Source organism: Schistocerca cancellata, chromosome 1 (genome assembly GCF_023864275.1).
Source record: "Schistocerca cancellata isolate TAMUIC-IGC-003103 chromosome 1, iqSchCanc2.1, whole genome shotgun sequence".
NCBI classification, from domain to species: Eukaryota; Metazoa; Arthropoda; class Insecta; order Orthoptera; family Acrididae; genus Schistocerca; species Schistocerca cancellata.
This window is the reverse complement of record NC_064626.1, coordinates 343288633-343432811: the sequence shown is the minus strand read 5'-3', so window position 1 is coordinate 343432811 and position 144179 is coordinate 343288633. Positions and strand designations below refer to the sequence as shown.

At 41.8% G+C, this 144179-nt stretch overlaps 2 protein-coding genes across 2 annotated transcripts; one reads left to right on the top strand and one right to left on the bottom strand.

Moving 5' to 3' along the window:
• Positions 1-40096: 40096 nt before the first annotated feature.
• Positions 40097-62146, top strand: LOC126173459 (apolipoprotein D-like). Its single transcript, XM_049920957.1, has 6 exons — positions 40097-40155; positions 48321-48449; positions 48607-48737; positions 53439-53527; positions 60108-60203; positions 61813-62146. Exons 2-6 carry the CDS (start codon positions 48327-48329, stop codon positions 61941-61943), a joined length of 570 nt encoding a protein of 189 aa, XP_049776914.1. The 5' UTR covers positions 40097-40155; positions 48321-48326; the 3' UTR covers positions 61944-62146.
• Positions 62147-83493: 21347 nt separating this feature from the next.
• Positions 83494-138674, bottom strand: LOC126173443 (lazarillo protein-like). The gene is made up of 6 exons (XM_049920956.1): positions 138627-138674; positions 130471-130644; positions 113802-113932; positions 102681-102769; positions 100578-100673; positions 83494-84389 (listed from the first exon to the last, which is right to left on the bottom strand). The coding sequence occupies exons 2-6, from the start codon at positions 130600-130602 to the stop codon at positions 84259-84261; spliced, it is 579 nt and encodes a 192-aa protein (XP_049776913.1). The 5' UTR covers positions 130603-130644; positions 138627-138674; the 3' UTR covers positions 83494-84258.
• Positions 138675-144179: the final 5505 nt, after the last annotated feature.

The following is a 144179-nucleotide window of genomic DNA, read 5'->3' as shown; positions in this document are numbered from 1 at the left end:
GCTGTCACATTGAAAGTTTTCCAGTAAGAGCTGGCAAAGGTATAAATATTTAGATGCTGGACTTAACATACTAATAATGTATAACCTATTTAAACAGAAACATTTCGAGATAATGGTCACATGCAACGTTTTTCAAGGAAAAAATCAACGTTCATATTGGACAGCCTCAAATAGGCTGCTGTTGCACATGTGAAGAGCAGAAGTTAGAAATGAGAGGCCCTCATCTCAACGATGGTGCAAAACGATACAGCTTTTGTCAGTTGTGTTACGCGGCTGATTCAGTATTTCTACCAGTTCGAAACACAAACCTTGCTTCACTAAAATTGTATTTATTCAAGTAATTCATTACTCTTTCTTTCATAACTGATTCTACTAATTGTTAGAATGGTGACAATAGGGAAATAGGTCAGCAGTTTTCTGTAAGATCCGTATTGCCTCTCTATAGCAGAAGTACAACTCTGGCCTGTTTTAAATACTCTGGAAGCTACTTTGATGTTAACGATTGAATTATTATTGCGTCTGTTAAGCGAATGCGTTTATTTTGTGTACATTGTTTCAGCACACACAAATGGACCGATGTCCTCCCGCAAATAACTGCACAGTATAGGCCCTAATCGAACGCACAATAAAAATGAGACCAATTTAGGTTCGTGATAATAGGCTAGATACAATGTACAATCGTATTACAATGTTAGATTCGCACAAACAGCAATTTAGTGTAGTATTTCAAAACACAAGACTGCATTTGAAAAGTCATACATGGTAAACTGGTCAGTCGAGATATTCACAGTTTCCAAAGCGCAGAGAACGAATCCTAGAACCTACCTCTTAAAGGACAGCAGTGGTACTGAAATTGCAGGATGCTTTTTACAGAGAAGAAATACAGAAGAGCTCCGAATCAAATTTGTATCTTGTAGAGAGGGTCAAACGATATCGGGGGGAATAGAACGTTAGTTAAATGGCCTGGTTTTCCCGCATCACAAAACAGCTGGTTCGACGCTGACGGTCTGCTATATAAAAGGGTGCTCAGACCACAGCCACCTCAGTATCATAACATTCGAGGTAGCAGACGCATAAGAGGATGAGGCGGTATTCTTAAGAAACTATCCGCCGAATTACACATTCCTGGATATAACAACTGTGGTCTTGGAACAAATCTTCAAACACCATCGGCAGGGGGTGATAAGGGGATAAATCTGCTCCACGCAGCGTGTATGGAACACCACATTACATATGCAGCAAATAAAGATCGTCAGACCCACGATCGAATTTTAGCTGATACAGCTAAGGCAACATGTGCGAGAAGGGGTATTGGTATAGACCAAAGCATTGCAGCATTTGCGGTTGAAAAAACTATGTGTGGTAAAGTTAAGTTGGGCTTGGTTGCTAAAAAGTTCAGCTAAATTATGATCGCTTCACGCAGTGATCTAAGAAAGAAGATGACAACCAAAGGGTGCATGAAAACCTATCCTGATAGCATTGTATGCAGCTAAAAACGCCCGGAAGCAGAAAGGAGCGAGAAAAAATGTAGTTTAAACCACCCAGGGTTCTGCCAGCACCTAAGGCGTCGGGTGGAATTATTACCTTCCTCATTCCTGCCCTAACCGGTCTCTCAGCAGTGGTTCACTGGCTGGGGGTGCTGTGGCCATTGCCAAGACAGTCAAGAATGCACAAAGAAAGCTCTTAGGAGCAACTGCAGGAGGCACGAAGACATAAACTATTGATGGAGGCAGCAGCAATTGGAAAACGACTTTACTTGAAACAATACAAGAAAGAAGTAGGTCTCATAAAAAAGCCCCATAGCAGTCCTACCAGACAGGGCGCTTACAAATACAGAACTGCTAAAGTCTGGTAAGAAGAAATCAACATTCCGAGATTCCGAGGTGTGTTTATGTGGGACAGGTTTTGAAGACGGATCCCAGTAAATTTTACCTGATCAGACAGTGGATATTCTCCCCGTCAGTACAATCTGTGTGGAGTGTAACATTCCAACGAAGTCATATCTCAGTGATGGATTGGTTCATTCAATTTACGAATTCTTAAAAAAAAATGGCTCTGAGCACTATGGGACTCAACTGCTGAGGTCATTAGTCCCCTAGAACTTAGAACTAGTTAAACCTAACTAACCTAAGGACATCACAAACATCCATGCCCCAGGCAAGATTCGAACCTGCAACCGTAGCGGTCTTGCGGTTCCAGACTGCAGCGCCTTTAACCGCACGGCCACTTCGGCCGGCACAGATTCTTACCATCAGTTGCGACAGGGTATAAAATTGTTGAGAACCCTACCAACGCTATATACCGTCCAGTGACAGTTCAGTCATTGGACTATGTGGACCAAAATAACTAACTTGACTTTCGTGGTGAGGAAATCATTGTACGACTACATCTAAGACTAGATGGGTGTAAGGCGTAAAACCATCACACACAGCACCAAGCGCAGCACTTTGCAGCAGAACCGCAAGGTGAAGAAACCTACAAACTTTGAGTTTCTTAAATCAGTAGGCTTGAAACCTCTCAATGACGTCGTCACTCAATATGTCGCATCCAGTGGAACATGGTGAACGAATCATACGCCAGGAATACTTCTCGCATAAACCTTATGCTCCATGACATTTAACAAGGACGTTGAAATTAGGATTGTCATTCAGGGCCAAGACGCTTTAAATCTTCCATGCAAGAGTTTCATATACTTGGATGGATCATTTAAGAAAAAGGACTGTAGTCATACAGTGGGATGAAAACTTACACTTAATACTTCGGCATTTCTGTTCCAGGAAATACGGTATGAACTTCATGGGGTAGAGATTGATCGTACACATAATGTTGGCATAACATCAAACCTTAAAACATATGTCTCATCATCACCCTCAGATTTAAATGGGTTAGAAAATGCGGGATGGTTCATAGAGGAGCCTGTGGGCAGAATAGCAGAAGAATACCGCCGATTTATTGCATGCATACCTATAAAAATACTGATGGGGTACTTTGAGGAAATGAAACGAATTATTTTGAATGCTAAACAGGAGCTTCTTCTGGTATGCAGTGCAACAGATAGCGACTCATACATCCAAGGAGCTCAAGAGGAGAAGAACATCATCATCAATAAAATTACATGGAAAATGCCACACTCTAGATTTGATTAGATTAGATTAATACTAGTTCCATGGATCATGAATACGATATTTCGTAATGATGTGGAACGAGTCAAATTTTCCAATAAATGACATAATTAAGTTAATTTAACAACATACTTAAGTTAATATAACAACTTTTTCATTTTTTGTGTTTTTTATTTTTATTTTTATTTTCTATTTTTTATTTTTTTAAATATTTTTGTTTTGTTTTTAATTTATATCTAAAAATTCCTCTATGGAGTAGAAGGAGTTGTCATTCAGAAATTCTTTTAATTTCTTCTTAAATACTTGTTTGGTTATCTGTCAGACTTTTGATACTATTTGGTAAGTGACCAAAGACTTTAGTGGCTGTATAATTCATCCCTTTCTGTGCCAAAGTTAGATTTAATCTTGAATAGTGAAGATCATCCTTTCTCCTTGTATTGTATTTATGCACACTGCTATTACTTTTGAATTGGGTTTGGTTGTTAATAATAAATTTCATAAGAGAGTATATATACTGAGAAGCTACTGTGAATATCCCTAGATCCTTAAATAAATGTCTGCAGAATGATCTTGGGTGGACTCCAGCTATTATTCTGATTACACGCTTTTGTGCAATAAATACTTTATTCCTCAGTGATGAATTACCCCAAAATATGATGCCATATGAAAGCAACGAGTGAAAATAGGCGTAGTAAGCTAATTTACTAAGATGTTTATCACCAAAATTTGCAATGACCCTTATTGCATAAGTAGCTGAACTCAAACGTTTCAGCAGATCATCAATGTGTTTCTTCCAATTTAATCTCTCATCAATGGACACACCAAAAATTTGGAATATTCTACCTTAGCTATATGCTTCTGATTAAGGTCTATATTTATTAATGGCGTCATACCATTCACTGTACGGAACTGTATGTACTGTGTCTTATCAAAATTCAGTGAGAGTCCGTTTACAAGGAACCACTTAGTAATTTTCTGAAAGACAGTATTGACAATTTCATCAGTTAATTCTTGTTTGTCAGGCGTGATTACTATACTTGTATCATCAGCAAAGAGAACTAACTTCATGAATATAGAATGGCAAGTCATTAATATATATTAAGAACAACAAAGAACCCAAGACTGACCCTTGTGGAACCCCATTCTTGATAGTTCCCCAGTTTGAGGAATGTGCTGATCTTTGCATATTATGAGAACTACTTATTTCAACTTTCTGCACTCTTTCAGTTAGGTACGAATTAAACCATTTGTGCACTGTCCCACTCATGCCACAATACTTGAGCTTGTCTAGCAGAATTTCATGATTTACACAATCAAAAGCCTTTGAGAGATCACAAAAAATCCCAATGGGTGGTGTTCGGTTATTCAGATCATTCAAAATTTGATTGGTGAAAGCATATATGGCATTTTCTGTTGAAAAACCTTTCTGGAAACCAAACTGACATTTTGTTAGTACTTCATTGTTACAGATATGTGAAGCTACTCTTGAATACATTACTTTCTCAAAAATTTTGGATAAAGCTGTTAGAAGGGAGATTGGACGGTAATTGTTGACATCAGATCCATCCCCCTTTTTATGCAAAGGTATAACAATAGCATATTTCAGTCTATCAGGGAAAATGCCCTGTTCCAGAGAGCTATTACACAGGTGGCTGAGAATCTTACTTATCTGTTGAGAACAAGCTTTTAGTATTTTGCTGGAAATGCCATCAATTCCATGTGAGGTTTTGCTTTTAAGCAAGTTTATTATTTTCCTAATTTCAGAGGGAGAAGTGGCTGAGATTTCAATTGTATCAAATTCCATAGGTATGGCCTCTTCCATTAACAGCCTAGCAACTTCTAATGAACACCTGGATCCTACTATATCCACAACATTTAGAAAATGATTATTAAAAATATTTTCAACTTCTGACTTTTTGTTCGTAAAATTTTCATTCAATTTGATGGTAATACTGTCTTCCTGTGCTCTTGGTTGACCTGTTTCTCTTTTAATAATATTCCAAATTGTTTTAATTTTATTATCAGAGTTGCTGATTTCAGACATGATACACATACTTCTGGATTTTTAATAACTTTTCTTAATATAACACAGTAGTTTTTATAATGTTTGATAGTTTCTGGGTCACTACTGTTTCTTGCTGTCAGATACATTTCCCTTTCCCGGCTACAAGATATTTTTATACCCTTAGTAAGCCATGGTTTGTTACAAGGTTTCTAACAATTATATTTAACTATTTTCTTGGGGAAGCAGTTTTCAAATGCGAGGCAGACGAGGAGCGCTTGAAACGTTTAAAAGTTCTGAATACCGGTACATGCCATTAACGTTCCGCTAATGGGAGGCTTTTGAGTACCCAGTGCTACCAACAGCGATCATACAAACGTGGGCTATTAAAATTTCCGCTCTGCTGGAAACAGAGATTCATCATCATTGCATTTCAGACCAATGGAAGGGAAAATTTAGCAAATGATTCCATTGTATTTGACAACTGTAATTTAACTAATGCCAGAGTGTACTTGAATTCAGAATTCTATCCGTATGACAATTTACTGCTACAATGAGATGAAAATGTGTACAGTCTAGCATTTGACACGTATGTAAGGTTCCGTACTTCTTACGATGAAGGTGTTGAAGCGGAGGGATGCCTACTCGGTCCACGGAAATTCAAGGAGCTGGCACCAGTCATCGTAATTGACTGTTCTAATCAGAATGAGATAATTAAATCAGGACCAATAGATGTACAAATCGAGTTTGAATCCTCATCAAATTTCCCAGAACATACTGCAGTGTCTGCTCTAGTTCTACATACCATGTGATTAACTATTCCTCACTTACTATTGTTGTGCAGCGTGCTGTATCAGTGACCAAGTACTGTGGCTTTTCCATAGCATTTCACAATGACAACTTGCAGTGTGAACGGCGCTGCCGACATTCAAGGTTTCTATGGTGGTGAATGAAGACAATAAAATTTACAGATGTTGCAATTATAGCATACACAGAAGATGCTGGTGTAATAGGGACATACTCAGCCAGAATTGCGGCACTGAGGCCTTTCAGAGATGTGAATTGTGCTAAAATACGGAGGATTGCAAAGTGGCTAACACGTTTCTTTCATGGACTCCACTGGGATGGTCCTGGTGTACCTTATAAAGAAATAATGACGTCACTTCGTATGTTCGATTGTTCTGAGATCATCATCTACGTCAAAGACGAGGAGATCACATAGATGCAGTGAATCTTCAAATGGTTCAAATGGCTCTGAGAACTATGCGACTTCTGAGGTCATTAGTCGCCTAGAACTTAGAACTAATTAAACCTAACCAACCTAAAGACATCACACACATCCATGCCAGAGTCAGGATTCGAACCTGCGACCGTAGCGGTCGCTTGGCTCCAGACTGTAGCGCCTAGAACCGCACGGCCACTCCGGCCGGCAGTGAATCTTCAATTTGCACCTGTTCAAGGCCTGGAATTCGACACGTACCCTGCTGTCCATCTGTTCAAGAAAAAGAATATGTGTGGAAATAGTGTTGGATTAATTAAAATAAATTAATATTTTTACTTCATGTTCTGTGTTTTCCTTTCTTTCTACCTAGCTCTTACTTAGATAGTATCTAGCTTTGGCCAGAACCTATGTCTGTGGCTTTGTTCAAGCAAAGGAGATATAATTTCAGCCGTGCTTGCTATATATCTTTGCAAGCACTGTTTGTTCCCAGAAATCTATACGTGCAACATGATAGGCGAAATCCCATGCAATCATTACATATATTTAGTTTTCCTCCGTCTTAAACGTCACCTTCCTCGTGCTTCAAATTAATATTTTGTGCATTTTGCACAACCTTTATTTACGCTTGTAAGGGTAGGCATTTGTGAAATAACGACAAAGACGTATGGTAACGAATAGCAATTTTTTATTCAGGCATAAATATTCACAGTAGTAATACAGCTTTATATCCACAAATCTTATTATTTTTACAATACTCGTAGAAATGCAGCTTTTAAATTCACAGTTCTTGTAACTGTTTGAAAATTTTTAGTGACAATTCTTGGTTTACAGATAATACTATTGGTTGAAAATTTTTTTTACTGTACATTGCGATACTGATCACAGCTGTTGCACAGGTATAGTTTCTCCTACACTAATAATATTACTAGTGAAATTCCACCCAAATAGAAGACTTAATTTATATGTTGAACTAGGTGGCTCTAAACATTTTCTACTTCAAGCAGTTGAAATAATTTAATAACACAATGAAGCGGATGGCCCTAAAATATCCATCCCAGACAGCTGCAACAAAATTAACTGGGTGGAGCTCTCATTTGAAACCTGTATGACTTGGACAGCTAGCGGAAGGTGAAACTTAGAAAATAATCTATTTACACATGCACTCACACAATCATGCACGCACATGAAGTGCAAAAGAGAGAAATACAGCAGACTATTTTTGTCCTTCACTTTCAATTTTTTCAACTTTTTTGATGATTTTAGTTCAGTTTTTAATGTTTTATATATATATATTGCACATTTTTAACTTTTTCTTTTTATAATTTTTTTAGAGCACATGTTGCTTAAATATCCATGCATAGATACTACTCTACTTATTCTCAAGAAAAATAAACAGAATATATTTACACACAGGCATGCACATTTACATAGACATCCACACTCAAACGCACCCACAAGTATACACACAGACACATATACGCACATACATGTAGGCACACCATACATCACACATATACAATATTAACACTGTGATAAAAGAGCCATACTACTCGCCACAAACTCTCTCTCAGCCAGTCACTCACATTCTCTCTCATTCACACCGCCGGACCCCTCACCCCCTCCCGCACTTCGAGTAAATAATGTGGGTAAAGGAGGGTTTCGATCCCATCATCACAAATGGCTCTTTTATCGTCATGAGGTGACAAGCCGACTTTAGACTGCAGCACAGTGTACACCTCGTGACCTCATGATCGAATACCAGTTCACTGTACCAAACGCATAGGTAATGGCAGAGCACCACGAAGACCACCGTACAGGCACTGCAAATTGCACACCCTTACGTTGGGTTGCCCGGTTTCGTCAAGTTTAGCCTTACTACCCAGATACTTATAAGGGAAAACTTCTTTCCTAGTCATAAGCTGAAACTTTTCCTCGGCGGGGTGTGCAGATTGGGTGATATGCATATTCTTCCAAGGTAGAGTTTCAACGAGTTTCTGGAGTGGCGCCTGCATAAAACGTAGTGTGTCAAGAAAGCGGAGCGTAGTTTTTGGCGTCATTCGTTTGGAGAACGAAATATACTTATCATCACTCTCAGGCAGGACACTGACCTGATATTTTTCGCAACCGAAATCAGCCAATCGCTCAACTAGAAAGTGAGCGTCATACTCGCTTCCACAGTAAAAGAAAACGGGTGTGTGTCGTAGTAACTGATACTTCAAAGTGCATGTGTTATGGTTCAAATGGCTCTGAGCACTATGGGACTCAACATCTTAGGTCATAAGTCCCCTAGAACTTAGAACTACTTAAACCTAACTAACCTAAGGACATCACACACACCCATGCCCGAGGCAGGATTCGTACCTGCGGCCGTAGCAGCCTCGCGGTTCCGGACTGCAGCGCCAGAACCACACGGCCGGCGCATGTGTTATGAGCTGCACCTGGAAGTTCTCCGTAAGATGACAGTGGTCTCTATTGGCAGTTTCAATTTTTCTGTCTAATGACAGCCCACGAATATGGCAGTTAACCACATCATTGTATAAGCTTTTATCCTCCTCCGATACGGTCATGGGGATGTTGGTGCTGAAAGGCCTATGAACATCCCTTGAGAGTTTTGCAAGCTTAATGAGCAACCAAACCGCAGGATTATCCCCAACATAAGATTCATAGTAGTTAAGACTTTAATCAAATTAACATGCAATTTGAGACCGTGCCACATATGGTACATGTTTTGGAGTGAAGGTGATATGTGAGGCTAAGGGGCTCTCTTCACAATGGGTGACAGGCGAAAGGAGACAGTCAAAGTCTGCATATACAACAAATGGACATCGTTACTGGTGGCAAGCATTCTTGAATTTGTTGAACTTGTTTCCTTCGGTAGGCATAATTACATATGCCAGTTTCTTGGATTCGCAGTCCTTCAGATGCCATTTAAATGTCTTTCCTCTGTAAAGGTATTTAGATACCTAAAGAAAATCTGTTTTTTATGTTCTTTTTTCGACAATTGGCTGTATAGGAGGTGGGACATGTCTTTGATCCATACGTAAAGCCGATTATCACCTTCAGTGAAAGCAGAATGTTTACATAAAGATCATGCTTACCTGCATATTTCGGCCTGCCAGTGTGGCCACGCGGTTAAAGGCGCTTCAATCTGGAACCGCGCGACCGCTACGGTCGCAGGTTTGAATCCTGCCTCGGGCATGGATGTGTGTGATGTCCTTAGGTTAGTTAGGTTTAAGTAGTTCTAAGTTCTAGGGGACTGATGACCATAGATGTTAAGTCCCATAGTGCTCAGAGCCATTTGAACCATTTTTTTTTTTTGCATATTTCGAAAAATGGAGTGGTCCAATTACAGTATGCTTGACCTGCTCATCTGGCTTGCTTTTCTGCTTCTTCTTCAGGCCATAAACGTGAACAAATATTCAGGGATTTTGTGCCTCAAGTTTTGGTATATCTGGTATCTTTACGGGGAACTCAATATCGTCAAAGATATAACATCCACGAATGCTAAGACCTATTCCATATGAAGATGTGCGCTGTGGATCTTTTGTGTAATTTCTTTCACAAGTCAGGACTGACCATGCAAAACAAGCATTATCCCTTTCATTTTGAACGTTAATACCAGCCTGCTTGTTCTTAATATCCTCAGGGAGTTTTATATAACTGGACCCTCCATTTAACGGATCATAGACATGAATATGGGTGTTGAGGTATAGTATTTGGCTGAGTGGTTTATCTGATTCTCTTATTTCCATCTCGGGAAACTGGGCCAGTATAGCATCCAAGGTGGATTCACAATACCACTCAGCGGTTGATGTAACACTAATATCACCCCAGATGTAGTGCAGGCTTTTCTCTCCAGTAGCACCCTGTTTTTTTTTCTTGGGGGTGGGGGGGATGAGTCAACTCACAGCAGAATACTGCATTACATTTAATGGCATTATATCTCAGACCATCAAGGGCTTTGAGGTCTGCCTCCAACACCTGGACGCATGCTTCTAGAAATCTGGTTGGGTCGGTATACCCACCATGGTCGGATTCTCAATAAGCCCCTCAAAGGCATTAGTAACCACCAAGTACTCTAGAGGGCTCATGAGGCCACTAATACAATGTCCTTCACTATCAATACAGCTAGCCACATGTCCATTATCATTAATACTGCAGCTAGGAGACTACTGCGTCCACCTGGTGAATGAGGGTGCTGGGGGGAGTCAGGCAGATTGTAGCGCAGTCGTTAGGCATTTGGACAGGTTAGTTCATACATTCTTTGCGTGTTTCCCTTGCGTTATCTAGTGACGGAATCGTGCTTCAGTAACTGTTGTTCAACATCGATTAGAATGGACAGGGACTGTGATCGCTGTGTTCGGATGAGGGCTAAGTTGGCATCCCTTCGCTCACAGCTGCAGGAGGCGCTGACTTCGGTCGCACAGCTTGAGGCTGTTGCCAGTGGGCACCACTGTGGGGAGCCGGACTTGGGTATCACGGGGATGTCAACCTCGTCCTGTCTGCCCCAGATCGGTCTGCCGCTGTGGGTGCCCCGGTTACTAACCGCAGTGGGGCTGAGCCCTCGCCTGTGGTTGATTGGGAGGTCGTTCCAAGGCGTGTCAGGCAGCGAAAGACGTCTCCAGAGGCTGATCAGAAAGCCTCCCCAGTGCGTCTGACAAACAGGTTTCAGGTACTGTCTCTGGCTGAGCCACATGCAGCTACCTGCCCTGTTTCAGAGGATGATTCTCAGCCTTCAAGGTCTGGGCAATCGCAGAGGGTAGGCTTATTGGTAGTTGGGAGCTCCAATGTTAGGAGCGTAATGGGGCCCCTTAGGGATATGGCGGCTAAGGAGGGGAAGAAATCTAGTGTGCACTCCGTGTGCTTTCCGAGTGGAGTTATTCCTGATGTGGAAAGGGTCCTTCCGGATGCCATGAAGAGCACAGGGTGCAGCCAGCTGCAGGTGGTGGCACATGTCGGCACTAATGACGTGTCGCTTTGGATCTGAGGAAATTCTCTCTGGATTCCAGCGGCTATCTGATTTGGTGAAGGCTGCCGGTCTTGCTTACGAGATGAAGGGAGAGCTCACCATCTGCAGCATCGTTGACAGAACCGACTGCGGACCTTTGGTGCAGAGCCGGGTGGAGAGTCTGAATCAGAGGCTCAGACGGTTTTGCGACCGTGTTGGCTGCAAAAAAATGGCTCTGAGCACTATGGGACTCAACTGCTGAGGTCATTAGTCCCCTAGAACTTAGAACTAGTTAAACCTAACTAACCTAAGAACATCACAAACATCCATGCCCGAGGCAGGATTCGAACCTGCGACCGGAGCGGTCTTGCGGTTCCAGACTGCAGCGCCTTTAACCGCACGGCCACTTTGGCCGGCTGTTGGCTGCAGATTTCTTGACTTGCTTCATAGGGTGGTGGGGTTTCGGGTTCCGCTGAATAGGTCAGGAGTTCACTACACTCAGCTGGCGGCTACACGGGTAGCGGAGGCTGCGTGGCGTGGACTGGGCGGTTTTTTAGGTTAGAAGGCCTCGGGAAAGTACGGGGTGGGCTGCAATCTCAAAGGGTGCATGGCAAATACAGGACGTGCTTGGATCAAGGAACAGTCGGAATTGTAGTTGTAAATTGTTGTAGTTGTGCAGTTGCGCTGGGAAAGTCCCTGAGCTTCAAGCGCTAATACAAAGCACAGAAGCTGAAATCGTTATAGGTACAGAAAGCTGGCTGAAGCCTGAAATAAGTTCTGCAGAAATTTTTACGATGTCTCAGACGGTGTTCAGGAAAGATAGATAAGGCAGAATTGGTGGTGGAGTGTTTGTGTCTATCAGTAGTGGTTTATCTTGTGGTGAAGTCGAAGTAGATACTCCGTGCGAATTGGTATGGGCTGAGATTATTCTTAACAGCCGAACTAAGTTAATAATTGGCTCCTTCTACCGACCCCCAGACTCCGATGATATAGTTGCTGAACAGTTCAGAGAGAATTTGTGTCTCGTAACAAATAAATACCCCACTCATACGGTTATAGTTGGTGGGGACTTCAACCTTCCCTCGATATGTTGGCAAATATACTTGTTCAAAACCAGTGGTAGGCAGAAAACATCTTCCGAGATTGTCCTAAATGCTTTCTCAGAAAATTATTTCGAGCAGTTAGTCCACGAACCCACGCGAATTGTAAATGGTTGCGAAAACACACTTGACCTCTTAGCCACAAACAATCCAGAGCTAATAGAGAGCATCATGACTGATACAGGGATTAGTGATCACAAGATCGTTGTAGTTAGGCTCAATACCGTTTCTTCCAAATCCACCAGAAACAAACGCAAAATAATTTTATTGAAAAAAGCGGATAAAGTGTCACTAGAATCCTTCCCAAGAGACAACCTCCATTCTTTCCGAACTGACTATGCAGATGTAGACGAGATGTGGCTCAGATTCAAAGATATAATAGCAACAGCAATTGAGAGATTTATACCTCATAAATTGGTAAGAGATGGAACTGATCCCCCATGGTACACAAAACAGGTCCGAACGCTGTTGCAGAGGCAACGGAAAAAGCATGCGAAGTTCAGAAGAACGCGAAATCCCGAAGATTGGCTAAAATTTACAGACGCGCGAAATTTGGCACGGACTTCAATGCGAGATGCCTTTAATAGGTTCCACAACGAAACATTGTCTCGAAATTTGGTAGAAAATCTGAAGAAATTCTGGTCGTATGTAAAGTACACAAGCGGCAAGACGCCGCTAATACCTTCGCTGCGCAGTGCCGATGGTACTGTTACCGACGACTGTGCCGCTATAGCGGAGTTATTGAACGCAATTTTCCGAAATTCCTTCACCAGGGAAGACGAATGGAATATTCCGGAACTTGAAACACGAACAGCTGCTAGCATGAGTTTCTGAGTAGATACCTTAGGGGTTGCGAAGCAACTCAAATCGCTTGATACGGGCAAGTCTTCAGGTCCAGATTGTATACCGATTAGGTTCCTTTCAGATTACGCTGATACAATAGCTCCCTACTTACCAATCATATACAACCGCTCGCTCACCGATAGATCTGTACCTACAGACTGGAAAATTGCGCAGGTCGCACCAGTGTTTAAGAAGGGTAGTAGGAGTAATCCATCGAACTACAGACCTATATCATTGACGTCGGTTTGCAGTAGGGTTTTGGAGCATATATTGTATTCAAACATTATGAATCACCTCGAAGGGAACGACCTATTGATACGTAATCAGCATGGTTTCAGAAAACATCGTTCTTGTGCAACGCAGCTAGCTCTTTATTCGCACGAAGCAGTGGCCGCTATCGACAGGGGATCTTAAGTTGATTCCGTATTTCTGGATTTCCGGAAAGATTTTGACACCGTTCCTCACAAGCTACTTCTAATCAAGCTGCGGGCCTATGGGGTATCGTCTCAGTTGTGCGACTGGATCCGTGATTTCCTGTCAGGAAGGTCGCAGTTCGTAGTAATAGGCGGCAAATCATCGAGTAAAATTAAAGTGATATCAGGTGTTCCCCAGGGAAGCGTCCTGGGACCTCTGCTGTTCGTGATCTATGTAAATGACCTGGATGACAATCTGAGCAGTTGTCTTAGGTTGTTCGCAGATGATGCTGTAATTTACCGTCTAGTAAGGTCATCCGAAGACCAGTATCAGTTGTAAAGCGATTTAGAAAAGATTGCTGTATGGTGTGGCAGGTGGCAGTTGACGCTAAATAACGAAAAGTGTGAGGTGATCCACATGAGTTCCAAAAGAAATCCGTTGGAATTCGATTACTCGATAAATAGTACAATTCTTAAGGCTGTCAATTCAACTAAGTACCTGGGTGTTAAAATTACGAACAACTTCAGTTGGAAAGACCACATAGATAATATTGTGGGGAAGGCGAGCCAAAGGTTGCGTTTCATTGGCAGGACACTTAGAAGATGCAACAAATCCATTAAAGAGACAGCTTACACTACACTCGTTCGTCCTCTGTTAGAATATTGCCGCGCGGTGTAGGATCCTTACCAGGTGGGATTGGCGGAGGACATCGAAAGGGCGCAAAAAAGGGCAGCTCGTTTTGTATTATCACGTAATAGGGGAGAGAGTATGGCAGATATGATACGCGAGTTGGGATGGAAGTCATTAAAGCAAAGACTTTTTCGTCGAGGCGAGATCTATTTGCGAAATTTCAGTCACTAACTTTCTCTTCCGAATGCGAAAATATTTTGTTGAGCCCAACCTACATAGGTAGGAATGATCATCAAAATAAAATAAGAGAAATCAGAGCTCGAACAGAAAGGTTTTGGTGTTCGTTTTTTCCGCGTGCTGTTCGGGAGCGGAATGGTAGAGAGATAGTTTGATTGTGGTTCGATGAACCCTCTGCCAAGCACTTAAATGTGAATTGTAGAGTAATCATGTAGATGTAGAGGGGTAAGTGATGAGTCACACATGCCTTTCGCTGCTGTGAAGATGAACAGCCGGAGCCAGAGTAGGAGGAGGCGGTGGTGGGCTGCTCTGGGAGTGGTCAGGCTGTGCATAAGGCGCTTGTTGATGCTGCTGAATGTTGGAGGCTCCACCATCGCCAGCCTGCGAGTTGGGAGATCGTTGATCTGACTGAACCACCCATGGACGCCAGAGGTTATGCACTGCAGCCGCCATGGTTGCTTCCATCACTGCCTCTCGCACGGCAATGAGTGGCACTTTGTATGGTCGTGCACATGGGTCAGTGTTTGATACCTGCCCTTACAACCACCGCTCTAGGTGCATGTGCCACAGCAAGCTGCTGTCATGATGGTGTTGATGGCACCTCTGTTACATATGAATAACGGAAAAAATTAAGTACTCTGCTCAAGATTTTTTAAATATATGCTGTAAACAAATAACAAAAATTAAGTACATCATCATTCCAGAATAATAATTACATGCTGTAATGATGATGGTCACATTAAAATCACCTTTCACAACCTGGGTCCAGGATTGAGCAGTTCAGTCAAGGTTTCTGCAAGTTCTCCCACCCTGTCAAATATCTCCACCTCCTCTCCCAGAAGGGAGAGATAGCACTGTCTTTCAACAGCCACCATCTCAGGCTCCCACTCTGTTATTTCACCCTTGTCACAATTGTTGTTGTTGTAGAGACAACGATCCACCTCACTGTAGTTGTCTACAACAAGATATTGATTATAAGATACAACAACAGCAACAACAAATTTGTACTGAATTTGCCTACAACGAGATGTTGGTTGTACATAGCTATGAAAAAAATAAAATAAAAAGCTCATACTAGATGGAAGTAATGACTCCTGGTCATCATTCTCGACGCATACCCTTACTAGAATCTCATCCTCTTCTTGATCTATAGTAAAATCTACAACAATGGATAACATATGCCACACATACGATGCAAAAAAATCTAATGGCAATATATTGCAAATATGCTTACGTTCTTGCTACATTTTGGCCTCCAGCAGTAACTCATTGTCTGTCGGCTGCTGCTCTAATGCTGCAACAGAGAGATCAAAAATTTTATAAACACTTATTTCGATCTGAATACATCGAGAGCTGTTTTCTGAACACGTAAACTATCATACAGAATTGTACATGATGGTAGCACAAGTTCTTTGGCTTGTTGGAGACTTTCAGCTTTCAGCTGCTGTTGCTCTCCCTAAAGCCAGAATAACGTTCATAAGTTGCCTTGTTTTTCCTTCAAGCAGGACTGGTGCAAGTGTTATGGAACAGATCGCAGCTGTGTGGGAGAAAAAAGAATTCTGAGACAAACTTCCCTTATTTCCTGTCAAATGACTGGAAAATTGAACCGAGCTGCTATCTTTAGAAAAACACTCTTTCTTAATTCTGAGGCAAACATACAGCTTGATACTTCTGATGTCAGCTGCATCCCTCGAAATACATGTTGTTATTAATCAGAGTAAGCTGTTGGAGGAGGCCGGCCGGAGTGGCCGTGCGGTTCTAGGCGCTACAGTCTGGAACCGAGCGACCGCTACGGTCGCAGTTTCGAATCCTGCCTCGGCCATGGATGTGTGTGATGTCCATAGGTTAGTTAGGTTTAATTAGTTCTAAGTTCTAGGCGACTGATGACCTCAGAAGTTAAGTCGCATAGTGCTCAGAGCCATTTTTTTGTTGGAGGAGACTGCTAACCTCGCCTTCTTTTCCTTCTTCAAGCAGGCCTGGTGCAGGTGGATGCTGTAGGGGACAAAAAAAATTCTGTGAAACTAATCGAGGCCCCTTCTGAAAACATCCTTTGTTTGACACCAAGTGGATGGAAAACTGGATGCATCTACTATCTTTAGAAAAACACCCTTTGTTCATTCCGAGACAGATTGATAGCCTTGTACACTTAATGCCAGCTGCATCCCTCGAAGTATATGTTATTGTTTTTGTTAGGACACAGCTGTGGGATGAAAATGCTAAGCTTCAAAAACAAATCATTGTTAGTGGTAGATGCCCAACAAAGCTCGCCTTGAGAATGGCATTGTACATTAAAATCATCTGCCGATTTCCTGCTGCTGGCTCTCACCAGCCCCCCCCCCCCCCCCCCTTACCCTGCGCCCTGGAAACCAAAGGGATCGCAAGTGCGCTTGGACGCTGTGCAGATCGCCGGACACTGAGCCAAGCAACGCATATGGCATGTGTTGTGTCACGTAAGGCCGCCTGAGAGTTAACGAGTGTGCGTGGCATGGCGCCCTTTCATCTCAAGCCCCTAGGACAGGAAAAATTTGTGGTAAGGTCTTATGGGACCAAACTGCTGAGGTCACGGGACCTAAGCTTACACACTACTGAATCTAAGTGAAACTAACTTACGCTAAGGACGACACACACACTCATGCCCGAGGGAGGAGTCGAACCTCTGACAGGGGGAACCACAAGGACCATGACAAGGCGCCTCAGATCGCGCAGCTATCCCACGTGGCCCCAGAGGAGGACAAGAAGCGGTAGACGGGTCCAGTAAAGGCCCGTGAGGTGAGGCAGCTGCAGCAGCCATCATAAATGTGGACCAAGCTCACCCCCTCGACACCCAAGGTCAAGTGACAAGTGAGGTGGTGTGGTGCAGAAGGCAGGGAAGGGATCAACCATGGCACAGCATTATTCCACTTGTGCCCATCACGACACCACAGAGCAACATAATTCACCGATTTTTCAGTCCTCTGATTTTCTCTTTTCCCCAAATTCTATCACGTATTCCTGTTTTATAAACATTTTCCATCAATAGCTTCCATTTCGACACCGTAAGGGGGACATGGTTTGGTTCACCGATGGGTCGAAAACAGATCAACGTACTGGGGAAGGGTTGTACGAGGTTCAACCAAGATTGGAGAGCCGCATCTCTCGGGGGGAACTGGCCTCTGTATTCCAAGCCGAAATTACTGTAATCAGGGCATGTGTGGAGGAGAATATGAGTAGGTGCTACAATGACCGTAGCATCTACGTCTATTCAGACAGCCAGGCAGCCCTGAAATCATTGGCAGCTCCTGCAACAAGATCTAAGATTATTGCAGATTGCCACAGGGCTCTGGTGGAACTAGGGGAAAGCAATAGGGTGTACCTAGTGTGGGTCCATGGCCACTCAGGGATCTGTGGCAGTGAACAAGCCGATAGATTGGCTAGGATGGGATCAACAACTGCATTTATTGTACCGGAACCTGTCTTGACAATCACCAAGGCTATGATCAAATTAGAACTACGGAACTGGCTTAGGAAACAGCACGTAGGATATTGGACCAAGGTCCATAAACAAAAACATGCTAAGGTAATGATGCCCAAGACATGTTTTAAAAGAAGCTCTGTAATCCTGGTATTGAACAGGAAAGAGATCAAACTCATGACTGGACTGATGACCGGCCATGGGAACTTCAAAAAACACCTACACACAATGGGTATAATGGAAGAGGACCCTAAATGTAGGATCTGTGATGAGGGTGAAGAAACTGCATCACACCTAATCTTTGAATGCATGGCATTGGAGAGTAAAAGATACAGAATCTTCGGGACAACTAGCCCTGAAGAAATTGTGTCTAACAAAAATCTGGTAGAGGGACTCTTTGCACTATTTAAGGGCACGGGTTGGCTTTACTGGATATACAGGGAGTGATTGATACTTGGTTTCGGTGCAGGCAGTGGCGGGTTAGACCAAAGCTGTTTTAGCTCTCCTGTTAAAAAATCAATCAATCAATAGTTTCCATTAAAATTACGTCCACCAAATTGATAATCGAATTCTACAGCGAAAATTCGAAATTCCTGCCAATAGGGTAGGTGGGGGAGAGGGAGGGGGAGGGGTGGATAGGGGGCAGTGTGCAGGGACCCACATGCAGGTTGAGGAAAACACATGAACTCATCCTTGCGTGGGGGAGTTTGGGGGTGGGCGTGTTTGGGGGGTAATTAACTGATCAATTTAATCAACTTGCATATCAGTTTATATCGAAACTGCGCTCATGTCGCACTTACCCTATTACTGTCACTGTGTTGAAAAGGAAATTTACAAACTATGCAAACAGCTGTAGGGGAGAGCTATGCAGCATCGGCCGGCTAACAGTATCGACCACTGTTGTGATTTCCCTTTCCGTCTCCAAACAGCAGAAGCAAGTTTGTATATGCATGGGCACTGGAGTAGGAATACCTTCCTCCTCTCTTCAGCGCTTTTTCTATTCTGAGTGGTGGATAGTGTTGCTGGAGCTCTTACTGCACATACAGCAGTTCTTAAGGTAGCTGATTAGTGTCGTTTCTGTATTTCAGTTTATCTATATTGTGTAAGGAATGATATCTAACAAACGCTACACCTTAATTTATAGAACAGAACGTACAGTACCACTAGACCTGCTGCTTGTTTGTCATTCAGTACCAACCACCCGATTTCTTTCATTATTGACGAGAAGTAATTTCAACTTTTAAGTTACATTTTCTTCTTCTTACTTCTTTCTGTACTGAAATGGCGGGAAATGGGAAAAAAGTAAGAGGAAAATCTAGCGAAGATTGTGTGAAAACGGATATGAGCAATGTTATGTCTAACAAAATGAGAGCAAAGAAGGCATCTGAAGCGTTTTAAACAGTTAGAAAAGAAATGATCTCCACTGAAGACCAGAGATTAAAATCAGTAAAAATAAAGTCTAAAAAGTAGCTGAAGACAGTTGAACTTAAGTTGGGTGTTCCAAAATTAAATAGGCACACAAAAGGTGCCGACAGAAAGTCAATTACAAAGCGGTGAAGAAAACTGGAACTTCTGGAAATATGGGTCAACAGAAGAGACTGAAAAGTGCATCGTATGTTTGGAACCATCTGAGGAAGACTCGGTGTTGCGTACCAAGTGCAGATGCTGGCCACATCTTAAATGTACGGATCAGCAGAATATTTTGTATTTTATTTGCGATTTCTGTAAAACAGTGAGCTAAACATTGGCGCACTAAGCTGAAATACACACATAAATAGAGTTTTGCATCACCCCGGTTTCCAGAACTCCTGAAGATAGACGTTGACTGTGGATATTGTACCACAGAAACAGTCCCTTTGACTGTTTAGAGCTGTCACTAAACCTGCCCAAAGATGTAAACAACCGCGCATGAACAACGCCTATTTAGACGAAGGGAATGAGACAGCCGATCAGTTCCAGTCATTCCACCAGGAAGGAGGTGTTGTCTGTAGTTCAACCATGCCTAGATGGTCAGTACCGCGGTTCGATCGCGTCCGCATTGTTACTATGTGCCCGGAAGGGCTCCCAACAAAGGAAGTGTTCAGGCGTCTCGGAGTGAACCAAAACGATGTTGTTCGGACATGGAGGAGATACACAGAGACAGGAACTGTCGGTGACATGCCTCGCTCAAGCCGCCCAAGGGCTACTATTGCAGTGGATGACCGCTACTTACGGATTATAGCTCGGAGGAACCCTGACAGCAACGCCACCATGTTGAATAATGCTTTTCGTGAAGCCACAGTACGTTGTGTCATGATTCTGTGTGCAATAGGCTACATGATGCGCAACTTCAATCCCGACGTCTACGGCGAGGTCCACCTTTGCATCCACGACGCCATGCTGCGCGGTACAGATGGGTCCAACAACATGCCAGATGGACCGCTCAGGATTGGCATCACGTTCTCTTCACCAATTACTGTCGCATACGCCTTCAACCAGCCAATAGTCGAAGACGTGTTTGGAGGCAACCCGATGAAGCTGAACGCCGTAGACACATTGTCCAGCGAGTGCAGCAAGGTGGAGGTTCCCTGCTGTTTTGGGGTGGCATTATGTGGGGCCGACGTACACCTCTGGTGGTCATGAAACGTGCCGTACGGGTGTACGATACATGAATGCCATCCTCCGACCGATAGTGCAACCATATCGGCAGCATATTGGCGAGGCATTCGTTTTCATGGACGACAATTCGCGCCCCCCATCGTGCACATCTTGTGAATGACTTCATCAGGATGACGACATCGCTTGACTAGAATGGCCAGCATTTCTCCAGACTTGAACCCTATCAAACATGCTAGACAGGTATGGCTCGAAATAAGTTACTCAGGTTAATAAACTACGGGAGAACTCTTTATAGAAGATGATACTTTGTGTTTAATGCTTAGATTATGTTGTCATTAAATGCTGTATCTAGATACGCCTCTGGAGCTGAGTGATCACCGAGCCTGAATGCCACGTGGAGGATCTGTGTTCAAAATGGTTCAAATTGCTCTGAGCACTATGGGACTTCTGAGGTCATCAGTGCCCTAGAACTTAGAACTACTGAAATCTAACTAACCTAAGGACATCACACACATCCACGCCCGAGGCAGAATTCGAACCTGCGACCGAAGCGGTCGCCCATTTCCAGACTGTAGCGCCTAGAACCGCTCGGCCACCCCGGCCGGCATCTGTATTCAGTTCCCGGTATTATGAATGTCGTTTTTTCCTTGGTGGGATGAGTGGAACGGGGTCCAGTCAGTCTTGTAATGCCAACTGAGGTGATACTTGAATGATAAATTGGCGTTATAAGGTCCCGAAAGCAGACAACACAAGGGAGAGCGGTGTGCTGGCCCCATGCCCCACGAAACGGCACCCGAACGACACCAAATCGCTGTGCTGGTTCGAGAACATTTTTCAGACAAGTGATTTATCATTTGGCGCCCCTTCTCAATCCTTCCCTTGTACATTTCCATCCGTATCAGTGTTCACTACCAACTGTGATACATACAGAACACAAACGTTGTACCTGGGCGCTCACCGGAACATGGCGTCCCAAGCGGCCGCCACAGTTTGTGATACATACTGTATACAAATCTTGGGCGTCTTTGGCACCCTTCTCAGCTTGGCGCCCCAAGTGGTGTCTTTTGTCGCCTGTGCCTTAAACTCGCCGTGGCCATGCAGTCCTTAAGGCCAAATTGCGGAGTTAAACCGATAAACTCTCTCACCAAAAAAATCTACTTCTGTTCCTACTGTTTCTGACATATTGGGAAGAAAACTTCTCACAAGTCAGAAACAGCAGTTTTTTTATACTCCTGACATTATTATTTCGAAGAGTTTACGGATTACACGAATCTGTTTTGGCTGGTAGAGTTCGTCATAAGCGCTGTTTGCAAACTTTAACAGTGATTCATGCTGTCACAGTGAGTACATGCCGGGTGATTGGTAATGAAAGCAATTAATATACGTAAATAATCCCTCGTGAAGGATTTGCGGTTAGCTGAAAATGGATTTTTAATCTCCATGTAGTCGTTCAGCACTACATTTAAAAATCCCTCTAATATGACAGAATAAATCTCTCTAAAATGACAGAGTACAGTTCTCTGATAAGCCACTGTCACCAGCGAACGATAAATCATGGCACCGCGCTCTTTTTTGAGTGTGATGTACCCTGACCGGCAGTTGGCGAGAGGCGTGTATCATGCTCCTCAGACTAACTTCACGTAATGCCCCGTTTCCTCTTCTGTAAACAACTGCCTGACTTCTAGTTATCAACAGTTTTCTTTTGTACTTGGTACGTTTCCACTTGTGCCACTGTTTTACAGCAACAGCTTTACAAGTGCTAAAATATAATAAAGGGGCGTGTCAGGCAGAACAAGGAAGACCCAGTCTTTGTATGGTGCCACCTGCCACACGTGCTGCGCGACATATGGTGCCGCTATTCGGTTATCAGTATGTGCCTTGCCTTCTAGGAGGGGGCACAACGCCTCAAAAACAAAGGGGAAAAAAATTATCTCAGTTTCAGTTCCTTTACTTCCTCCCAATGACGTTAGTGACGCACATGTCAAGGTCTATAACTTTTCTTTCAGATCCGTAGGCTCAATGGACACAAACCACAGGTTTCTTGGAATTTTCGTCATTTTTCTTGCCTTCAGGGAGAATTTTACGTATATGAGCGCGTTTCAGAAGATCTTCCATCCGTTGCCTCCTTCATTTCTGAGTGCAAAAAAATTATTTCTATTTACTTGCTGCTTACGAACAGCAACACAATTACATTCTCTGACTCTTTCATTCTTCCTTTGCCATCGATGTCATTCAAGGCTTTTCGGTGAGAAAGTGTTCTAGAGCGAGACATTTTCATATCTCATTGTACAGATTTTAGTTCAAAGATGACAGACGGAAAGCCTAAACCGAAACGGATGCGAAATCTTTCCGTCATAATCGAAACACTTATAAAGTTACTCAAAGGTCAATTACCTCTCCTTCAACTTGACTCCACTCCCTGTGTCTCTTTCCTGTACGCACATGCAAAATTACAGACATACAACTGTATTTTAGTACAGTATTTCTCAGCAAACCGAAGAATAAGTGTTTTTCGGAATAGATGTTACTTTTTTTACAATAATGATCAGTCAGTTAAACTAGTGTCATATCAGTATAACAGCTCATTACTCTTATGAAAGTTCCTTTTACACTTGTCTAGCAAGCATCCTACAAACTGCAGAAACGTCATCATTTCGTCGGAAAATCCGGAAATTCTGATTAACAATACATGAGGCACATCATGTGGTCTTGCCCGTGTTCATACGGTATTACATTGCTAGTGAGTCTCCCTCTGCTTTGTAGTAGTAGTAGTTTTATTCATATGTAGAGTTCAATTACATTGATACTGGATAGTTCTTGGTATTACAATTTAAGAACAACAACCAAAACGTAATTCATATATACAGGCATTTACATACTTACAGGTCTAGTTTTACAAGGATGGGACAGATAGTTGGCTGTAACCTTATAGCATTTACCTGGCATAATTTAGGGAAATCACGGAAAATATAAATCAGTTTACACATATTGTTTCGTAATGTAACACTACACACACTATCAGCTGATGTCAAGGCCACAGTGATGATGCCTGGATTTATTTTGTGAACCGTACCTTCCCATTTGCTAGCTTGAAAGACGGAGTCAGCATCTCTCCATAATGAATCATCTGTTGAGCTCGGAAAGAGCATAACGGGCTAGTATTATACCATGCATAGCTTTCAGAGTAAAAGAAAGAGAAATATAGTGTGAAAGTGTTATGTGAAGTAATTTGTTTTATTAACCTTATTTTTATTTATATGAGTTACATTTTTTCCCAGGCGAATACTCTGTTTTATCTAAGTATTCCTTCAACGTGTAGAATGTATTGCTTTACAGTTGCTTTATAACTGCGTTTTTAAATAAATTAGTTTCTGTGATCTCCTTAATCCACTTGGGCTACTTATTGTACCGTTCTAGTCCTTCGTAGGAAATGCTATATTTCGTTTTACGTTTATTCTTGCTTGGTACAAGTAAGTTCAGTCTGAGTCTCGTTCCATGGCCATGAATGCAGCTGCTTGTGCAATAATTATCAATGGTACTTTTGATGCGTACAACTGACTGGTAAATGTACTCGCATTGCGTAGTAAAATGCCCAGTGGTTTTAACAGACGTTTGGTTACTAGTCTTATGCCCCTTTTCTGTAGTTCGAAAACTGTGTTCACATTTTATGCATCTATTCTACAGAAAAGAATTCCATAGCTAAGAAGAGAGTGTGGATACGAAAAACATCTAACTAGAAGATTCTGGCTGCGACAAACTGATAACAGGACTCCTAAGGAATCAAAATCCTGATGAAAGTCTGTTTGAAAATATTTTTCTGTATGCACACTACTTCAACTGAGAATCAATAATGATTCCTATAAATTCTGTGTTTATTGGACGGTCTGTAGATGTGCCACCCGTTTAATTTAATGGTGTCATTTTCTCTCTTCAAATTTAAATTCACGGCATTTGTTTTCCTTATGTTCAGTTTCGCTTTATTGCTTATTGACCAAATGTGAACTTCTTTGAGTGTTTCATTTGCTTCCTCTACAAGGAGTTCTCTTGTTTTCTCAGTGACTTTAATATTACCGTCGTCTGCAAAGAGAATTTTTGCCCACGACTAACGTTGTTTGGAAAGTCATTGATGTATATCTGGAACAGTATTGGTCCTAACACGCTACCATGCGAACTCCTATATTAACGTAACCTTAGTGAGATCTAAAACTGTGCCTGTGACACAATCATCTTTGTCAAGAGCATCAAGTTCCACCTTCTTGAATTCTACCATTGCTGATTTTTTATGCCTATCACTTCACAAACCAAACGGTGATTTACTTAAATCGTGGGTTACCAGTGTTCAGGAGACTTGTGAGGTGCTCTAGCTTATTTGCAAAAAAAAAAGTCACTACAACAAAATCGTGTGGCCCATAATACCGCCCGTTTATTATGTTCGAAAAGGACCTAAATGATGATAGTGAAAATTTTCAAAAAGCTGCTGATTTTTTGACTTTTTTTCTCTCTGAATCCAAACGATAACAGGAAGATGCAAGGAACTAGGTGCTAAATTCCAGGAACTTGCTTCATGCAACGTTCTATAAAGACATTATTTTTCTCTCTCCACATAAACAATAGGAAAGGCTCTTGTAGGCATAATCACAGAGATGATCAATGTCTCACACTAACGGACGAATAACAGCACGTATTAAGAAGTCTATCCAAAGTACCTCAGGTCCATGAAAAAAAGCCATAATGAGGCAAGGTTCGTAAATTTCTCTCATAGGTACGAAAATACTGTCTTAGATCAGGTGCATCTGTAACAGAATTTTCCGGATGAGAGAGCAGAAACCGTGTCTTGCCCAACCGCCAGACGTGGAACGTGGGGCGAGTGTCCCCCTGCCGGTGTCCCGATCTCCACCCCCACTCCCTCGCCCCCCCCCACCCTCTTCCGTCTCCCCTGATTGATACGCATTTACTTGAAATTTTGGTTCATTGGTCATACGCGGGATGTGAGAAAAGTAATGAGACTTAAACAGTGCAGGCGATCTGGCAATGCTGTGTTGTTCTAGTTCAGTAGACCGGTATTTTCATCCCTTCCAAATGCTCATTCCGAGTTTCAGCTCCGTACAGGCATAGGGTGATTTTTGAGAGTGTCATAAGGGAAGTTGCGTGTTTCGAAAGTGGAACTGCGAAATTTAGAGCAAAGCTATCCTATCAGGTTTTGTGTTAAACTTAAAGAATCCACGGGTGTGGCACTTCAGAAGTTGAAACACGGCTATAGGGAATATTCCTTATCAAGAGCACAAGTTTTCCGCTGTGCTAAACATTTTTAGAAGGTTGAGAACAAATTGAAGATGAACCTCGCTCAGCGAGATCTTCACCTTCAAAACCGGATGAAAACGTCGAACGTGTGTGTGCTCTTTGGAGATCAGACCAACGTTTAACAGTAAGGATGACAGATGGCCTGTTAAATCAAAGACTGCCACCTTACAGAAGTCTAGCGCAAGAGAAAGATTTGTGTCAAAATCTTACCGAAAAACTTCGCAGCTGAACAGAAGGATAATGGAACACACGTGTGAGTTAATCTTCCTGAGGGGATTGCCAATGACCACTAATGGTTCAGGCAAGTGATCACTGGTAATGAATCCTGGATATTTAAGGACAATCCTGAGACAAAGAGGCACACTGAGAAATAGCACATTGCGACATCTCCTCGACCGAGGATCAGAAATCAAAACAATGCTGATTTGCTTTTTTTAAAGTTGGGGTATCGTACGTAACGAATTTGTTCTTCCAGGACTGACTGTCAACTAAATGTATTACAAAGATGTTTTTGAAAATCTCAGGAAAAGTGTGAATCTAGTGCGTCCAGATATTGCAGACAGGTGGATACTGCTTCATGAAAACGTCCCATGTCACATGGCCACTTCAGTCATGGATTTTTGACCTCAAAAGGCGTTTCTGTTGTTCCACAGCCGACCTATTCACCTGATCTGTGTCCTTTCCCGAAATAGAAAAACGGTTCAAATGGCTCTGAGCACTATGGGACTTAACTTCTGAGGTCGTCAGTCCCCTAGAACTTAGAACTACTTAAACCTAACTAACGTAAGGACATCATACACATCCATGCCCGAGGCAGGATTCTAACCTGCGACCGTAATGGTCCCGCGGTTCCAGACTGTAGCGCCTAGAACCGCTCGGCCACCCCAGCCTGTCCCGAAATAGAAAAATGTCTAGAGAGGACTCATTTTGGGATTCTGGAGAACGTAGGAAAGAGTGTGAACAGCATGTTAAGGGCCCTACTACTTGAAGCCTTTTAGCGCTGCTAACAAGAATGGGAACAAGGACTCCGCCAGCGTATAGCTGCCGAAGGGGACTGTTTTGACTTGGAAGATATTATTATTTGAAGAAAAAATTGAAACTTTGGTGGTTAAAAATTTATATGAAATTTTATTTGCTGTCGTAGTGTGCAATCGCTTTAATTCGCAGGTGTATGCTTCTCAGTCTCCTCTTTTTCATATTCAATTTTGACTGTATGGTACGTCAAGAAACCTGACCTATAAGTATTGAACCTATGTGGAAATTGTGAAACAACTTAAAACCATTGTTCAAATTATTTTTATTGTGATAGCTCTGTATATACGAGTATGTTCGTGCCAACATGTCGGCTTTATGGTTCAATAAACTCAAGCACAAAAATTAAATAAAAAATAAACATAAAAAAGGTAAAAATCTTACCCTCACTTCATCATTCTGGGACCTGGCGGTAAAGAAAATACTGGAAATTAGGTTGGATAAGGATTTAATTAACAGAGATAGCTCTTTGACCCAAGACAAAACATATAATCTGCAGCTTTCTTTATTATCTCGGACTGCGTCGCTACAATACAGCTCCTATTGATGCAGTGATATCTCAGCGTGTATTAAGCGTCTAACGATAGATTCGGTTTGCCGCAGAACAACGTTTCTGGCCTTTGGGCATAATGTGGTTTCGAGAATAGTGACACAGCTCGCATGTGGAAAACAACGGAAGAGAGTGCTGTGGGTACGGTCTGCCGGTTCACACGAAAGAAGACCGAAAGGTTTATGCTTGAAATATCAGTTGAAGACATGGAGCTTCTGAAACGGAATTTCTGCAGGTGCACGCTCGAAATCTAGTACGTGAATCAATACGCCGCGAAAATAGGAAGACGCAATGATTCTAGTGGCTTGCTGTCGATGGGGCAGAGGAGAACTGCGCGAGGGCAGTCATGAAGTTTTAATAATCACACCGAAAAAAGTAAATTTACGTCATTAATGTTTTCTTCGTTTGCAGGTATTTATGTGTGCATTCTCGGCACACACTGCCCCCCCCCCCCCCAAAAAAAAAAATCACAATATTGTAGTATGACCCAAGAGGATCCAAATCAAAGTGATATAGTATCAAAAAATGGACTAATTTGTGTCCTGCAGCTGAAGTGGGACGACTCTCAAACAGTACATGGTTGAACTGATGTAAGCTTACGGGCACAATGCACGGTCGTATGACACGATAAAAAGACGGCGCAGACGCTTACAGTCCAGTCAGAGACGTCTGGGTGACGAAGACCGAATTGGCAGACGATTTCTGTGTGACGAACTGGGTATCAGAGGAGATGTGGAAACACTGATGCTTAAAGACCGCTGTAGCGCAATCGAAGCGATCGTGACGGAAGGAAAAATTAATCACATGAATCAGTTTTCAACATATTGCACGACATTTTGACAAACCATTAACTGACACCCAGTCAGAAAGCACTCTGAACCGAGGCAGCAGATAAAATCAGATAAAATGTTGCAAATTTGCCAGATTATCCAGATGACATCTTTAGCCGCCCTTTTTTTATTTTTTATTTTTATTTTTTTAAATTTTTTTATTTTTTATTTTGTTTTATTTTATTTACTTATTTTTTTGCTGCCATGGTGTTGTGCTAACAGATTATGCTCGTAGGGAGAAAAACGTCGCAGGAGCATACTATCAAAATCTGCTGACGAGATTACAGATGGCTGTCAAAATGAAATGATGCGGGAAATTCTCCAACTCCTATTGTACAGTTTAGCTCACTGCATTCCTTTTACATGGCATCCGGCGATGTCTTCCTCTTTCGTTGGACGAGCAAACCTTTTCGTGGCAGGCATCTTAAGAACGATTACTAGGTGCTTTTACAGGTGAAACTTTTCCACAACAGCCAAAATGCGGACCCCAAACAAGGTCTCTACCAAGTTATCCACGTTGAGAAAAATGTGTCACAATGAAGCGCGAATATACAGAGTGAATTTTACAGGCTCTGAGGGGCACGTTCCTTTCATCAGAACTAGAAACAAAGTTCAGATAAAATATGACCAAAAATACTTCGTTTTAGATACTAATGAAAGTTGGCATTCAACAGCTTTCCAGGAATAACCCAACAACTTCACTACTCTACGCATCAGTTTGAACGGCGAATGTGCTCCGGTCAAACATGGCCGTATACACATATCCTGAGCTGGTAGACACCATTTTTACGTACGGCCGCACGAATGGTAATGGACACGAGGCTGCACGCCTGTATCAGACGCCGTTTCCAGACCGTACTGTGTATCATCATGTTTCTGAGATAGGGTCCGAAGCACCACATACTACGGATCGAGGAAGACCACATGTTACTGGTACGCCTGAGCAGGAAGAGCGCGTTCTATACGCTGCCGAACAAGAGCCAGGTTTCTGCGCAAGATAAGCGTCCCTGGCACGTGGCATATCACCAAGTTCAGCACAAAGGATACTTCACGATCAACTCACGTATCCGTATCATCTGCAATGTGTGCGAGCCCTTACGCCTGATCATCCACCAAGGGAGAAATCTTACGAATGGTTTGTTTCACAAAGTGGCATTACATTGTTTGTCTCTTCAGTTCTCTTTACAGCCGAGGCATAGTTCGGAAGTGGTGGAATAACAAATTTCCACAACTCACACATATGTGCTGATCGCAGTCCTTACGCTACAGTAAAGGCTAGAAATCGGTATCAGTTTAACACCAATGTCAGGGCTGGAATAGTAGGTGACTGTCTGGCAGGGCCATACGTTCTCCTACTCGTCCAGCAGGTGCTGTCTACAGAGACTTTACTAAGAACAACCTCCAAAATCTACTAGAAGACGTGCCACTGAAAACAAGACGAAACATGCGATCTATGCATGATCGAGCTCTAACACATTTTAGTTTCAGTGTTCGAGATGTTCTGGTAGGTATCTACCTTGACAGGTGCGTAGGCAGAGGAAGACCAGTTGCATGGCCTCCATAATCCCCCGACATCAGTTCTTTGGATTATTATCTCTAAGGACACCTTAGACAATTGGTGTATGCAGCAGACCACTAGAATACAGGAACTCTTCATCGACGTGTCATGGAAGCCTGGAAAACCATTTAAAACCGCCAGGGAGTATTTGAAAGTATGCGACGATCCGTGTTTCGACGAAGCCATGCGTGTTTAGAAGCAAGAGGAAGACATTTCAAGCATTTAATAAGATTTTTGAAAGTAAAATTCAGTCTAATGACTGAGGTGATCTTATATTAAATCAGTTAACTGATCGAAGGCATGAGTCCAGACATTCTGTGGCTATAGTGGGAGTGAATCGGAGAACGACACAGAAATTGTCTTAATACTAAAAGCCGTTTTTTCCAAAACTGTTCCGCAAAGGAAGATCGCACGGTAGTGCTTCTTTTAAACTGTCTCGAGAACGACAAAATGGCTGATACACAAATAAATGACCATGGGACAGAAAAGCAACTGAAGTCGCTCAACATAGGGAAGGTCACTGCACCAAATGGGATACCAGTACGATTCTACATAGCTATGAGAAAACACTTGCCAGTCTTCTAGCAACAGTGTACCGCAGGCCTTTGGAAGAGCTCAGTGTTCCTGGTGATCGAAAAAAAAAGTGCAGCACATTCCCGTTCTCAAGAGAGGCCGGGGAACAGACACACAAAACTGTAGGTCTAAGTCTCTGACGTCAGTCATTCGTAGAATCTAAAAAAAAAAAAAAAAAAATGGTTCAAATGGCTCTGAGCACTATGGGACTTAACATCTGAGGTCATCAGTCTCCTAGAACTTAGAACTACCTAAACCTAAATAACCTAAGGACATCACACACATCCATGCCCGAGGCAGGATTCGAACCTGCGACCGTAGCGGTATCGCGGTTCCAGACTGAAGCGCCTTTAACCGCTCGGCCACAACGGCCGGCTCGAGTCTCAGTCCGGCACACAGTTTTAATCTGCCAGGAAGTTTCATATCGGCGCACACTCCGCTGCAGAGTGAGAATCTCATTCTGGAAACATCCCCCAGGCTGTCGCTAGCCATGTCTCCGCAATATCCTTTCTCCCAGGAGTGCTAGTTCTGCAAGATTCGCAGAAAAGCTTATGTGAAGTTTGGAAGGTAGGAGACAAGGTAGTGGCAGAATTGAAGCTGTGAGGGCGGGTCTTGAGTCGTGCTTGGGTAGCTCAGATGGTAGAGCACTTGCCTGCGAAAGGCAAAGGTCCCGAGTTCGAGTCTCGGTCAGGCACACAGTTTTAATCTGCCTTTCATATCGGCGCACACTCCGCTGCAGAGTGAAAATCTCATTCTAAAAAGACCCTTTACTGTCTGATTACACAACTGCAACAATTATTGGATGCTGTTACTTCCACGAAATACCTAGGAGTATAGGTGCGGCGCGATTGGGGATGGAACGAGCACATAAAATTAATCGCGAGTAAAGCATTGAAATAATCTTCAGGAATTCCTACCAACAAATGAAGTAGCTTATAAAACACGAATAGCTGAATATCGCTTGTCAGTATGGGATCTGTATCGGACAGAAGTGATAGAGGACACAAAAAAGATTCAAAGAAGAGCGACGCGTTTCGTTACAGGTTCATTTAGTAAGCACGAATGCTTCACAGAGACGATCACCCAACTCCAATGGCAGACGCTCCAGGGCAGTGTTCTGGATCACGGTGTGTTGTTTTTTGTTAAAGTTCGGAAAGAGTACGTTCCTAGAAGAGTCAACAAATATATTGCTTTCTCCTACGTATGTGTCGCAAAACGACCGTGAAGGTAAAATTACAGAGATTCGAGGCCACACGGAGGCTTACCGGCAATCCTTCCCACGAACTATTCGCGACCTGAACAGGAAAGAGGGGAAGAGACAGTAGTGTACAAAATACCGTCCGCCACATACCGCAGTGTGGTTTGCCGAGTATAGACGCAGATGTAGATGTGTGTGTTCATGAGCTCCACTCACCGAAATTGCCAACTTTCATTAATAACTCGAAAACGAAGAACTTTCCGACGTATGTTTCTATGTAATTTTTTTCTTGCTTTGACGTACGGAACGTGTCCCCAAAGCTTGCATAGAGAAGAACAAACACTGTCACCGAGTTTGATGGTCTCAGCTTGATTTTGAAGGTGATAGTCTAAACTTTACGACCGCCCTTCATATACACAGGCCATTCTAAACTGCCGCACTCAAACACTTGCTTTCACTTGCAGAACACTAGATTCATTATTTACTTTGGAGGTTGTAATTCGTAATTTTCTTACAACTGTTCCGCCTTAACTATGTGTAAACTATGTTCCTGTTATCACCTGGCTAGCGTCGGCATCAGAAGAGGTAGAAGTAATATTAATTTTAGAATTATTACCTGCCTTACAATCGCGCAGGCGTTTACGTCTGGCACTTCCAGCTAGGACCACAGTAGTGATGAGGACTACGCTGTGCTCTCACAGTCGACGGAAGTTACTCGATGCTGTCAGCGATTTTTCTCTTTGCGTGCTGAAACTGTCATTTTGTCTTCGAGAAACGGAGCTGTTGTCGTGCTTAAAGACTGAGATCCAGTTCAAAAGAAGGCCCGCTTTAAAGTAAATATTTTTCATTTATGGGTGAAAAACAAACTACCTCCATTCTCTTCCACTAACATTTCGTTATTGTTACCGTGTACGGTTTTCAAATTACTACGCCTTTATCGACTAAGAACTGACTAAGATTCAGAAGATAGTGTAAAAATAGCGTTATAAACTGAGGATAACTGCACAGAATTACACTTTAAGCTATTCGGCAGGAATTGTCGTATGTTGTTTTATTCGGCATTACAAGTAACTACGCACCACTGTGGCATATTTTAGAGTAAATAGTAAGCATATTCTCCCCGTTATACAGTATGTTCCAAAGTATTGACGATAAATATCTAGAGGTGACAGGCCATTCATGGGGCACAACTTTTGTTAGAGACAAAATGGTCGCTGACACTTCCTAGAGACAATAGGCATCTTTCAGTATTCGCCCACCCTGGGACGATATTTCACAGAACTTGGTGTGTCAACTAAACAAGTGTGCTGCATCTGCATGCTACCTACCCCAGCAAAACGATATAGTGATTTCTCTAAAAACATCCTGAAGAATGGTCATCTCTAAGTGGAGAGCGATACACGGCTTAATCGCATTAATGGGACCACCGCCTGTGTTCGACGTCGTCGTGCAATAACCAATCACAGACGCAGGTGTCAGCATTAGAATTGAAGTGTATGTAAAGTGTGTCGAGGGGACGCGGGGAACATTTCAGTCGCTGTCATATGTGGAAATAGAGCGATTTACCTGACGTCCAAAAGGACATGATCGTTGCCTTTCAGGTCGAAGTACATACGAAACGGCTATGTTTGTAAACCTCTCACATGACACCATATAGCGTTCATCGCAAAATGGTGCTATCCAAAACTGGCACCGAGACAACAGTGGTGCACCACAGTCCACAGATGCCAGGGGAAACAACAGCTGTTGTAAGAAAGGACAGACGTGCAGCTGTAGAACAACTGACCACCCAGATGGACCAAGGGGCTACCAACATTGTCTCCTCAACGACGGTTCACCTAACGTTGCTGCGTATGGGCCTTTTCAGCAGGCTCCTGGTTCATGCACCCATGTTGACTGCTGTTCATGGTCGACGACGGCTGGAATATACACCCCCCTGCAGCAACTGGACGTCCAGGTGACCTTTTCAAATGAGTCACGTTTTATGCACCATCGGACAGATGGCCTTTGGCATCTATGACCCTGCTGCACAAATCTTCGTAAAGATCCAGGCCGGAGGAGGGGGCGTTATAGTCTGGGGAATGTTTTCGTAGCGTTCTCTGGGTGAGTTCGTCATTCTGGAAGGCACAAGGGATCAACACACGTCTGCATCTATCCTTGGGGACCATGTGCACGCCCAACGTGCAGTTTGTTTTTTCCTCAGCACCATGGCATCTACTAACAGGACAGTACAACGAGTCAACAGATTACACAGCTCGCACTGTGCTTTGTGGCTTGAAGAGAACCAGGATGAATTTGCCGTACTCCCACGGCCACAAAGTCTCCCAGTCTCTGGGAGCACCTCGATCGGGCTGTTCTCTCATAGCTCCTCAACTGATAAAGCTAGCGCATCCGGGCAAGGTACCGGAGTTGGCATGGCTCCACATCTTTCTAAAACGTCACTGACTATCTTCCTGCATGTCCGCACATGATTATTCAGGCTTCTGACTGGTGGCCACATTAATGTGACTGGACCGTATAATTTAGAAGCTTGTTCTACCACCTTTCATGCAAGACAAATGACCAAATGACTCGCTTTTAGGCAACACACATTGCATCCAAACACAGCAGTGTTCACTCCCTGACACCTCTGAGGTGCCTAATCATGTAGAAACATATTCACCCTACCACCGCAGAATGGAACGCCATAAGTCATGGAACTTTCAGCATCCTAGCTAACCTGTCTACCAACTTGTAACGGTGTCAATGCTTTTAACGTAATGAAAGTAAGATAATCGAGTTACAGATCTCTACAAAATGCCGAAATGTAATAAATACTATTCCGGTTTTCTGCAGGCAAAAAGTTCAAATGCTGATAATGTAATTTTAGAAATGGGGTTACCCTCCAAATAAAAGTATACCCTGCGTTGAGAAAAATACACTCTTGTTTAGTCACACTTATTGCTGAAATCTGTGGTGTTACCTGTATTAATTTATTCACAAGATAATTCAAGTGCTCAAGTGCTCAGCTAAGTCTCAATTGATTCTCAACTAGCCTGTATCACACTACTGCTGGAAGTTAAACTTGTGGCCTTCTTCTCTCCACTGAAATATTTTACAACATACAAGTTTTATCAATTATGTCCATCTTATGTAGCACAACATTCATAAGGGAACAAACGATTCGACATTTGAGCATCGTTTAACATTTCAAATTACCTGTTTTACAAATCATATTTTGATTAAGGTTCTCATCACGAGACATTTTGCCAACCTCGTTTGTCGAATTTTTGTAATATTGTTGAAATTTAGCAATGGATAAGTTGATGTTATAAATAATACAAAAATACCAATTTTTCAGTACAGAGATTGTGATGCACTGGTTGTCTAATTGCGTGATTTATCTACTGTCTATTGCAATGTATTACACGTTTCACATTGCATGTTTGCTGCTTGCTTATTTTTGTCTATGCCTGATGGTGTAATACTTTAAGGGAAAATATTACTAGATGGAAAATATAAATGGATTTCATTACATGTACGTCAGTGTGTGAAATAATTGCGATATAATTAGATGTACTTTCCTTGCTTATAGAACTTGGAAACAGGATCATGGCTTCCTGAAGCACGTTGACTTTTAAACGAGATAAATCTCACTTTTAGATATCTGGAGTCTCGTAATCTCCATACTGAAATCGTGGTGCAGTTGTAGTGCGACTTCACAACAGAGAATACCAACTTCTGTTCATAAAGAAACAATATTTTTCCGAAAACGTCATTTACGTAGTTTCACAACTATGTTATAATATTTCGACGTATAACTAATCTACACGACAATACTTAATCTTAATTGTACAAATCATTTGCTAATATTATTGCTAAATCTTTTTAATCTGCTTTTTCATGGCGTTCTATCGCGTTGTGCGGAGCTTCCTCTCTGAGTTATCAACTACATAAATTTTAATTGTTTCAATAACCCGGTTCCAAAAGCTGATCAAGTGATTATACGAATTTGAGGGCAATTTTATTGATAACGAGATTTCATGATCAGAAGCACAATTTTTATGTGATTAATTAGTTGTCATGATAGTTTTATGACACATGCTAGTTGTGAAAATTTGTTCCGCCTTCAGCAGTGCTTAAGCAGATTCGCTCATTGTCTCTGTTAGATTAGAAGTACTATTGGTTCCATAGAAACTATAGTGAGGATATCCTAAAGGATGTTGAACTTTTCAGAAAAATATGTAATACATTTTACTGAAAAATTGATACGTTTATGTTCATTTCAAACATCCTAACTTAAATGCTGTTGAACTTAAATGCTGCTGTGAAAAGAAAATTGTCTACAATGCTTGCTTACACAGACTGCTTTGCTGTGATGAAAAGGGCAGAAGTAAGATACTACAAGAAACTCATGAGGTATGTTTGGTAATATAGAGATCAATATCTTTTATTAACAAGTTCGGCAGTGGAGTAGAAGGAGTTGGAAAACAATAAAGCATTTAGTTTCCTCTTAAAGTGTTCTTCATGAGTAGCTAAAATTTTTACAAAGAAGTGTTATCTTAACTAATGGCCATCATTCTAGATCAAAGTAAGTGGTTTTAAGTCACTGTAGATTGATCTTCCCAGTATAGATTCTGTGAATAGAGCTATTTGTTTAGAGAGAGAGAGAGAGAGAGAGAGAGAGAGAGAGAGAGAGAGAGAGTCAAAGAAGGAATAAATATACAGTGATTAATATACGCAATTGTTTGGACGTACTTCCTCAGGCCATTCTTGATTTCAAATCACAAATCATTTATGTTGCTTTTGAGTAGACTTAACTACAGCTTGGTTTGGTGATTAATCTCGAAATATTTCACCATATCTCTTTATGCGTTTATGGATTGAAAGTATGCAAATATTGTCAACTTTAATTTTTGCATCAGTTTTATCAGACAATGTTCGCATGGGATATAATGGTACGTTTAGTTATTCCAGCAGTTATTTGGTACGCTTCTCTTGGCAGTAGTTATCATCAAACCTTAATCATGAGAATTTAACTTGGACAACCTGTTGTATCTGCACACCCTGATATTTTGTCCAAATGTCAAGTGGAAACCTCTTGTAGTTCCTAGACTGCACCAATCTACAACTACTTCATAACTCCACAAGCCACCTAAAAAATGACGTATGGCGGAGTGTATTCCGAGCACCTCTGTTACTTCACGCTTTTCTGTTCCAGGCGCAAATGGTGTATGGAAAGAGCTGTTGTTAGTGAATTAGTAGTGTAAGCTCGAATCTCTTTCATTTTACATTCTGGTCATTTAAAGAGACACACGCAATAGGAAGCAATATATTAACGGAGTCTTCTAGGAACGTACATCCTCGAATTCACATCTTGATGCATACAGCCGCTCTTGCAGCGTGTGCTACAAGATGTGGGTGAGTATCTCTAGTTTTCTTATTGTTTTCTAGACTTCCTCCATCAATACTGCCTGGTAAGGGACACAGACTGACGAACAGTACTCAAGTAATAGTCGAAATAGGGTGCTGTAAGCTACCTCCTTCGTGGGTAGACTATGCAAAATTCGTCATATTTGTTTATTTTGAGGGTTGACTGCCAATCCCTGCACCAAAGCGTCGACCCTCTGCAGGCCTTCCAGTATTTTGCTACGATTTTCAAGCGTTGAGTCATTCTGTATACAATATAATCATCCGCGAACAGACTCCTGATGCTACTGACGCTGTCTACCATGTTACTTCAGGGTGATTCCTTGATGATGTCACAGTCGTCAGAGGCAATGGAGAAGGCTAACTGTATCAGTTTCACTTAATACTCTAATTAGGAAACGACTAAGTCGAAAGCTAAAAGCAAAAATCGTTCTGACATCTCTGACTTTGGAGCTGTTCTACTGCAAGCTCTTTGTTTTCCAAGTAGTAGTATGGACCGAAAGAAGAAAACATTTTAAGTAAAAATGGGTTCTAAAATGCGTATCTTAAAAGCTGTGTAGCAAAGATGAACAAGTACTCATAGCCCTTGAGGTACGCACTTTAGATCCGATGTTTAGTAGAATAGTTTTCTTGCTTTGGTCCGTATTACCTCCCCCAAAATATGTAAAGCAATTAACTTGCAAGAGAAGAGATCCACTGTCAGAGATATTTGAACGCTTTTCATTATAACTTCCGATTCGATTGTTTCCTGACCAGGGCCCATTACTTGAAATTGGTGACTTTACGCTTATCCATCAAGCATGAAAGATTGTAAGACCATCACGGAATCACCTTTAATATGTTTTGTGAACAGTAATGATCCTACAACACGCCCTTAAGTTACGTTCAAATTTCCGTTTATCACTGATGATATTCCTCCATTAATGATCTTTAATAGTAGATCTCCGTTAGTTAGATGTTAATACTTTCTATGCAGTTTTACCAAGTTATCAAATAATTTCGTGTTTGGTACAATAAGTGACAAATCGATATCGTGAAGACAAGCCAAAAGTTGAGAGGTGTTAGGGAAGAAGAGTTGGTTACAAACCATTTGCGAGCGTCTACCCAAATGTCAAAACCAGAGTTTTATCCTCGAAATTAGTTTTTATTAATAAATCGCTACTAACCAATGATAATGTCAAGATTTACTGTCAGTATACATAATAGACATTCCAGTATCAGCTTGATTGAAAGTCATCCTCCTTTCTTTTCTTTTTTTTAATTTATTTTCTTTTCTTTTTTTCCTGATCCTCTTTGCATATTAACTTGCACTTCCCGTTAAACTCACGGCCAAGACCATAGTGCAAGGTCTGTCTCTAACTGTTCCTGGTCCACACCTGGTACAACTGATCTGCATGAGAAGTACTTTCATTCTTGCCATTCTGCTCTGAAATACTGCATCTAATGGTTCTGACATCGAGCGAATGAGTGTGAGATCACAACGACTGAATTAAGCAAAATAAAATAAATGAACTCTTGTGAGAAAATCTGTTATAAGAATTCAGAATGCTGTGAGTCACCCTTGCTGACTTTTACTATTACCGTGGGCCGCTAAACGTTCCATTTCACAGGGCTACTTTTTATAATGTAATCAAAAACCTAGATTAAAGGCATTAACGGACTCGAAGACTTCTTAAGCGACCAGTCGTTTACTGCATAACGGTCATGGTTTCCCGTCCACAATTCGGAGATACTGTCTGATGAATTTACCACTGCAATTACCAGAATATCCTTGGATATATCCTGACTCCTTAAAATATTAAAATAGTTGCCCCTGGTCTTTGACCTGAGAGAGGACAATATTTCAAAATAGCGATCTCCCATTCATCTTCTCTGCAGAATAGTTACCGGGTTCCTTGTGTTATAGTCGGTATTGATTTCCTTATCTCCAGAATCTGGTCTTTGTGTTTAGTTCAATAGATACGACAGAAACGGCATTACGATCGGACTTTTTTAACATATGTAACGATAACGTGCATAAATTTCTTTCCTCTTTCTTCCACCACAGTCTTCGACCCTGATGAAAAGGGTGAACTGTTCAAAGCGTGTGTAGAACATTAACATTGCTTTTCACTATTTTTCTACATTGTAGCCGCCTATTTATTTTTGATTCTTGGCGATTGTCCCATCTATTTACATCCTTTAATTTCGCTTTGTTTCCCACAAGAAAATATTTGTAGACGAGAGCTACCAAGTGTTGCTTCTTCCAGTTACGATTGTGACATTCAGAAAATAATGTAGCATTAAATGTCTAGACGTACTGTCTGTTTGAGGCTTCTGCGATCACTTAATATGCTTTTACAATAGATTTACTGTCCTTCTAGAAGATGGTAGTTTACAAGTATCAGAAAATATTGTGATATTATATGTCCTGACATATTGTCTGCTGCAGACTACAGAGATCACTTAATACAGTTGTACAATCAATTTATTGTGTTTCTAGATCGAATTTTAAATACCTTCGTGCTCAGTGTCGGCTACGAAATGTGGCTCTGAGGATGACTTTTATAGTTTTCGTGTTTGCTGAGCTGGCTAGTGAAAATCCGAAAGGCGTTCCACCCATGAAAGAATGAATGGGGCTGGAAAGGAAGTGAGATGTAACTTTAATCGAAAATAACTGCTTTCAGTATCAAATCCAAAAGTTTCGAAATCGTTAAACAGTTCTGATGAGATGTCAAACCTATGGAATGATTGAAATGGGGGAAGGCGTGTAGGTGGGAAGGATGTGACGTAAAAACAATCGGAGACGATTAATATTAGTGTTAAATTAATATTAGGCACGGTTGATTGGCTGGTGTGTAATTAGCTAACTGCCGAATAATTGCCGTTGGAAGAATCCGCCCTGACTGTGAAGGTAACCGACCTCGACAGAAGTTGAGTTACGTACGGAGCCAAACATGTTTTGGCATGGTTCGCACGCGATGCTTTGCTTTCTTTATCGCCAGGTGTAAGTGATCTCCCTCCAGGCCGTTGCCATTGGAGGCGAAGCTGAGCCGTGTGCGTCATATCAACTCCATGTCTTATCATATAAAAGGGCGCCCCCGCGACTCACTGGCAGATTTTCAGTGGCATCGGTTATCCGCTGATCTGTTTCACAGGTGAGTTGACAGGCCGATATCCACTCAGCAATCTACTTGAGTAATTAACTGAGCTTATAAATAACTCTGATTTTAGAACGGAGGAGTATAGACTTTTGCCCGAAGGTAGCTAATAGTAGAGAAATTCGTCGCAAAAAATACTGTTCTGCAAGTCTCTGTATCCACATCAATATTCAGTAATCTACCTGGCGGTGTGTGGCGGAAGGTACTTCCTTCCCTGTTCCACTCACGAATGGCTTGTGGGATGAATGATTGTCGGTGAGCCTCTGTGTTAGGTTTTATTTATCGAATTTTCTCATCATGGTCATTTTGCGATATGTTTGTGGGAGGAAGTGATAGACTCTCGAAATTTTAACTGTAAACCTCTCCGTCATGTACAACGCCTCTCTTGTTGCGTCTGCCATTGGAGTTTGTCGAGCATCTCTGTAGCTCTCTCGCGTCGACAATACAATCCCCTGACGAAATTCACCGCTTCCTTGTGTCTTCTCTATCTCTTCCAGCAGTCCTACCTGTTCAGGATCTCAGATTAATGAACAATACTCAAGAATTGGTCGAAGAAGCGTTTGGTAAGCCAGTTATTTCGTGGATGAGACACGCTTCCTTAAGATTCTACCTTTGAATCCCAGTCTGGCATCTGCTTTTACTACTATTTGTTTTACGTGTCGTTCCACTTAATGTCTCTCTGGCTAGTTAATCCTAGTCATTTTACGATAGATACTGCTCCCAGCATTTTTTCATAGCTGTGTAGTAGTGGACTTCCATTCATCAGTCCTCTGAGGCCATTCTGCAAATCGATACTGTCTTCTGGCGTTGCTACTTTCTTGTACACACGCCATCTGCAGCATCTGCGAACAGTCTTAAAGAGCTTCCAAGGCTTTCCACTAGATAATTTATTACATCGTAAACAGTAATGATTGTATCACACTTCCTTGTGGTACTCTAGAAATTACGTTCACGCCTGTCGATTCTGTTCTGTTAAGAGAGTCGTAATGAATTCTATTTGCAAGACAGCCTTGAATCCAATCGCAAGTAGCGTCCGATATTTGGTAAGCTCGTGTCAAATGCCTTCGTGAAAGGACAGGGCGAGCTGACTTTCGTAAGATTGCTATTTTCGGTATCCATGCTGATTTTTATGGAGGAGATATTCGTCCTCCAAAAATGTCGTAATTCTTGAGCATAAAGCATGTTCCATAACTCTACAACATATATATGCCAACGATATAGGCCTATAATTATGTGCATCTGTCCTAAGAACCTCCCTGAAACCGGGAAGGACCTGCATTTTTTCCATTCGCTAGGTGTCCTTGGTTGCTCCAGCGGCCTACGATAAATTGCTGCTAAAAAGGAGCAAGTTATTCAGCTTAATTTTTTTAACTATCTCTTATGGCCGTGATGGCTTCCCACTACTAAGTGACTGTAGTTGCTTTACTATTCCGCCATCGGCTATCTCAGTATCTGCCATTTCGAAGTTCGTATGATGATTGCAAGGAGGGACTCTGTTACAATCTTGCGCGGTGAAACAGTTTCGGATGACCGAATTCAGTATTTCGGGCTTCTGTCTGCTACATTACGTTCCGGTCACTGTGTGGTGACTGAGTGACTGAACAGATGATTTCGAAGCGTTCATTGACTTTACGAAGTCCAACGCCCCTTACAGTTTTTAGGCAGATTGGTCGCCAAAATTTTACTTTCAAAGTCATTCAACGCTTACGGTCCATGCTCTCATTGTATATATGTAGACAAGGCAGTATTAAGAACTTTACGTAGAAATGTGATTGTTGAAACTGTACGTCATTAATTGTCACTCACAAGATTTGTGTCTCTATCGAGTGAGCAGCTTTTAGAGCAGACAGCCTCACAGTGATGAGATTTCTCGGGAAATCCTGTCCACTTTCTCCAACCTAAGCTCACACAGAGTGAAGCTCTGAATTCTCCTACTTATCAGATAAGGCAGCTAAAACACAGCAACCAAAAAGAACAAATATATCTGTGCCTAATGGGAGTGGCATCCGTCGCGTTGGTAACAAATGGCTAGCTTTATGTTCAGTGGGATGCTTCTAAATAACGGTTGCAGTATATCTGTTAGGAACGGTAGATTCTCGTATATATTTAGATTCCCATGAATAAAAATGGGACCAGTGATCCGAATCTTGAAAAGCCCGGGCTACACGTGGGAGACCAAGGTCGGTGTTCCTTCACATCTGTCAGACAGCGTGGATTTTCAACTGAGAAGTAGTGCATACTACGAAGATTGATTAGCGCAAGATTAATTCATAAAGTAAATCTTGCATCATTAAAGCCGCATCATTTTTCAGTTTTCGTAGACATCGTTCGGAGAACTATAATCAATTTTGAGCGTTAGTGTAGCGATGTTGTAAATGAAGCGAAATGGGGAAGTGGTCAAAAGCATTTGAACGCACACTGGTGTGCAAGACTTAATGACGAAAGTAGCTTCCGCGTCTTGTATCACTGCCAAGTAACACAGCTCGATGATACTTGAACCAGACACATAAAGAACTCCTACAGTACTGTACGGAAGGTAAGTGAAAGAAATACGCAGCGAGACGAACAGAAAAGACACTTCTATACAAGGCAGGTTGTGGTTCTCAATTAGGTGTGACATAACCACGCGCAACAGAGCTTACTGTACTACGTGATCCCACGCCGGCCACAACGGTGGTAGGGAGTTCTTGTGTTATGGCGTTTCATTCCTCCACCAGCGCGACTGGATAGTCGCTGGTGCATTTGGACATGTTGCAGTACGTCCCCCCAAAGCATCCTACACATTCTCGATGAGGTTTAAGTCGGGAAATGAGCAAGCCAGTCCGCCGAATTTCGTCTTGTCCTAGGGGCTCTTGCATGTGCGCTTTTTGGTGCGGTCACTCAAAGTCATCCGTAAAAATGAAGTCCCCATGGGAAAGGAGTATAGTGTCACAATAACGTCGACTGGTGTGTGACCCGCTTTCGAAGATTTGGATCCCAGCATGCCCACGCAATTATGTCTTCCCACACCATAATACCAGGACTACCAAAACGATGATGTTCGACTGTGTTCCTGGATTCATTAGGTGTTCTCACCTTTTGTCATGTGACGACACGTCCAGTATCACTACCCAGACTGAAGCCGAGAAGAGCGCGGGATCCCACTCCTCTGTGGTCCAGTCCCTAAGCTCGTGGTAGCATTGCTAAAGTGGCGCCGATGTGCGGGTGGTAACGGTACACAATCTACAGGTCGTTGGGCAAAGAGACCACACACCTGCAGCTGCCTCGCCACTGTGGAGCGTGATATTGCGTGACTTACAGTCCTGGTAAATGTGGTGCAGTTGTACTCGGTGTTTTTTGACGTACGTCCTTTTTCGCTTGTTGCACAATGTAGCTGTCATCTGGTGCTGCAACTAACCGTGGTCAACCACCCCCTGTCCTTCGAGCAGCAGTGCCCGAGGTTCGGAACGCTCCCAGTGCACGTGAAACAATGCTCTGAGCGATATCAAACACTTGGCTACACTCGTCACACTTCAAACTTCTTCCAGTTTCCCTACGATTCTTCCCCGTGTGAAGTCATACGAATTTTGTCTCCGAGCACTGTTGTAACCAAGAACACTATCACAGTGCACCGTAACTGCTCGTTGATTGACACGCAACGTCTTTCCAGTTCCTTCAATTTCCTTGTGTTTCGGGGCCAGCCCGATTTGGCGCTTTAGTCACTCTGAACCGTGACGTCTCACTTCCTGAGCACGTCGGCGAGACCTCTGGCAAAATGCTCCCGCGCTTTCATTCATTGCCACCGAGTAGTTAATATGTCATGTTACTTTATCTAGCTCGTCTTAAAGGTATGCAGAGCAATGTAGCATTCGTAGACTATTCATTGTGCTGATCCGACTCGCACTTTCAAGCTGCCTCGCACTGACAGGTGGGTTGTATGTTAAGTTTGATAAAGTGCTAGTTGGATTTCTCTCATCACTTACTGCTTCCCTTTTTTTGTTTTTTTCTTTGTTTTTTGTTTTTCGTTGGCTTATTTTATTCTTCAAAGTTCCAGTTTGTTGAAACTGTATTACAATCTTTGCGAAGACAAGTCGTTACGACATGGCATGTTCAATAGATATTTCGGGACACAACCACAGCGCTACTTTAAAGATATGATGACATTCGCCACAAACGAAAACCACATGCACTGTTTTGACAATTGTATACACTGTGGAAGTCAGAACAGCTTGAAGAGCTACTATTTCACTGATAGCCACAACAGCAGGGCACAAGCTGATTGATTTCAAACGCATTGGTAAACACTCGAACCGTACCCTGGTTACGTGTTTGTTTACATTTGGTACAGCTGGGCAGGTGTTTGAGGGACCTCTTCTCCTTACAGCTAGACAGTTGTTTTCGATTCTCTTATCTTATTATTACGTGATCACGCTCCGTACATGATAAGCCTTTTGAATCCTCTTCGAAGGTTCTCTCTGATTCTGCAGAAAAGAATATACTTTCATAAAAAAATTAAGAAGACGTCGGATTCATAGTTCGGAAGGTATATACATTATATTTACTTGCTTACGTCAGAACACAAAACACTCGTCACACTCTCTGCTATAAGTTAGTGGAAAACGCATCTCGACGAATTTAATAGCCCTGGAAGTATTTGGGATGTCCTATGTTTCTACGTACCACTGGAAGGGTTTATGGAAGTTCGCGTCCAAGTATGACTCCTTCGATCGAAAGATATAAGATTTCAATTTCATCAGCCAGACATTACAAGCAGAAACAATCTATGTGGAAATTTGGAAGCCTGCCGGTGTGGCCGAGCGGTTCTAGGCGCTACTGCCGGGAACCGCGCGACCGCTACGGTCGCAGGTTCGAAACCTGCCTCGGGCATGGATGTATGTGATGTTCTTAGGTTAGTTAGGTTAAGTAGTTCTAAGTTCTAGGGGACTGATGACCTCAGAAGTTAAGTCCCATAGTGCTCAGAGCCATTTGAAACATTTTTTGATTTGAAATTTGGAAATTTGTGGTAAGGTCTTATGGGACCAAACTGCTGAGGTCAACGGTCCCTAAGCTACTACTTAATCTAACTACTTAATCTACTCAGTCTAACGTAAACTAACTTACGCTAAGGACGACACCCACACCCACGCCCGAGGGAGGACTCGAACCTCCGACGGGAGGACAGCCATACGGAAGTCACTATTTTACAGAAGAGTTAGCTAGTCGTTTTGGCAATTCGAAGTCTTATTTAGGTAGTTTTAATACTAAGATATCTTTCATATTTCTACATGAAAGACACGTTTTCCAGTTTATGTAGATGGCATTGAATTTGACGTAAATTGAATTTGACTTCTCAGTAAATATTGCAAAACCATCCGCGAAAGCTGCAAAGTCGTCAACGTAGGGCTGCTCCAGATTCGACCTTCCACACCTACATCCGTATTCAAGTCTAAACACGTACTGCGCATACCACTTTACGCACCTCGTGTACCATTGCCACCTCCCTCCTCTCAATATCGAGGTTTTTTCATCCCGTTAATTTATTCTCAATCGTGATGATCGCAGACTGGCGTGCAATACCCAACAACCGGTCGAAGGTGAGTTTGCCAACTGCCCTATTCATTAGTGGATTACATTTCCTTAGGAGCAGCCCAGTTATCAGTCTACCATCTGCTCCTCTTGTAACAAATTTTACATTGTCGTCCCTCTTTAAATTGCTCCGCACACCCTTAGATATTTAACATCTCTGATAATTGTTTTCATCGCTATCTTTTTTATGGAAGTAGCTGGTAGCTGCGGTTTTTGGTCTTTTAGTGTTTTCATCAGTATGGTCATTTCTTCGTAAAATGTACATGACTTGTAACTGTCTCTGTGCATGGACCGTCTGCGTGTTTCATTGGAAAACGAGAGTTTTGAGTACATTCGTGGTGCTGTCAGAGAAATTTGTCTGGTGGAAGGACTTGAACGGTGGGTCAAGCTGCCATTTGTGTCGCCTGTGCTTTAAACTGGCCCTGAGTCGATGTCTGTTCACTAAAAGGAGAGCAACAATGGTTACAGTCAGATAGTTTTAAACTGAAAGCTCGGGAACAATGGACGTGAGAGACGGGGATGAGAGACGGAGAGAAAGAGGAATGTGATAGGAATTAAATGATGAAGACATAGGGAAAAGAAAGCTGCATGATTGACTGAGAAACTGAAAGAGGAAGAAGTAGTACTGTTAGAAGATGAAGCATTTGCTTTGCTGTTTACCGTGTAGAAACTGGTCACATACCTCTATTTTGTAGAAAACAGTTATGAGGTTGACAAAAGTAAGCGCATGACTTTATTTTTTTAAGGCAACAGAGGACTGAATTGCGAGCAGAGTTGATAGTAGCAACATTGGAATTTGCGAAAGCTTTCTCTTTACGGGTAGGAGCAACCAGTATAAATAAATTAGACCTTGTGTTGGCCCTATGGTGAGATGGTAGGTTCTCGCATTCGGGACGACGGCAGTTGAAATCACCATACAGCCATTTAGATTTAGTTTTTCTGTGTTTTCCTAGAACGGTTAACGGAAATGGCAGGATTGTGTTTTGAAAAGGACTCTGCCAAATCTGCGGTCCATTCTTCCCCTATCCGATATTGTGCTCCTTCACCTCTTCGTTTATAGGTCGCTACACTTGCTTGTCAGATTCGACAATGACTAGTTTAAAAGTGACAGCTGCGTTCAAAAATAAAGCGTAAGACGGAAGAACGAGCATGTCCTCTCCAGACTGTGTGACACCATGCGCCACTTCCCTTTTTCAGTCGCCTGCAAGAAGAGGTTGCTAGTGATAAACTGGAGGTTTTGAAACTTAAGCTGACGTTTTTACCCCGAGGATAGCGTTCCATTCCTTGCTACAGTGCAGTAGGTCCACTTAATTGGTTTATAGGGGTATAATTCACTAAAGTGGGTGAGTTAGTAAAAACATATATTCGTCTTGGCATAAAGAGGAGTTAAACATTTTACTTACCCAGTCAGCATAATTTAAGTTTCATATGGCTCTTCCAAACCATTTGAGGCCAATACTGCGATAGTTTCCTGGATACGTCCTGGCTGAATTTACAACAGATCATTAAAAGACTATGTAAAATGAAGTACGTTCTCATATTATATGTTTCTTTATTGTTTTGGCCTACTAAAGACCACATAAAATAACTTCCGTCTTGTTTCTTTTCTCTTTTCTTTCCTCCCAGCAGTTTTTCATTCCCTACCTGCGTTTTTCTCTTCCTTTTCAAGTCTATAATACATGTCTTTTTTTTTTGTTTTCTCTTGGAAGTCTTTGAAACATTTACTTTCACTCGAACTTTTCTCTTTCTCCTATTTCTTCCTCCGTTCTTTCCAGATCTGCCTTAACTTCTTTGGCCCACATCATTGATATTTTCGGGTTTCTGTCAAAAAATTTAAAAATTCTTTTTCATCTCGTCTTTTTTCTCTTCCTCGATGTGTCAAACATTCGTTATATTTACTCATAAACTTTTTATTGCTTCTGAATTTCCATATCCCATTGGCATATTTTGCTCGCAAGATTTTCCTGATTGTTTTCCCGTTCGTCTTTCCTATTTAACCTGATTATTTGGCTGTATTCAACGCAAGCTTTCTGATGCATAAAGGCATTTTTGTCTGATGACAGTGTAGTAGTGCCAGAGTCTTGCATTTATGGAAACAGATATTATAAAGGATTTTTTGTTAACTGTAGTGCCATTAATCGGAATACTACCTCCATTTTCCTTGTCCCCTTTATCTAAAGCTTTTGATTACATTATTTCTCCTAGATATTTAAATTTGCTATCCTATTTTATTCCTCGATAAACATTTTCCATTTATTTCGGCACCTCCCTCGTATCTGTTAGATACTCCGTTTTTTTTTCAAAAGTTATACATTCTCATTGTTGTTATCGTTATTACGTTAATTATTGTGTTTTATTTAGTGTTTCGTAGATTCTTCTTTTACAACTTTCGACATACGCTACAACTTTTTTTATGACCGTGTAGTTGTCATGCAGGCATCCACCGAAACAACAGATAAATGAAGTTACATTGTCTTGGTAACCAGACAGAATATAACGTTGTTTCTTAGTTGTCATGTAGGCATCCACCGAAACAACAGATAAATGAAGTTACATTGTCTTGGTAACCAGACAGAATATAACGTTGTTTCTTACAGGAACCAATGGCTTCAACAGCTTCTTTCGTAACCGTTCTGGCCCTGATAGCGACACCGTCGCTGGCCCAGGTCGGCAGCACCGGACCCTGTCCCAACGTCACACTCGTCTCAAACTTCGACGCAGCTGCTGTGAGTACTGCAGCTTTGTTATTAAGTTATTTTCGTCATAAAGGGCTGTACTGAGATTGTAATGATGCCAGTCATAAATTCTTAGTGTATGCTGGAATTCTGGCGGATAAAACTTTATTCGCTGCCTAAAATAACGAGCTCTTACTCTCTCCCGCAGTACCTGGGGAAATGGTATGAGCAGTACCGCTACTTCGCCATCTTCGAGGGGGACGGCGAGTGTGTGACCGCCACATACACTGACAATGGGGACGGCACCGTTGGAGTCGAAAACGCCATGATTGACCCAGAGTGAGTCGATATCTTCACACTAACACGCGCAGCAAGTCAAGCCAACCAATTCACATCCTTGTGCCCGACAAATACATTTGATGGACTTTTCCTGATCGTTGACCGAAGGGGGAGCGGAGAACGTAGGCGCAGGCAGTGCCTGGTACACAGACTTTTGTGAGGAGGGGACTGGTGAACTTGTAAGGAGATCCACCTACTCAACCAGGGTTGGCACTAGAGTTTGTTAGTTCGTGTACCATCGCTTCCTTTTTAGATGCTCAGCACGAAGGAAAAGGCTACATGAACCTTGTCTGGGATACATTACTTTCACATTTTATTTATACAGGGTGTTACAAAAAGCTACGGCCAAACTTTCAGGAAACATTACTCACACACAAATAAAGAAAAGATGTTATGTGTACATGTGTCCGGAAACGCTTAATTTCCATGTTAGAGCTCATTTTAGTTTCGTCAGTATGTACTGTACTTCCTCGATTCACCGCCAGTTGGCCCAATTGAAGGAAGGTAATGTTGACTTCGGTGCAAGCACATGAGTACGTAGCTTCAACAGGTTAGTGTTCATCACGAACGTGGTTTTGCATTCAGTGCAATGTTTACAAATGCGGAGTTGGCAGATGCCCATTTGATGTATGGATCAGCGCGGGGCAATAGCCGTGGCGCGGCACATTTGTATCGAGACAGATTTCCAGAACGAAGGTGTCCCGACAGGAAGACGTTCGAAGCAATTGATCGGCGTCTTAGGGAGCACGGAACATTCCAGCCTATGACTCGCGACTGGGGAAGACCTAGAACGACGAGGACACGTGCAATGGACGAGGCAATTCTTCGTACAGTTGACGATAACCCTAATGTCAGCGTGAGAGAAGTTGCTGCTGTACAGGGTAACGTTGACCACGTCACAGTATGGAGAGTGCTACGGGAGAAACAGGTGTTTCCGTACCACGTACAGCGTGTGCAGCCACTATCAGCAGCTGATTGGCCTCCACGGGTACACTTCTGCGAATGGTTCATTCAACAATGTGTCAATCCTCTTTTTCTCTTTACGGATGAGGCTTCATTCCAACCTGATCAAACTGTAAATTTTAACAATCAACATGTGTGGGCTGACGAGAATCCGCACGCAATTGTGCAATCACGTCATCAACACAGATTTTATGTGAACGTTTGGGCTGGCATTGTTGGTGATGTCTTGATTGGGCCCCATGTTCTTCCACCTACGCTCAATGGAGCACGTTATCATGATTTCATACGGTATACTCTACCTGTGCTGCTAGAACAAGTGCCTTTACAAGTACGATACAACATGTGGTTCATGCACGATGGAGCTCCTGCACATTTCAGTCGAAGTGTTCGTACGCTTCTCAACAACAGATTCGGTGACCGATGGATTGGTAGAGGCGGACCAATTCCATGGCCTCCACGCTCTCCTGACCTCAACCCTCTTGACTTTCAATTATGGGGGCATTTGAAAGCTCTTGTCTACGCAACCTCGGTACCAAAGTAGAGACTCTTCGTGCTCGTATTGTGGACGGCTGTGATACAATATGCTATTCTCCAGGGCTGCATCAGCGCATCAGGAATTCCATGCGACGGGGGGTGGATGCATGTATCCTCGCTAACGGAGGACATTTTGAACATTTCCTGTATCAAAGTGTTTGAAGTCACGCTGGTACGTTCTGTTGCTGTATGTTTCCATTCCATGATTAATGTGATTTGAAGAGAAGTAATAAAATGTGCTCTAACATGGAAAGTAAGCGTTTCGGATGTCCGCATAACATATTTTCTTTCTTTGTGTGTGAGGAATGTTTCCGAGGAAAGTTTGGCCGTACCTTTTTGTAACACCCTGTATAGCTGTGGTGCTTCATTCGTAGACCATTTTATGATTTCCTTGTATTTTAATTATTGTTTTCTTCCTTGCGTTTAACACAACGACGTGTTACCACTAGTGCCACTTGTTGACCATTTCGTTATTTTTGATGCTGTGCAATGCCTTTGCTAATATATTTACTTCTTTATGTCTCAGCCATGCTCACTGTGCTACTCTTGTGTTTTTTTGTACCGTTTTGAGATTTTCTGATTATGATTGTAATCTAAACGCGTAAAATAAAATGGGCACATACCTCTTACTTGACCAAGTCACACCTTCTGTATATCATTTCAGTATGAGTTTGACAAAATACGGAACGTATAATGAATATTGTAGTAGGTGTACTAAGAAGTCTGAGAATTATTTCGCCACTTACTGTGAAATGAATATTAGTTACGGCAGCGACAGAGGAGTTTGCATATGTTTTTTGTTTTATGGATATGTTCACCTGCGATACTCGATAAGTGAGACTTAATCTCTGACGCAAATCTGCAAGGTATAAGGTTGCATGTGCACTGAGAAGCCGATGAAGAAAACACAGCTTATGGTAGTCAAGTAGCTTGTATGGCCGCAACCAAGCTAACTGGGCATGTGAGGGGCTGACATGAAGCCTAGATGGATGTTGCAGATTTAACACACATAAACACCCATGGTTATTTCCAAATTTTTAGTGTTGTTACTTCTCGTGCCGTGTTGGACTATATGGCAATCGTGAAGGGTTGACAGAAAAAGTATTTGCACAAGCTATCTTTTCACATCCTGTGGAAATACGCTACCACACGTAAATAGAGTATACAGGCGAGCAGCAATCTTGCTGTGTGTGGTGCAAGTACGTTCTGCTTAGCTCATGTGCTCATCCAAAGTTACATCAAATTTATTCATGGTTTTATTAAAGTTTTGGAGTTGTGGCGCCCATAAGTTTAATAACAATAAACATATTTCCTTGTGCGTCAAACCGGTTAGAATATACGTACAGTAATGGAAATAAGTATTCATACACAAGAGCGAGGAAAAGTAAACTGCCTTTATTGACAATACGAAACCAAAAACACTAATTGTATATGCACTATACACATTGGCCAGTCGCCAATGCAGCTATGCTGGTATATAGAACGAGAATGAACAAGCCTTTACAAAACAAAATACAAAAACGTCTGCCAAGTTCTCTACTGCGCTGGGAATTAAGTATTCATACACCAACAGAAAATGACACTTCTAACAATGCAAGAACATGTTTAATACTTTGTATGCATACCCTTCCGATTTATTACTTCTGGCAACCACCATGGCATGGAATGGACCAATTTTCTTGTAGTTTCCGACGTGATACCTTCCCATTCTCGAAGGAGAGCCTCTTTCAAAGAGGCCTTACTACGGATGTCGTGTTTTGCCACTCGTGTTTCCAGCTAACTCCACAAGTGTTCGATGGGATTCAGGTCCGGACTCTGAGCTGGAATAGAGCAACCATAGCCGGACAATTTGCCCTGTATGTTTGAGGTCATTGTCCTGTTGGAAGTAATAATTTCTAGGAAGAGCCAAGCCACCATCAACACTCTGTTGTAAGTTCTGTTTGAGAATGTTCATATACACAAATCTGTCCATGGTACCTTCCACAAACACAAATTTTCCGACACTGGAGGCTGACATACAGCCCCATACCATCACTACACCACGCCCATGCTTCACCATGGGTTGAATGTTGTTTCGGTCGAGGTCTGTATTCGGTCTTCTCCAGACCAAGATCCTACCATCATTGCGCACGATATTAAATTTGCTTTCACCACTAAACAATACACTATCCCAGAAGTCTGCTGTCTTGGATACATGCTGTTTCACGAATTCCATCCGCCACTTCCTGTTCCTTTTGCTTTTGCTTTCGTCTCGGGACCCTGGCTCTGTAGCCCGAACGATTGAGAATGGTACGAACTGCCCTCGGAGTGATGTCCTTTCGGAAGTGGTCATGCCAAGCGGTTCTAGGCGCTTTAGTCTGGAACCGCGCGACCGCTACTGTCGCAGGTTCGAATCCTGCCTCGGGCATGGATGTGTGTGATGTCCTTAGGTTGGTTAGGCTTAAGTAGTTCTAAGTTCTTGGGGACTGATGACCTCAGATGTTAAGTCGCATAGTGCTCGGAGACATTTTTTTGGTCATGTACATACGCGGATAGTGCCGACACTGTCGTTTTCGGGTTTTTCTTAATGATTCTTAGTAGCACTCTGGTCTCTCTTGTTGTAAGCGTCTGTGGACGACCGTGTTGTTCATTGTCTATTACTACATGTCTATCCTTATATCGCTTAATGATATATTGCACAGTCGCTCGGCTTCGTCCTACGATGTTCGCAATTTCGGCATACGACTTGTGTTGAAGGTATAGGGCGACAACGATGTTAAGTTCCTCAGTGGTCGTTTCCTTCCCCTTGCGGCGGCCCATTCTGCTGTCGCACGGTACCCACGTCCGACATGCTGTTGCTTCACGGCCGCCACACGACTACACAAGTGTAGCATGCACTCCGGGGCTGCGTCAGCCGTTTGTTTGATTAAAATTAGTCCGCTGTATGAATACATTTTGCCTGTCGTAGACCGTGCGGAGTGTAACATATTTTATTTTCCCAGAACAGATTCATGGCATACGGGAAGCTTCATTACCAAGGACATGGTTAACAGACGCTACATCATCGTACTTATTCGTATCGGCGCTGTGGGTGATTAACTATCCCAACACACCATCGTAGTTTGTCACCACCTACTGTATGAATACTTATTTCCGTGACTGTATTTAATGTCACTAGTCAGTGATTTCTTCAGGTCATTAATGACTTGATACGTTGTCTTTCAGAACGGGCGATCCAGAAATCATCAATGGACAAGCCAGTGTGGATGGGAACACAACGGAAGGTCGCCTGGTCGTTATCTTCCCACAGACCGGTGAGTGTTTACGAGCAAATCGCCTCAGAAACTTTAATATGTGTCAATGCTATCAGGCATTGACTCTTGTTCCACAATCTATTTCTTTTAAAAGTCATCAGTCTTGTGCATGCATTAGTACCGTTTCTGTCTCTGTCTCTCTTCTACTAATCTTTCCATCTTTGAATCCCTACTTATCACAAAATTCTCTATAACATTATACTTCGTCTGCACTAATCAGTTACACAGTTTTAACGTTTTAAGCAAGTTTTGCATTATAATGTTCTTTCACTATCGCACACTCTGCTCCCCTGTACTACTAGTGCCCTCTCTTGGCAGAAGCTGTCACCGCAAACGCTGCGTACGCGATGCTAGTGGACTAGCTGGAGGTAGTACTAAATGACAGCGTAGACTACGCTCATTCCGTATTTTATAATGAGAGCACTAAGTGACTGGCGACGAACTTTAAAGATAATTCATTTTTCTTGCTATAAAACATAAACAGCAAACATGACGTTTCGATGTAATGTATTATTTATTTACCCCCAAATCTAACGGCTACTCTCTTTTGGTTTTGACTTTTTCATTAGTCTGTGGGTAAATAATTCGGGGCTAATAAAACCAAATTAATTAAAGTTTTGCCCTTCAACCATAAAGGTTTAACATGCTTCATGTCAAATATTTAATACAGTCATTAACTCGTCTGTAAACAGACGTTTGAAGCTGTTTTGTACAAGGAAGTTCGATTCTTTAAAGAATCAGGAGCGAATGGCTACTGGTATGTTCCTGTTTGTGGAAAGCCTATTGTGTAGATTCCTCTCCTCTCCTATATACGTACCTAGTACTTGTTTATTTTGTCGGTATACATTCATTTAATTCTAAACTTTGTTTTGTGGCACCACATTTCAAGTGCTATCACTCAATTTTTAACTGTTTCTTCCACGATTTACGTTTCTCTTCTCGCTAAAACTATGCTCAAAATGAACATTTGTAGGAAGTCCTTCATTAATTCTATGTCAATTTCTGTCTTACGCTGATTTCATATTTCTCCTAACATGAATTTTTAATATATTAATGCAAAAAATACTATTTTACTTGCATATTTTGGTTTATTGGAACTGGAGTTTCTCTGTTGCTGATAGTTATAACCTAACTTTGAATAGCAATGTCTTGCGTTGATTAGGAATTGCATGCGAATGTCGGAACATACCCAGTTAGTCAAAAAAATTCGAGAATGGAATAATAAGAAAACAGATAAATGTTAAAAAGGTGGTTTTAATGCTTTCCGTGTTCTCGAAAGTCTCCTCCCACGAAACTACAACGCACAGAACGTTCATAGATCCATATGAAAGTGTCAGAAAAGTCCTTTTTCAGGATGTTGTTAAACTCGTGCTTCACATTCTCGCCTCACAGACCCTCTGCACACATTTTCTTTTTGTGATAGCTCCGCATTGATAACACCAAATCTAGTCACCCGTGGGGACTTATCCCAGCTGAGAACTGTCCACTTTTTAATTTTCAATCATGTCGCGGTTTTCTCTTCTTCAAAATATTCTGGAAGATGTCTTTAACACTTGATTTGGAGATGTTCTGTTCGTTGTTCCATTGCGATTTATGTCATAACTACGCTGCCGCACGTCCTCTGCTTACACTGCCTGCTCACAACTGATTGGTCGAATGCACAGCTGTTGTTTAGGGTTGGTAGTTCCAGATGCTACTTTAGTTACTGCACTGACATCGCTTATACGCCAGGAAAAGAATCAGTCTCGGAACATTTTGAATGAAAGGTACAGGATAAAATGACTCAGTTATCCTAGATGTTATTGAAACTAGGTCGACCCAGTAAGAAACAACAACTGAAGAAACCAGAGCGCCTTATTGAAATTATGCTGTCTGAAATAATTGAGCCAAAGAATGATACAAAGACTATTAATTTTGTAGACCCTGAGCTCTGGCTTCTTAAAAGAAGAGATATATATGGAGCAGCCTGAGGGATTTAGTGATGGAAGTGATTGGGTATGCAGACTTCATAAAAGTTTATATGGACTAAAACAATCTCCAAGGTGCCGGAACCAACGATTCAAGGACTTCCTAACAAATCTTGGGCTTGTGGAAAGTAAGGCAGATCCGTGTTTGTTCTATCGAGAAAACTGCAATGACAAGTTGATAGTAGTTCTGTATGTTGATGATGGATTAATATCTGCAGGTAAGAAGAAGGATATTGAAGTTTTCCTAAAGGAAATTCAAGATGAGTTAAAAATTGCTGTTGAGCCAGTAGGATATTTCTTAAATATTAATAATGTACGTCATGATAATGGATCAATAGAGATTAATAAAGACAGTTATGCTAAAGATATTCTTCACATGACAGAGGCAAATCCTGTGTCAACTCCAACTGAACAATATCTGCAGCCAAATGAGTTAACCAGTGGTAAACCAACTAATGCTCCTGTTTTCATGGCTAGCATCATATTTTATACCCAATGAAACTGGACCTTTTATATACTTTAGGATTCTTTTTACCACAGACAAATGATTTTCACGAGGATTCTCTAAAAATTTTGACACATAGCTCACTGCAAATGCTATACCGGGCCTTGTACCAACAGCTAAATACATAAGACAGCCAAATGCTTTTCGCTATGGCGTCTGTTTACATTTGGCATGTTTGTTTAGTTGTTTCTGCAACAGTGTCCTGACCCGTTTTGTGTTCCAAGGAGTATTAGCTCCGTCGTTTGTTAATTTATTTGGTATAAATCTCTCAACTGCTGCTGATACTATTTCTTTGAATTCAAACCACATCTGGTCTACACTTACATAATTAATGTGGAAGGAGTGGAGATTCTCTCTGAGCAAGGTGTCAACTGAATTATTATCTGCTTTCTTGAACAGTTATATTGTTCGGTTATTTTTGGTGAATTTGGGGGGTACAATACTCAATCTCGCTACGACAACCCTGTGTTCACTAATCTCTAAATCCATTTTGATGCTCGTTATTAACTGAGGATTATTTGTTGCTAAGAGGTCACGTGTGTTTTAACAACCGTTTACAATTCGCGTAGGCTCATGAACTAACTGCTCGAAATAATTTTCAGAGAATGCGTTTAGCACAGTTTCGGATGATGTTCTATGCGTATCTGCAGAATTAAACATGTATTTTCGCCAACATATCGAGGGTAAATTAAAGTCACCACCAACTATAATCGTATGAGTCGGGTACGTGCTTGAAATCAAACTCAAGTTTTCTTTGAACCTTTCAGCAACTGTATCATCTGAATTGAGAGGTCAGTAAAAGGATCCAATTATTATCTTATTCCGGTTGCCAACAATGCCCTCTGCCCATGATAACTCACAGGAACAATCTACTTCAATTTCGCAACATGGTAAGCTACTTCTAAGAGCAACAAACACGTCACCGAAAACCGCGTTTAGCCTATCCTTTAGGAACACCGTTTTTCGCAAAAATTTCGGCTGAGCTCATTTCCGGCTTTAGCCAGCTTTCAGTGCCTATAACATTTTGAGCATCAGTGCTTTCTATTAGCGCTTGCAGCTCTGGTACTTTCCCAGCACAGCTACGACAATCACGATTGTTATACCGATGTTTCCTGTATCTACGTCAATCCACTGTTCGGCCTGCACCCTTTGTGGCTGAAGCCCATATTGTATTTTCCATAGACCCTCTAACCTAAGAAGCCGCCCAGTCCACGCCACACAACCCCTGCTACCCGTATAGCCGCCTCCTGACCTATTCAGTGGAACCCGAAACCCAACCACCCTTTGGGTCAAGTCGAGGAATCTGCAGCTTACAGGGTCGCAGAGCCGTCTGAGTCTCTGATTCAAACCCTCATCTTGGCTCTGTACCAGAGGTTCACAGTCGGTCCTGTCGAATATGCTGGAAATGGTCAGCTCTGCTTCCATCTTACAAGCAAGACTGGCAGCGTTTAGCACTTCTGTTTGTCGCTTGAAACCAACAAGAATCTCTTCTGATCCAAAGCGACACACATCATTGGTACAGACGTGAGCCACCACCTGCAGTTGGCTGCACCCTGTGCTCTTCATGGCATCTGGGAAGACCCGTTCCACATCTGGAATGACTCAACTCGGTATGCACACGGAGTGTACACTAGTTCTCTTTCCCTTCTTGGCAGCCACGTCCCTAAGGGGCCCCATAACGCTCCTAACGTTGGAGCTCCTAACTATCGTTAATCGCACTCTCTGTAATTGTCCGGATCTTGCAGGCTGAGAGGTTTCCTCTGAAACAGGACAGGCGACAGCATCTGGCTCAATGACAGTGTCAGCCACAGACAGCACTTGCAACCGGTTTGTCAGACAAATCGGGGAGGCCCTACGTACGGCCGCTTGGGAAGTCTTTCGCCGCATGCTACGCCCCGGGGCGACCTCCGACTCGACCACAGGGAAGGGGTCAACCTCAGTGCGAGCAATAACTGGCCACCGGTGAGGACCGATCGGAGGACTATGACGCGCTGGACGTCCGCTGGATCCCCACTCGCGGCCTACAACGGTGGTGCCCATCCACTGCAACCTCAGGCTGTGTAACCGAAGCCACCACAGTCTGAAGCTGAGAGCGAAGTGTCAGCAACTTGGCTCGCATCCACACACAACAATCGCAGTAACCGAAGACATCACAGCTTGAAGCTGAGAGCGAAGTGTCACCAACTCGGCTCGCATCCACACGCAACAATTGCAGTCCATGTCCGTACTAAAGAACGTGGAAAACTAAACTATGCAGATAAACGGATAATCGGCACGTGCTGCGCAACTCTACTGTAGACTCTGTCGAAAACGCAGAAACTGTGTCTAGTAGAGTAGATTAATACGCAGAGATTCAAAAACCTAACTAGCGAAGCACTCAGGTGAAACTAAATAATTCGCCCCTGGTTAGGAACTTGTAATATGTCACAAAATCGGTTTACTTTTCGACGCAAATTAAAACACGAGAACTGTGGCTATTAGATGTTAAATAAACGCGCAGAAACTCAAAAACTAAACTATTAAAGCACAAAGATGATATTATAAAATTGGCTCCTTGTTAGGAACTCGTTAAAGTCACAAAATCGGTTACTTCCCTGTTGCTGCTTGTGTCTCTGCCGGCTACTGCTGCCTGACTGACTGGCTGACTAACGTCAGTGGGGCTACCGGATTTAGTGTCGCTATCCGAGTGACAGACTAGTTAGTACTAGACATGTCACAAGGTCTCGCATCGTGCAAGAGGTGTCTGTCACGGCCTCGAGCCCCAAGGTAGTACATACCACAAGGCTTGTCTTATTGGAGGACAAATTCTAGTGATCGAATTTCCTTCCTCCACCGGCATTTAAACCAACTACATCCACCCATTCACGGATGTTAGTACAGATGTGTATGACGATACTTTGTTATTCAGCAGAACATGTAGTATTGTTTGTCTCTCGAAGATGATATCTAGAGCTTTCCGGTGAAGGTTGAATTGTGAAAAACATTGCAGCTGACACTCGAATGTCGCGTTCTCAATAGTAGAGAAGACCCTGACAGATTAAAAAGCTCTGTATTGGTTTCAACGTATCTAGTTAGCCCATTTGATTATCTCAACAACACCTCTCATCTTCTGTACGATACAAGCTATGAAAGAATTCTATAGAAAATTTCATATTATAGTATTCTTACCGCAAAGACCAAAGAAGAAACTGTGAATACACAGTGTGAAAACGATACGTGCTCGAGTTATCAGTCAAACGGATCAGTATGAAACCAACTATACAAAACGGGTAATATTATTTTGACAGATCCATGTAGAATGAATGTCTTTCAATAAACATACTTTTGTCGATGGTGGACTTGATTTGATTCGTCTCAGATTGCACCGTGTGTAATACTGTAAGGAACTATAGCTTCGAAACCAAAGAAAAACGGTGTAAATTTTACACGATATTTCCATATGGTACCGAGGTACACCAGATCAAAATATAATCATAATTTAATTTGATGTGGAGACGAGCATCATAGGTGTCGTAAAGTAATGTTCTCATGCTGAAGTTAGGAACTGCAGGAGTCACCGTCGAACTACAGAGAAACTAACGTAGGAAACTCTTCGACGTCATTGCCGCCATTCCTTCGACAGTATCTTCCCTTGACCCATGTATACGTCGTATTTTCTACTTTTGTACTAATTGTCTGTGCAAGAAGTAGAGTATTAGTAGTATCAATTATATTAATTATTCATAGATATTATTTGTTAATGATTTACATCCATTATTTTCTATGTAATTGTTATCGCTGTACGATAATTAAGCAGAGAACGAGATGTATTTTAGTGCTACATTAATAATGGAAAATTCACAGTAAAAGAGCATTTTAGTGAGAAATGTGCTGTCAATAACGCTACAAACTTAGTAGGTAGGTATCGTAGTAATTATGTAAGATACGGATACCTCATTTTCCATCATGAAAATATCCGTTAGTGACGTAGACTGAGTACGTTCGAAGCTTCTAGTGTATGAATTCTTGTTGTTCCACAACCTTTTTTGCAATATATCCCCAAAAAGATATACAACGATTACAGTTAGAAGCTTGAATATCAAATCCGATTGCAAATTTTCCTCTCCAGGTTCATTTGAGGCGCCATACTGGATTCTCGACACGGACTACGGGAACTACTCCGTGGTCTGGTCGTGTGTCGATATTGGAGGGGCGGCTAACATGCGTAAGTATCGCTGCTAGCTGTTCGGCAGCTTTTTGATCAGTTTTTACGTAAGTGGTCGTAATAAGCTTTGATTGTTACGCAAGATGCAGGTGAAGTGAGACCTGTAGAACAAACAGATATCGGCGCAAACCAGACAATCACGTGGCAATGCTGAATTCTGTTGTTGGCGTCATACTGCTGTAACAAGCTACTGGTCAATTGGGAAATACTGTTTGTGGTTTTTTCTTTTTTTTTCTTTTATTTTTTTATTTTTTTATTGCAGACTACGCTCTCTGATCGAGACCAACGAGAAACATACGCTCGCACTTAATTTCTCAGATACCTAGTCCTGAATCAGCAGAACCGAAAGATTTTCGGGAAATTACTTTTTTCGGCAACATATGCGATGAATACTACTAGAGTGACAAAATAAACACAGCACTATTATCGATCGTTGTGCTTCCATAGTGTGCTACATTTCAAATATGATACGGAGTAACGAATTCAGTATTATCATCACCTGTGTGTCATAGTCTCCTGCGTAGAGAAGCAGTCTCACTTAAGATTATCTGTAACATTTAAATGTTCTTTGTTCTTACATGTAGCAAGTAGGTCCTCTATACAAAAGCATGCTGAATTTTCCTAACTGAAGACACAGTATGTAGGAGCTGGATCTTACTGTGTTCCCTCTGCTAAACCTCGTTGTGATGGTGTAGGTTTCCTCCTCCACTCCCTGTATCAGCCTAGTAGTGGAAGCAATGACTAAGGACACTTTCATGCTAAAGCACCAGATATTACCAGCGCTAGAGTACTTTTTTTTTGTTCAAACCAGCCACCCACACGCCAGTATTCAGAGCTTCTTCAGGTAACAAATACACCCATTCTGCAAAAAAAAAGTCTGCAGGCTTGTTTGTAGGAACACACATCTAGAGCAAGACCACCACGTATTCTAGACTAATGTTTTTAGTATCTGTGCACATCAGCAGAGTTGTGACCACAGCCGCACATTTCCTATGATTCATTCCGTCAATACTACACAATTAACATAGACAACATTTTCATGCCCGGTCAAACTGCCACTAACGCATACGGCTGAAGACTAGTAAATACTGGCTGCTGTCAACGACAGCAGTGTAGTGAATATCTGGAAGAAATAGAAACAGTGTTCAGTGGTCATTTCGCTCATCGGACGCTAACAAGTTGGGTTATTTCTTGCGAAGCAAAGCAGGTGTTTGGTTACTTTCATTCCAGTGAGCAGTGTGAATGATTAACTTCGTAGATTTGACAGGATTGTGGAATGTCAGTCAGAGAGGAATTTAAAGCAGTGATGTTTTGGGGTTTGTATTGAAATTGTCAGAATACATTTTAGGCATGTAATTTCATGCTGCGTATGAAAGATGGACAGAAGTAGTATAGTTGAAGGAAATCAATTGCTCTTATCGAGATATTGAATAAGAATATCGTATGTTAGTATTGATATCTTTTTGGTTTATCCAAATTTTGTACTGCTATTGATCTAATATGAGGAATGTGGAAACATCATTTATTTCCTTTTAGCTTGTGTGGAGATCTTCAGCTGCAGCGTAAAATTTCAAAATCACTTGTTCAATGAAACTAATTCTTGTTTCAGAGTTCTCGTGGCTGCTCACAAGAGAAAAATACCCCACCGACGAACTCATCCAAAATATGTTCTCTGTTATGACAACGAATGGTCTGGACACTGAGAGACTGAGAAAAACAAACCAAACCTGTGAAAATTGATTATTGGTGATGAAGGTTCCTAGGATGATGGAGTACATTTAATTAGTGTTATAATCATTATATCTAATGCTTTGTAACGCCAGATAAATGTAATGAGACTATCACAGAATGTGAAAGTTGTATGTGACATTAATTAAACGACATTTGATGAACAGAATGTGAAAGTTTTTGTATGTGACATTAATTAAATCACTTATAATGAGTATTGTTCTTTTTACTACGGTGGAGAGTAGTACTGTAATTACAAAACATCTGAGAGAAAAATTAGTAGGAAAATAGAATAATGTGAAGTATTCGAAAACTTCTTCAAGGTTCTGACAGCGTTGCTGTACTACATCAAATAGCTAATTCATACAGACGATCATGACTGACAAGTACATCACACACCATTAAAAACACTGTTCCGTATATTGAGTTACTATATTCATTATCGGACTTCCGTTTTCCTCGACAGAGTAACTCCAACCTGATAGCAAACTACGTTACTCAGGCTAATTAAATGATTCTAAACTAACTGAAAAATAACGTGAAATTTGTCATGCTCTGCTGCAAAATTAGTGTCAGGACAGTGTGCTGTGTCACTAGAGCCTTTGATGTTCTTCCATTATGTTTCATTTACACTCACGCATAGAACGACATTTGCTATACTGACGCTTTTTCGTTCGCAGTTCTTGTAACGTGAGCTCTAGACCAATAGTACTTTGAGATGATGAAAAGGTGAAGCGTAAAACCTTCCCCGGAAACGTTTGACCAGCAATCCGACATGCTACCTAAGTGCTGCTAGGTAACGTAAACTTAAAGAACTCACAGGAGTAATAAAGTCACTGTTTTGTACCTTCAGAACACCCAGTCATAAATGCTACCAGCAGATGTGGAACAGTATGTTCACCAAATCACAACAGTAAATTAAAGCAATAACGCCTTTTCTCCACCATTATTAGTTCCTTGGTCCAGAGATCACATACACTATAAAAGCTATGATGTGGAAGGTGTCAACAGAAAAATCATAGAACACTTATATACAAATTAAAAAATATGTGCACCGGGGCTGCTACACTGCGTGCGGCTTTTAGCAACCGTTGGCGCGACGAAAGATTGGAAATAAACATCACGAACCGTGTTTTATCTGTCGGTAGCGATTCAGAATGTTCGTTGATAATTTTCTATAGTTCGTAAGTAAAATTAGCTGACATTTTCTACTGTTAGGTTAGAATTTAACCACATCGTAGGAGTATTCGGAGAACTTGGAAGTAAGACATAACAGTGCAATGATGAGTGTTATTCTCGGTCTACGCTACATAAAAATCTTATTAGGTCAATCGAATTTTCGTGTTGAGTTTCGTCGTTGTTCGAATGCACGAAGTACATTGAACCATTTACACCCATTGCGAACATTTATTTGATTGTGTTATCTTCAAGCGTGTATTATGGCATTTGTTTTCTTTATTGTTATTTTAACACCTTACAAAAGGTAGGCCGGCAGCGGCCTATCTACACCGCTCTTTGGCCACAGAATAACAGATAAAAGACACGGAGAAAGAAAAACAGACTTACATGAATCGTAAAAACAGGAGACATACATAAGAAACGAAAAAAAGGCGTTCGCGAAAGGCACTGGTGGTACAAGTAACTTCAGCACTGCACACAAACGTAGACAAAAAGTTTCACACGCGAACGAAGGAGCACTGAAGAAGAAACACCGACGGACTTAGACACTGTAGCACATGGGTGGCGATCTTCTGCACACTAAACACATTATTTCACAATAGAGGGTGGAGGGGGGGGGGTTCCACATGGAACAGGGGAGGGTAGGAGGGAGATAGGGAGGATGCCAGGGGGAGAGCAGAAGGGAGGGGGAGGGGAGAGGGTATGGTGGGATGTGGAAGCCTGGGGAGGGAGGAGAAGGAGAGAAGAGGGGGAAGGAAGGAGCGAGTGAAGGGAAAGAGGGAGCCCAAGGAGGGAAAACTCAGGAGGAGGAAGTGGAGGATCAAATCTGGTGGGAGGGGTAGATGGAGGGGACAAGGGCATCAACCAGGAGGGGGAGTTGGCGGAAGCCACCTTGAACCAGGGTGTGAAGTGTGGTAAGATGGAGAGCGGCTGGGATGCAGAAGTACAGGCACGGCAGCAGATTGGGGTGAGAAAGGATGGGAGAGACAAGTGAGTGTGGGGGATCAAGTTTACGGGAGGTGTTAAGGATCCATATCTGCTCAAGGAAGTGGAGGAGGTGTGGGAAAGGAGTTAAGTCGTAGAGGATCCGTGTGGGGGATGGCAGACGGATGTGATAGGCAAGGTGGAGCACAAGGCTTCCAGGATTTGAAGGGACTTGTAGTAGGTAGGAGGGGCGGAGATCTAGCTGCGGTGGGCATAACAAAGGATGTGGCTGATGAGGGATTTATAGACGTGGAGAATGGTGGAGGGATCCAGACGCCATGTGCGGCCTGAGAGGAGTTTGAGGAAGCGGAGTCGGGAGCGTGCCTTGGCTTGGATTGTCCGGAGATAGGATGGCAGTTACCCAGTTGTCCTAATTATTACCCAATTTATCATAGAGGTGCTTGAACGTGGAGCGCTGTAGCGCAGAAATCTATAGCAGATAAGGCAAGACTATTGAGCTTTCATAACCATCAGTCGGAAGAGGTCGAGTGGTGCTGCATCTGCAGGTTGGCAGTAATGGGTCAGTCGTACAAGCTTCATCTAAGAAAATGGGCTTTGGAGTCTTAATTCTTCTGTAAAGTAGAAGCTGAGGATTTATGGCAGTTTTGGTCACTGACAGCAGAGCGCGCTGCTGAGGAAATCACATCTCTACACACGGAATCTCTTTAAAAAATCTGAAAAGTTTTTAACGCAGCAATGAGGCGTGCAAACGACGTGCCTTTGGCAACATTGCATCTACCGTAACATTAGCTTACGAAGATGAAACTTTCACTCGAAAAATCTTGCAAATGGCTTTTATGATCAAAAGTGGTCAGTCAATTGTAGGCGACCCCAGATCTGCCTCAACGTGTTGCGTTTGCCTCAGTGTGTCATTTTATCTGGTGCGTTTCTCATAGTCTCAAATCTCCATCATTAATATAACAAGATTTTAAAAGAAAATTTCAGACGTTGACAAATTCCGAAGGAACATCAAATGAACTTTTGAAGCAAACTGCTTGCTGACGATGACGAAATATTCATGGGAAGAGTCACCAGAGGGAAGGAGTATTGTAACAAAAGATGCGACAAAAGTATCTTCACAGTGAGGTAGCAAATACTCTCCTCTCTCCAAAGAAACAAGACATTTTGAATATTACGTAAAATTATCGCCACAGTTCGTTTCGGTGTAATTGGTTTCGTGCTTTTGGAATTTTTTGCCTCGGTATCAGTGAATAGGATTCAACATGCAAGCGTTTTGAAAAGGTACCGCGTCAAAATTTGGCAAAAAGGAACCACAGTTTTAGCAGGAAAACTCGTAGTTCGTCACGCCCATACACTCAGCTTAATCAGTTAAATTCTATGTGCCATAAATCAAAATTATAACTTCACCAGAACCCTACTCACCTGCAAATGGTCCATGTAGCTTTTTCTTATTTTCATAATTAAAATTAGTGTTACAAGAACGTCACTTCGCACCAATTCATAGCATTCATGACAATTCGTCATGAGAACTGACGAACGTACCGAAAGGAGCTTCCAAGGACTGCGCTGCGGAGTGGAAGTTCTGCTGGGATAATAGTGTGAATGTAAGAGAAGAATACCTCGAACGAGACGAGGAATAAAAATTTCGAACACTAACGTGAATTACAGTACAATGCATTTACAAAGTGCAGTCAACTTTTTAATAAAAGAAATAAGGAAAAAATAAAAGAGCTTTCAGGAGACTAAAAATTACCAAACGCGAAGTGAAGGAAACAAGGTTAAAGGTAACAGGAAATGTCGAAAGTCCTGAAGATACCTTTTGCGGAAGAATTAAGAATGTCCTTGTTGGATATTCTCAACAAGATTAAAACTTTTCCAAGGAGAACTTAGCTGACAAACCCAATGCTTCATACACTCCTGGAAATTGAAATAAGAACACCGTGAATTCATTGTCCCAGGAAGGTGAAACTTTATTGACACATTCCTGGGGTCAGATACATCACATGGTCACACTGACAGAACCACAGGCACATAGACACAGGCAACAGAGCATGCACAATGTCGGCACTAGTACAGTGTATATCCACCTTTCGCAGCAATGCAGGCTGCTATTCTCCCAAGGAGACGATCGTAGAGATGCTGGATGTAGTCCTGTGGAACGGCTTGCTATGCCATTTCCACCTGGCGCCCCAGTTGGACCAGCGTTCGTGCTGGACGTGCAGACCGCGTGAGACGACGCTTCATCCAGTCCCAAACATGCTCAATGGGGGACAGATCCGGAGATCTTGCTGGCCAGGGTAGTTGACTTACACCTTCTAGAGCACGTTGGGTGGCACGGGATACATGCGGACGTGCATTGTCCTGTTGGAACAGCAAGTTCCCTTGCCGGTCTAGGAATGGTAGAACGATGGGTTCGATGACAGTTTGGATGTACCGTGCACTATTCAGTGTCCCCTCGACGATCACCAGTGGTGTACGGCCACTGTAGGAGATCGCTCCCCACACCATGATGCCGGGTGTTGGCCCTGTGTGCCTCGGTCGTATGCAGTCCTGATTGTGGCGCTCACCTGCACGGCGCCAAACACGCATACCATCACTGGCACCAAGGCAGAAGCGACTCTCATCGCTGAAGACGACACGTCTCCATTCGTCCCTCCATTCACGCCTGTCGCGACACCACTGGAGGCGGGCTGCACGATGTTGGGGCGTGAGCGGAAGACGGCCTAACGGTGTGCGGGACCGTAGCCCAGCTTCATGGAGACGGTTGCGAATGGTCCTCGCCGATACCCCAGGAGCAACAGTGTCCCTAATTTGCTGGGAAGTGGCGGTGCGGTCCCCTACGGCACTGCGTAGGATCCTACGGTCTTGGCGTGCATCCGTGCGTCGCTGCGGTCCGGTCCCAGGTCGACGGGCACGTGCACCTTCCGCCGACCACTGGCGACAACATCGATGTACTGTGGAGACCTCACGCCCCACGTGTTGAGCAATTCGGCGGTACGTCCACCCGGTCTCCCGCATGCCCACTATACGCCCTCGCTCAAAGTCCGTCAACTGCACATACGTTTCACGTCCACGCTGTCGCGGCATGCTACCAGTGTTAAAGACTGCGATGGAGCTCCGTATGCCACGGCAAACTGGCTGACACTGACGGCGGCGGTGCACAAATGCTGCGCAGCTAGCGCCATTCGACGGCGAACACCGCGGTTCCTGGTGTGTCCGCTGTGCCGTGCGTGTGATCATTGCTTGTACAGCCCTCTCGCAGTGTCCGGAGCAAGTATGGTGGGTCTGACACACCGGTGTCAATGTGTTCTTTTTTCCATTTCCAGTAGTGTAGTATGCAGGCAAGGAGAAAAGTTAACAACGATAGTGATAAAGAAAGAAGGAGGACCTGAAAAAATGGCAATAAAATAGACAGAAGAGTCAAAGAAACTGGTACACCTGCCTAATTTCGCGTAGGGCCTCTGTGAGCACGCAAAAGTGCCGCAACACGACGTGGCATGGACTCTACTAACGTTTGAAGTACTGATGGATGGAATTGACTCTATGAATGCTTCAAAGCTGGCCATAAATCCGTAAGGGTACGAGGGAGTGGAGATCTCTTCTGAACAGCACGTTGCAAGGCATCCCAGATATGCTCAATAATGTTAATGTATGGGGCGTTTGCTAAAGAGCGGAAGTTTCTAAACTCAGAAACGTGTTCCTGGAGCCACTCTGCAGCAATTCTAGACGTATAGGATGTCGCATTGTCCTGCTGGAATTGCCCAAGTCCGTAGGAATGCACAAGGACATGAAATGGATGCAGGTGATCAGACAGGACGCCTATGTACTTGTCATCTGACTGAGTCGTATCTAGAGGTATCAGGAATCCCATACCACTCCAACTGCACACGCCCCACAGCGTTACAGAGCGTCTACCAACTTGAATAGTCCTCCGCTGACATGCATTATCCATAGATTCATGATATTGTCATCATACCCATACACTTCCATCCGCTCGATACAATTTAAATCGAGACTCGTGCAACCAGGTAACATGTTTCCAGCCATCAACAGTGCAACGTCGGTACTGATGGGCCCAGACGAGGCGTAAAGCTTGGTGTCCTACAGTCGTCAAGGGTACAAGAGTGGGCCTTCTGCTCCTAAAGCCCGTATCGATGATGATTGAATGATTTGCGCACTGACACTTGTTGATGGCCCAGCACTAAAATCTGCAGAAATTTGAGAAAAGGTTTCACTTCTGTCACGTTGAACGATTTTCTTCAGTCGTCGTTGGTCCCGTTCTTGCAGGATCTTCTTCTAGTTGCAGCGATGTCCGAGATTCGATGTTTTATCGGATTGCTGATGTTCACGGTACACTCGTGAAATGGACATATGGGGAAATCCCCATTTCATCGCCACCTCGGAGATGCTGTGTCCCATCGCTCGTGCGCCGACTATAACACCATGTTCTAAGTCACTTAAACTTGGTAACCTGCCACTATAGCAGCAGTAACCGATCTAACAACTGCGCCAGACACTTGTCTTATATAGGCGTTCCCAACCGTAGCTCCGTATTCTGCCTGTTTACATATCTCTGTATTTGAATACGCATGCCTATACCAGCTTCTTTGGTGCTTCAGTGTATGTCTAGTGTCGTGCTTAATTGCGCGATATTAATATATTATTCATCGCCATGTTTTATTCCAAGCAACACTAATTATTCTTTTTCCTGACATTTCAGCTTCTGAAGCAAGACACAGTACATAAAATGAGCAAATAGGTTGTTAATTTTCAATGGAAATCCAGTGTCTGTGTCTTACAAACACTGATTTAGTCACAATGAGCTCGCTGAAACTGGAAATTTCAGCGAAACTGGAAATTTCAGCGTGGATTTCTTTACTAAACACTTGTAAATAAATTATACCTTTTTATTTTTTTTAGAAATGAAAGTAAGAGTGCGCTACTGATTTAGATGCAATGAACACGAATATCAAGGTTACATTTCACATTCGCACTTGTAGGACAATTTAAGAGCTACATGCAAAGATAAGAGATCCTCTCCCATGAGTGACTGAGGTGGATGCTTCCAGTACAATTTGGCAACACTCCTGTATATCATCACTCGTGTGTGCGCCATACAGTCACGAGAGCATTGTAGAATGTAGATACGTGACGCAGTTTTAACTGTCGTTTGTCACAGCTGCTTGCTATTGCGCTGTCTTAGTTCTCTTGTCACTGGAAGGCGTGTCGTGGCGATAGGCAGCGAATGCATGAGATGAAGCGTCGAAATTGAAGAATTGTTTTACTGCGCGCCTGTATGCTTTCATAAAAATGTCCACTTGATAAATTTTGTTACGTTTGAGCAGATGTTATTTGGCGCTAAAAATAGGCGTCCATTGACTAAGAAATTCAAACAGGCGTACACCTTGTGCTTTCAGTTTCAGTTTGTAGACCAAGTCAAATCATGGATCCTGCATGTTTTGCAGCTTTTCGTCCACTCTGAATGCATGAATGGATGTAAAAAAACATCTTCATGAAGTTCGGTGTTCCTTTTATTTGGCGTGAACGCACAAATCATACATCGAACTGCTATTTTTGTATGACGCATTCCTAGAAGAAAGGAGTCCACACCCTCACAATCTACCTGTCACACGCCATACGGCTCATGGAGAAGTACTGCCAGTTCCTGTTCCCCCATATGTACCACCATGAAGAAATGATAGCGATGGTACTGAACATACATTCATCCAGAAAAGTGCAATCACCTGGCAGTGACACAGACCCTAAATTTACACCAATATCACCATCTGAAGAACCATACAAAATCACACAGTGTGAACTCAGTAATCTGATTACGGATTCAGGTCTTCCAAGGCATAAAGCTGAACTCTTGGTTTCATGTCTGTAGCAGTGTAATCTCCTCAGTAATGCATCGAACAATTCTGGCGCCTGGTTCAAAAGATATCTCCACAGATAGAGAATCCAAACAAAATTGTTCTCCCTCCATACGTATAAATTCAGGACCCATGACAGCATTTGTTAAGGCTGTGCACAGGAATAAGCAGCATATCATTATTTGTGTAAGAAGTATCCACGACTCAGCACAGAGGTCACAAAGGGAATATTCATTGGTCCACAGGTACACCAGCTGTTGGGGAACACACACTTTGTGGGCACTCTAGCCCCTGATCCGCTGCATGCGTGGGCATTGTTTTCGTAATGTGACAACTCTCTTCTTAGAAAATAGGAGAACTGAAAATAACAGGGATCCCGAGGACGACCTCATTCATACTTATAAGGTTCTGACACTCCACTCCTTTTTGCATTAGTCAGACATCAGCAAAAACACCCTGTGAGTGCGTTAGCATCACTAGAACAAATTAATGGGAGAGGAGTGGACTCTTATTCTACGGAAGAGTACATCGGCGTTTAGCTGTACGAAATTATTGTATTTACTGTATTATTGTCAATGAAGCACACTGGTTTACATTGAGTGTGACATGACAATTTCAGGACATTGTCAAGATAATATATTACGTCCTGATTAGCAAGAATAACATTGAACACAATAATATCAAATTTAAATAGTTTTTCCTTACATCTAGACAGTAAACCACTGTCTGAGTTGGCCAATATTACGTCAAATCAACCGATTCCAGGTTCTAAGTTCGGTACTATTTAGGATGACAATCAAGTCTATGGAGGATGGTTAGTTTTTTTGACTAGATATGCAAAAGATTACTAAAGGTTACTTGTGTTCACAGTGGACGCAAGCTGGTGATCCAATATTTTTACATCTCTGCCCACGGTATTTGCCTTTAGCTGCGACGTGTAGTCGGCTGTATGGCTGCCCTCGCCATCTGAAAGTCCTATAGTTTCTAAGCAAAATCCTTACTGATTCGATCAAGTGAAACTGCCCTATGTTTCTCGTTAGGCGAGAAAACATGCACTCATCCTTAGTCTGGAAAATATGGCGATATAAAATCGCATAGATGGAGCAGTGTGTGTACTTCAACACCCTCTCTGTTCTCCTAAGAACAATTAACTACGTGGCTGTTTCATTTCTCAGCCAAACTGAACGCAATGTTCAAACAAAATTCTTCTCTTTGCGACGTGCAGAGCGTGTTGCACTTTGTTCTACACTTGACGCTGGTTCAGAGGAGAGTCCATAAAGTTTTCAGTATTCTGTCTTTCGTAGCAAACTGTGCACCACCCGCGTCCTTTCGTGCTTCTCGGCATGGCTTTTTAGACCAATGGAAGTGTTCGTTTCGTCTCGTGGAAACTACGCTGCCAATCCCAAACGGCGTACTTTCAAACTGCGCCGTAATCTCGCCACTTCTACTCCTTCTGAGTTTATTTCAGTCAATCGGACATTTTGTGCCAACTCCTGATGACTAAATGTTACTCGCTTACATCACGAGAGCATCACGGACCTTTCACGTGATCAGAAAATGCTACTCTATTGAACTGTATCTCAGGCCTGTTTGTATCCATCTGGAAATTCCCCAACGCTATTTTCTAAAGAATATCTCTGTCGCAGGCAGCGCTTGGGGCTCCCTTTGATGGACTATCTGATTTGTTCACCGTCTCCCTCGTCACAGGTCACAACCTGCTAAAAGCCTTTCTTTTTAATCTTTTCCTCATTGACATGCAGGATTTGGTTCGGTGTGTTAATACCGTCGAATCAAGTGTCATACCTTTTTGCAATACATGTAGTACATTTTGAATGCAAATCTGCTGACTATCATCTAAGTTGTCATGTGACATTTCAATCTACTTGTTACGATATAGGGAATCTCATGTAAGGTGCAAAATTAACATTCATTCAAGCTGTCACCTTACATATCTGCCTCCTTCCGTGTAAAATTTTGTGCTGGGACAATCAGTGAATGAGAAATTGATTGAAGTAAGCGCAGAATTGTTCTCAAATGCTGACTTGTTATATGTTTATACTGACCAACTCTGTGTTTTAATTTGGCGTAGTTGAAACAGGTGTTCTTTCAGTCTCTTTTGTTTTTCCACCGCAATTTATTTACTATGTACCACATGTTTTAACACAAAAACTAATGTTTCTCCTGAATTTAATGTGTTTTACTAGTTTTCTGACTTAATAAATTTGTTTTAAATAATATGAAGCTTTTTTTCTCTAATCTATGCTTGTCTATACTTAAATTTTAAATTGAAACTAAATAGAGATTCTCTTTCAATTTATATACTGTGTGTTTATATCTGACTTTAATGCAAATTTGTAACACTCATAATTTTTAAATTTGAGACTGATTTTTATTTGACATCAAGACTTACGTTAAATGATGATGGAGATGTATTGAAGTTGAGGAAACCTTTATTTAATATTACCCTCCCATTTTTCAATATTTATGTCTTATTCTCAACCTTAATTTCTATATTTATTAGTATCTTGTATTGCAATTATTATTGAAGAAAGTTTCATTGCTTACAATAATTTCTCAAATTATCTTACATTTATAAGCACCATTCCCATTACTTTACAAGCACAATCCAATTAATTTTTACTTTCAACATCACAAACATATTTATTCCCCCAAAAATCTTGAACTCATGCATTATAACTTTACAGAAGAAATAAATTATCTATTGACTTTTACGAAAATATTAAATTTCTTACCCTACTAATTACCCTGCAAATATCAAATCATCATCACCAAATTGCAAAATCCTTTTTTTTGTACATGATGTATATATCAACAAACATGTTAGATACAAGAATCTTAATATGAAAAGAAAATATCACCATATTGGTTCTCTTAATATAGTTACATTGTCAGAATATGAAATACAAACAATGTCATTTATCTGTCAAGATAAATAGAAACTTAAAAGTATTGTTAGCAAAAAATCTGTTTCTTACACAAAATTCTTCAAAAATTAAATATTTTTAAATAATTACAAACTCTTTGTGTCCACAATGTTTTCAATTTAACCAGATACATGTTATTCTGTCACAGGCAGTCTTTTCTCATATATCTTCAATGTGGTTCATTGAAGTTATCATTCCCATCTTCATGTGCCTCAATGTGTCTTGTCTGAGAATGCAATTACAGTCGGCAGAGAGAAAGATTGCAGAAGGTTTGTGTGTATTATGAATGCTTGTTAGCCTTCATTACATTCCATGTACCCATGGCGAAATTATATTGGAGATCTATTATTAGGAGCATAAAAACTTATGTTCCTCACCAGTCCTCGAATCTTTATGCCAGTCCATTGTTGATTAATTCGTCCCCCGTTTCCTGTTTGAATAGTGGTCTCTCATCTCCCTGTGTTACATTTGAAAGTGTTGCAATTTGCGTAAGGAATATATTGGACGTTTGTACTGATAGAACAGTTAAAAATTGATTTTTTGTTGGTAGGTAGATGCATTAACGGTCTTTTATAGGAAGGTATTTAGAAAGGTTTCTTGATTTCTACTGGTCCAGGTCTTATTTCTTTCTAATCTTCTCCATTGAATCTTCTTTTCTGTTGTATCTTGCTATCTTCTCACTTTTATCTTTGTTCTTCTCTGGAATGGGAATTGGGATTTAAGAACTCCTTAACCTCATTATTGAATAATCCATTCTTATAGTATTTTCTTTCAAATCGTTGTTTATCCTTTACTGTATCAGGTTGTTCTTCAGGATAGATTGGACATCCTTCGATTGTACTCTTGCTTACTCCAGTGAGTGTTCAGGGTATGTTCTGCAATTGCTGGTTTCCATATGGTATGGTGATAATTGCAGCTGTTCTATATCTTGGGTTACAGAAACTCTCCTGTTCATCTTCCAGTGATTTCAAACATTTGTTTGTCATTGATGCAACATGTCCACCTCCGTTCCAGCTTGATGGAGATCCATCATATCTCTTTACGCTACTTTAAACAGTTTGCAACTGAAGTTGTAAGTATACATCACTTTAGCAAATCTGTTGTTATGAAGACTGCATGTGACTTCCTCATGAATAAAGTTTGCGTCATGTCACATGTCAGATCTATCCAGGTTTCATTGCAGATCCCCACACTTTTCCCCACAGGTGTTATCCTCTTGGACTGTTGCTCTCACAAAGGCATTTACTTTCGTCATCTCGAAAGCTGATGTACTGGGCATCTACATTCATTGTTGCTTCCTCTCATGCCTAACCGCTCTACTCAGTTCTGCCGTCAATCTGACCATGGTGACGATGCATTGTTCTTCATTATTTCATGTATAATACAATATTGTGAACACCTTTCTCCATCTTACATACCCAAATTTCTGTAATTTACATATTATTACCACCTTTCTTAGTTTTTGGGTTGCTCTACCAATCTTTATCAAATCCAAAATGATTTTCAAAAACCCCTTCTCCCTTAAGATACATTACACACTTCACAAATACTAAACTACTAAGAGACTTAACGAAAATTCTGTATTAAAAACTGTATATAAATTGCTCTTCATTAAATCTCTTCATAACTTTACATCTATTTTAACAGATCAACATCTTTTACCCTCATTCTATATGTACACTTTCTTTTTTCTTTTCACTATTAGTGTAAATGCAATGGTTTCCTCATCTTCATCACGATGATTAGTAAGAGGAAAACTGACAGTGAAGAAAGTTAGTGTATTATTATGTCATTTTTTTCTACCTACAGGTACGTCATATTATAAAAACTCCACATCTTGACTCTGACTCCAGCGCCTTTTTCTCTGCAATCTCTTCTTTTCGGCATAAGCTGTAACAGAACTTCAAAATACAATACACATATCTACTTCTTGTTCCACTTTTAAAAACTTCCTACACTGTCCAATTCCATTGTTGTAGAGTTTGTAGAGTTTGTACTTTTATCAGTTGTAATTATCTCTATCTCCTTCTTATAAACAGTAAACTTTTTTCCTCCCTCCATCTTACTCTCCCTTATTGAAATCATCCCTGTGTTAAACTCACATCCCTCTATCTACATACTTCAAAGAAATAACATGTTTCTTGTTTTTTTTTTAAATAATTCTGTTCTTGCTCTCAATTCTTATCTCCTGCAACCTCTTACAACCATTTCCCTAACATCTCCTTTTAACATCAACTTATGGTAACTTCCTCAAATCATAAATACTTCTCATACTCCCATAAATATCTCCTCAACAAACTGTTCACCGTCCACGACGGAACAAACCACAAATAAATACTTCCCTCTTACCCAGTACTTCATACACACGACTTCGTGGCTTCCTTTCTTCCACAAAATCAATTTCTTTCTATTTTACGCTACGTTTTAAGAGAGAATCTATTACTATTTCGTCACACTGTCCACATACTAATCTCTATCTTTCTCCTTTCTTTCCACTCATTTCCCATAGGTCTTTTTCTCTTTGGATGATTACTTTTGTTCTTACTTTACTGTTCTTCCTTCACAATTACCTTTTTGATACACTGAGAAAGTTAACCAATTTGTTTTAATAAGTACAAATTGAAAATTTATTTGTTTGCATTTTCTTAGCTTCCCAAGTTTTTGACTCCTACATTTTACTCTCATTGGAATTATGATATCTGATACATATAATTTTTCTTGGGGAGTTAATATTTACTATTTTACCCTTTATACACTTTCAACTGACTCACATGGTACAAGCCCAATGATTTTCCTCTTTTAGGTTAATCCGTTTTGACGGCATTATCATGAACCACTTTACTTTCTTCCATAGGGCCTTTATATACTGAAAAGAATTTATGGCTTTGATGTTTTTTTTTCCTTGTTAGAGAGATGGTGGGATTTCTCAAGTGCTTTTTGTCCTAGTGAAAACACTTCTGAGGTTGCCGTTTTGTCCGCCCGGTTCTTTCTACATTCCTGGAAATGGAAAAAAGAACACATTGACACCGCTGTGTCAGACCCACCATACTTGCTCCGGACACTGCGAGAGGGCTGTACAAGCAATGATCACACGCACGGCACAGCGGACACACCAGGAACCGCGGTGTTCGCCGTCGAATGGCGCTAGCTGCGCAGCATTTGTGCACCGCCACCGTCAGTGTCAGCCAGTTTGCCGTGGCATACGGAGCTCCATCGCAGTCTTTAACACTGGTAGCATGCCGCGACAGCGTGGACGTGAACCGTATGTGCAGTTGACGGACTTTGAGCGAAGGCGTATAGTGGGCATGCGGGAGGCCGGGTGGACGTACCGCCGAATTGCTCAACACGTGGGGCGTGAGGTCTCCACAGTACATCGATGTTGTCGCCAGTGGTCGGCGGAAGGTGCACGTGCCCGTCGACCTGGGACCGGACCGCAGCGACGCACGGATGCACGCCAAGACCGTAGGATCCTACGCAGTTCCGTAGGGGACCGCACCGCCACTTCCCAGCAAATTAGGGACACTGTTGCTCCTGGGGTATCGGCGAGGACCATTCGCAACCGTCTCCATGAAGCTGGGCTACGGTCCCGCACACCGTTAGGCCGTCTTCCGCTCACGCCCCAACATCGTGCAGCCCGCCTCCAGTGGTGTCGCGACAGGCGTGAATGGAGGGACGAATGGAGACGTGTCGTCTTCAGCGATGAGAGTCGCTTCTGCCTTGGTGCCAATGATGGTCGTATGCGTGTTTGGCGCCGTGCAGGTGAGCGCCACAATCAGGACTGCATACGACCGAGGCACACAGGGCCAACACCCGGCACCATGGTGTGGGGAGCGATCTCCTACACTAGCCGTACACCACTGGTGATCGTCGAGGGGACACTGAATAGTGCACGGTACATCCAAACCGTCATCGAACCCATCGTTCTACCATTCCTAGACCGGCAAGGGAACTTGCTGTTCCAACAGGACAATGCACGTCCGCATGTATCCCGTGCCACCCAACGTGCTCTAGAAGGTGTAAGTCAACTACCCTGGCCAGCAAGATCTCCGGATCTGTCCCCCATTGAGCATGTTTGGGACTGGATGAAGCGTCGTCTCACGCGGTCTGCACGTCCAGCACGAACGCTGGTCCAACTGAGGCGCCAGGTGGAAATGGCATGGCAAGCCGTTCCACAGGACTACATCCAGCATCTCTACGATCGTCTCCATGGGAGAATAGCAGCCTGCATTGCTGCGAAAGGTGGATATACACTGTACTAGTGTCGACATTGTGCATGCTCTGTTGCCTGTGTCTATGTGCCTGTGGTTCTGTCAGTGTGATCATGTGATGTATCTGACCCCAGGAATGTGTCAATAAAGTTTCCCCTTCCTGGGACAATGAATTCACGGTGTTCTTATTTCAATTTCCAGGAGTGTATTTAACGCCATAGCCTTCAAATTGTTCAGGGGCAATTTTACTAGATGCTGATGATGCACTCTGGGTAGTGGTGGGAATTTAATTATTTCCCGGATTTTGTCCAGTGCCGGTTTCTTTTCAGAACAGTTATTGGATATAATAAAGTACTTCTATGTGGTATTTCATTTAGCACGTGGTGTTACTCAGACAAATGTCTGTCCCGTGCATTATGCTGCTTGCTACAATAAAAACGACAGACGATCCCCAAACCCTTTATCCTTTGTTCAGCCGGGTTGCTGTATTTGGAAATACACTATGTGATCAAAAGTATCCGGACACCCCCGAAAACATATGTTTTCATATTAGGTGCATTGAGCTGCCACCTACTGCCAGGTACTCCATATCAGCGACCACAGTAGTCATTAGACATCGTCAGAGAGCGGAATGGGGCACTCCGCGGAACTCACGGATTTCGAATGCGGTCAGGTAATTGGGTTGTCACTTGTGTCATACGTCTGTACGCGAGATATCCACGCTCCTAAACGTTCCTAGGTCCATTGTTCCCAATGTGATAGTGAAATGGAAACGTGAAGGGAAACGTACAGCACAAAAGCGTACGGGCGACCTCCGACCTTGTCTGTTAACTGACAGAGACCGCCGAGAGTTGAAGAGGGTCGTAATGTGTAATAGGCAGACATCTGTCGAGTCTATCACACAGGAATTCCAGACTACATCAGTATCCACTGCAAATCAGGCGGGAGGTGAGAAGGCTTGAATTTCATGGTCGAGCGGCTGCTCATAAGCCACACATCACGCCGATAAAAGCCAAAGACGCCTTGCTTGGTGTAAGGAGCGTAAACATTGGACAATTGAACAGTGGAAAAACGTTGTGTGGAGTGACGAATCACGGTACACAATATGGTGGTCCGATGTCGGGGTTTGGGTATGGAGAATGCCCGGTGAACGTCATCGGCCAGCTTGTGTAGTGTCAACAGTAAAATTCGGAGGCGGTGGTTATTATGGTGTGACTGTGTTTTTCATGGAGGGGTCTTCCACCCGTTGTTGTTTTGTGTGGCACTACCACAGCACAGGCCTACATTGATGTTTTAAGCACCTTCTTGCTTCCCACTGTTGAAGACCAATTCAGGGATGGCAACTGCATCTTTCAACACGATTGAGCACTTGTTCGTAATGTACCGCCTGTGGCGGAGTGGTTATACGACAATAACATCCCTGTAATGGACTGGCCTGCACAGAGTCCTGACGTGAATCCTACAGATCATCTCTCGGATGTTTTAGAACGCCAACTTCGTGCAGGCCTCACCTACCGACATCGATACCTCTCCTCAGTGCAGCACTCCGTGAAGAATGGGCTGCCATTCCCCAAGAAAACTTGAACTTAATGCCTGCGAGAGTAGAAGCTGTCATCAGGGCTAAGTGTGGGTCAACACTGTATTGAATTCCAGCATTACCGATGGATGGCGCCACGAACTTGTAAGTAATTTTCAGCAAGGTGTCCGGATAATTTTGATCATATAGAGTATAAATGGTTTTAACCTTATGCCTTTTCAGACTATTTTGCCATTGTGCTGAACGATATTGTGGCCCATTGTCCTACAGCATTTTATCGACATGACCAACCTCTCGAAGGAAATCCTTGTGTCAGAGCTTGGCTGATACTGCACCCAGTCGCTTTCTTCAAGGAGGTAAACGTGTTGTATTTCGACGTTAATTCTAGGACAACAAAAATGAATACATGACCTCTCTGTATATTAAATAATGGACCCATGAGCTCTGTTGCTGCTATGTGTCTCAGTTTCTCCGGAATGATAGGGAACATTGGTTGTTTAAAAGTTGGCATTTCTTACATTTGGCCAGAAATTGTCTGATTCTTCGCTCCATATTTGCGAAGTGACAAGATATCATTAATTTAAAAAAAACATTTCTTAGGTTCAAAATAACTGTTACTCAAATAAGTATACCAAATATACTTATTTATGAGATCCTGTGGTATGCACTCAACCATAAACTTGTACCTGTATTACGTCTGTAGCACGAGACATTGTCCTTTATGACATAGAATTGTCTAATGGCCCTTGATCCACAGTTTTTCCACTTAGTTTTATCTGTGGCGAGATTTGGGTCTTTACCTTGTTCCCTGCCTAACTGTTTTAATGTACTGGTGACGTAATAATCAAAAGGCACATTTTTAAAGTAATACAATGCTACCTGCTCTTCTTCTGTGCCGGCCGATGTGGCCGTGCGGTTCTAGGCACTTCAGTATGGAACCGCGTGACCGCTACGGTCGCAGGTTCGAATCCTACCTCGGGCATGGATGTGTTTGATGTCCTTAGGTTAGTTAGGTTTAAGTAGTTCTAAGTTCTAGGGGACTGATGACCACAGACGTTAAGTCCATAGTGCTCAGAGCCATTTCTTCTTCTGTATTACTCACTCTGCTTTCGCTAACTCCTTCAGGCAATCTGGAGGGGATATGAGCTATGTTTGATAGACCACTCATGTAGGTGAACCGAAAATCATATTCCTCCAGTTAATATCCACCGACATTATCTTCCTAGCAATAGCTTTGCACTTAACATACACTACTGGCCATTAAAACTGCTACACCAAGAAGAAATGCAGATGAGAAACAGGTATTCATTGGACAAATATATTGTACTAGAACTGACATGTGATTACACTTTCAAGCAGTTTGGGTGCATAGATCCTGAGAAATCAGTACCCAGAACAACCAAGAATAACTGCCTTGATACGCCTGGGCATTGAGTCAAACAGAGCTTGGATGTCGTGCACAGGTACAGCTGCCCATGCGGCTTCAACACGATACCACAGTTCATCAGGAGTAGTGACTGGCGTATTGTGACGAGCCAGTGGCTCGGCCACCGTTGACCAGACGTTTTCAATTGGTGAGAGATATGGAGAATGTGCTGACCAGGGCAGCAGTCGAACATTTTCTGTATCCCGAAAGGCCCGTACAGGACCTGCAACATGCGGTCGGGCATTATCCTGCTGAAATGTAGGGTTCCGCAGGGGTAGAATGAAGGGCAACACATCTGAAATGTAACGTCCACTGTTCAAAGTGCTGTCAATGCGAACAGGAGGTGGCCGAGGCGTGTAACCAATGGCACCCCGTACCATCACGCCGGGTCATACGCCAGTATGGCGATGACGAATACACGCATCCAATGTGCGTTCACCGCGATGTCGCCAAATTCGGATGCGACCATCATGATGCTGTAAACATAACCTGGATTCATCTGAAAAAAAATGACGTTTTGCCATTCGTGCACCCAGGTTCGTCGTTGAGTAAACCATCGCAGGCGCTGCTCTCTGCGATGCAGCGTCAAGGGTAACCGCAGCCATGGTCTCCGAGCTGATAGTCCATGCTGCTGCAAACATCGTCGAACTGTTCCTGCAGATGGTTGTTGTCTTGCAAACGTCCCCATCTGTTGACTCAGTGATCGAGACGTGGCTGCACGATCCGTTACAGCCATGCGGATAAGATACCTGTCGTCTCGACTGCTAGTGATACGAGGCCGTTCGGATCCAGCACAGCGTTCCGTATTACCCTCCTGAGCCCACCGGTTCCGCATTCTGCTAACAGTCATTGGATCTCGACAAACGCGAGGTTGAAGTTTCAATAATGTTATCATCTAGCATCGAGTGCAATTCTAAAAATATTTGTCCTCGGTAAGTCAGTGGAATAGTATAAGGCGGTACTCAAAATGGCTTGTAAACTCAAACCTTAAATTCGTACTGAACATTTTTAATGGCATCTAGTTTTGGTATAAACATCTAGGCATTTTGCTGTAATACTCCCTCTAATTCGGCTTTATCTGATTCTGAAATATCCCTTACTTGTGGCAGTTTATTATATGTTTATTGATGAATTTCCACCATTACTTCGTCATCTGCAGTTATTGTTTCCTCTGTTGACTTATACCGGGGATGTCCCTCATCCGATTGATACAGATCCATTTGCTAAGTCCATTGTTTGTAAACGCCTGGCATCTCTTCATGTCGGAATTTTTCTTCAAAAGTAAGACGTATCTTCCCGAGCATCATATACCATTCGACCATACTGAGTGTAACACGATTTTGACACATGAAATCGGCTCCAATGAATATGGGCACAGACAGTTTCGACACAATTACCATGCTCGGTTTTATTCCATGCTCCTGACAGGAAAAAGTTACACACGTCTGTCTAGGAACTACCGTAGACGTAGAAGACGACGAGATGGGTTATGTCGCACCACCCAGACCACTCCCCGGGAAGATCGAAACCTCATTCGAATGGTGTTGCTGGACAGATCTGCGTCCTCCTCGACTCTGGCGCGAAGTGGAACAGTGTAACACGTCGTACACTGTCGTACACTGTCACAGTCCGTCACCATTTATTATGGCATGGGTTACGTGCGCGTCATCCAGTTCTCCACCTACGTTTGACGAATGTGCAGAAACGTGCTGTTCGGCACTGGTGTATGGAACGACATCACTGGGGACAGGAACGGCATCAGATAGTGTTTTCGGAAGAATCCAGGTTGTGTTTGTTTGAAAATGATGGCCGCATTTCGGTTAGCCACAGACAGGCTGAGCGGCATCACAGTGACTGCATCCGCACAAGACACAAAGCGCCAGCTCGAGGCCTTATGGCGTGGGGTGCTATCGAGTACAACCACTAATCTCAGTTGGTGCGCCGGCTTGAGTGGCCGAGCGGTTCTAGGCGCTTCAGTCTGGAACCGCGCGACCGCTACGGTCGCAGGTTCGAATCCTTCCTCGGGCATGGATGTGTGTGATGTCCTTAGGTTACTTAGGTTTAATTAGTTCTAAGTCCTAGGGGACTCACGAGCTCAGAAGTTAAGTCCCATAGTGCTCAGAGCCATTTTTTTCAGTTGGTGCGTGTCCAGGGCATTGTGACCAGTGTGACCTAAGTGAGTGTCCTGCGACCCATAGCCATTCAGTCCTGCACATCACTTCAGACGCCATTTTTCAGCAAGTAACTGAACGAGCACGTGTTGCTGCACGACTGGTGCAGCGCTGTGACTCAGTGCCCACCACCAAAGATAAACATTTTAACCAGGTGAATACGGCATGGATGACTATACCACAGGGCGCCATTCGCGCCTAATTCGCGTCGATGCCGTGACGCATGGAACAAGTTATTGAGCCCATGGCCAACCCTGTGCCTAGTAGGCAACAGGGCACATGCTGACCGATGTGACTGAAATGTTAATCATTTCTGCAGAACATACAAATGTACATGTCCTTTGGATATGACTGTCTTACCTCTAGTCGTTGAAGGTGTTCTGTTGCTTCTGAACATGAGTGTGTGTAAGTGAATCGTGGGCAACAGGAAAACCAGAGAAGAAGAGTATAAAAGCCTTTGATATGTTGTGCTACAGAAGGATGTTAAAAATCTGATGAAATGATAAGGTAAATAATGAGGTGGTTCTCCACAGAAACTGGGGAGAACAAGAAAACAGGACGAACATGTTGGTAGGAATTGAGCTGTCGAAGGTAAAAATAGCTGGAGAAAACATAAGCGGAAATGTATCAAGCAAATAATTGGGGACGTTGTGCTAAGTGCTATCTTGAAATGAAAAGATTAGCGCAGGAGAGGAATTCGTGGCGGGCCATATCAAATCAGAGGACTGGTGGGGAAAAACAGTGAAATGGCAAGGTAGGTATGTTCACTGTCTTAAATCCAATCTGTAATAAAATCTTGTAGATAGCAGGTACCTCATTATATGTATCACTGTACCATTTACGAGGTGTGTCTTCGAAGAACCTAAGATGTAACTACCCAGTAGCTCGGAAGGACTGCATATTACTTTGATGTAATAACGTTGAAATTACGGTTTCTTTTTCAGAAGTTGGTATTGAGAGGTGACGTAATAGCTGAGTGTCAGACTACAAATCAGTGGTCTGAGGTTTTGTCCTCTATCTGTCCAAGGACTTTCCTCTGTCACATACCGCTTCCTTCACCGCTAATTGGTATGTACGAAGGATATCAAGTTGCAATGGTTTGGGGTCCACGTTTAAATGCTGATCCTATTTTAACTGCCACAGTAATTCTATTCAAAGTTCGCAGGATCGCTTTAGCATTGTAACCCATCTCGTCCTGTAAGAGAACACTACAACCAAAACTTCATTTTACTCACACTTATTTTCCAGAGGCTACTATCAAAAAATAAACGTAGCTAATTTAGTGTAATAATTGTATTTTAATACATTTCATTACATAGTACCTTTGCAAGCATTTGTGATGTAAACACTTTTCACTCCACATTGAAATTAAATGGTGATAGTTCAGAAAAAAAGAAAAAAATACATTTGGGTGTCTCAGAGACACAAAAGTGATACAGCTAATTCAATTTTCTTAGCTACTTTTAGTTCTTGGAAGAGCTATTTCAAGATATTTACGCACGCAGATAATCATAAAGAACTTCTAATACTCCTAGAAAGTAGAATTACGATCAATGAGTTTTTTATTTTCTTTAGCTAAAGATGGAACGTAGTTGTCGGAGGTGACGAGATACAGCTGTTAAAACAATCATTCCAGATAAAAACGATCACCAATTCATGACTCGCTTACTATGTATAGCTTTAACACTGTCCACAATTTTTCGATTTTTCACTTTTCAAAACACAAATATTCATTTGGTGTGAGGCCATAAAGCGGTCTTGCACTTACGTTTACTTGCTTACGACCATTCTAAAAACAGAAAGTAAAAATATATTGGATGTCTTTTGAAAATTTCTGCTAAAACTAAATCAGTGCCAACTACAGTTCTACATAACAAATGAAGACATTAATTTGATTTGTTTCAAGGAATACACCTCTTATGAATACTTATTTTACATCGAAAAGAGTTACTGTACCAATATTTTGTAAGAGACATAAAAATATGATTGCAATGGCTATTAAGATAGTATGAATCGATCGATGTAGAGTTGGTTGGTCGTCAGTTAATTATTACAGTTTTGGTTTGTTTTGATGTATGACTTTGTTTCCAGGTTGTTCTTGTCTAAAACTGAGAACATGCGTTGGAGTGTTTCACTGCTGGGATTCTTGTCTCTTGTGAGGAGCCATGAGAATTCTGGAAAAGACGTTGTCGAGATTAATTGAGGTACAAAACCAGGAAACTTCAGAATTTGCACAAATTTTATTAACAATGTGAGCAATATTAAATATTATGTAAGGGAATGCTCCTGCCTAGGTGACATCTTTCCCTTTCATAACAACATATTTCACAAAAGTTCAGGTACCAATACTAGAATCATGGGAATAATCATACTGTGGCAAGAAACCAGTGTGGGAAATGGCTCTGATAAAGATTGATACGGAATTAATCATCCTTATTAACAACTACCTTAGCATGTTTTATGCTAAGTATTTTAAATTGCGATTTACAACTGTATTCGGTTTCTATGTGATCTTGATAACCAGAATCTAACTGTGACATCTCTATACCTTACTAAAAATGAAATGAGCATGATAATGCCAAATTTGGTGATGTAAACATGCCTGCATTGTGGATTAAAAAAAACACGATAGGTGGTTCATAAGAGTTTTTGGCAAACTGACAATTCCATATTTCAGTTAGATGCAGGTGTTGAATTAAAAAAACTGGGGAAGAATTGAGAAGAATATTATGAAAAATGTAAGAATAATTCTGTTTCAGAAACCTAATGGAACAACAAAGAAACATTGGGGAATGTTATGAAGTCGTGGGTGTTGTAAGTACTGTTTTAGAAATATTGAGAGTGAAATTAAGAAAAAATGAAAATTAATTAGTACTCGTCGTGCGATTTTCTCTTGGCATTATACTTACCAGTATGGAAGTGAGATATTCTACCCACTCGGATAGCCACACGCGTTCGCACGCCGCTTTCGATTTTCTAGAAGGAGCGGCGATCCCGAGGCCAGGCGTGTCGGCCAGCCTGGATGTGGCTTTTTGGCAGTTTCCCGCGTCCTACTAGGTGGATAGCGCGCTGGTACCACATTACGCACCAGTTCACGATACGCAAACATTCACAATGTTCGCAGACTTTCACATGGATAACATTAGATGCAGTTGGTTGCGTACACATATTCCGTCCTGCAGGTAAAGGGATGGGGACAGGGAGGGCATCTGGCCGGCGTCTACATTAAAAATCTCAGTTCTGACAATTAACGTGCCGACCCCGTGTAGACACGAAATTAAGGCAAAAGCAAAAGAAGACTGAACAGAGAAACATGATTTTACTGCTGTGTAAGTCAGAGGGTTTTGAAATCTGGATGTTGGCCGGCATCATACGATATTAAATCATTTTTAAACTTCTTATTCCATTCAGTTTCGATGCCTATGACACATCTAATGGGACAGAACTTTTATTAAAAACGATCTGCTTTAGTTACCACCATAAAACCTGGTGAACATCCTAAAGACACGAATGCTGAGGATCCCATGAAACGTCAAATCGTACATAACAGAAGTATAACAATGCCTAAGAGAGGAATATGTTTAATAAGAAATTCATGCACGCTAACAAATCAGATTACTGTTGCTAGAACAAATAATTATGTATACAACTATTGGAAAGAATTTAAAAATGCAGTGCGGTTGCTTAAAAACAGACGCAATTTTTTTCTGAACTCTCATGACATGCTTAGCGTTTAAGGGTGGTAGTATGTCAAACGGGCCGACTTGGAGCAGGACAGACACCACAGGACATTTTAATTCCCACTATATATATTTTTACAAATAAATTCATAAAACTTTGTCAGCATGACCAGGAAGGATTCAGGATTCACACTCATAGCAGTGGAAGTTCAAAAACTTAACAAAAAATTTTTTATTTGTGAAATTTCATCACTTTTTTACTTACTATTGGCCGGATTTGTTGCTATAGGTACACTTTTCTTCATAAGTAACAGAGATTCTTCGATGAATTTTGCACAGCATACAAACCATACGTACAGGTAAAACTTCCTGGCAGATTAAAACTGTGTGCCGGACCGAGACTCGAACTCGGGACTTTTGCCTTCGCAGGAGAGCTTCTGTGAAGTTTGGAAGGTAGGAGACGAGGTACTGGCGGAATTAAAGCTGTGAGGACGGGGCGTGAGTCGTGCTAGAGTAGCTCAGTCGCCGGCACGGTAGCTCAGGGTGTTCGGCCAGAGGGTTAGCAGCCCTCCGTAATAAAAAAACTGAGATAACCGATCAAAGACGAACTTAAACGGATGTCTTACGACGTCCGCCCCGTGCACATACAACGAACGAAAACGAACAAAACGAGTATTTAAAAAAAATTTAAAAAAAGTTGGTAGAGCACTTGCCCGCGGAAGGCAAAGGTCCCGAGTTCGAGTCTCGGTTCGACACACAGTTTTAATCTGCGAGGAAGTTTCATATCAGCGCACGCTCCGCTGTAGAATGAAAATTTTATTCTACATACTTCCAGGTGTATGAAACTCAACAATTCTATTACTTTACGAAAAAAATGGATGAGCTGCTACATTTTAAACTTCATGTTTAGAAAAAACTAAAATTTTATAGTTAATTGTCTGAATTTTTACAACAGTTTTTAATAGATTTGGAAAATTCTAGCTCTCTTACTTATGAAGGAAAGTGTACCTATAGCAACAAATGCAGCAATAGTAAGTGAAAAAATGATGAAATTTCACATGTAAAATAAAATATTTTGCTATGTTTTTGAACCTCCACTGCTATGAGTGTGGATCCTGAATCCTTCCTGGTCATGCTGAAAAAGTTTTATGAACTCATTTGTAAAAGTATATACAGTGGAAATTAAAATGTCCTGTGGTGGCTCTGCTGCTCCAAGTTGGCCCGTTTGACGTCCTTCCCCCTTTAATTCAAAATCTGTTAATCTGTTACAAAGAGACAAAAGTAGCACATGTTATGTAACAGGTTTCACAGATTTCTTTTTGTTTTCTTTATTGAGTTTAAATTCCCCCAGAAGGAGGCGGGATGGCAGCAGCTTAATACGCCGCTCTTCAGCCTACAGAATTTGTTTTAAAAAGATAAAGACAATAAATAATAAAAGCTGGCGATAAAATCGGTGACTTAAATGGTAAAATGACGGAAAATTGTGGAACTTAAAACATAAAACAAAGGGTTGATGATGCTAATAAAATACACAGGAAGGAGAGAAACAATAGACAGACAGTTAAAAAACACGTGACAGTCTGGTTTCTGTTCGCAGGAGAGATAAAATTCACACCCAGCGACAGCGTGATGTCTGTTCGCAACACTTGCGGGTTTCACAGATATACAAATTTCTTATAAATGTCGAACAAGATTCAAGAACAGAAAGCTTTTTGGTGCGGATATACATATCATTTTAGATACTAATACATGCGACTTGGATGTATACATCAAATACTGTCATGAATAACTCACAGAATAAATGGTTAGCACCGTTATCTGCACAGTTCGGCCTCGACTGTTGCAAGTACCATACAAGCAACGCCCAGCGCCGCCGCGTGAGCTGGGGGGAAGGCTCTGTCATGCTAGGTGGCGTAACCATGTCGGTGCACGTTTCAAGAGCGCCATACAACTTCGTATCCAAAGCATTACATTTAAATTGTTAAGGAAGAATTGCAAAAGATGCGTGTCAATATTGTAACCTCCCCACAAAAAAAGAAAAGACAATATTTAATAGAAATGGAGCCAAGAAGCAATATCGTCCCCACAGAAATATTTAAATAAAATAATATAATAATAAATGGGAGCCAAGTGTAACCTCCAGCAATGAAATCTACTGACAATGACAATTAAACAAAAATTAGCAATCTGACCCAAGTATAAGCTCCTCACGAAAATGATGAAAAACAATTCAGTGCTAATGAAATCTCAGTGATAATGATAATTCAATTAAACCGAAATATCGGTCTTTGGCCCTGTGCAAATCAGAATTAAATTCTTACCTCATTGTAACTGCTAGTCAAATTTCTGCTCTTATTGTTGCGCACAGCTTGGAGGAAATGCATCGCAAATATAATTTTTATATATATATATATTTTTGTTACTTTAAGGGAAATTTTTTCTTTAAGGAAATGCAACGGAAATATTATTAAAAAAGAGAATTGTTTATTAAAAATGCTTAGCTTGAAATCAAATTATTATTGGGGCGCTTGTTGGAAATTAATTACAATAAATAAACTTTACATTATCTGATGATTACCTTAATTAGCAATGTACCTCATTCAGCATCTTGACCAGTGTTGCCCACAGACTGCTCTGCATGACGACTACTAGCGTACTCCACGACGACTACCACTGAACTGCTCTCAACGACAACTAACTGAGTACAGCCCTCAACTAGACAGAGCTACAGACTCGCAACGACTGACTGACAGACTGAGAACCGCTCGCAACACTCGCGCGGTCAAGCGCATACTCTCTGGTCACAGATGCTACAATGCCTCGCCATCGCTGCTATGTTACATACGTGTTTCATAACCCTCCACTGGGGGGGCAAAAATTTGGCAGCGATGGTGAGTCATTTGGACTTGCCAAGCGCGGCAAAATTTTTCTTTAATTAACAAACTTCTACAACTTACAGAATATTTAGATGTAGTACATGAATTAAATGTTGTGCACACGCACTAAGTACAAAATATATCAGACAAAGACAAAATGTGAGTACAAAACATAGTAGCAAATCAGAAAAATGTATATACAAATTATTTGACAGATAACAAAGTGCACAGGCACTGAAAAAATTCTTTAGCATATTCAGAACAAATAAACAGACTGGCAAAAAATATTATGTTGACAAGTGACATGAGTGCACATGCACTGCAGTTGAGAACATATCAGTAAATGATGAAATGTATATACAATTAGTAACAAATGACATAAGTGCATACGCATTGAAGTATTGAATATACAGAATAGTACAAATCATATTGAAAAATGAGAAAAGTGCACAGGCACTGGAGTTCAGCAGAGAACATATTAACACACAACATAAGTGCACATGCACTGTAGTTCAGAACATCATTAAAATAAAAATACAAAAAAAATGTATATACAATATAAAAGACAAGACTGTACATATACTGTACTTGAGAACAAATCGAAAAAATGTCTTAGTATTTTTGCAATAAATAAACATAATGGCAAAAAATCATATCGACAAGTGACATACGTGTACTCGCACTGGAGTTCAGCGAATCAAAAAAATGTATAATCATGAACATAAATAATGTTAGCAAAAAATTATTTTCACTATGTGACAAGAATTAGGATAGGAAAGGGAAGGATTGCATCATGGTTGTAGCACTTTAGATTGCACACAGCTGTTCTGAAAGTCCATATCTTTCCACAGAAGTACAACACCAAGTGACACAATTTGCAGTTCTTTTCCCATCAGAATTCATCAGTGTAGCCAAGACATCGAAGCCTCGTAGTAATATTTCATGTTCTCATTTTGGCAGTACATTAGGTACACCAAACAGTGGGACCATAATAACGTCTTCATCGCTCATGGTGGTGGACAGCATGTCGTGTCAACACCACGCTTTTACAAGGCACACCAACGTAGAATTAGTGCAAAACCAAAGGTAGTTCTCCATGATCACTAGGATAGACAGGACAAATGGACATTGCAGTAATTCAGGGTAGTTAGCTCATGAGGTGAAGGACATTAAGTCACATAATATTGACAATTACAGTTTTCATTTGGGGCATTCATAGCCCAGTGTTGAACATTTCTGTACCATGAATGTAGTATTACAGAAAAATGTTCACAAAATTAAATTATTGGCATCATGGGTAATCGTATTACAATAAACAGTGGCAGTCCTTGGCCGGTTACAAAGCATATTTAGTATGACAGAATAATGTTAATTATTGGCACTCAGTGGCCAGCAAGTATTGAATATTACAGAACATTACACTCATTCTTGGCACTCAGTGGCCAGCAAGTACTGAATAGTACAAAACATTACACTCATCATTGGCACTCAGTGGCCAGCAATTACTGAATAGTACAAAACATTACACTCAATCATTGGCACTCAGTGGCCAGCAATTACTGAATAGTACAAAACATTACACTCAATCATTGGCACTCAGTGGCCCAGCAATTACTGAATAGTACAAAACATTACACTCAATCATTGGCACTCAGTGGCCCAGCAAATATTGAATAGTATAAAACATTGTTCCTCATTCAGTATTATTCAGATCATTAAGAAGTAATAACAATTCATTGAGTGACATTCAGATCATTACGAAGTCATTATTAAAAATCAGCTAATTACAGTCATAGCATTAATAATCATACACATTATAAGTAGTCTCATTACAATAAACAGTGGCAGTTATTAGCCAGTTACAAAGCATTATTTTATACATATATTTTTTTTGTATCTTTACGAAGTCATTACTGAAGTGACATACTATTCAGAGTTGATCAGTATTATTCAGAACTTTCTCCAACTGGTATCACTATTTGGGAGTGGTAATACATTTTTTTGTTAGCAATGCATTGCGTTTGGTAATTATAAGAGAAAGCAAGGAGAGAAAAAAAAAGAAAAAAATTGGTTCTGGGTTGTCACTGTAAATGAAAAAAAAATGAAAAAAAAATGAGTAACGTCATTCGTCATGAGTCAGCTGTAGCAAGGTTATGAAACAAGGCAGTATATGTGATCACATTTATAAATAGTAGACACAAATGGGTAAAAAATGTAAGTGCTAGTACAGGTATAATAAGTAATAGGTTTAGTATGTATCATGAAAAACTACTCCTGGAAAAAATATAAAATGGATTATTGACCTGAAAGAAGAAACGCACACTATGCTGAAAAGTAGTGAACTTCGAATTAACAAGTAGTGAAATGTGTATAAACATGTGTTCCATAGCTGTCCTTTCCAAAACTTTCCGTCATCCTACTATGCAATATAACACCTGCTGTCAAAACAAACTGCAACAAATACTTAAATAACTATGTAGCATAAATACATAACTTCAACATTATCCTCATCTGTAAAGAAAAAAACTTCATTATTCATAACACTTCATAACTCCATCATTATCATCACCTCTAAAGAAAAACTTCATTATCCATAGTAGCATATTCTTCATCATTATTCATCAGTATTCATTATCATCTGCAAAAATATCACTTCATTACTCATTATACAACTATTCCTTATCTCTAACATATTTCATCACTAAAACTAAGATGTGTAGTTCTGTCTGACAGCCTGCATCAATCACCTTGTATTCTGAAAGAAAAAATTAGTTAAGACTGCTATTTTACGATGAGTATAGTATATTCTTGTTAATGCTTGTTAATCCTGATCCATTTACTCTTCCTCATAAAGTTATTGCATCTTCTATTGTTTATTCCGTAGGTGAAATTCCATTTCTGTTGAATTTATTTCTTACACGCATCATTTCTTTCTGAAATTGATGAATAGAGAATAACGTCTTGCATTTAAATCATATACCCACTAAGTAATTACTGATTAACGGTAATATAATTAAGCATACAGCATAACATGACAGAAAACGTAATATGTCGAAAGCACAGACAGTGTTCAAAGGCAAAATGTACACGGAATATCACAATGCGGCAGCAAAAAAAAGAAAAACGTAAAATAGTCACGATGTTGAGACATCATAGGGCAAAAAATGTCAAAGTCAACGGGTGTGTTATACCTTAACTATTTCACAGTGCATATAGACAAGACCGGAATACAATCGTACATAAAAAAATGGAAAATGTGCATGGTCTGATGTGTAACGACAAGAAAAGCGACCTGCTAACCTTACCTTGCCGCGCACTTGCCAAGAAAAAATACGATAATCATCAGTAAGTATTCATGAGAGTATAATTGCATACGTGATCATAAAATTAGCAAATGGCATTATAGCTTGTTAAATCATAAAGTGATTTCATTCAATAAACGGTTTAATGTTTGAGATATGGTGGTTGCCTTTCGATTTTCTGGTTCTCAAAGTTTCGACGTGTACAACATTGGGGTGAGGGATGCTGCGAATCCGATATGGACCTGCGTATAGAAGTTCGAATTTACTGCACTTACCTTTTATTCTGCTGGATAAATGGTGTGTACGTACTAACATCTTCTGTCCAACGTGAAAGTCTCGACGTGTACAAACCTGTTTTTGCTGTCTTCTCCGGCGCTCTGCGGCACGTTTGATGTTGTTCAGCGCAATGTCAATTATTTCACGGTGTCTTAGTCGACGACAGGTAGGGAAGTTGACTAATTCTTTAATTTTGTTTGGTGGTTCAACGTTTTTCAGTATAACAGACGGAGATAGCATAGTGGATTCATTTGGAATCGAATTAATTACATCTTGGAATGAGAGTATGTGTGTATCCCAATCAATATGTCTTTTGTGGCAGTATATTCGGCACAGCTTACCAATTTCTTTCATTAATCTTTCACAGGGGTTCGAAGAAGCGTGGTACTTGGATATATAGATCGGAGAAATGTTTCTGGCTCGTAACATGCGTGTCCATACGCTACTACGAAATTGAGATCCATTGTCAGAAATTACTTTCATCACATGCCCTACATGAAATAGAAAATGTTTTACAAATGCTTTCGAAACAGTTTTAGCAGTAGCTTTGCGTAACGGAGTGAAAGTAACAAATTTTGAAGTGAGCTCAACAGCGACAAAGATGTAGCAAAAACCTCTGTTAGTTCTCGGAATCGGACCAAAAATATCTACTGCGGCCATGTGTCTTAATTTAACAGGTACAATGGGATATAAAGGAGGAATATGTGAAGTGGTGTCTGATTTAGCTTTCTGGCAAATTTTACAAGACGCTAAAACTCGTCGTATTCGTTTCTCCATGTTGCTAAAATAACAGTTCTGTCTCAGTATAAGAAAACATTTTCGTGCTCCGTAATGTGCGTAACTTAAATGAGTGTACCAGATTAATTTGTTAACCAGTTCGTCAGGAATACATAATAACCAATTGTTGCTGTCAGGATGAGAGCGGCGAAACAAAATGTCATTGCGTACAGTGTAGTGGTTTCTAATCGTAACATTATTCCTATCTTGCCAAAGGTGTTTAATTTCTTTCCACACATTGTCTTTATTTTGTTCTTGTGCTATGTCCTGTAATGACGATGAAATAAAATTTTCAAATGCAACTTGCTGAATGTACATGACACTGAAATTTGTTTTGCAGAAGTTGGTTGCTACGTCTTGCTGATTGTTGCAAAGAGAACGGGATAATGCGTCTGCTACAACATTTTGTGTGCCGGGAATGTGAACAATTGTGAAATTAAATTCCTGCAAGTAAAGTTTCCATCTGCTTAACCTGTCGTGAGTGAATTTAGCTGAAAGTAAAAATTGTATCGCTCTGTGGTCTGTGTAAACTGTAGTGTGTCTTCCATAAAGAAAGTGCCGAAATCTCGTAAAAGCCCAAACAACACATAATGTTTCAAGTTCAGTAACGGAATAATTTCGTTCAGCAGGTGATAGAATGCGGCTTGCAAATGCGATGTTTTTAATTACTGTAGAACCATCTTCTTCAATTTCCTGAAAAATGTGTACGCCTAAAGCGGTGTTAGAGCTGTCGGTGGCAATGGAAAAATTTCTGGTAAGATCTGGGTGCGATAAAAGTGGAGCATTCAACAAAGCGTATTTCAAATGACATTTTCGTGGACAAGATTCTGTGTGTCAAAAGTATTGCTTACATTATTGGAATATGCAACCTGTACTGTATTTAATCATATTCTATCTGACGTGTTATTGAATGTACGCTGAAAATTGTGCTAATTAATTTTACGTATGTCGTGATAGTCATTTCCATACGGCGCATTGCGATAGAGATTGAAATACTGTTTTTTTTTTTGTACGTAGTTATTTCCTCGTGGCTATGCGTTACTATTTGTTGTAGCTGGGACTATACGTGCACGCGGCGAAACATTAAAGTTTGGTTGACCTTGTAGACTGCATTGTTGGTTACGTATGCTAAGCGGCTGACTTTCATGCTGTTGTGGAGAAAAATGTCTATTGTTACCAAAATGCGTTTACTGTTACTGATAATTTTATACATACTGATGATTAAAATTTTGTCAGTTATTAAAATTACGCTGGTAGTTCTGGAGTGCCTAATGAAAATTGTCACTTTCGGTATAACTTGTCAAATCCGGTTTTCTTTACATATTCTTAATTCTAAATAGAGCAATAGTTAAAGAGCGGTTTTGATAGATATAAAGGATAGTAGAAGAGAAGGCAGCAGTGCAGAAAACTAAAGATGAAACAGCACTACTACAGCTCGGGGCCCTATGCTCGCTACGGCACATATTCATTAAAGTGTAATGAATCCCCTGAGGTTAATTACGCACTGCAAATACTTTTCAACTTTTGCCTTACAGGCAATGCCGGTAAAACTTCAGAAATAAATTGCTGTATCCATACTAATTCAGGTTTTTGCATTACACGAAATGTTGGTAAAAATTCAAGAGCAAATTGTCGTATCCAGTTCAAAGCTAGCTTCTCCATTACAGGTAATAGCGGTGAAGGTACAAAAATAAATTGTCGCATACAATTCAAAGCGTGTACCTGTACGCTGTCATTATTAAATTCTTTACATTTTCTGGCGGATAAAAATTGCTCGTAATCTACGTTCTCGTCATTGAATTTGAAAACACGTTCGGGTTTGTGTGTGAATCTGTTTGACTGTGTCATTTCGTACATCAAGTTGCGTAGCTTTTCAGATTTTAATTCGCGTAGCTTTTCGGATTTTAATTCGCGTAGTCTCTGTAAATTGTTCACATTATACACGTTGCGCGAGTCTGACAAATGCTCGAAAAGTGGCGCCTGCTGTGATGTGTTATTAACTGAAATGTTTTTCATCTGTGTTACTTCTTGTTGTAAATTTGACAACTTCCTACGTAACGTGTTGTTAGATGAATCGATCTCATTAATTGTCTGCTGTAAATTCTGAAATTCTGGTGTTTGGTTAAAGGAAACCGGTGCAGTATCATCTGATTTATTATCATTACTACTTTCAATAGCATCAATACGACTGGCTAATTCATCATATTTTTCAGTCAGTATTTTTGCCTGATCATCGGTTTTAGAATCGGACGCATTAATCTGTTTTTGCAACTTACGCGTAGTTTCGCTCAGTTTTTTAACATCAGCTTTGATGACATCGCAATCCTGCGTCAGTTCTAATTGTTCGAATCTGTCTGTCACTGTTTGAATATCTACTGTGTGTGTATCTGTTTTTGATTTAAGATTGGAAATTTCGTCACGTAATTCTGTGTTCGACTGTTTGATGGAATTAATTTCGTCGGACACTGAGGCAATATTATTGTCTACATACGTCTTTGCTTTCGCGAACATTTTGCGTTTCTCTTCTTGTCTTTGTGCAGTGATTGTTTCCATGACTTGACGTTTGACTTTATTTTGATCTTGAATAAATTTGCGGAAACGCGTATCACTGTTTTGTATGTGAAGATTAAAGCGTTCGTCAATCTGAGTATTCTGTTGTTCGAGTTTCGCGTAGATCTTTTCATCCATTGTGCGCGAAAGTTCTGCTGTCATTGCTTTAAACTCGTCGCGTAATTGTGTAGCTTTTTCAGAGCATTGTTTAGCGACTCCGCTAATTTCGTCTCTGAGTGTTTCTGTTGCGGCTGTTTGCATTTCCCTTAATTCTTGCGCAACAGACTTAATTTCTTCGCTATTTTTGCGCGAACAAGCCTCAATTTCCACGCGCAACTGTTCCTTAGTGTCATGACACTGCGCGGCAACGGCTCTAATTTGTTCACTTAACTGTCTGGAATTGTTGTCTAATTTTTCATTTAACTGTCCGGAATTGTTGTCTAATTTTTCATTTAACTGTCTGGAATTGTTGTCTAATTTTTCATTAAAGTGTTGTTTGAGATTTTCATTATCTTGTTTGTTCTGTTCTCTAAGTTGTCTGAAATCTTCACTCTGTTGTCTGACCTGTTCACTAAGTTGTTTGAAATTTTCATCATTGTTGTCTAGTTTTTCACTAACGTGTTTGTTCTGTTCAAGAATTTGTAACAATAATGCCGTCGTTTGATCCAAGCCAAAATTAGCATTTCTATTCTCTGTGCTGTTTAATGGTGGATCTGGAATTATCTCGCTTTCTGTAACCATTTGGTTATTCTGAGATTTACAAAAAGGTTTGCCAGTCGGATGTACACTGTCGGACACTATTTCGGAATTAAATAAATCCGTCGTACTTTCACTACACTGACCATTTTCATTAGACAAATTTGTCTGTACGTTACTTGAATTTTCCAAATCGGGTGCGTTAAGCTGGGCAGCGCTCATTACTATAGACCGCTCCGCGTCATCAATTGTCGTCAAATTCACAGAGGAGACAATTGAGTTGGCTTGTTCATCATTAAGAAAAAAGTCATCATTAATGGTTGGAGTGCACTGATTGTTAGTGAACGCAGGATTGTCATCATTACACTGCGTGTCACAATTACTTTCGGTTAAGTTGTTTGAGTCAGTAATTTCGTTCACAATACCTCGCGATACACTATTCACAGTCTTTCGCGGCATTTTTACAATAGTCACAAATATTCACAAAACAAATAAGAACAAATGCAAAAACAACACACAAATACAACAGAGCAACGAATTGCCGTTGACCTGTAGAAAGAAAGTCACAAGATTAGTAAAAGCGTAGCGCCAAATCCTAATTATATCTAAGCAAATAAGAGCAGATATCTGACTGTTTTTCGGAAGACTCCCAACGAAATACGATCCTGGACTGGGTGTCGCCAAGTGTAACCTCCCCACAAAAAAAGAAAAGACAATATTTAATAGAAATGGAGCCAAGAAGCAATATCGTCCCCACAGAAATATTTAAATAAAATAATATAATAATAAATGGGAGCCAAGTGTAACCTCCAGCAATGAAATCTACTGACAATGACAATTAAACAAAAATTAGCAATCTGACCCAAGTATAAGCTCCTCACGAAAATGATGAAAAACAATTCAGTGCTAATGAAATCTCAGTGATAATGATAATTCAATTAAACCGAAATATCGGTCTTTGGCCCTGTGCAAATCAGAATTAAATTCTTACCTCATTGTAACTGCTAGTCAAATTTCTGCTCTTATTGTTGCGCACAGCTTGGAGGAAATGCATCGCAAATATAATTTTTATATATATATATATTTTTGTTACTTTAAGGGAAATTTTTTCTTTAAGGAAATGCAACGGAAATATTATTAAAAAAGAGAATTGTTTATTAAAAATGCTTAGCTTGAAATCAAATTATTATTGGGGCGCTTGTTGGAAATTAATTACAATAAATAAACTTTACATTATCTGATGATTACCTTAATTAGCAATGTACCTCATTCAGCATCTTGACCAGTGTTGCCCACAGACTGCTCTGCATGACGACTACTAGCGTACTCCACGACGACTACCACTGAACTGCTCTCAACGACAACTAACTGAGTACAGCCCTCAACTAGACAGAGCTACAGACTCGCAACGACTGACTGACAGACTGAGAACCGCTCGCAACACTCGCGCGGTCAAGCGCATACTCTCTGGTCACAGATGCTACAATGCCTCGCCATCGCTGCTATGTTACATACGTGTTTCAATATAAAGAACATTTAAAATACTGCTTGCCCTACTTGGACAGAAATCCTATCTTACTTATAAAAGTGCAAGTGATATATTACGTAAAACCAGCGTATAAAAATCTTTATAAGGCTTTTTTTATTCGCATACGTATGTAAAATTATCAAGCTATTGTCAGCTGAAATCTGTTACAGTGCAGACTGGCCATGTAACTTAACATAACAGTACATTTTCATTTTTATTGCAAAGCAAAAGTCCTTGGGTCGTTATTCATAGAACGAAGTGCAAAATGGTACAACATTGGATACAGTTAAAACTTCACAAATGAATTTGCAACTTCATTTATACAACAGAACAAAGACTCAAGCGTCATCATTTACCTGATCCAGTGCAAAATAGGTGTAACATTAGGCGACTTTAAAATTCCAAGAGTGAAATGTTATCAATATCTCAGATAATGGGGTTAGTAAAAACAAGATGGAATGGAAATGAAGTCCCATGCTTCTTGACAGAGCGTAGGGGAAGGATGCGCGAGACCCGCACAGCCGTATTACGTAAGGTCCTAATGGAAGTGGTTTGCTGTTCTTCCTCCAACCTTAATGCGGATGAATGATGATGATCACAACACCCAGTCGTCTCGGGGAGGTGAAAATCCCTGAGCCCGCTGGGAATCCACCACGTGCTCGGGAAGCGAGAACGCTACTGCGAGACCACGAGCGGCGGACAGTTACGGGGTACTATATTATTTTATTTTAATTCGATGGAAGATTCTTGGTTTTTTGAATATTGTTTGGAACTGACTTTTACAAGAAATGTGCGTTTCTGTAAAATATCTGTTACTTTTGTCTGCTTGTAATAGATCAACAGATGAAGGGTTAAATCCAAAACGTGTCATGAGAGTTAATAATCAAATTCAGAAAAAAAGCAGCAGCTGTTTTTAAGAAATTACACAGGCTTACTGAATTCTTTCCAATAATAACACTCCTAATGGTTGCAAGCCTCTACAAGGACTTTTAGTCTGAATTAAAATCATTACACATTTTGAATAAAGTCTCATTAATCTGGAGAAGTCGATAGCACAATCTTCAGCTAAGAGGATTGCTTTAGAAAGCAATTTTATTTCTCTCAGTTACTATACAGTCCATTTCTTGGTCCATTTCCGTTCGCTGAGACGTCCGCCACAGAATGACCGACCCTGGATGTATTTGAACGATTGGTAATACCGTACGCCATTGGAAACGGAGTGCCATGGTCTCTTTTTGCAACTATAAGAGCCCCACGGAGTACGTATGCAAACATGCGGGAGTATGTGAAATGGAAAAAAAATCGAGTGTACAGAAGATCTAAAAAGTTCAAAATTCCTTCGATGCACAAGTTGCTAAGATATTGTATTTACGCCTAGCACTAGCCTGAACAGATTGGAATTAACAAATGAATGCAACTGAGAATCAGAAACTTGTACAATAAACGCCAGAATTGTGTGTTATAATAGACGGCAAAACATAAGATTCGTTTATAACGGACAGAAAGATTACGTGAGGAAGGTGTGCCATAACAAGCGCTTTTTAATGTAGACATGGTCAACATCATAAGGGAAGATGGCCAAGAGTCAACAGCAGATGACGTGAAAATCGTAGCGTATGCAGTCACTGTCAAGATTTGGGAAGAAAATGAGCAAAAATTGAAAGAACAAGTAAATACGAGTATTTGAAGAAGCGAGCATGGACACGATGAATAAAGAAATAATGAAAAGCAACATGAAAAATGAAAAAGATGAGAGGTGTAAGTTGCAATGGAAAACTTATTAAAGTAGTTAACGCTTTCAAATATGTAGGAAGTAAATTAACCAAGGAAGGAAACATCAAGGACGAAATTTTATTATTCTATATCGGAAATAATTAGAAATTAGAAAACACTTGAGAAAGCTACGATCACGACATACAAGTCGTAGTATCTGCCAATTTTGACATGTGGCGAAAATGTTGGACCTGGACAAAGAAAGATCTGAGTAGAATACAAGAAAAAGAGTTCCGCTTTCTACGAGGAATCCTAGGTAAGACGAGACGGGTCAAGATAAGGAATGAAACAATATGCAACACCCTGCAGATCAAGCCCTAAAAAGAAAGTAGGCAGAAAAATAGGGTGAAATGGTTTGGCCACATTAAAAGAGTGGAACCAGAGAGACTTCCAAGGAGAGAACTCGAATGGACAAACCATGGACGAAGACCAATTTGAAGACCATAAACAAGATGGAGATGGTAGATGAAGGATGGTGTGAACCGAAGGGGACTGCAATGGGCGAATATGCTGAAAGATAGACTGAGGGAGGAAAAGAAAACTTGAAAGAGGCTCTGAACGAGCTGCATAGGCAGGAACGTTTCACGAAGAAGAAGACGACTGGTGAATATGTGGCTTTATTAAATTTACTGCATTATAGTGGTGAATACGTTGCTTCATGAAATCGTTCAATGGTCTGTCTGTATAATAATGTCTCTGTTCAACACGTATGTTCAGGAAGGAGATTAAATGATAATGGTGACAAACTATTTAAATTTTAAGCGGCTCAGTTATAAAGAAGGAGTGTGTCTACTCATTTATGATGGTAAGCTGCAGATATTTTTTCTTCCATTGAAACCAAAACATAATTGTCTTAAATTGTAGCTGTGCTGAAATTGCATGGGCTGTCAGAGGCGAAACTTACGTGCGTTAGCGATGTTTGCGAGGCTGCTACACGACCATACTACGGAGTAGCTGTCGTAGTCCGTGTCCAGAATCCAGTAGGGCGCCTTGAGAGAACCTGTAAGTAAAACACATTTAGCATCCGAGTTTACGAAGAAGTTAGTAACTTAATTTTTGCAGTTTTGTAGTTATGAGAATGTATAAAAAACTTTTGTTTGATGGTTATCTAATGTATCCAAAATGTGGATTGTAATAAATAAATTCGCACACACACACGCACACACACACACACACACACACACACACACACACACACATTCACGCGCATAAACTGTAATATACACAAAACGACAAATTAGTTTAAATCTGCTTCACAATCGCTGAAACAACCGAAGATTTATTAGTGTACTTCACAGCAGAACCTACTTCTGTAACGTTATCTCTTCAAAAAGGAGAACCGTCATTAGAGCGAAGTAACGCTTTATGCAAGACAGTAGTGCAGCATTACGAGCTGTTTCAAAATTCCGATCCAAATGTATTATGTTTTAATGCTATTAACCAGAACTGTATCGAGGGGATAGCGATGTATTTCTCCCCCAAGAATGCAGTCACAGAGGGAGCGAAAAACTGACCGAAAAGAAAGAAAGAAAGATAGTTTAAGAATGTACTGGGATAGGTACATGTGTTGTCCAAATCATCGTGTTCCCATCTTCTGCCTATGAAAAGAAGCCTATCTCTCGACCCGTGACTATAACCGCACGCTATTGTCACAGTGTCATTTCTAGAGTGTCATTTCGTCCAAGAGCATCAGAAAGAAACGGCTGCTACTGACGAGACATCTATCGATGCCGCGCGGAAAAGCCGAGTGGTCTGAGGCGCCTTGTCACTTTTCAATCGGCTCCCCCCCGTCGGAGGTTCCAATCCTCCCTCGGGCATGGGTCTGTGTATTTCCCTTAACGTAAGTTAAAGTTACATTGAGTAGTGTGTAAACTTAGTGACCGACGACCTCAGCAGTTTGGTCCCATAAGGTCTAACCACAAATTTCCAATTTTTTATATCGCATACATGATTTATGCAACAGCAGTACGGTGGGTTAAGGCAGGTGCTGCCTGCTGCCTGCACAGCTCGAGCACGTTCAACAATGGAGCTCTTTCTTCTATCTGGGTACTGTATGCTAAGATTTTCAAGGGTCGAAGTAGGTTTTTGACAGGCCACTTTGGCCAAGGCTTTATGTGTGCCTCCATACTGCTTCTTTTCTTTTATTTTTTTTTAATTTTCATCATTCCTGTATTGTTTTTCTTTAAATTATGTATATTTTGTATTCTCATGATTTTGGATAATTTTGAGCAGTGCATATCTGTTTATTTTACGTGTATAAGTAATTTCGTTATAATTCTAGACCTCAGCCCGAAAGGAGAATTAATATCAGTGCATGGTGGTGAGAGAGAGAGACAGTTGTAGGGCAGTGTGGGGTTTCCGCGAAGAACGAATTGCAAGACGAGATTGTATAATCGAAAAAGCTGACAAATTTTAGCGAGAAGAGAACTGTTTATTGGTAAGAGATCAAAGGAAAAGTTCTCATCATTGTGATTTGTTGAAGACATGAGACGAGGAAAGTAGTGTTGAGAGATAAGGCGACATCTGTATTCCTGGTATATCTATTCTGAGGCCTGCAATAACCAATAATGTAGAGAGGAAGACGAATTCGCAAGAGGAGAACCTCGTAAGAAGAGGAAGAAGCAGAGAAAATAAGATTTGGAAAAGAGAAGAGATTGGAGAAGATTCATCGTAGAAGACGACACAATATATATGGCCTACATCCAAGTTCCCCAGTTGCTTGACTGCTAAGAATTTCACTAACGCGGTGGTCGTATTCTTTTGGCGGGTGCCAATTACTTTCGACCCCCTTAATTGCCGTTCCATGTTAGTGAGAAACTCACAGTGATACACGAACAGCCCTTGCAGTTTTGGGAATAAGTGAGCCAGCGTTAAGTACTTGTGAATACCCAAAATACTGCAATGCTATTTTAATATATGAGAGAATCAGAGGTTTCTGGCGAATGCGGCGCAGTGTTTGAGGTGTGCACGAGTACAGTGTGTGTTGTCTATGTGAGGGCCCACTCACCTGTGAGAGGGAAAGACACGAGCAGCCGGCCGTCGCCCCCGTCACTCGCCAGGTTCGCCGTTCCCTTGATCGTTTCCGTGATGCCAGTGCTGTAAAAATCACGGTTTCTCGACAAAAATCTGTTACGTGCTACAAATATACTCACATGCAATGAAAGTGATGTTATAAATCTTCTGTTTATTGCGCAATTTGTATCTACCATAGCAAAATAATCAAACAATTGGAATTCCAGGATGGAATGTAACAATAACAGAGAAGGAAAGTTGCAACTCACCATATAGCGGAGATGCTGAGTCGCGATAGGCACAATAAAAAGATACCAACCATTTCCTCGACCGACTCTCCACAGGTCCTTTTCCTTCACTACACGGTGCCCTCCTCGTCACTATTGATGCCACCTCCCTGTACACTAACATTCCTAATGCCCATGGCCTTACTGCTATCAAATACTACCTTTCCAGACACCCTATGGATTCCAAACCAACAACCTCCTTCCTAGTCTCCATGACCAACTACATCCTCCCCCACAACTACTTCTCCTTTCAAGGCATTACCTACAAACAAATACGTTGTACGAATATGGGCACCTGCATGCCACCATCCTATGCTAACCTATTCATGGGCCATCTAGAGGAATCTTTCCTAAAAACCCAGAATTCTAAACCCCTCATCTGGTTCAGATTCATTGATGACATCTTTGCTATCTGGATTGAAGGTGAGGACATCTTATTCACATTCCTCAACAATTTCTCCCCCATTTGCTTCACCTGGTCCTACTCAACCCAACAAGCCACCTTCCTAGATGTTAACCTCCTGCCGGCCGGTGTGGCCGTGCGGTTCTAGGCGCTTCAGTCTGGAACTGCGTGACCACTAATGTCGCAGGTTCGAATCCTGCCTCAGGCATGGATGTGCGTGATGTCCTTAGGTTAGTTAGGTTTAAGTAGTTCTAAGTTCTAGGGGACTGATGACCACAGATGTTAAGTCCCACAGTGCTCAGAGCCATTTGAAACATTTTTGTTGACCTCCACCTCAGAGTGGCTACATCAGTACCTCTGTCCATATCAAACCTACTAACCACCAGCAATACTTCCACTTCGACAGCTGCCACCCATTCCATACCAAGAAGTCCCTTCCGTACAGCATAGCCACCCATTGTCGTCGCATCTGCAGTGACGAGGAGTCCCTCTCTAAATATACCAAGGGTCTCAGTGAAGCCTACAAGGACCGTAATTATCCTCCCATCCTTGTACAAAAACAAATCTCCCGTGCCTTATCTTTCCAGCCTTCCACCGCCTCCAAGTCCCACAGTCCGGCCACAGAGGAGAATTTCCCTCGTAACTCAGTACCATCAGGGACTGGAGCAACTGAATTACATTCTCTGCCAGGGTTTCAAATACCTCTCGTCGTACTCTGAAATGAGAAATGTCCTACCCACTATCCTTCCCACTCCTCCTACTGTCGTCTTCCACCACCCACTGAATCTACACAATATACTCGTCCATCCTTACACAACCCCTGCTCCCAATCCCTTACCTCATGGCTCATATCCCTATAATAGACCTAGATGCAAGACATGTCCCATACATCCTCCTACCACCACCTACTCCAGTCTGGTCACTAACATCACCTATCCCATCAAAGGCAGGGCTACCTGTGAAGCCAGTCATGTGATTTACAATCTAAGCTGCAACCAATGTACTGCATTCTATGTAGGCATGACACCCAACAAGCTGTCTGTCTGCATGACCGGCCACCGACAAACTGTGGCCAAAAAACAAGTGGACCACCCTGTTGCTGAACACGCTGCCAAACAAATCCCTCATCTCAATGACTGCTCCGCAGCCTGTGCCATATGGAGCCTTCCCACCAACACCAGCTATTCTGAATTGCGCAGGTGGGAACTTTCCCAGCAATACATCCTATGTTCCCGTAACCCTCCTGGCCTCAACCTTCGTTAGTCACTGTCCTCACCCATCCAGCTCCCTCCCGGTTCCCATTCCAGCACTACACAGCCGTCATTTCACCACCACACCCAGTCTTTTAATTTATTTTTATTTTTATTTCTCTCCTTTCCACTACTTACCCCCTCCCCCCTCCTCACATTCTGTCCTGCCCTCCGTCTAAACTGCAACACTTCACTGTCCGCCACTCCCATCATACTATCCCTCCCCCTCCCCGCCCCAGCCTCCTCCTTACCCCCACCCAGTCGCCACTCCCATCATGCACTGGTGCTGCTGCTCGCACTGTAGTTTCAGCTCTCTGAGACTGCAGACGTGTGTGCAAGTTGTGTTTGCGTGAGTGTGTGTGTGCGTGTGTGTATGTGTGTCTACTGCTGACAAAGGCCTTAATGGCCGAAAGCTATGATTGTGTGAATCTTGTTATTGTGCCTAACGCGGCTCAGCATCTCCGCTATATGGTGAGTTATAGCTAAATAATAATAGTCTAGGTATCTTCCGTTCCTTCCGTCCGGGCCACGGCAGGAAAGCTGAAGCCGACCTGCTATACAGCCAGTGCTGACGCTGCGATACGATGGGACTAGAAGTCACTTTTACAACACGTCAGCCAACGACTCTTAGAGAACTATGTGAACATGTCGAGCAGGCGTGGCATAATGTATCCCATTCTCCTTCTGTACGATCGACTGGATGCCGGAGTCAGCGCCTGCATTGCCATCTGTGGAGGCTACTCCACACACTCATACGGATGTTTCAACATGGATCGATATCTGCCGGCCGGGGTGGCCGAGCGGTTCTAGGCGCTACAGTCTGGAACCGCGCAACCGCTACGGTCGCAGGTTTGAATCCTGCCTCGGGCATGGATGTGTGTGATGTCGTTAGGTTAGTTAGGTTTAAGTAGTTCTAAGTTCTAAGGGACTGATAACCTCAGAAGTTAGGTCCCATAGTGCTCAGAGCCATTTGAACCAATTTTGATCGATATCTGGTACCTCAGAAACGCTTGTGCTACGGATCTGTGAATGTAATAATGTACTCCATATGCACTGTTGTAACAAATACACTCCTGGAAATGGAAAAAAGAACACATTGACACCGGTGTGTCAGACCCACCATACTTGCTCCGGAAACTGCGAGAGGGCTGTACAAGCAATGATCACACGCACGGCACAGCGGACACACCAGGAACCGCGGTGTTGGCCGTCGAATGGCGCTAGATGCGCAGCATTTGTGCACCACCGCCGTCAGTGTCAGCCAGTTTGCCATGGCATACGGAGCTCCATCGCAGTCTTTAACACTGGTAGCATGCCGCGACAGCGTGGACGTGAACCGTATGTGCAGTTGACGGACTTTGAGCGAGGGCGTATAGTGGGCATGCGGGAGGCCGGGTGGACGTACCGCCGAATTGCTCAACACGTGGGGCGTGAGGTCTCCACAGTACATCGATGTTGTCGCCAGTGGTCGGCGGAAGGTGCACGCGCCCGTCGACCTGGGACCGGACCGCAGCGACGCACGGATGCACGCCAAGACCGTAGGATCCTACGCAGTGCCGTAGGGGACCGTACCGCCACTTCCCAGCAAATTAGGGACACTGTTGCTCCTGGGGTATCGGCGAGGACCATTCACAACCGTCTCCATGAAGCTGGGCTACGGTCCCGCACACCGTTAGGCCGTCTTCCGCTCACGCCCCAACATCGTGCAGCCCGCCTCCAGTGGTGTCGCGACAGGCGTGAATGGAGGGACGAATGGAGACGTGTCGTCTTCAGCGATGAGAGTCGCTTCTGCCTTGGTGCCAATGATGGTCGTATGCGTGTTTGGCGCCGTGCAGGTGAGCGCCACAATCAGGACTGCATACGACCGAGGCACACAGGGCCAACACCCGGCATCATGGTGTGGGGAGCGATCTCCTACACTGGCCGTACACCACTGGTGATCGTCGAGGGGACACTGAATAGTGCACGGTACATCCAAACCGTCATCGAACCCATCGTTCTACCATTCCTAGACCGGCAAGGGAACTTGCTGTTCCAACAGGACAATGCACGTCCGCATGTATCCCGTGCCACCCAACGTGCTCTAGAAGGTGTAAGTCAACTACCCTGGCCAGCAAGATCTCCGGATCTGTCCCCCATTGAGCATGTTTGGGACTGGATGAAGCGTCGTCTCACGCGGTCTGCACGTCCAGCACGAACGCTGGTCCAACTGAGGCGCCAGGTGGAAATGGCATGGCAAGCCGTTCCACAGGACTACATCCAGCATCTCTACGATCGTCTCCATGGGAGAATAGCAGCCTGCATTGCTGCGAAAGGTGGATATACACTACTAGTACCGACATTGTGCATGCTCTGTTGCCTGTGTCTATGTGCCTGTGGTTCTGTCAGTGTGATCATGTGATGTATCTGACCCCAGGAATGTGTCAATAAAGTTTCCCCTTCCTGGGACAATGAATTCACGGTGTTCTTATTTCAATTTCCAGGAGTGTATTAAGTGAATGGGAAACCTCTGAAGGGATGTACTAATTCTTCTTCCGGCAGTGTAATGTAGAATAAAAATGTTTTTCCAGAACAGTACATTCTGAGTCAAAGAGGAATTCTCGGACTGAAATCGTCATTCAGTTAGAAACCTGTAAAGGGTCAACATATTTGTACTTTTATCCGCAGTGTTTTGTTCTGCTGCATCATAACATTTATCGCGAATGTGAAATAACTAACCTCGTCAGTTGCTTGGGTTGTGAGCGTGTTACGACGTTACAGTGGGTGGCTCAGTGAAGCCTTTAAAGTCTCCGTGATTATCTGTACAAATAAAGTGTGGTGTGTGTGTGTGTGTGTGTGTGTGTATGTGTGTGTGTGTGTGAGAGAGAGAGAGAGAGAGAGACAGAGAGAGACAGAGAGAGAGAGAAAGAGAGAGAAAATGTTCATGTGGTCACGATATGACAGTTTTGTGAATATACGTTCTAAACAAAAGGAGTAATTTTGAAACACCTGAGATGGTTTTATGACAGTCAAATCAACGTCAATTTTAAAAAAAAAAGGAAAACCTGTGGCAGTTTTCACTACAGTATTTCCAGCCTCCACACGAAACAAATATCCTTATCAGTCATGTATTGCTTATACGCTTGAAAATGACGACCTGGCGAAATTGCATGACTCAGCGTAATCCCTAAGGAGGTAAACAAGGGGATGAAGCGCTTTTTTTTTTTAAGTGTCGCTATTAAGGCAGTTTTGAAGCTACACCTACGAAAATAAAGAAATATGCATTTCAGTATTTTTGGATATTTGACCTTATGGGTGGTTAATGCATTTTATTATCTTTAAAGAACTACTGAGGTGTTTTTAAAGGTACATCTATGAACAGTGGTATTTGACTTCTCGGTTACAAATAAAGACATACGAATTGAACTCCTTTGCAGGTGAAATAGGAAATCAAATTTTGTACGAAAATGTTCTATTCTGAAAGTATTTTTAAACCTAAGTCAATGAAAATTTAAATTTGGTATCTCAGCTAGAAATTAAAAATACATGTTTCACTGTTTTTTGGGACTTCAACCCCTATGGGGGTGAAATGGGGGATTTAAGTTTTTATGGAAATATTTCCTTGCACAAGCATTTTTGAAGCTAAATTTATGGAAATTTGTATTTGGCTTCTCTGACATAAATAAAATATATGCATGGCACTGTTTTTGGAAATTCAATCCCTAAGGGGGTGATATATGGGGTGAAACGTTTTATGAAAATATTTCATTGCGAAAGATTTTTTAAAATTAAATCATTGAAAATTGGTGTTTCACTGTTTTTCGAAATTCAGCTCCTAACGGGGTGAAACAGTGTCAGACTCATTGCCTGACTCGTCACCGTCCAGCCCAAACCACGAAGGATAGAAACAGGAAGTTTGGAGAGGGTGTGGATCAGGCATCGATTAAGAAAGGATTGTCCGAAATTACTCTCCTAAGCGGGTGAAATAGGCTTTTTACAAGTATGTCGCTATTAACGGAATTCTGAATGTTTTTTTCAATCATTAGTCTTCTGACTGGATTGATGCGGCCCGCCATAAATTCCTCTCCTGTGCCATACTCTTCATCTCAGAGAAGCACTTGCAACATACGTCTTCAATTATTTGCTGGATGTATTCCAATTCTGTATTTCTCTACAGTTTTTGCCCTCTGCAGCTCCCTCCAGTACCATGGAAGTCATTCCCAGATGTTTTCATAGACGTCCTATCATTCTGTCCCTTCTCCTTGTCAGTGTTTTCCATATACTACTTTCCTCTCCGATTCTGCGCAGAAACTCCTCATTACTTACCTTATCAGTCCACCTAATTTTCAACATTCGTCTGTAGCACCACATATCAAATGCTTCGATTCTATTCTGTTCCGATTTTCCCACAGTCCATTTTTCACTACCATACAGTGCTGTGCTAAACAAACATATATTCTCAGGAATGTCTTCCTCAAATTAAGTCCTATGTTTGGTACTAGTAGACTTCTATTGGCTAGGAATGCCCTTTTACCCAGTGCTAGTCTGCTTTTAATGTCCTCTTGCTCCCTCCGTCATTGGTTATTTTGCTGCCTACTTTGACCGTCCCCACAATCTGGTTGGGTACGTTGATTTATTAATGTTTGGTCTCAATTAGTAACTTGGGCGGCTCGTCACATTTTCACAGTGCTTGTCACGCTGAAACAGTGACACTCTGCAACAAGAGACAAGGGCAGTCGAATATAAATAAACAGATCTGTTAGTAATGAAACTACTCATCTTTCTTGTTGCTCTTCTTTGTAGTTCTTTGATGACTCATTATGCATTTCCTTTCTGAGGTTTTTCTTTTTGTTATCATCTAGAGGATGATCGGGTTGCTGTTCCAATAATATTGTTAAACCTAGTGGACTTTCTGCAGAATTACACATATACTTTCAGTCATTTCACTTCATAATACAAATCAATAAAATACACATAACTCGTTCTCTATCCTCGCACTTCAAACACGTACAACCAACTGCACCAAAGTACAAAGAGTTACTTCTAAGAACACGTATCAAATAAATGAGTCATATATCCATTCATTTATGCAAAACAAGCTTTGAAACATAAATTTCATAAATAAATTGCAATTAATTATCTCTCTTTCTTGAGAAGTCCATAATCATCGTTGTAATTACATTAAGTATTTATAAACATTGACATCGAAATATTTTCGCATAGCTGTGTGTTAGTGGATTTTTGGGTCTTATGTCTGCGGTGCGGTATCGTTCACTTCATATGATACAAGGTCGCTTATTACATTTATCTCATCATAACCAGTTTTATTACACTAGACACTTCATTTACTTCCTGACCATCTGTCCTGAAGTTAAGCTTCTCGCTGTTCTCATTTCTGCTGTTTCTGCTGCTTCTCATTAGTTTTATCTTTCTTATTTATACTCTCAATCTATATTCTGTACTCATTAGACGGTTCATTCCATTCAGGAGATCATGTATTTGTTCTTCACTTTCACTCAGGATAGTAATGTCATCGCCGACTTGTATCATTGATATCCTTTCACCTTGAATTTTAATTCCACTCTAGAACCTTTCTTTTTATTTCCATCATTGCTTCTTCGATGTACAGATTGAACAGTAGAGGCGTAAGGCTACATCCCTGTCTTACACCCTTTTTACTCCGAGCTCTTTGTTCTTGGTCGTCCACCGTTGTTATTCCCTCTTGGCTCTTGTATATATCGTACATCACCCGTCTCTCTCTATAGCTTACCCTACTTTTCTCAGAATTTCGAACATCTTGCACCATTTTACATTGTCCAACACCTTTTTCAGGTGTACAAATCCTATGAATGTGTCTTGACTTTTGTTTAGTGTTGCTTCCATTATCAACCGCAACGTCAGAATTGACTCTCTGGTGCCTTTGTCTTTCATAAAGCCAAACTGATCGTCATGTAACACATTTTCAATTTTATTTTCCATTCTTCTGTATGTTATCCTTCTAAGCAACTTCGACGCATGAGCTGTTAAGCTGACTGTGTGACAATTCTCGCACTTGTCAGCCTTTAAAGTCTTCGAAGTTGTGTGATAGGTATTTTTCCGAAACTCCACAGCAACGTGAATAGTCATTATGTTGCCACTTCCCCCTATGATTTTAGAAATTCTGATGGAATTCTATGTATCCCTTCAGCCTTATTTGATCTTAAGCCCTACAAAGATGTCTTAAATTCTGATTCTAGTACTGAAGTACCTATCTCCCCTAAACCGACTCTTGTCTCTTCTATCGCATCAGACAAATCCTCCCCCCCCCCTTTCCACCCACCCCCCTTCCTCCCGCAATAAGGCCTTCGATATACTCTTTCCATCTATCCACTCTCTCCTCTGCATTTAACAGTTGCATTCCCGTTGCACTCCTAATATTACCAACCTTGCTTTTAATTTCACCGAAGATTGTTTTGACTTTCGTACACGCTGAGTCACTCCTTCCGACAATCATTTCTTTTTCGATTTCTTCACATTTATCATGCAGCCACTCCGTCTCAACTTTCCTGTACTTCCTATTTACTTCATTCTTCAGCGACTTGTATTTCTGTATTACTGAATTTCCTTGAACATTTTTGTACTTCCATCATTCATCGATCAACTGAAGTATTTCTTCTGTTTCCCATGGTGTCTTCGCAGTTACCTTCTTTATACTTATGTTTTTATTCCAATTTCTGTGTTTGCCCTTTTTGGAGATGTACATTCCTCTCTAACTGTAGTGCCTACTGACGTTTCTCCTTATTGTTGAATCTATATCCTAAGAGAACTTCAAGCATATCTCGTCGTTCCTTAGTACTTCAGCATCCCACTTCTATTCATATTGATTGTTCCTGACTGATCCCTTAAACTTCAGCCTACTCTTCGTCACTACTACATTGTGGTCTGAGTATATATGCCCCACGGTACAGCTTACAGTCTAATATCTGATTTCGGAATCTCTGTCTGTAAAGTAACTGAAATCTTCCCATATCACCTGGCATTTTCCACGTATACCGCCTCCTCTTATGATTCTTGAACAGTGTATTCACTGTCACTAGCTGAAATTTGTTACAGAACTCAATTAGTCTTTCTCTGCTCTCATTCCTTGTACCTAGTCCATATTCTCCTGTAACATTTTCTTCTACTCCTTCCCCTACAACTGCATCCCAGTCCCCCACGGCTATCATATTTTCATCTCCCTTTACGTACTGTATTACCCATTCAATATCCACATATAAATTCTCTATCTCTTCATTTTCAGCTTGAGACGTCTGTATGTGCATCTGAACCATCGTTGACGAAGTTAGTTTACTGTCGATTCCGACAAGAACAACCCTATCACCGAACTGTTCACAGTAACACACTCTCTGCCCTACTTTCCTACTCATAACGAAAAGTACTCCCGTTATATCATTCTCTGCTGCTGTTCATATTACCCTATACTTATCTGACCAGAGATCCTTGTCTTCCTTCAGTTTCACTTCAGTGACCCATAATATATCTAGATTGAGCCTTTTCATTTCACTTTTCAGATTTTCTAGCTTCTCTACCGCGTTCAAGCTCCTGACATTTCATGTCCCAACTGGTAAAACGTTATCCTTTCGTTCGATATTCAATCTCTTTCTCTTCCCTTGGCAGTCCACTTCTAGAATCCGAATGGGTGACTATTACTAAATCTTTTGCCAACGGAGAGATCAACATGTCCTGTGAATACACATTATGTATCTTTAATGCAGTGATTTCCATTGCCCTCTGCATCCTTATGCCGTTGGCTATTGCTCATTCTTTCACCTTTCTGGGCAGTTTCCCACCCCAAGGACAAGAGAGCATCCAGAATCTCTGCTCCTCCGCTCTCTTTGACAAGGTTGTTGGCAGAATGAGGGTGACTTCGTATGTAGGAAGTATTCAGCTGCCAATTCTGATCATTAATACAAATTTAAGCGGTGACAGATTTCGAACGCGGGACCAAAGATATTCTGATTATCAACCAACCCAGTTACCACGGGTGCAATTTCGGAGATGTAACTACGAAAAGTGATATTTGGTTTCTCAGTCAGAAAATAAAAAAATCGTGTTACAGCAGTTTTTGGAAATTCAATCACTAAGGGGATAGTTTAAAAAACTACTTAAAGACTTTTAAGGTTACATCTATGGCAATAGGAATTTGTCTTCTAGGTTACGAGTAAAAAATAAGAAAAAGAGATGTGTTTCAGTGTTTCTGAAAAATCACTCCCTGAGGAAGTGCAATAGGGGATAAAAATATTTGAGAATGTATTTCGCTACATTAAAAGAATGTAAAGCTAAATTTATGAAAATTGATATTTCACTTCTCGGTTAGATATAAGGAAATATTTGTTAGAGAATGAAAGTTGCTATTGAAATATCTCCATAGGAATGCAAAAGGCATGATTAACAAACACTTTGGACCCCAGCTAACAGAATCGGTTTTTGGTCAGATGTACATTTGGAAAAGACCATGCTTATATGTCCTTAATTGGTGTGAAACGCTTAAAACATGTTGCAGTTTGTGAACAACATAAATATTCAATTAATTAAAAACAGAAAACAAAAATCTCTCCAGGCCTTACAGTCATACGCCAGCGAAGCAGCGGACTCTAAGCTATTAGTTATATAACTTCAGATAGTAACTGAACATATGAATAAGGGCTGTAACTCACTTACTACAAAGTCATGCGTTGTAACGCAATTACCGCCTAAAAATGACCTATGTTGCAGGAAAAATAATAAAGGAATTCTTAACAGTAGAACGTACCACATATATGTGATTTGAGCTACAAGAAAACAATAATAATGTTAAAAAGATCCATAGAAGTTTCTGGTACAATCAGAGAGTGCTTGAGAATACATGCATGAACGACAATTAGCCGCATTTCTGAATAAATGTTATTCGGAACGAGGCATATGACCCTGGACTTCTACCTTTAATGGCTACTACCACATCACTTCCAGCGCTCACGTCTTCAACAAAGCCATGATCCCATGCATTTCACAGTCTTACAGTTTTCCAAGAGTTTGATTCTTTTGGGACTTACCTCATCTTTCTAATCCAAAGAAGAAAAAAAAAACGAGAAAACTCGTAGCAAAATTGGAAAATTTATTCTCAATGTAATGCTTGCTGCATACATGTAGCAATCGATTGTCATTTAATGGTTACTCACTTTGGATTATTCGCGGTATTCTCGACGGTGACAACACCGTCCCCGTTGTCAGAGTACGTAGCCGTGACACAGTCGCCTTGTCCTTCGAAGATGGCGAAGTAACGGTACTGCTCGTACCACTTTCCCAGGTACTGAAAGTGAAAACATGCAATAGATAATATTCAAGCTATATTACTGACAAACATACAGTGTATAAAAACAATAATTTGATGTACTGGGAACAAATGAAAGGTTACATTATAAATAAAAAAATGATTCAATGTTATTTTATCCATGATGGAGCTTGTGATCTCCTCGGTGGTTAATGGTAGTTGTTGATTGACGCAACCAGCCACATACTTTTTGAATGTTTCCTTTTACTGCCATAACGGGTTTCGGGCTTCCATGTCCATCTTCAGATAGCTAATATTTTTCGTTACATGGATGTTTTGGTCAACAGCGTGTCATCTGCTCCGTACTGCACAAGAATATTTGAGTGTTTAGTTTCCAGTGGATGCTGATTCGTTTTGTTGTCGAACTAAATACTCAAATATTCTTGGGCAGTGTGGAGCAGACGACATGCTGTTGACCAAAACATCTATGTAACGAAAAATATTAGCCATCTGAAGATGGGCATCGTAGTCCGAAACCGGTTATTGCAGTACAATAAAACATTGAAATAGTATTTGTAGCTGGTTGCGTCATTAATTAACTAAAAAATGATTCTTCACGGTGTCGCAACAACCGTTTTTGTTGATACGTGGAGTCGTATACAGACTTCGTGGAGAGAAATTTCTAAGAATCATACACTGATCCTCTTTAATTCTGTGCCATGACGTTTGAAGGCCCTGACTGCAGCAGGGGGAACTATACACCATGCTGGGTCCTTAGCTAGAAATCATGCACTGTACTGTAAGTCTGTACATCTGAGGTTTAGCGGGCAAGGTTGTACCGCAATTAGTAAATTAGATTTGCGTCTAGGAGGATCGCGACTGAAACGCCGTCCGGCCATTCAGAGGTAGGTTCTCTGTAGTTCCGTTTCTCTACCTAGCGTAAGGATAATGACCTCCTTTGGTAAGGCCACTGGCGATTTCCTTTACCTTCCTTGCTCAGTCCAAACTATCCACCTCCGTCAAATGGCCCCTTTCCCATTGAACGTTAATCTAAAGTTCCTTCATTGCGTATGTAGTCATGTCGCAATTAATGGTGTAAGGCTCATTTCACTTACATCTGTCTGTTTTGGTTTTATTATTTTCGCAGATATGAGTGTATCATCAATGAGATATACATTTGTTATTGTACAATGAGTTATTTATGATTCAGTAACTTTTTCTTTTACGGTGATATCATTTTTCCAATTTGCAAGCCAGACATTTAAATTTTAGAAGAGTATTGAAAAAGGGAGCATTGCGAAATTGATTTCAATAATTGGACTGAATAATTTATCACATCTGTACTAACGAGCCTAGCCTTTTCACAGATTATATAATTATTTTAATGCAGATTGCCTCACATGCAATGCATAACACACAACGACCAGTGAGGCGACACAAGTTTCTGAAATAACTCGTTTAGGAATGCAGCGGTGTTTTACAAATTCGAAAAAATCAGACAGGAAAATGTCTAATTAATTGGACATTTGTGGACTTTTTGACACAACTTTTAGTTCGGAAAGTTATTACAAAAATAATAATTTATGCTAATCATCGTTGTAATTGTAAGAGTTAATGTTAAATGAAGAATGGGGAAAATGATGACGTTATTAGAAAAAACAGTTTGCTGTTTTCGCAGACATGAGTATATCATCAGAGGGAATAATCTTCAATTTCCCTGACATTCTAAACAAACACAATTTGTTTACTACTCAGAAACGTGACCCCACTTTACAGTTAAATCAAACAGTATGTGTACTTTGGGTAAGCCTTTCGAGCAAAGGTGTCGTTTGAACCGTATTTTTGAAGGTCCTGCACCCCAATAATTTGGACTTCAACACCTTGAAAACCGACATACCACGATTACAACACTGGAATGAAGGCTCATACACTACTGGCCATTACAATTGCTACACCAAGAAGAAATGCAGATGATAAACGGGCAATCATTGGACAAATATATTATACTAGAACTGAAATGTGATTACATTTTCACGCAATTTGGGTGCATAGATCCTGGGTAATCAGTGCCCCGAACAACCACCTCTGGCCGTAATAACGGCCTTGTTACGCGTGGGCATTGAGTCTCTAATATTCTGCGTGGTGTCTGTTTGTTCTAAGTCGTGTCTCCATACCACTTTCGCGCAACGACGCTCTGAGCATGTTTTTTAGGGAATTGACTAGTTTGAACCTGGGACCTGTTGCTGGTAAGGAGACGCCAGACCACACATGACATGTAGAGTTCAGAAGAGTTCAGTGAGACATGCGATGATATAATCAAGTACTTAATGATTTCAGCGTCAGCTGCACTCCTGTAAAAGAATCTTAATACTGACTAAATTTAGTGGAAGGGGTTCAAGGCTTTCCTATTTTTAGTTAGCTGGTAAAATAACGTCGAAGTAGCACTTAAGTTTGCCATTGGATATTTTATTCTACTCACAAAACATTGTTTATAAATTGCACTATTGATAAAAGTAAATATTTTAATACAGGATGATAAAAACCAACTGCGTTCAACAAAAATGTAAACGAATATTCCCTGAATGGGTTTCCAAGTTCTACAATTGATCGAAGGACGACCTATACCATATCACATCTATAATCCTGACAAAACTCTACCATCTGGTGAGTAAGATGTATGGAACAGGCGAAATACCCTCAGACTTCAAGAAGAATATAATAATTCCAATCCCAAAGAAAGCAGGTGTTGACAGATGTGAAAATTACCGAACAGTCAGTTAAATAAGCCACAGTTGCAAAATACTAACACGAATTCTTTACAGACGAATGGAAAAACTAGTAGAAGCCGACCTCGGGGAAAATGAGTTTGGATTCCGTAGAAATAATGGAACACGTGAGGCAATACTGACCTTACGACTAATCTTAGAAGAAAGATTAAGGAAAGGCAAACCTACGTTTCTAGCATTTTTAGACTTAGAGAAAGCTTTTGACAATGTTTACTGGAATACTCTCTTTCACATTCTGAAGGTGGCAGGGGTAAAATACAGGGAGCAAAAGGCTATTTACAATTTGTACAGAAACCAGATGGCAGTTATAAGAGTCGAGGGGCATGAAAGGGAAGCAGTTGTTGGGAAGGGAGTAAGACAGGGTTGTAGCCTCTCCCCGATGTTATTCAATCTGTATATTGAGCAAGAAGTAAAGGAAACAAAAGAAGAATTCGAAGTAAGTATTAAAATCCATGGAGAAGAAATAAAAACTTTGAGGTTCGCCGACGACATTGTAATTCTGTCAGAGACAGCAAAGGACTTGGAAGAGCAGTTGAACGGAATGGATAACGTCTTGAAAGGAGGATATAAGATGAACCTCAACAAAAGTAAAACGAGGATAATGGAATGTAGTCGAATTAAGTCGGGTGATGCTGAGGGAATTAGATTAGGAAATGAGACACTTAAAGTAGTAAAGCAGTTTTGCTATTTGGGGAGCAAAATAACTGATGATGGTCGAAGTAGAGAGGATATAAAATGTAGACTGGCAATGGCAAGGAAAGCGTTTCTGAAGAAGAGAAATTTGTTAACATCGAGTATAGATTTAAGTGTCAGGAAGTCATTTCTGAAAGTATTTGTATGGAGTGTAGCCATGTATGGAAGTGAAACATGGACGATAAATAGTTTGGACAAGAAGAGAATAGAAGCTTTCGAAATGTGGTGCTACAGCAGAATGCTGAAGATTAGATGGGTAGATCACATAACTAATGAGGAAGTATTGAATAGGATTGGGGAGAAGAGAAGTTTGTGGCACAACTTGACCAGAAGAAGGGATCGGTTGGTAGGACATGTTCTGAGGCATCAAGGGATCATCAATTTAGTATTGGAGGGCAGCGTGGAGAGTAAAAATCGTAGAGGGAGACCAAGAGATGAATACACTAAGCAGATTCAGAAGGATGTAGGTTGCAGTAGGTACTGGGAGATGAAGAAGCTTGCACAGGATAGAGTAGCATGGAGAGCTGCATCAATCCAGTCTCAGGACTGAAGACCACCACAACAACAACAACAACAACAACCTAGATTTAAATTAAGTTTCTATCAAAGTGGTCTACAGTGATCCTAAATTATCTTTAATTACTTATCTAACTTGTCGTAAATTACAGTGGCTGATGTGGCTTCTCAATAATTATGTAACAGAAAAATCATCGCGTTTCAGATTTTAACTTCACGTAGCAAATGTGAATACCATGAGATTTAATTGACGATCGACACTAATATTACGTAAAAAGGGGATGTAACAGATGAGACTTCTGCAGTTCTGAGTCAATCCTTATGCGCTCAAAAATGCAGCATTGCATGCGTTCATTACCTTGTCGGTGTTTAGGCAGCATCAGGGGGCGGCGGGAGGCGCAGCTCCACACACCTCACCTTCTTGGAAACAACTCTCTCCTAACTTCTCCTTACTACAATTCACTGAAGTTGGTTTAAAAAAGCTATCTGGCTGTGTTTTCAACTGACCAATCAGGGTCTCAATGTTAACCTTAGGTTCCACCTCCAAAATTCTGTCTATCCAATGAGAAACGTTATACTTTTCGTGGTGGGGCAATGTTTTTAACGTTTGCAACGTAACAGAGACGCGAAAAAGTCTCACGCTAAAACTTGCAGCTTTTAGTGTTATCGTAAGATCTATACTGTTCTTCTGGAGGGCTCTATCTTTTAACATGGGCTGGGGGGTGGTCCTGGCGGTCAGCCGGTAATGTGGGTGTCAGTCCCTTATCGTAGCGCCTTCTAGCTTAACACGGTTCTGTTCTCGGCTTCTGTTCTCATTTCTTCCCTCAGAACTGCGTCTGTTTCACGGTGGGAACGTATGACATGCATTTAGGCGTTCTTGTGTTAGTCAGTGGTATTCCATTTGCTCACTCGTTGATCGTATTACTTTGGTTAATTTAATGTCAGGATTTATTCGGAGCTATGTGACATACTGCCGGATTTGCTTATCTTGTCAGGGTTTTCATGGAAGGTGTTGGATTTGCCTGACACCTTACAAGTCAAACAGAGCTTGGATGGCGTGTACAGGTACAGCTGCCCATGCAGCTTCATCACGATACCACAGTTCATCAAGAGTAGTGACTGGCGTATTGTGACGAGCCAGTTGCTCGGCCACCATTGACCACACGTTTTCAATTGGTGAGAGATCTGGAGAATGTGCTGGCCAGAGCAGCAGTCGAACACTTTCTGTATCGAGAGAGGCCCGTGCAGGACATGCAACATGTGGTCTTGCATTATCTTGCTGAAATGTAGGGTTTCACAGAGATCGAATGAAAGGTAGAGCCACGAGTCGTAACACATCTGAAATGTAACGTCCACTGTTCAAAGTGCTGTCAATGCGAACAAGAGGTGACCGAGATGTGTAACCAATGGCACCCCATACCATCACGCCTGGTGATATGCCAGTATGGCGATGACGAATACACGCTTCCAATGTGCGTTCACCACGATGTCGCCAAACACGGATGCGACCATAAAATGACGTTTTGCCATTCGTGCAACCGGGTTCGTCGTTGAGTACACCGTCATAGGCGCTCCGGTCTGTGATGCAGCGTCAAGGGTAACCGCAGCCATGGCCTCCGAGCTGATAGTCCATGCTGCTGCAAACGTCGTCGAACTGTTCGTGCAGATGGTTGTTGTCTTGTAAACGTCCCCATCTGTTGACTCAGTGATCGAGACGTGGCTGCACGATCCGTTACAGCCATATGGATAAGATGCCTGTCATCTCGACTACTAGTCATACGAAGGCGATGGGATCCAGCACGGCGATCCGTATTATCCTCCTGAACCCACCGATTCCATATTCTGCTAACAGTCATTGGATCTCGATCAACGCGAGCACCAATGTCACGAAACGATAAACCGCAAGCGCGATAGGCTACAATCCGACCTTTATCAAAGTCGGAAACGTGATGGTACGCATTTCTCCTCCTTACACGAGGCATCACAATAACATTTCACTAGGCAAAGCCGGTCAATTGCTGTTTGTGTATGAGAAATCGGTTGGAAACTTTCCTCATGTCAGCACGTTGTAGGTGTCGCCACCGGCGCCAACCTTGTGTGAATGCTCTGAAAAGCTAATCATTTGCATATCACAGCATCTTCTTCCTGTCGGTTAAATTTCGCGTCTGTAGCACGTCAACTTCGTTGTGTAGCATTTCTAATGGCCAGTAGTGTAATTTCAATAATATGAGTTAGCTGCCCATTAAATGCCACCACCCATTTAATGCCGTTAAAAGTCAAGTATTTGTGTTAGCACGAGGAAGCTGCTTCCTGACTTTCCACCGACCACCATCTTGTGTGGTCCCAACCCATGGTCCTGTTGAATAAACAACTTGGAAAGGCATCTGGACCCAGCCACTCCATATCATGGACATCAGGAAGAACGTCCTGGGACGCCTCTGCAGCCTCTACCCTCATTTCAACCTGGAATTGATGCTTCTTGTCTACTTAGGTATAACATCTCCCTTCGGGAGGGTGCAGAAGCGGCATGAAGAAAACACATGAATTGTATGACAATTCAGCGAATATGCAAAAAGTTATTGGAAGGGCAGTGGAATACGACACTGGAGCTAATGAACAAACCTGCAGCATGGGGAGCGAACGAAATGGATGGTCTGGAGATGTTAATCCTTATGTTTGCTGCAGAGCACGTAGGAGTGCCTCTGGAATAAGTAAGCCCAATGTTATTCTCAATCAGCTTCCATCCAACCATTGTCACTTCACCAGCAGATTAACCAGTGGTATTGAAGAAGATACATGGAATTCTATCGCTCGGTTCTGATGCAGCATCAGGAGAATTTCGCTCATTTACTGGAACTACAGTCTGGAGATAAGATTAATCTCGCTATTGCTCACGCTTTAATCAAAGGGAGCGGATGGAAAGCCTGCTGCTTCTGATTCGAGAAGAGTGGCTGGCTGGATGGTAGTTTCTGGCGATGGAGAGGATGACCGTCCACCCACTCACATTCAGTGACGAGAATCCTGAGAACACCGGACACAGACAATTCGTCCCGTTCTCGGAAATGCTTGTCAAGACGCCTTGCAACCCCTAGAGTTGCTGTGGAACCATGTCGGCTCTGGGAACTCCGGGGCTGGTTTGAAAACGTAGAACTGAGTTCTTTCGGAAGCTGCCATATGCTGGACTGGCCAGGTTTGGCCGTTCTCGGAAGTGTTTGTCACGATACCTTCCAACCCCTGGAGTAGCTGTAGAACCATGGCGGCTGTGGGGACACTGAGGCTGTTTTGTAAACCGGAATGGAGGTTTGTTGGCGGCTACCAAATGTTGCTTTCCCTTGGACACTAATAGCTGTTGTTGCCAATCCACCTTTATACAGGGAAATTCATGTGGAAGAAGCAAGAGGCAATGGGGTAACATGGAACAGAGTGACCAGTGACAGCTCGTCATTGAGGTTGTTTATGAGATAGCCAATCATAAGAGGGCGGAGGCCAAGAGTGATGTAGTGGAGTACAAGTGGGGAAAGAGTAGTGAAGGCAGTGAGTTTTGGTCTGGAGTTCGGGCCGGCAGTGTAATTGTGAAGTGATGACAGCGGCGTGAAGAACTGGAGGCAACCCAAAGGACGTGAGATCAGAGAGGCGCAGCACTCACTGTCGAAGGTAAAGCGCCAAGTAAACTTACTGTAGTCTTAATTACGAGTGGGAACACGTTACTCTGATCGGTCAAGATTGGAGGACGGGTAGTTTGTGGATTCTACTTGCTGTCAGCAAGGATTGGAAGTATCTATGGGTGTAACAAATGCTACATTATATCTTATTTGTCATAGTGTAAAGAAGGAGCGTTTATTGGGTCATATAAATACAGAGACTAGAGGAAATCTTACTTGTGAAAGGGTAAAATGATGGAAACGGATATTAAAGGATGTGATTAGAAAAACTTTCACGTTTAATTTATACTGCCATATCCTTTTAACAGTTAGTCTCTCCACTTGTAAGTGCTAAATGGCCTATGCGCTGTTATTTCATCTTCAGCGTCCACCATAATCTTTGTATGACGATAGACTAGGTTTTTGTATGTTGTCTGTATTTCAGCATTGGTTTCTGTACGTTTTGACAATCCTTAGAACAGACGCGGGATCTTCGTGATTGTCAGATGGGCCACTGATTTCTGTTTAGAATAATTCACCTAGTCTCAGACGGTGAACCTTTTATAGTGAGGCTGGCGACCCAAAATAATGAAAGTTATCGGCGTTGGGAGAGTTGGTTTTGAAAGCTGCCGGAAGCAGTTGGCTTTGAGGAAGGGAACATTGCAAATCATGGAAAGCTGAATGTACGAAATGTCCACTGTTGGACGCTGATAACACGTAATGGCTGACACAGGTGGAATATCAGAGGCAGTGGAATGTGAATCTTTGGTACAGCATTATTGGCGACTAAGTTATTGCTTCTTACTTCATTGAAGGAATCTTAATAGGTAAAATATGCGCACAGTCTCTTACCGAAATGCTACTGGCTCTCCTAAAAGGAAGGAGGATTAGGTTTTAACATCCTGTCGACATCGAGTTCATTGAAAATAGAAAATAAGCTCTGGAAGCTTCAGAAAGGGGAAGGATATCGGTTGTGCCCTTTCAAAGCAACCATCCAGGCATTTGCCTGGGGCGGTTTAGGGAGCACATTGAAAACCCAAATCTGGATGATTGTACCCAGATTGAAAACGTCATCCTTGAGAACGCGAGTCCAATGGTCTAACCAGTTCGCCATCACTTTAAATATGTATTTGGTAGCAACATGATGGGTGCCCGGCTCACTATTTACTTGTGGCCAGCAAAATGCGCTCACTTAGTTTTCTTCTGATTTTTGGATAGGACGTAAAGGCGTTATCAGTTGGCCTGCAAGTTCGTCTGATTTGAGACTCCTAGACACTGCTATATGGGGTAAACTTAATATGAAATTTATCCACAAGTACCGACGACCCGAGAGTATTTAAAACATCACACTGTTGCAGTAGCGGCAATGATAACATAGGATTCTCCTCAGTTTGACCAGAGGTCCGTAACACTTGCGATTCCAAACGCGTATTGAACTACACGGTGCACATTTCCAAAACTAGGTGTCATAAATGAAATTTTAACACATAAAGCACTATGCTAGTACGCCATATGGGCGCACATGGATCGGCCGTATGGACAGCGGCCGCATACCGCACGGGCGCTGGTTTTCCATTGCCCGAATCATTTTTCCCTGTGCTACACGGCTGCCGGCTGAAGGATAGCCGTAGAAGTTGATATTTTGACCTCAAGATGCAGCAAGAGTCAATTTACAATTTTCTAAACAAGGACGCTCAAGCAGCATGATATTTTCTTTAGGGAGGCATCGGTTCTAGCGCTCAAATGGAAAAATAAACGTGTTTCGGATTGCCTCTCCACAAAATATTAGGAGGTTTCTGTACGCTGGTAAGGTGGTATTATGACAAAGATAAAGCGAAACATTATCATAAATTATAAAATGAACAGGGCTGGTGCAACCACGTCAATGAGCTTCAAAGCTACTATCAAATGCAAGCAGAACAATGAACTGACCAAGAAAACGATGCTTCCAAGTTTTCCTAATGTCCACTGTTTATGGTTTTATCTTGGACAACGATGTCACCAATCAAATACACACTAAAGAGTCAAACAAATGGTACACTTGCCTAATATTGTGAAGGGCTCCCGCGAGCACGCTGAAATGACCCAGCACGAACTAATACACAAATACTGTCAATATACAAATACGTAAACAAGCATATTTTACAATCTATAAGGTATGGGATTTTAAAATGATGCTAGATGTCTGGCTCTACGATGCTTGGCTATTGTGTAATTCTCTAAATTTCTTAGATGATCCCCAAGACATCCATGCAATCGAGAGAGAGCAGTCTTGAACGTTTCAAGCAAGAGTTCATGACCAGACTCTTTTACGATTTCCTTTCCGTTGCCGGTGCTGCTGATTTCATTTTCAAATCTAATTGTGTATCCTTGACATTAAACTCATCCGCTATGTTACTCTTTAACAATGTTTGCACCTCAGTTCCTGTTTTGCAAACCTATTCGAATTTTAGTGTGCAGATCACATTTCTTTCAAGTTTGCGGCAGATACTAGAACAGAAATTTGCAGTTAACTTGCGAATCGTCATTAGACACCAATCCTTTGTCTTCCATATAGAGTGTAGTTCCAAACACATACAGCCAGGTGTGATTAATGTCGGCTTTAAATTAAACTTTTCTCCACTATTCCGCTTCTGTAAATAGATTCTCTTAGTGCGTCAGTCGGGAGCAAACCATCAATCTGGCACGACAGTCCTGCTGAAGAATAAGAAATTTTCGCGTAAGACAGCAATCGCATTCATGTTGGAAACATGTTAATACAAAGTTCTAAATATTGTAATTTCTTCGAAACTACTAATCGGATTTGGAAGAGTGAAAGCCGTTGAATTCGTCTGCTTTGGAACTACAATACTAGCAGCAGAAATTACTAAAGTTCTATCTGAAAAAGTGAAGCTGATAGCGATATCTATGTAATATGAAAAGGGACTACACTTCATTTAGTGAGGACTTTACGCAGTTAATCTGGGTGAACAGAATAAAAAAAAATGTGAGGCTTCACGTAGTATTTCAGGTGAATAGATAACCTGAATCATGCTGTATACTTTTACATCACCAGGTATAGTCAACTTTTCTTAAAACTGCTCATTGCATTAGGATTCACCAAATTCAGACTAGCAGCTTTAGGTTAAAAATAAAGAAATACTTTCTTTTTTTCAGAGCTGCTCCCCTAACCGTCGCTAAACCAGAAACAAGCATTACCAGTTATATAAAATCGAACAGGCTTTTATCATAGTATATGATTTCCTCTCGTCTCCAAACTCTCCAGACATGAACGTTATTGAGAATATCTGGGATGCCTTTCAACGCGCTGTTCAGAAGAGATCTCCAGCCCTTCGTACTCTTACGGATTTATGTATGGCCCGGCAGGATTCATGGTGTTAGTTCCCTCCAGCACTACTTCAGACATTAGTCGAGTCTATTTCATAACGTGTTGTGGCACTTCTGCGTGCTCGCGGAGCCCTACACGACATTAGGCAAGTGTACCAGTTTCTTTAGCCCTTCAGTGAACGTTCCGTGCGCTTACTCTTCAGTGTTAGACAAAATGGCGAAGGCTGCAAATGTTTGTAACACTTTGAGCTGTAAAAACGATATATTAAAAGAGAAGGTACTGTAGGAGCAGGAAGGAAAAAGTTGAAAAATGGAGGGAATGAATACATTAAGTTCAAGCAATAAATGTATTCCCGCAAAAGCTCGTCCAGCACAGGAGATAAGTCTCATTACTGATCACTAAACTACACCAAATCTGGGCAAAATGGTTGTTCTTGAGTTACCAAATATGTTGTTCCACAAGATGTAAAGGACTTGAGACGGGAATCAAGGAAATTTAAGCTATTTATCGTCAGCAATATGAAAGCATCTGACTTCTTAGATTTCAAGAAAGCAGCAGTTTGTAATATAAACACAGCAAATATAAACACATCAAAAGTACAGTGGTTGTGGTTAGACAGAAATAGCCGTAATGTAGTTAAGAGCAGGAGAAGAGGACAACAAGAAAATGCTACTACCTGCCACGAAAATTACAAGCCACATCTATGAAGAAAAGAAGCAAGATTTGCTTGAAATGATGCACGACGTGACAAATAATGACCACATACATTTAATGATTTTTACGTACCATGCTGGATTACATCTTTGTCCTATGTGCCGTATGTACCGCTGCTGTGCTTTGCTTTTCGCTGAATTGAAGTATTTTACTGTTTTTGGAACAGACTTTAAAAATGTTAATTTTATTGTTGACTTGTACTGTTATTATGTCGTGATTTGGCGACTAGGCAAAATTGTAATAAATACGAAAGGTATTTCCTAAATCCTGTTATGGCACTCCCTTCCCGAGGTTTCCTTACGCAGCTGCAGGAGTAAATTGCCAGTTGTCTGTTTGCTCTGCAACTGTATATTTGCACTTTGTTACTCGCATATGTTTATTTTGATATGTTTCTTATATTTTAGGAAATGCCATATTGACTGCCTGGTCCGTATATCTTGAAACGATAGGTACTGCATTTTTGACGTGCGGTTAATCATTTGGTAACACCTGTGTTGTCCATGATTGAATTTTTTATTTTCTGTCCTGTAGGATGATTTCAAGATGGATCCCGACTCTAAACTAGTCATCAAATATTTAAAATTGAAATTTGCACCTTTGGCTTTGTTCCATGCTGTAGAATGAACTTTTACTACCTTTTGCCCGAGTACTAAACTGTGGCACAAAAAGCTTTTCATTCCATTTCCACTTTCAGTAAGTTTTTCATGTTGTTTTAACACAATGTTCGTAATTTCGTTTGGAAACTAAATCTATACTATGCTTAACTTTAAACTAAAATACATTAATAGTACATTTATGACCATTAATTACCTAGCATATTTAAAAATCATCATCATCAAATTCATGATTTTGGCATATAAAGCCTATTTGTTTCAAAACTTCAGGTGCTACGCTTAGGGCTCAGAGTATATAGTTACATTTGAGTAAGTTACGGTCGCCATAGAAAAACAATAAATTTTCAGTTTCAGTAATACGAGCCGCATTCTGCTGCTCTGACGGCAGTGCACGTTATGACTTAGGTATAATGCGTTCCATGTCGACGGATCCTTCGTGACTCTGTCTGTTAATGACAGGCAGGTTGTGACTGTAGGTCACGTAACACGCACTCATCATACGTGAAACAGGAAGTTCGTTCTTTAAAAGCTCAGTCGACCTTGAGAGAACTTAAGCAGCGATATAAATGCCACACAGATACTACGTACGTGTGTCTCTATGATCGCGCTGCTGCTCTCGCCAGAGCTTCTATACAGAAGAGCCAAAGAAACTGGTATACCCGCCTGATATCTACAGGACCCCCTCGAGCACGCAGCAGGGACCCAGTACGACGTGGCACGGACTCAACTAATGTCTGAAGTAGTGCTGGAGGGAACTGCCATCATGAATCCTGCAGGGCTGTCCATAAATCCGTAAGAGTACGAAGCGGAGAACATCTCTTCTGGACAGCACGTTGCAAAGCATACCAGATATGCTCAAAGATGTTCATGTTGGGGAGTCTGGTGGCCAGCGGAAGTGTTTAAACTCAGAAGAGTGTTCCTGGAGCCACTCTGCAGCGATTCTGGACGTGTGGGTGGTCGCATTATCCTGCTGGAGTTACCCAAGTCCGGGGGAATGCACAATGGGCATGAATGGACGCATGTGATCAGACAGGATGCGTACGTACGTGACATCTCACACATTCGTATCTAGACGTATCAGGGGTCCCATAGCACTCCAACTGCACACGCGCCACGCCATAACAGAGCCTACAGCAGCTTGAAGAGTTCTCTGCTGACGTGCAGGGTCCACGGACTCATGAGGTTGTCTCCATACCGGTATACGTCCATCCACTCGATACAATTTGAAACTAAACTCGTCCGACTAGGCAACATGTTTCCAGTCATCGGTGTCGGTGCTGACGGTCCCAGCTGAGGCGTAAAGCTCTGTGTCGTGAAGTCATCAAGGGTACACGAGTGGGCGTTTCGCTCCGAAAGCCCACATCGATGATTTTTCGTTGAATGGTTCGCACGCTGACACTTGTTGATGGTGGAGCACTGAAATCTGTATCGATTTTCGGAAAGGCAGCACTTCTATCACGTTGAGCGATTCTCTTCAGTCGTCGTTGGTCCCGTTCTAGCAGGATCTTTTTCCGGCCGCCAGCAATGTCCGAGATTTGATGTGTTACCGGATTCCTTATATTCACGATACACCCGTGAAATGGTCGTACGGGAAAATCCCCATTTTATCGCCACGTCGGAGATGCCGTGTCTCAACGCACGTGCGCCGACTATAAAACCACGTTCAGACTCACTTAAATCTTGATAACCTGCCATTGTAGCAGCAGTAACCGATCTAACAACTGCGCGAGACACTGGTTGTCTTACATAGATGTTGCCGACCGCAGCGCCGTATTCTGCCTGTTTACATATCTCTGTATTTGAATACGTATGCCTATACCAGTTTCTTTTGCGCTTCAGTGAAGGTCGTGATATTTGTATCATATGAAGTTTTTGCAGGAAGTAAGTTTTTCCGCCTTCCGCTTGGTACTTACCAAAGTGCGCTATTTGAATCTGGGGCAACTTCGTAGTAGGCAAACACAACAGTCTTATTTCCGAATTTTGTAGTACATAGATTTCTGGAGTTATCACGGAACGTCTGGTGTCTGTTGTGTAGCGATGTAATGTGTGACTGCTACAACATGCTATTCTGTATAGGTTACAGAAGTACCGACAAAGTGGACTACTGTAAATCTGGCAGATGGGCGGAAACGTTGATACTGAGTGAGATAGTGTAGAGCTTAAGATAACATGGAACAATGTCCGCGGAGGTAGCTGGGCCTTACGTGATCCAGATTAGGTCTTGGTAAACTTCCTGAAATCTCTTCACGTGTGTACTCGGATGGAATTGTCACCTCTAACAAGCTGTTATCGATTTTGTTCCCATCCTTCTCGAAATGAAATCTTTTTCCTTCAGAGATGGTGACAAAATATTGCCTTGCTTTTCAGCAAACACAAATACTGCCATTAGTTTTGATTATGGGATTAACCATCTACAACTGGAATCAAGTACATAATCTCACTTTTCCACAGTAGCACATGCAAACAGTGTCCTCATTAATTTGCTGTAAATTTTCTAGTGTTTGAGTGCAATAATTCTCTTCTGTATAACTTCGTCCAGTAGCATGGAACCCAGTCCTTGATGTTTTAACGCGCCATATCATCCTGTCCAGTACTCCAGCTACAGTTTTCAAAATTTTCCTTTCCTTGCCACTTCTGGGGCGAAACTCTTCATTTCTTAATCTTAACGTACCATTTCATTAAGTATATGTTGACATATGCCTTAAGAAAGATCCCATTTGTGTTGCTAAAAAATAAATTTAAAGACACAGACTTCATGGAAAATTCTTGACTTTCACGAGAGAATCTTGCTGTGTTTAAGACATTTAAGTGGTTTTTAGGAAACAGTGATTAGGACTCTCGTCTGATGATGCTGATTTATTTTTTCCACTGGGAACGTAAATCGTTTCAGGCAAATGTTGGATTAATTCCTTCAACAAAGTCGCGGTTAATACCTATTGTCTCTCTATCAATTTCTAGAACGGTTATCAATTTTACTACCCAAATAGCAATACTCATCTATCACTTTTAGTGTCCCATTTCGTGACATCATCTCGTGATTTAATTTGTTTGCATGCAGTTACACATAATTTACTTTTTAGTGCTTTTATCTATCTTCAGCAACTACTTTGTATTTATTGTAACAATAAAAAACCACTTACACAAAAGAAATTTTATTCTCTTAACCGTTTTCGGGAACTTCTCCAGAAGATTTTAACTATCGCATTATTTGTGAATGTCAATGCAATAATTATAACCTTCTGAGGAAGGGCACTAAATGCCTGAAGCCGGTTAAGAAAATAAAATTTCGTTTGTGCAGCTGGTTACTGATTATTCACTACTTTAAAATGTTGCGCTGCAAACGTACATTATCAGAAATTTCTTCTTCATGTTAAAGCTGATGATTATTTTGATCTGGAATGCCTTCCTTGACTGTGTTAGTCTTCTTTTTACATCCTGCCTGCTACTTCCGTCATTTATTACTCTGCTTCCAAGATGGTGGAACTGCATCACTTTGTCCATATTGTTGTCCCCAATTTTGGTGTTTAAATTTATTACTAATCTCACTTTTGATACACCTCGTCTTTCTTCGATTTACTCTCAATTCATACCCCGTTTTCAGTACTCTATTCATTTAATTCAATATGTCCCGTACTTCTTCCTCACTTTCACCGTCATTAGCAACGTCATCAGCGAAACGTATCATTGATATTGTTTCATCTTGAATTTTAATCCCACTCCGAAACCTGTCTTTGTTTCCTTTGTTGCTTCTTCGATACACGTATTGGATAGTAAGGGAAAAATATTGCATAATGATTTCGAATTTTTTCTTCGTCGTACTGATATTCCATTTTGAGGTAACGAGTCTAGAAACACGTTTTGAGCTATCCTGCAGTGGAAATGAGTCTCGAGTTATTCTTTAGAATGGTGAGAATGTTCTTAACTCTCGTCAGAAATAGAGAACAGGAACAAAGACCTTTCATTGTTGGTTGTGAGTCAATCATAAGAATGATTAAACAATCATAAGCGCAAGATCTCAATACAAACATACGATGGTAACTAAACCAGAAACCTCCACGAATGATTCAATGCATGTAGTTTCGTAAAGTGAGACGTAAATTAAAAATTCTATGAAATACTTAATCTGCAAGGGAATGAACGAAATTAGTGAAGTATTTTACGTATTTTCTTGCATCTGTAGTTGAAAGGACCGAGTGATTAAGTGTATACTGAAATCGGGCGAAATGTACCGGAGCCTGTGGTGCTGGTTCGCCGGTACTGTTTGGCACACAGCTGGGATACTCACGGCAGACACGTTGAAGTCGGGCATGACGTCGACCTCCGGACAAGGTCCCAGGCCAGCTTTCTGAGACAGCGAAGGTGGCGCCAGCAAAGCCAGAGCCAGGACGGCTACGTGGTACGTCGCAGCTGCAGCCATTTCTTCCCGTCCGAAGCGAAGTGTCTCGTATATCACTCTCGGCTGGAATTTTAAAGTTCGCGAGTGAATCAGCAGGCAAATAAAGGGCATTCAGTCAGAGTAGCCAAGCATATACGTCTAAAAGGAGTATCATTAGCAAACTCAGAATGAATTTTTCGCTCTGCTGCCGACTGTGTGCTGATATGAAGCTTGCCGACAGATTAAAACTGTGTACCAGACCAGGACTCGAACCTGTCACTTTCACATATCCCTGGCAAATGTATTACGAAGTGAGACAGCCAAACAAGACCGACGACACGTCCCCGAAACTTTACTTCCACAAGGTCCCGGCTTCGAGTTCCGGTCCAACCCACAGTTCTAATCTACCATGAAGTATCAACGCACACTGAGGTGACGCATGTTATGGGAGGGCGATATGCACATATGTAGATCACGGTAGTATCGCATTCACAAGGTATGAAAGGACAGTGCATTGGCGGAGCTGTCATTTATACTCATGTGAAAAGGTTTCCGGCGTGATTATGGCCGCACAACGGGAATTAACAGACTTTGAAGACGGAATGGTAGTTGGAGGTAGACACATGGGATATTCCATTTCGGAAATCGTTTGGGAATTTGATATTCCGAGACGCACAGTGTCAAGAGTGTGCCGAGACTACCAAATTTCAAGCATTACCTCTCACCACGGACAACACACTGGCCGACTGCCTTCACTTAACGACCGAGAGCAGTCGTATTTGCGTAGAGTTGTCAGTGCTAACAGATAACAACGCTGTGTGAAATAACCACACGAATGAGTTATCCGTTGGGACAGTGAGGCAAAATTTGTCATTAATGCGCTGTGGCAGCAGACGACCGACGCGAGTGCATTTGCTAGCAGCACGACATCGAATGCAGCGCCTCTCCTAGGCTCTTGACAATCTCGATTGGACCCTGGTCGACTGGAAAACCGTGTCCTGGTCAGATGAGTTCCGATTTCAGTTCGTAACAGTAGACAGTTCGGGCGTGGCACAGATCCCACGAAGTCATGAACCCAACTTGTCAATAAGGCATTGTGCAAGCTGGTGCTGACTCCGTAATGGTGTGGGTTGTTCAAATGGTTCAAATGGCTCTGAACACTATGCGACTTAACTTCTGAGGTCATCACTCACCTAGAACTTAGAACTAATTAAACCTAACTAACCTAAGGACATCACACACATCCATGCCCGAGGCAGGATTCGAACCTGCGACCGTAGTGGCCACGTGGTTCCAGACTGAAGCGCCTAGAACCGCACGGCCACACTGGCCGGCGGTGTGGGTTGTGTTTACATGGAATGCACTCTGTCCTCTTATCCAGTTGAACCGATCATTGACGGGAAATGCTTATGTTCGTGTATATGGAGATCATTTGCAGCCATTCGTTGACTTCATGCTGTCAAACAACGATGCGCCGCGTCATTGGGCACAGTTGTTCGTGATCGGTTTGAAGAATGTTCTGGACAATTCGAGCGAATAATTTGGGCACCCGGATCGCCTGGCATGAAACTCGTCGAACTCTCATTGGACATAATCCAAAGATCAGTTCGTGCTCAACACCCTGCACCAGCAACACTTTTGCAATTATTGGACGGCTGTGGAGGCAGGATGGCTCAATATTTCTACAGGTGACATCCAACGATCTACTAAGTCCATGGCACGTCGAACTGCTGCCGGGCGAAATATAGTCCGATAAAATATTACGAGGTATCCCATGATTTACATCACCTCAGGTTAAGCAGAAGCTTAACACTGTTATTAGTAAGAGACGAAAAGAGTCTGCGAAATTCTTCCGAATTTTTTAAGTACGAGGAGTAGCAGCACAGGCGTGGCTTTAATTATCACCTGGAACAAGTTACGTTATTATTATTATTATTATCACTTTTATTTATTTACTTTGCATATCCATACGCGAAGGCCTCTTTCTCAATGAAATCCACTCGCCACAGTACCGAAGCGCGCCACTAGAGGGGTCAAAACGAAACGGTGAACCCTCATTGGTAAACTTTAGTATCCAAGGATAGGTAATTAGTTTTCTGCATTTGAAGAGAAACGACAACATAATACTCCATGATGAGTCGGTAGATGTGTGTGACAACAATGCATTATCATATGACTCAGTGGTTAGTTGGCGCGACCTCGAACAAGTTACGTTATTATTATTTTTATCTGTTTACTTGCATGTCCGTATGCGCAGGACTGTTTCGCAATGAAATCCATGCGCCACAGTACCGAAGCGCGCCACTAGAGAGGTCAAAACGGAACGGTACACCCTCATTGGTAAATTCGAGTACCGAGTTCTAGGTAATTAGTTTTCTGCATTTGAAGAGAAACGACGACATAACACCCCATGATGAGTCGGTAGATGTGTGCGGCAACAATGCATTATCATACGAGCCACTGTTACTTGGCGCTACCAGTGCAGTCAAATAAGAAAGTGTGAATGATGAAGAACCGAATAGCCGAACACCTCACTTTGAAGAGTCGTGATTAGCAACGGAAGTGAGGCCCTGGTGCCTCCAGACGACAACGGAAAACTAGAAAACAGTTATCTTGTACGACTTTTAGAGGATGACAAAACTCACTGTCTGCTGGATTCTCCATTGCTCACACCTACTGAAAAATGCTCTTCTAACTAGTAGTGGAAACGTGGCAGCTGTGTCAGGCACATATAGAGGTTTTTTTTTAGCCACCCAGTCACTATGAACGAGTATTACGCGTGTTACTATGACCCAGAGACAAAGTAGCAAACCGAACAGTGTAACCATGTAAATCCATCACAGCCGAAAAAAGATAGCTCAGTAGCTATCACGTAAAGTAAAACTTGCCGCATTGTAGTAATGTGTGATCTGCACTGATGCCTTCTTCAAACTTGTGCGTAATCAGTTTAAAGGGAAGCTAACCCCTGAAGAAAGACGCAGCAGCGGCACAAAAGTCGCAGTGACGAATAAAGTGATCGGGTAAGTTGGTCCTGAATAGTTTTTGTGACTGCCACAGTGCGGTGCCAACAGATTCGGCTCTTGAAGGGCACTCGCCCAGGAGCATACTGACGAAATCTCCTGACGGGGAAGCGGGAGCCTGTAATGACAAAGTTTTCGGTGGAGCTTTCGGCAGGGGTTTATGCTCCACGAGAACGAATTGCTAATTCTGTATGGAGTAGACTCACGCGTTCTACTTCAACCCCCCACCCCCCCACCCCCTTCCACCACTCTCCGCATTCTCACCCGGTGACTTCTTCTTCTTTCCTCAGATGGTGAAATCGTCGGTGGAAGACGTTTCTAGAATAACGACAAATTGATTTTCGAAGTGGAACATTTTGCGGAATAGCCAAAATTCAGCCAGCCTACAACCAAGATCTCTGCCAAGTCACCCACTGTTGTGAAAAATGTGTCGTGTTGTCCGATGAACATACAGAGGAGAACTAACACTGTCGCCAAATTTCAGAGAAGTAACGTGAGTTTCTCAATGTGATAATTAAAACTTTGCTTACTATCCTCGGATAATATGCTTGTTCACTAGCTATCACGTAAAATTTTAACTTTCCGCTCAGTAGCTATCACGTAAAGTAAAACTTGCCGCATTGTAGTAATGTGTGATCTGCACTGATGCCTTCTTCAAACTTGTGCGTAATCAGTTTAAAGGGAAGCTAACCCCTGAAGAAAGACGCAGCAGCGGCACAAAAGTCGCAGTGACGATTTCGATGAAGATGACATGGTGCTATAACCAACCAAGTTTAGTAAGGAATGGAAACTATACACGGGTACTCGTCAATTGTGATTGTGACCGTAATCATGTATTACTTTCATCTAATACCAACTGAAATTATTGTTACTCTCGTTTACTTAAGAATTATGTTATAACAATTCCAGGAACTCATCATCAGCCTCTAAATTCATACGTCACAAATAAATATACGAAACTAACTGCGACTGGCACCGAAAGTATGGAGGTGAAAGATACACTACTGGCCATTAAAATTGCTACACCACGAAGATGACGTGCTACAGACACGAAATTTAACCTACAGCAAGAAGATGCTGTGATATGCAAATGATTAGCTTTTCAGAGCATTCACACAAGGTTGGCGCCGGTGGCGACACCTACAACGTACCGACGTGAGGAAAGTTTCCAACCGATTTGTCATACACAAACAGCGGTTGACCGGCGTTGCCTGGTGAAACGTTTTTGTGATGCTTCGTGTAAGGAGAAGAAATGCGTACCATCGCGTTTCCGACTTTCATAAAGGTCGGATTGTAGCCTATTGCAATTGCGGTTTATCGTTTCGTGACATTGCTGCTCGCGTTGGTCGAGATCCAATGACTGTTAGCAGAATACGGAATCGGTGGGTTCAGGAGGGTAATACGGAACGCCGTGCTGGATCCCAACGGACTCGTATCACTAGCAGTCGAGATGACAGGCATCTCATCCGCATCGCTGTAACGGATCGTGCAGCCACGTCTCGATCCCTGAGTCAATAGATGGGGACGTTTGCAAGACAACAACCATCTGCACGAACAGTTCGACGACGTTTGAAGTAGCATGAACTATCAACTAGGAGACCATGGTTGCGGTTACCCTTGACAGGAGCTCCTGCGGTGGTGTACTCAACGACGAACCTGAGTCCACGAATGCCAAAACGTCATTTTTCCGGATAAATCCAGGTTCTGTTTACAGCATCATGATGGTCGCATCCATGTTTGGCGACATCGCGGTGAACGAACATTGGAAGCGTGTATTCGTCATCGCCATACTGGCGTATCACCCGGCGTGATGGTATGGGGTGCCATTGGTTACACGTCTCGGTCACCTCTTGTTCGCATTGACGGCACTTTGAACAGTGGACGTTACATTGCAGATGTGTTACGACCGGTGGCTCTACCCTTCATTCGATCCCTCCGAAACCCTACATTTCAGCAGGATAATGCACGACCGCATGTTGCAGGTCCTATACGGGCCTTTCTGGATACAGAAAATGTTCGACTGCTGCCCTAGCCAGCACATTCTCCAGATCTCTCACCAACTGAAAACGTCTGCTCAATGATGGCCGAGCAACTGGCTCGTCACAATACGCCAGTCACTACTCTTAATGAACTGTGGTATTGTGTTGAAGCTGCATGGGCAGCTGTATCTGTACCCGCCATCCAAGCTCTGTTTGACTCAATGCCCAGGCATATCAAAGCCGTTATTACGGCGAGAGGTGGTTGTTCTGGGTACTGAATTCTCAGGATCTATACACCCAAATTGCGTGAAACTGTAATCACATGTCAGTTCTAGTGTAATATATTTGTCCAATGAATACCCGTTTATCATCTGCATTTCTTCTTGGTGTAGCGATTTTAATGGCCAGTAATGTAGTTCAATTACCTATACATGGGTAATTTCGTATATTTATGAGTTCGAACACCAAAAAAAAATCCAATTTGCTACACTAGGTTCTTCAATGTTGAGGTTTGTTATTCTTTACTTGTTACTATCTCGAAGTTACATAATTCTGTTGATTACCTCCTTGCAGCATTCTTGGATAGTGGAGTTTCAGCACTAAAATACAAAACTGTTAGTCCTAGACGAAGCATTGTGTAGGATCTGCTCCAAATATTACTACGTTGGAACAGTGGTTCATGCATATGCTTCCAGGTCTGGGAATATCTCAGTACATTAAACTCGAAATAATTTACTTTTTCAACTCTGATTTAATCAGCTTTAGAGTCCAATTGCAAGTTATATAAGAATGAAAAGATGTAGTCGTACCTACGTTATACTTCTCTAAGATTACGCAAATTTATCTTGGCTGAGGAATCTAACTCTTCAACGTGTAGTTTTTGTTATGAAACAAGTATTTTTGGTTGCACATCCGGTTTCCAGATATTTTATCCGGAAACAAGGTGACTTATTTTTTATTTTAATAGTCATCTATGCATCTGAATTCTCAGCACGCCGCCCAAACAGACAGGCACGACTTAGAGGGAGTATGCCACGAAATAAAGTGAATTTCTGGAAATAACATAACACATCATTTACCAAACATCTTTATCTTTCGCTTTCTAGTGAACAACGTGCGAAAAGAGTAGTGCATGCATATTACGACATCCACGTTTATTGAAATAGCGGCAGGGTTAGAGAAGCAGAAGATATCAGATCTCTGGAACTGAAGCAAATGGGAAGGTCTCATACAAGAAATGTAATCATGACCTGTAGAAGCTGGATGCAGCTACAGTATCTTTAAGATTACAAAAAGTGATACACTAGAACTTATTTACATACTTTGATTCCTTCAAATCATACGGATAATATTTAATGACAACTTATTTCTGGCATATTTTGAGTCGAAAAGTGACCTTACAGGGCCTTAACTGGTGTTATTTGGGGAAACTCATGTATGTTCCCTACGGTGTTTGTGGTTGAAAGTGTCGTCTAAACTGAAGTTTCCAAAATTCAATACACGCAGGATTATCCTCCTGTTACTGTTTAAAATGTTTACAGCACTCTGCAACCTACATTTTGAGTAAGCTACCAGCAGGAGGAGCATGTTAGTGACAAACCACGTCTTCGGAAACCCATATTGGTGTCTGCAGAACTGGTAAACTCATTTTTTTTCGGGAATAGGGACGCTTTCGATCCATTTGGTTGTACTACTGTTGTTGATCTAATCTTTGATCCGAAGGCTGGTTTGATGCATCTCAGTAAACGTGCCTACCTTGCCCAAGCCCTTTTATGTCTGCATAGCAACTGAAACCTACATCCACTTCATTCTGCTTACTGTAGTCAACCCTTGGCCGGATTCCACAAATTTTACTCCCACTCCTCCCCCGCAATACATTTCCCTCCACCCGCTCCATCAAACTGGCGATTCCTTAATGTCTGAGGGTGTGTTCCATCAAGTAATCTTAGTCAAATTTTGTAAAAATTTGAACAGAACGGTTATCTGTGCTGGTCATGTAAGCAACTTTTAATTTCATTTGATCGTGTTCCAGTATTTGGTGATCGGTAAAATGAAGAGTATAATATTTGGTCGTGTATGGGGAACAGAGACCTGTTTACGAAATCAAGCCATCCTGTTTTGCTTTCTCCGTTCTTCCCTAAATTATTCCATGTAATCTCATGATATTTATACTAGTTAGCAGTGGCTGACACTCTCCCAGTTCTTGTGTAATGTTAAGATATGCATGAAGTAAACTATTATTATTATTGTTATTAGTATTATTGGTACTTTTATTCCAGAATTTCGAATTGCAACCTTACATCACTAACTTATTTTTCTTCTAAAATTTGTTGATACTTTATGGCCTATACAATACCTTCTTACAATTGAATATAATTAAAATGCATATAATATAAAACCAGTGTATAGTAAAAAGAGGAAAATGAAAATAACAAATAAGAATCAAGAAATAACAAATAAAAAATTACAACATCATAGTGAAACCAGAATTCCTCTATACAAGTAAACATTAATTAAAAGTTATGCTAACTAGAAGGATTTAAGAAAAAATGATAAAAAATGTAGATCCAATAAGAAGGGGAGAAGCCTGGAAATTATGAAGCAATGATGGGAAACATAGAACTCTTAAAGAAAATAAGATAAACAATAAGGATTAGAAGGTTAATACTTTTGGTCATTTGTACAGGCTACAAAACAAATCTTCAAGTATCTCTGGCAAGATAAACTACAAGCTGAAAGCGAGAAGTTAAGTAAGGTTTAGAAATGTAGAATATAAAAGCAAAAGAAACTACAGTAGGAGCTATTTTCAGAAGAAAGATGTTAATTTTAGAAGGGTTCCGAGAGAGGAGCATTAAGAGAAAAAGGTCTGAAGGAGTCAGAGTAGAGAAAAGAAGTGACATGGTGTAAAGATTAAACAATGTTTGAGGAAAAACTCAAAATATCGAATGAGAAGTAGCTGAAATGGTAACACTGTCCCTAGTGGACAAAAACGGAGGGGGGACAGGTGCAACGTTAGAAGTAGAAGTACTGCTGATTCGAGTAGAGACTAAAAGTGGAGAGCGCTTACCACCCGCGTGGCAGCTGACCCGCGTGCTGTCAGATGTCAGCGAGGCAGTGGGCGCCGTGCGAGGCGCCGGCAGCTTTTATGTGGGGAGGCGAGGGCGTGTGTGACGCACGCGGATCCCCGCCGCTTCCGCCGACGCCGCCCAGCCGCTGCTCGCCACAGGTGATTACGGCTACGCTCACCACGTGCGGCAGCCGCCACAACCAAAATGGACGCGTCGCATCGCCTAAACAGGCGCTCTGCAGGTTGACTCACTTTACAGTCTTCCCAATAGAGATATTCCGTCCTTCAGTTCTTATTCTACAAGGTGTCGATAAAGCGTTCGTTAAATTGATCGTTACCTGAGTGGACACGAGCGCTAGAAACGTGTGCCGAGCATGAACACTGAGACAGAGATCGAGGAGAGGCGTAAAGTGTCGGACACACAAAACCGTAACAGATTTGTCTCCTATAGCCAAATAAACGTCGTGAGTGTGAATATGGAGCAACCAACGAATATAAAATATCGTCCCAAATGGCTCAAATGGCTCTGAGCACTATGGGACTTAATGTCTGACGTCATCAGTCCCCTAGAACTTAGAACTACTTCAACCTAACTAACCTAAGGACATCACACACATCCATGCCCGAGGCAGGATTCGAACCTGCGACTGTAGCGGTCGCGCGGTTTCAGACTGTAGCGCCTAGAACCGCTCAGACACCCCGGCCGGCAAAATGTCGTTCCAAACTGAGAAAAACACCAGCTGAGACTACACAAATGAGGTCAAATATTATGAGCGTTGGACACCGCGAGACTGAGTAAAGGAACTATATGACTGGGTCAAAGACGGAAATGGAGACATTCTGCCGACGATACGGGCTGCAAATGAGGAAATCCAGTGACAAATGCTACGCTGACAGAAGACAGATGACCATGGCCAGACGCCGAGCAACGAGCATCTCGGAGATGAAGTAGCTGATAGGTAGTTCCAGTGTGCTACTGTCGTGCGTGTGTATGGAAAGTAAGTGAAGTACGGCAGGCGACAAGGTACTGGACGTCCAAGCCCCACCACTCAACACAGAACCTCCAGCTTGAAGGCTTGCCCGCTCTGTAACGCAGCCTAAGCAGCTATCTGTAGCGGATCTCATGACAGAGTTCAGCAGGCTCAACAACGTGCGCTGTACGGTGTGCTCCGAAACACTTGCTCCTGCGCCAGCCTTATAACCTGTCTTCAGGTCTGCCACAGAGTGGGCTAGCTTCCGATATCAATGTTCTGTAGCGAGGCGTGGACGTGTCATACGTTGTCACCTATACGTGGTTTCACCGATCTTCAAACACTTTCCATAGATGCTCACGACAGTAGCTCGTGAACAACTGACCAACTTTCCCAGTTCCGAAATACCCATTGCCAGGCGCTAGTCCATATCATCTATCCTTTGTCACAGTCGTAAACATCAGTGAATTTGCCATTGTGTGACCCATATCGTGGCTAGAATGATTCCCCACTTGTCTCTACTCCGCTTGTACACTGAAGCGCCAAAGAAACTGGTATAGGCATGCGTATTCAAATACAGAGATATGCAAGCATTTAGAATACGGCGCTGCGGTCGGCAGCGCCTATATAAGATGGTTCAAATGGCTCTGAGCACTATGGGACTTAACATCTGAGGTCATCAGTCCCCTAGAACTTAGAACTACATAAACCTAACTAACCTAAGGATGTCGCACACATTATGCCCGAGGCAGGATTCGAACCTGCGACCGTAGCGGTCGCGCGGATCCAGACTGAAGCGCCTAGAACCGCTCGGCCACCCCGGCCGGCCACAAGCGGTGGGACACAGCGTCTCCGAGGTAGCAATAAAGTGGGGATTTTCCCTTACGACAAATTCAAAAGTGTACGGCGAATATCGGGAATACGGTGAAACATCAAATCTCTGACACTGCTGCGGCCGGAAAAAAAAAAACTTGCAAGAACAGGATCAACGGCGACTGAAGAGAATCGTTCAACGTGACAGACGTGCAACCCTTTCGGAAATTGTGGCAGATTTCAGTGCTGGGTCATCAACAAGTATCAGCGTGCGAAACATTCAGCGTAACATCATCGATATGGGCTTTCGGAGCCGAAGGCCCTCTCGTGTAACCTTGATGACTGCACAACCCAAAGCTTTAGGCGTTGCCTGGGTCCGTCAACACCGACATTAGACTGTTGATGACTGGAAACATGTTGCCTGGTCGAACGAGTCTCGTTTCAATTTTTTTCGAGCGGATGGACATGTACAGGTATGGAGACAGCCACATGAATCCATGGATCCTGCACGTCAGCAGGGGACTTTTCTTGGTGCGGAGGCTCTTTAATGGTGCGATGCGTATGTAGTTGGAGTGATGTGGGACCTCTGATATGTCTGTATACGACTCTGCCAGGTGACACATTTGTAAGGATCCTGTCTGATCACCTGCATCCATTCATGTCCATTGTGCGTTACGACGGACTTGAGCGATTCCAGGAGGACAATGCGACACCCCACACGTTCAGAACTGCTACAGAGTAGTTCCAGGATCACTCTTATGAGTTTAAACACTTCCACTCGCCAGTCAACTTCGAAGACATGATCATTATTGAGTATATCTGGAATGCCTTTCAACGTGCTGTTCAGAAGAAATATCTATTCGCTCGTACTTTTACGGATTTATGGACAGTCCTGCAGGATTCGTGAGGTCAATTCCATCCAGCACTACGTGAGACATTAGTCGAGACCGTGCCACGTAGTGTTGGGGCACTTCTGCGTGCTCGCGGGTGCCCTACACGATATCAGACAGGTGTACCAGTTTCTTCGGCTCTTCAGTGTATGCATTCCTTACCGCCTCACGTGACCTAACGTTATCAGGCAGCATTTAATCTTATTATTGCCGGTGGTCACAACGTTGTGTCTCATCAGTGTAAGGCATCCCGTAGGGCCACATGTACCGTGAGCAGGTACGTTCTCCACAACATCGCATTAAACTGCATCAGAATGGTTTCAAAACTACTCCAGAGATGTGAGCATCCTTGTGCAGTTCCCCATGTCGCATGACCTTTGTCCTGTTAAGTACAAATGGAAGACAATCGGGCGAGATACACGGTATGTGTCAGGATAAGTACCAGATAATATTATACGCAGAAATTTCGCCCGTACTCGCATTCAGTTTCTAACCGTCTTTGCACTTTCCTACAGTCTGTACGGACTTGTTCTACATCTTTAAAAGAATTCGTTCCTCGTGGGTTCCGCAGAACACGATGTATGTGTGAATGAATGAAGACATAGAAGTACGGCAATAGTGATTTTAATATGCAGTTATGGAAAATAGAAAACACGATAGAAATAAAAGTTGGATCGTGTCAAATATGTCTGTGGAGGGGAAAACAGAAACTGATCAAAAGAGAGATAACATTGTACGAGATTTTTTCCATTGGCCCTAAAAAGTTTTCTTTATTATCTTTCGTTTTTTGTACCCTTTAAATATTTTACATATAATGTTTCAGTCCCATATATAAGGTTTCCTTATAGACTAGTGTGCAGAACTTAAGGACGAAAGGAACTTCCGTATGATGCGTCATTCCCAAGTAGAATAGCTTGACGAAACTAGAGCCATACTCAGAAAGATATGCTACAATATAGTAAAGAAAGAATACGTAATGAGAAGAAAAGAAATGACACTTCTACTGAAAGACAATAATTAAACTGAAATCACTACGATTTATGATTGTCTCCTAGACATACCAAAAGGCGGGACATGGTTCTTAACAGGGTGTGTGATCAAAGCAAATTTTATACCATTGCACAACTGGCATTATTCAAGACAAGATATAATTTTATTAAGTAAACATCAGGGCCAAAAGTTAATTTTTCAGTACCATCTTAATGCAGCTGCACAAACGGCATTATTCTCTTAAACTTGATTTCTGAGTCAAATACATGTTTCATTACTGGCAAAATGGAGGAGTGCAAGAAACAAGTTCGCAGACGCAGTCAGATTCAGGTTTGTTGAATAATTAATTTGGAAAAATCTTATCATTGCTACTTTCACTAATTAAAAAGGAAACAATTTTGGTAAGATACTTTCAACTTCAGTACTTAAGTGTCTTTCTGTTTAAACAATTTTATTTAAGACTTTCTCTTATGATTCTGCTACAGCAGTGATGCAGCGCCGATTCTATCACCTTCAGTTAATGATTGTGAGATGATGATTTTTTTCTCTTTTCATTAAGTAATACTGAACTCAAGAGAAGTTATATGCTTCATCTTTCAGCTACTACTGAACAGTTCGAGGATGAATCTTATTGTGTTGCATCTTAGAGTAAGTTATGTCATTAATAGTTGCTTTATAAGATACATTGTATTTATTTTGCTGTTGTGATCATCTGTGTTTGGGCCATACGATTTTGGGTCCTTCAAATTAAGACTCCATTCGATTTTGACCCATTGCAGTTCTTACTCCACACACAGACAAATTGACATCTAATATCTGATGATATTGACGTTGTGATACTACTTAATATTTTCTATTCGAGGAACATCACGTAAACATTACTATGATTTTTAAAAAATGAAATAATTATGTTGTGATAATAAGTAAGTAATTGCGATAATCACAGACCCATTACTCAATTATCGAATGTGTAATAAGCCATGAGAACTAAACTGAATATGCGGTCATAAGAAACGACATTCTTTACTAACTTACACTGACTGGAGCTCAAGTCACTTATACTGTATAAGAAGATATTGTATATACACTCACACATATTTTTCTTAAATATATACCACAGAAACGGGATTATTTCAACATCACATCTGATTGCTCTCCTGTAATTTTAATGTGTATATGAATGTGTATTCGAGGAATGCTGATTTTCTATTGTAGGATAATTTATATCACAGGTAATTACTATGTATACATCGACTCTGGCCCCCCATGAAACATGGACCTTGCCGTCGTTGCAGGAGGCTTGCATGCCTCAGCGATACACATAATCGTACCACAGGTGCAACCAGAATGGAGGGGTATTTGTTGAGAGGCCAGACAAACGTGTCGTTCCTGAAGAGGGGCAGCAGAATTTTCAGTAGTTGCAGGAGCAACAGACTGGATTATTGAATGATCTGGCCTTGTAACGTTAACCAAAACGGTCCTGCTGTGCTGGTACCGCTAGCGGCTGAAAGCAAGGGGAAACTACGGCAGTAATTATTTCCCGAGGGCATGCAGCTCTACTGTATGGTTAAATGATGATGACATCCTCTTGGGTAAAATAATCCGCCATTTGGATCTCCAGGTGGGGATTATTCATGAGGACGTCGTTATCAGGACAAGCGAAATTGACGTTCTACGGAGCCTAGCGTAGATTGTCAGAATTATTAATATGGTTGGTAGGTTCGAAAATATAAAAAAGAAAATGCATACGTTAAAGCTAGACATTGCAGGACTTAGTGAAGTTCGGTGACAGGAGGAATTGTACTTCTGGTAAGGTGAATACAATGTCATCAACACAAAATATTGTAGCCGAGATAGACAGTAAACCCACACTCACCACAGCAGTACAC

Bases quoted from the DNA above. Each gene is read 5' to 3' on its own strand.
- LOC126173459 (XM_049920957.1), top strand. From the start codon at position 48,327: ATGGCTTCAACAGCTTCTTTCGTAACCGTTCTGGCCCTGATAGCGACA. The intron at 48,738-53,438 runs GTGAGTCGATAT...GTTGTCTTTCAG, and splicing joins AACGCCATGATTGACCCAGA to AACGGGCGATCCAGAAATCA. The intron at 60,204-61,812 runs GTAAGTATCGCT...TTCTTGTTTCAG, and splicing joins TGGAGGGGCGGCTAACATGC to AGTTCTCGTGGCTGCTCACA.
- LOC126173443 (XM_049920956.1), bottom strand. From the start codon at position 130,602: ATGGCTGCAGCTGCGACGTACCACGTAGCCGTCCTGGCTCTGGCTTTG. The intron at 100,674-102,680 runs GTGAGTGGGCCC...TTTTACTTACAG, and splicing joins CGTGTCTTTCCCTCTCACAG to GTTCTCTCAAGGCGCCCTAC. The intron at 84,390-100,577 runs GTAAGTTTCGCC...CGTCTTTTCCAG, and splicing joins CGCAAACATCGCTAACGCAC to AATTCTCATGGCTCCTCACA.